Raw genomic sequence first — 115,303 nt, 5'->3', positions numbered from 1 at the left:
AACCACAAAATATGTGACATGTCAGAATTGAATAGTCGGCATGCACTGGTATATAAAAAAACACTTAATGATAAATTTTCCACAAGTATCTTTAAGAAACCAACGGATAAAAACACTTTGTTGCTGGCATCCAGCTTCCACCCGCAGCCTTTAAAGAAGGGATTGCCATTCTCACAATTGTTGAGAGTGGCACGTATTACATCAGATGTCACCAAGTTACCTGAGGCTTTGGCTGAGATGGGACAGACCTTCATTGACCGGGGCTATGATAAACGAGAGGTACAGAATGCAGTCACCAGATGCCTTGAACGGAAACGAGATGATCTACAGACACCTTGCAATAAGGCAAAGGAGTTGGACCGCATGGTCTTCATTAGCACATATGCCATTACCTCTGGGTTGGTGAAAAAGTCCATACTTAAACACTGGCACATCTTGCGTACAGATCCAGCATTGGGCGGAGTATGTGAGAAGACTCCTCTATTCAGCTACAAGAGGAGTAAGAATCTCAAAGAACGTGTAGCATACTCAGATATCAGCCCGAGAGTGGCAAACAATACGGGCTGGCTCAATCCGCAAGTGGGATCGTATAAGTGTGGTTCCTGTGCTAATTGCAGCTATATGCTGACAGGGAACAAATTTGTTCACCCGACCAGGGGTGATGTGTATACTTTGAAACACAGAATGACATGCGAGACTAAGTTTGTCACATACGCGATCATATGTCCGTGTAAAAAAGTATACATAGGCAAGACTATTCGTATGCTCAAGGAGCGAACTTCCATGCACCGATCATCAATTAAGAAGGCAATTACGAAAGTAGAACCAAGCACTCCACCCGTAGCCAAGCACTTTGCGCAGTGTGGACATAACATAAAGGACTTCAAATGCATGCCTCTTGATCACATTCCACCATTGAGGAGAGGAGGTGACAGAGGCAGGATGCTGCTTAAGCAAGAAAGTAGATGGATTTACCAACTAAAGTCGCTTGCACCCGAAGGTCTTAATGAGGAATTTTTATTAACACCATATCTACAATAGTATACTTGATGGGTACTTGTAATGATCCAGGTCCGACGTAATACTTAGACCAGTTATTAGGATTGATTTAGGAACAGGTGTTGGTTCTGATAGGGGTGTTGGCAGTTAATAACTCCATGTTGATATGCACGGTTTTTATGGTGGGTTGGGTATCAATAAGTTGTTACCTGTCATGAATTGATAGATGTGCTGCACTTGGCACGATTATAGTATTATGAAAGATTTATCATTAAGTGTTTTTATATACCAGTGCATGCCGACTATTCAATTCTGACATGTCACATATTTTGTGGTTGGCGCTGGTGGCTGATTGTTAGATATATACATCAGCTCTATCCCAGTACCATTTTGTTTGTATATGTGAACTTGGGCAGAAAATGCCATGTACCCACTTTGAGCTCTCTCCCACATCGGCTGAGGTGTAGCTGTCCCTGTTGCTAGGCAACGGAGAAGTATGCACCGGCAACGTCACTGGATTATCCAAGTGACGTTCCTTCCTGCGTTGAGTGATCCCGTTGCCCGGCAACGCGGTTGCCGTCGCGGCCGCGTCACAACGTGACGACGTTGACGGCAGATCCAGCGTTGCCTGGAGGCTGGTGACTCACCGTGTGTGGCCTGATGAACCGCTGCGTCCACCTGGATTGGCGCATGTGGTTGACGTCATCTGGAGGGACTCCGGTGATGCGGGCTGCACGTGGAGCAGGAACGATAAGCTGAGTGGTGGGAGTGTTCGCAAGGGCCATTTGACAGGTGAACACACTGTGTAATAATTGTTAAGGGTAGATAAGTGCATGTTTTGTGTTTGAATGTTAGGATTCTCCCCTGATGACGGTTTTGTCCGAAACGGCTGTTGGGAGCCGCTCCTGGTTTGGATTTGGTCCCCAGGATATGCTGAATCATGCTGCATTATAAAGAATGATAAGTACATTTCATATCTACGCATAATTGAACTTGTCTCAACATTGAAAGGATCATTAAAATAACTTTTTTGAATGGTGGAGTGCTGGTTTTACCTGATCATAGCCCCGGTTGGAGTCTGTTGGTGAGGATTTACGCATATTGAATTACATTCACCGAGCACCCATGGATTGATTTGAGGAAATTTGGTGTCTGTGCGGTCTATTGATTGATATATATATATATATATATATATATTTATTGTCCCTTATTCCTTTATTTTATTTATTTATTGTTCTGTATATACACCTTATATTGATTGTCCCACTCGTTTTGATTTTCAGAAGGTAGCAGGGAGTTAGCACTAATTAAAAAAATGGGTGTGGCCGAGATTGGTAATCTCACGCAATGCATGTCGTGCATGATGTATGCGCACCTGGCACAACAGTCTGAGTGTGGGTACATCTGTGTGAGATGTGAGCGTACGGCCGCCCTGGAAGCCTAGGTAACTGATCTAGAGCGGACTGTTATGCTACTAAGGAGCATTCACAATCTCAAGCAAAGTTTAGCTAGAACAGTGGAGGAGTTGCTGTTATGATTCCAGCACTCTGGTCTGAGGAGATCTTATTGCGAGGACCGGAGTACTGGAACGAGATGCTGGGAAAGGGAGCGGGAATGGAAAATAGCCCCTTGCGCCCTAACTCCGTTGTCTCGCCCGTGCTGTCAGAAATCCCCTGCGAGACTATGGTTGCTTGAGCCCATGGCAGCCGCGTTTGAAGGGCGGATTATGTCTGCCCAACTCCGATGCCCCCCAGTCTTAGTGAGAGACAAAGGGAAATCCGAGACAGGGTGATAACAAGGGGCCCTCTGACTAAACAACCAGGCCAGGGGCTACAAGCTAACTCAAAACTAGAATATGTGCGGAAAAACCGCCAGAGAAAAGGACAACCAAAATATCCACTTGTCCACCTCTCCTACCCGGCACCGCCGAGTTCCAGAGAGGACTTGTGGAAGCGGAACCCTCCGCAAATGCTCCAACAATAGAAGATATAAAGATAAAGTGGCTGAGCCGCAACACACGGCAGAGCCGCAACTCACGAAACACCACTCGATGTTAAACGGTGATCAGTCAGGACTCCAGGGAACAAAACGACTTCCTGGGATGAGATGACAACTCCCGAATACAGGACTTCTGAGGACAGGAATGACCGGATACAGCAGGACTGGAAACAGACTCTCAGCAAACCAAAGCAGCATGCAGGAAGCTATTACCGGCGTCTGTGAGAAGCCCTGGGAAGGTACTTAACAGGGAGTCCTCCAATCAGCTGCTTAGAGCCTGATTGGAATAAATGCCATGCAGCTGCCTTGCTGCACGGCCGGGAGGACAGGTGTATGTGCTTGTTCATTAAGCCCAGCAACGGGGAACGCGGTCCGCCAGTGGCATCCCCATTGCTAGGGTCCGTGCGGCTCAGCGCGCCCGGCGTCTAGCGTTGCTAGGGAGCCGGCGGCTGAACGCGCACGGCGTCCCTAGTTTCTAGGCGCCGGGCCGCGCGGACAAGCGGACCCCGGCGCCTAACAGTACCGCCCCCTTGAGGAGGGGTCAAGGAACCCCTAAAGCCAGGTTTCTGAGGAAATTCCCGAAAAAATGCCCTCTTGAGCCTAGGGGCATGAAGATCCTTATCCAGGACCCAAGACCTTTCCTCCGGACCATAGCCTTTCCAGTGAACCAAAAAATAAAGCCGACCCCAGGATAATTTGGAATCGAGAACCTTCTCTACCAAGAACTCCTGCTGTCCCTGTACATCCACTGGAGATCTACCCTGAAAGATCCTCCGAGGAAACCTACTGGAAGAAACGTATTGTTTCAACAGGGAACAATGAAACGCATTTCCAATCCTGAGAGATCTTGGTAAACGTAGCCGAAAGGCAACTGGGTTGACTCTTTTAATAATAAGAAATGGCCCAATAAATTTGGGTCCCAGTCTAGCCGAGGATTGTCGAAGCCTGATGTTGCGAGTCGACAACCACACCCTATCTCCCACCTTAAAGGTGCAAGGACGTCGGAGCCTGTCAGAAAATTTCTTCTCTCGAAAGGCCGCTTGTCTGAGAGCAAGGTGCACTTTTTTCCAAATTGCTCTGAGCTGGGAGGTCAATGCCAGCGAGGAGACTGGAAAATGATGAAAAAAAGAATTAGCTCTGGGGTGAAAACCAAAAACTGAAAAGAATGGAGACTCTTTAGTGGAGGAATGACAGGAATTATTGTAAGCAAATTCAGCCAAAGGAAGAAACTCGGACCAATCATTCTGGAGTTTGGCTGAATACAAGCGCAGATATTGTTTCAATGACTGGTTAACTCGTTCGGTTTGCCCGTTGGATTGTGGGTGATAACCGGATGTTAATGACAGTTTCATCTTTAATGAAGCACAAAAACATCTCCAGAATTGTGCGATAAATTGTGGACCCCGATCAGAAACAATATCAGTGGGTAACCCATGAAGCCTAAAACACATGGTGGAGGAACAAAACTGCCAACCCTTGAGCAGAAGGCAATCGGGGAAGAGCAATAAAATGAGCCATTTTACTAAAACGGTCCACTACCACCCATATGACTCGGAATCCGGCTGAAAGGGGAAGGTCAACCTCAAAATCCATGGAAATATGAGACCATGGCCTGAGAGGGACACTTAAGGGCATAAGTTGCCCGATAGGCAAGGAACGGGGAACCTTATGCTGTGCACAAACCGGACATGAAAAAAAAATTCCCTAACGTCTTTGGACATACTAGGCCACCATACTGAGCGAGAGACTAACTCCAATGTCTTAGTGATTCCCGGATGCCCTGAAACCTTGTTGTCATGGAATTCAGTTAAAACAGTAGCTCTCAAAAATTCAGGAACGAAAAGACGACCAGCAGGAGTAAATCTAGGAGCTTGGTGTTGAAGCTGGTTTAACTGGGTAAATAAATCCTGTGTGAGGCCTGCCCGGATGACCGAAGATGGAAGTATTGGGGTAACAACAGGATTGTTATTGTGAACCGTAAGAAAACTACGTGACAGGGCATCAGCTTTAGTATTCTTGGAACCAGCCCTGAAAGTGATAATAAATTTGAAACAAGTAAAAAATAATGCCCAACGTGCCTGCCGGGCATTAAACCGTTTAGCTGATTCAATGTGTTGCAGGTTCTTATGGTCAGTCAATACCTAAATAGTATGCTTTGCTCCTTCCAGCCAATACCTCCACTCCTCAAAAGCCCACTTTACCGCCAGTAACTCCCGATTACCAACGTCATAATTGGATTCAGCGGAGGAGAACTTCCTGGACATAAAGGCACAAGGATGTAACTCCAAAGACTCCGGATCCTTTTGAGAAAGGACAGCCCCCCACTCCAACCTCTGAGGCATCAACCTCCACAACAAAAGGGCAATTCCGGATTAGGATGTCTGAGGACTGGAGCTGAGACAAAGGCTTATTTGAGGGCCCGGAAGGACAACTCAGCTTCATGCTACCAGTTGGTAGGATCCGCTCCTTTCTTAGTCAGAGCCACAATGGGAGCTACCAGGTCAGAAAAAGAATGAATGAACCTCCTATAATAATTCGCAAACCCTAAAAAGCGCTGAATTGCTTTTAAATTGGTGGGTTGCGCCCAATTAAGGATGGCCTGAAGCTTCTTGGGTTCCATGCAAAATCCCTGAGAGGAAATTATGTACCCTAAAAAAGATACTTCCGTGACGTGAAATTCACACTTCTCCAGCTTGGCATATAAATAATTCTCACGTAACTTTTGAAGAACCAGACGCACCTGGGTGATATGTTGTTCCATCAATTCAGAAAAAATCAAGATGTTGTCTAAATAAACGACCACGAATTTCCCTAGGAAGTCACGGAGCACATCATTTATGAGGTCTTGAAAAACTGCTGGAGCATTAGACAGGCCGAACCGCATCACCAGGTATTCGTAGTGACCTGACTGAGTACTGAAAGCCGCCTTCCACTCATCTCCAGATTTAATTCGGATGAGGTTGTAAGCTCCTCTCAGGTCAATTTTAGAAAAAATCACAGCAGAACGTAACTGATCAAATAGTACAAAAATCAACGGCAAAGGATAGGTGTTTTTGACTGAGATCTTATTCAGGGCTCTAAAATCAATGCATGGTCTAAGCGAGCCATCCTTCTTCCCCACAAAGAAAAAAACAGCACTTAAAGGGGATTTTGATGGTCTAATAAAACCTTTCTGTAAGCTCTCCTGAATATAGTCATTCATAGCCAAAGTTTCTGGCCCGGACAATGCATATAATCTTCCCTTTGGCAATGCGGCACCAGGAATTAGCTCAATAGCACAATCATAAGGCCGATGGGGAGGCAGAATGTCCGCATTACCTATGGAGAAAACATCGGCAAACTCCTGGTATTCCACAGGAATGAGTTCTGGAATGATAGCTGCTACTCTGACTGGAAACTAAATACATTCCTTACCACAAAAAGTACCCCATTGTGAAATCTCCCCGGACCGCCAATCAATGGTGGGATTATGAAAGGCCAGCCAAGGGTGACCCAGAACAACTGGAACTGCTGGGCAATGTGTAAGATAGAACTCAATTTTTTCGGAATGTAAAGCTCCTACTGTAAGTAGCACGGGAGGTGTACGGTGAGAAATAACCCCATTGGAAAGCGGACTCCCATCTAAGCCATGCATGGTGACACACCTACCCAATGGTAACTGAGGAATGTCTAAGGCCTTAGACCAAGTTAAATCCATAAAGTTTCCTGCAGCTCCACTGTCGACAAAAGCCGACACCAAAGAACTTGGGCTGCCAAAGGAAACTTTAACTGGGACTAAAAGAGTTATTCGAGGAGATAAGCTGCAGACCTAGGTGAACCCCCTCACAATTCACCTGGTCAAAGCGTTTCCCGACTTGTTCGGACAGTTACGAGCAAAATGTCCCTTACCACCACAGTACAAACAAAGACCGGAATTTTGCCTTCTGGCTCTTTCCTCTGGAGACAGCCGGGAGAGACCCATCTGCATGGGCTCCTCTACGTCTTCTGGAATGGAATAAACACACGGACTTGACCTTACAGGTGTTCCTCTTTCAGCCCTCCGCTCTCTGAGACGACGATCAATCTTAATAGAAAGCTCCATGAGTTTATCGAGAGTCTCAGGAGCGGGTTACTGGAGGAGACTGTCTTTTATAGACTCTGATAAGCCAAGGCGAAACTGACTGCGTAGGGCTGGGTCATTCCAGCCACAGTCGTTCGACCAACGGCAAAACTCAGTACAATAAACCTCTGCAGGATTTCTACCCTGTTTGAGAGCGCGCAACTGACTTTCAGCAGACGCCTCTCTATCCGGGTCATCATACAAAAGCCCTAGAGACTTAAAAAAAAGCGTCTACTGACAACAATGCAGGATCCTCTGCCCTTAAACCGAATGCCCAGGTCTGAGGATCCCCCTGGAGTAAAGAAATAATAATCCCAACCCGCTGAGATTAAGTACCTGAGGAAGTGGGTCTTAAACGGAAATAAAGTTTACAGGATTCCTTAAAATTAAAAAATAATTTTCTATCGCCAGAAAAACGGTCAGGCAAATGCATCTTTGGTTCAGGGACTACCTTTAGGAAGGCTCGCAAAAGATCTTCCTGCGACCTCACCCGAAGCGAAAGATCCTGAACCATCTGAGTAAGTTCTTGAATCTGATTGACTAAGAACTGGCCAGGATTTGGCCCTACACCTGTCGGATTCATGAGGCCAAAAATTTTTAACAAAAACTGAATGAGAGGCAAAAAATTAAAGCCCTGTTTAATTTTAATTTTTTGGTATGGCCGGTAATAATGTTATGATTCCAGCACTCTGGTCTGAGGAGATCTTATTGCGAGGACCGGAGCACTGGAACGAGATGCTGGGAAAGGGAGCGGGAATGGAAAATAGCCCCTGGCGCCCTAACTCCGTTGTCTCGCCCATGCTGTCAGAAATCCCCTGCGAGACTATGGTTGCTTGAGCCCATGGCAGCCGCGTTTGAAGGGCGGATTATGTCTGCCCAACTCCGATGCCCCCCAGTCTTAGTGAGAGACAAAGGGAAATCCGAGACAGGGTGATAACAAGGGGCCCTCTGACTAAACAACCAGGCCAGGGGCTACAAGCTAACTCAAAACTAGAATATGTGCGGAAAAACCGCCAGAGAAAAGGACAACCAAAATATCCACTTGTCCACTTTCCTACCCGGCACCGCCGAGTTCAAGAGAGGACTTGTGGAAGCGGAACCCTCCGCAAATGCTCCAACAACAGAAGATATAAAGATAAAGCGGCTGAGCCGCAACACAGGGCAGAGCCGCAACTCACGAAACACCACTCGATGTTAAACGGTGATCAGTCAGGACTCCAGGGAACAAAACGACTTCCTGGGATGAGATGACAACTCCCGAATACAGGACTTTTGAGGACAGGAATGACCGGATACAGCAGGACTGGAAACAGACTCTCAGCAAACCAAAGCAGTATGCAGGAAGCTGTTACCGGCGTCTGTGAGAAGCCCTGGGAAGGTACTTAACAGGGAGTCCTCCAATCAGCTGCTTAGAGCCTGATTGGAATAAATGCCGTGCAGCTGCCTTGCTGCACGGCCGGAGGACAGATGTATGTGCTTGTTCATTAAGCCCAGCAACGGGGAACGCGGTCCGCCAGTGGCGTCCCTGTTGCTAGGGTCCGTGCGGCTCAGCGCGCCCGGCGTCTAGCGTTGCTAGGGAGCCGGCGGCTGAACACGCACGGCTTCCCTAGTTGCTAGGCGCCGGGCCGCGCGGACAAGCGGACCCCGGCGCCTAACAGTTGCAGGGGGATCACTGGTAGATGAGGAAGATCAGGAAGACAGCTGGGTCACAGTTAGAAGGAAAAAAGGGGGAGGGGAAGACATGATATCTCCGATCTACCAAACCCCAATAAATTTGCCCAATTGGACAAAGATTCTGAGGATGGCAGTGAGGAAATGACAGAACCAGAGGAGACAGTTCCCTCTAGCATCCAGAGGAGCGGTCCCTCCAGTGCAGATGGGAAAAAAGATAATGAGGTACGTAGTCAGATTGTGGTGGTAGGGGATTCTATTATCAGGAAGACAGGGCAATCTGCTACCGGGACCGTGATCTCCATACAGTCTGTTGTCTTCCGGGTGCTCGGTATGGCACATCGCGGACAGGGTAGATAGATTGTTGGGAGGGGCTGGTAAAGACCCAGCGGTTTTGGTGCATGTTGGCACCAATTACAAAGTTAGTGGTAGGTGGGATGTCCTTAAGAAAGACTATAGGGACTTAGGCAAAAAACTTAAGGCAAGGACATCTGTCACGATCCGGGTATCTGGACGCCATTACTTACCCTTCAGATGCCTCCTAAGGCGGGCTCAACGTTCCAGGACCGGATTCCGCTGTTCCTGAGTTTCCACATGCAGAGTGGTCTTTTCATCAGCCGCGGCCTCCGCTGTGCCCGCGTGGTTAAATGTGCATCTATCAGCCTGGCGTCTCCTGTCTCCGGGGGCCGGCGCCGCCATTACTGTTTCCCAGACCACATGGATTACAAACCAAACTTCCTTCCAAGTGTCTGCATGGGCGCAGCCATCTTGGATTCTGTCATCTGATCATTTCCACCAATCTGCTGTCTGTGTTGTTGATTTGCATAATTGCCTAGCCAACCCCTTCCTTGCTGCAGGTATAAGTAAGCTGTACCTGAGCAAGGAAGACGTCAGTGCTTTGGTTGTCAAACCTAGTTCCTGTTTGTCTCTCTTCTATGATTGTCTTCCAGGTTCCAGCTCCTGTCTCAAGACTTCCACCATAGAGACCCGCACCAGCATTCCACCTGCGGTGTAGCCTGACTCTCCAATCCATTGTGGATTCATCTGTTTCCAGCTACAACACTACCTGCTTCCAGCCTCAGCTTCCAGCAGAGTACAGCTTCCCTTAAAGGGCCGGTGTCCTTTCTACACTTTACCACTCTCCACCGGAATTATTATTTCTCCGCTCTCAAGTTCTACATTTCAGTTCACATTTCATCGCTCCCAAAGTTCATTTATTATTTAACTGGTTCCAGCCAGTATCCACTCCGTGCTAACAACAGTCTGGTTCCAGCCAGTATCCACAGCAGCTGTTTTACCTTCAGCAACCCAGCTCTTCCTGGAACACCAGCTGGTACAATCCTGGGTTATCTCCATTGCTACAGCCGGGCCTGGTAAGGACTTTCCATCTAGAAGATCATAAGAACTATCTCACACTACCAGTGCCCTGTGGCTCCTGCCATGCTGTAGTACTCAGGAACTGTATTTATTCTTTGCTGACTTTTACGTTTTCTTTTATTGCTGCTGTGATGCGGAGTTGTCATAATAAACATCATTGACTTTTATCTAAGTTGTCGGGGTCACGCCTTCGGGCAGTTATTATTCATGTTACTTACATGTCCAGGGGTCTGATACAACCTCCCAGGTTCCGGTACATCTCAGCCCCTACAACTGAGGCTGCCTCCCGTCAGCTCAGGCCCTCAGTTGTGACAGTAAGCACTGACCTAATGAATCCAGCCGGAGACCAGGATCAAGCGGCCAGGCCGATGCAAGAACTGGCAGCCCGACTAGAACATCAGGAGGCTGCACAGGGCCACATCATCCGCTGTCTCCAGGATCTCTCTACTCGGCTGGATGGGATTCAGACAACTCTCCGTGGATCAGGCGCGTCTGGTGCGTCAACCACAGTGACTCCAGCTATAACCCCACCCACCTTACCCATTTCTGCTCCACGTCTTCATCTTCCAACGCCAGCAAAATTTGACGGATCTCCAAGATTCTGCAGGGGATTTCTCAACCAGTGTGAGATTCAGTTTGAGCTACAACCTGGCAATTTTCCCAGTGACCGTACAAAAATTGCCTACATTATTTCTCTTCTCAGTGGCTCAGCCCTTGACTGGGCATCACCGTTATGGGAGAGGTCCGACACCCTGCTATCTTCTTACACTGCATTTGTGTCAACATTCAGGCGCATCTTCGACGAGCCAGGCCGGGTAACTTCAGCTTCGTCTGAGATTCTCCGTTTACGCCAGGAATCACGTACTGTAGGACAATATCTTATACAGTTCCAGATCCTGGCATCCGAACTGGCATGGAACGACGAGGCCCTGTATGCTGCATTCTGGCATGGTTTATCCGAGCGTATTAAAGATGAGTTAGCTACCAGAGACTTACCCTCCAAGTTAGATGAGCTAATCTCACTTTGTACGAAAGTTGACTTACGTTTCAGAGAGAGAGCAACTGAGCGTGGAAGATCATCTGCTCCAAAATCTTCTACTCCTCCTCCTCGCCAACTGTCACCAACTACAGATGAACCCATGCAAATTGTCCGTTCCCGTTTAACTCCTGCTGAGCGCCGAAGACGTCTCTCCGAGTTTCTCTGTCTGTATTGTGCAGCTCCGTCTCACACCATTAATGCCTGTCCCAAACGTCCGGGAAACTCCAAATCCTAGCTCGCCAAGGAGAGGGCCGGCTAGGAGTAATGATCTCCTCTCCATCTCCTCAAGATTGTAACCTCCCAGTCTCGCTTCAAGTTGCTCAACGTTATCAGAACGTCATTGCCCTCCTGGATTCCGGAGCAGCTGGGAACTTTATTACTGAAGCCTATGTTAAACGGTGGTCCCTACCCACCGAGAGACTTCCTTCGTCCTTTTCCTTAACTGCTGTGGATGGCAGTAAAATTTTTGATACAGTTATTTCTCTAAGGACTCTACCAGTTCGTCTGAGAGTGGGAGTTCTTCATTCCGAACTTATTTCATTTTTAGTGATTCCAAGAGCCACACATCCTGTGGTCCTGGGCCTTCCATGGCTCCGTCTTCACAATCCTACAATTGATTGGACGACTACGCAAATCCTGGCATGGGGTTCCTCCTGTACTAAGACATGTTTGTTTAAAGTGTTGCCTGTCTGTTCTTCCTCCCCCAGGTCGTCTGATGTTCCACCTCCTCCATATCAAGATTTCACGGATGTGTTCAGTAAAGCTTCTGCTGATATCCTTCCTCCTCATAGAGAATGGGACTGCCCGATTGATCTCGTTCCAGGGAAGGTTCCACCTCGAGGCCGAACTCATCCGTTGTCTCTCCCCGAGACACATTCTATGGAGGAATACATTAAAGAGAACCTAGCAAAGGGGTTCATTCGACCTTCTTCTTCTCCAGCCGGCGCAGGCTTCTTTTTTGTAAAGAAGAAAGATGGTGGTCTGCGGCCGTGCATCGACTACAGAGGTTTGAACGACATTACCATCAAGAACCGCTATCCTTTACCCCTGATTACTGAGCTCTTTGACAGAGTTAGCGGAGCTACCATCTTTACAAAGCTGGACCTGAGAGGTGCATACAATCTCATCCGGATCCGTGAGGGTGACGAGTGGAAGACCGCATTTAACACCCGTGACGGACATTATGAGTACCTCGTCATGCCCTTCGGATTGAGCAATGCTCCAGCTGTCTTCCAGCATTTCGTCAATGAGATCTTCAGAGACATTCTATACCGTCATGTCGTGGTCTATCTAGATGATATCCTCATTTTTGCCAACGATTTAGAGGAACATCGTTTCTGGGTAAAGGAGGTTCTGTCCCGTCTCCGTGTCAATCATCTCTACTGCAAATTAGAGAAATGCGTCTTTGAAGTCAAGTCCATTCCGTTTCTAGGGTACATTGTGTCCGGTTCCGGACTAGAGATGGATCCTGAGAAACTACAAGCAATCCAGAATTGGCCGGTACCCTTAACCCTCAAAGGGGTCCAGAGGTTCTTAGGGTTCGCCAATTATTACCGAAAGTTTATACGAGACTTTTCCACCATTGTGGCGCCTATTACTGCTTTCACCAAGAAGGGTGCTAACCCGTCCAAGTGGTCTGAAGAAGCCATGCAAGCTTTTCATCTTTTAAAACAGAGGTTCATCTCTGCACCTGTCCTGAAACAGCCTGACATCGACTCTCCTTTCATCTTAGAGGTGGATGCCTCCTCCGTTGGAGTAGGAGCGGTGTTATCTCAGAGGGCTAAAGATGGTCATTTACATCCTTGCAGTTTCTTCTCACGGAAGTTCTCCCCAGCGGAGCGCAACTATGCCATTGGCGACCAGGAGTTGCTAGCCATCAAGCTCGCTCTAGAGGAGTGGAGATATCTGTTGGAGGGAGCTTCTCATTCAATCACCATCCTTACAGACCACAAGAACCTTCTATATCTAAAAGGCGCACAATGTCTCAACCCTCGTCAGGCCAGATGGGCACTTTTCTTTTCCAGGTTCGACTTTAAACTCCAGTTCTGTCCGGGCTCTCAGAATCGCAAGGCCGATGCCCTTTCCCGCTCATGGGAGCAAGAAAATGAGTCAGAGTCTTCAGACAAGCATCCTATTCTAAATCCGTTGGCATTCTCCACGGTAGGGATGGACTCTACGCCCCCATCAGGGAAAAGTTTTGTGAAGCCGACACTAAGGAAGAAGCTCATGCATTGGGCCCATGCTTCCCGTTTTGCCGGACATACAGGTATCCAAAAAACCCTGGAGTTTATCTCTAGGTCCTATTGGTGGCCAACTCTGAAAAAGGACGTTTTGGAGTTTATTGCATCTTGCCCAAAGTGTGCTCAACATAAAGTATCCCGCCAGTCGCCTGCGGGGCAACTGGTTCCACTATCTGTTCCCCGTCGACCATGGACCCATTTGTCGATGGATTTTATTACAGATTTGCCCATGTGCAACAAGTTCAATACCATCTGGGTGGTAGTTGACCGGTTCACCAAGATGGCACACTTCATTCCTCTCACCGGTCTTCCGTCAGCTTCCAAGTTGGCTCAAGTATTCATACAAGAGATCTTCCGACTCCACGGTCTTCCAGAAGAAATTATCTCAGATCGAGGAGTTCAATTCACAGCCAAATTCTGGCAAAGTTTATGTCAAGTCCTCCAAGTCAAGTTAAAGTTTTCCACGGCTTACCATCCTCAGACCAATGGTCAAACTGAGAGGGTGAATCAGGACTTGGAGGCCTTCCTCCGCATCTATGTGTCCTCCTCTCAAGATGACTGGGTTCAATTACTTCCCTGGGCCGAGTTCTGTCATAACAACCAGTATCATTCTTCATCTTCCTCAACACCATTCTTCACCAACTTTGGATTCCACCCTAAAGTCCCTGAGTTCCAACCGCTTCCAGCAACTTCTGTTCCCGCAGTGGATATCACCTTGCATCAGTTTGCCAATATCTGGAAGAGCGTACGATCTGCTCTGCTCAAGGCATCGTTCAGGTACAAGAAGTTTGCGGATAAGAAGCGTCGCGCAGTTCCTGCTCTCAAGGTGGGTGATCGGGTATGGTTATCCACGAAGAATTTGAGGTTGAGTTCCCAGTATGAGGTTTGCACCTCGCTACATCGGTCCTTTTAAAATTGATCAAGTCATCAATCCTGTTGCTTACAGACTCCAGTTACCTCCCTTCTTAAAAATACCCAGGACATTCCATGTTTCCCTGTTGAAACCGCTAATCTTGAATCGGTTTCATTCCTCACTTCCACCAACTCCGAAAGTCCAAACTCAACGAGGCATTGAGTATGAAGTGGCCAAGATCCTGGACTCACGTCACCGTTACGGTCAACTTCAGTATCTCATTGACTGGAAGGGCTATGGTCCTGAAGAACGCTCTTGGACCAATGCCTCTGACGTCCATGCTCCTGCCTTGGTCCGAAATTTCCACGCAAAGTTTCCTTTAAAGCCTAAGAAGTGTCCTGGGGCCACTCCTAAAGGGGGGGGTGCTGTCACGATCCGGGTATCTGGACGCCATTACTTACCCTTCAGATGCCTCCTAAGGCGGGCTCAGCGTTCCAGGACCGGATTCCGCTGTTCCTGAGTTTCCACATGCAGAGTGGTCTTTTCATCAGCCGCGGCCTCCGCTGTGCCCGCGTGGTTAAATGTGCATCTATCAGCCTGGCGTCTCCTGTCTCCGGTGGCCGGCGCCGCCATTACTGTTTCCCAGACCACATGGATTACAAACCAAACTTCCTTCCAAGTGTCTGCATGGGCGCAGCCGTCTTGGATTCTGTCATCTGATCATTTCCACCAATCTGCTGTCTGTGTTGTTGATTTGCATAATTGCCTAGCCAACCCCTTCCTTGCTGCAGGTATAAGTAAGCTGTACCTGAGCAAGGAAGACGTCAGTGCTTTGGTTGTCAAACCTAGTTCCTGTTTGTCTCTCTTCTATGATTGTCTTCCAGGTTCCAGCTCCTGTCTCAAGACTTCCACCATAGAGACCCGCACCAGCATTCCACCTGCGGTGTAGCCTGACTCTCCAATCCATTGTGGATTCATCTGTTTCCAGCTACAACACTACCTGCTTCCAGCCTCAGCTTCCAGCAGAGTACAGCTTCCCTTAAAGGGCCGGTGTCCTTTCTACACTTTACCACTCTCCACTGGAATTATTATTTCTCCGCTCTCAAGTTCTACATTTCAGTTCACATTTCATCGCTCCCAAAGTTCATTTATTATTTAACTGGTTCCAGCCAGTATCCACTCCGTGCTAACAACAGTCTGGTTCCAGCCAGTATCCACAGCAGCTGTTTTACCTTCAGCAACCCAGCTCTTCCTGGAACACCAGCTGGTACAATCCTGGGTTATCTCCATTGCTACAGCCGGGCCTGGTAAGGACTTTCCATCTAGAGGATCATAAGAACTATCTCACACTACCAGTGCCCTGTGGCTCCTGCCATGCTGTAGTACTCAGGAACTGTATTTATTCTTTGCTGACTTTTACGTTTTCTTTTATTGCTGCTGTGATGCGGAGTTGTCATAATAAACATCATTGACTTTTATCTAAGTTGTCGTGGTCACGCCTTCGGGCAGTTATTATTCATGTTACTTACATGTCCAGGGGTCTGATACAACCTCCCAGGTTCCGGTACATCTCAGCCCCTACAACTGAGGCTGCCTCCCGTCAGCTCAGGCCCTCAGTTGTGACAACATCTAGGGTAATATTATCTGAAATATTAACAGTGACATGCGCTAGCCCAGGGAGGCAGAGGGAGATTAGGGAGGTAAATGTGTGGCTTAGAGACTGATGTAGGAAGGTTTGTGTTCCTGGAATACTGGGCGGACTTCTCAGTCAGGCGCCATCTTTGTCGCAATTGATTGCAACTGAATGAGGAGGAGGCTGCAGTGCTGGGGGGCAGGATGGTTAGAAGGTTGGAGGAGCTTTTAAACTAAGAGCCTGGGGGGAGGGTTTAGCTAGAAGCTGCGGGTTAATTAGGGAGAGCAGTAAGGATGGGGGTAGTGAACAATTTGGGGGTGGAGAAGTAGGGAGCATAAGGTCAGATGGCAAGGGTATTTGCATGGGTATTGACACCGGAAATACTGACACAGGTATTGCCCAAGATATTCCCAATTTATCACCTAATGACGTATATGGCTCAGCAATACGGTATATAGAATGTAATGTGCATAGCATAAGGGAGGATACTAACATCAGGGGGGGGGGTTAGAAAGTCTTAATAGGTCAGATAGAGATAGTAGTGAGGAAGTCTGTATTAAGCATGATGGGGTGGAAAGGGAGGGAGTAGAATAACAGTCAGTAAAGGTAAGTCTAGAAAGGCTCTTGTAAATATAGATAAGATACCACTAAAACACGGGTAATGGAGAGGCTAAGCTAAGATGTATGCTTGTGAATGCAAGAAGCCTATCGGGTAAAATGGGGGAATTGGAATGGCTTGTATCAAAGTCTCAGTATGATATTATAGGTATTACGGAAACATGGTGGGACGACTCTCACGACTGGGTTGCGAATTTGGAGGGATATTCTCTTTTCAGGAGGGACAGGGCTACCAAAAGGGGAGGAGGGGTATGTCTCTTTCCTAAACCATCTCTAAAACCAAACTTAATAGAGGGTATTTTCAGGGAGGCTGGAGATAACGTGGAGTCGCTATGGGGTGAGATCACAAGTGGGGGCACAGAGGTAAAGAAACTAGTCATTGGCACGTGCTACAAGTAACCAGATATTAGTGTACATGACGAGGAACAACTCTTACATCAAACTGAAAAAGCTGCGGGAATGGGGGACATCCTAGTGTTAGGGGATTTTAACTATCCTGATATAAATTGGAGTAACGATTCTTGTGTAAAAACTAGGAGCAGCAGGTTCTTAAATACATTAAAGGATCTATACTTGACTCAATTAGTCGAGGACCCAACTAGAGGTAAAACTAGAAAAGATTATACCTGATGGCGCAAGCGATATAAATGATAAATGTTGTATAAAATTCTGCCACCTTGTGATCATAAGAAAAATGGTTCTATTTCGTCAGACCCCAGAAGCCTGTCTCTAATGGCTTCAATAAAGCAATTATGATTTAAATGGAAAAGAGGTCGCGCTATAGAACCAATTAATTGTTCCACACCATTCTTAATTGTAAATATTTATTTAAACATATAACCATGTAAAAACATCGATGTATATTTTATTTCTAAAATAATTAAGATCTGGTGTGGTCACAACACCCTCAACTGCATACCAATTATAATTTAATAATGCTCATTCGTAAAATTAAGTGTGCTGATTAGAATAATGTCCAGACCGGCAATATATTATGCCACAGATTCAGTCCGTAATAGGATCCTTTATATTAATTTACACCCAATGATAGAAGGACACCGGTGCGGTACCGCCTATGGAAGAAGTAACTGGATGTTACGAAACGCGTCTAGGACTCCTTGTTTAAGTGACTGCTGACTGCTGAATTGTCCAGACCGTCCCCCGGCATCTCCAGAGCACTTGGCACCTGCTACGAGCAAATCGTGGAAATTATATTCACACAGTGTCGGAGAGAACAGTGATCTTTGGAAGCCGGAGTAGCGAGGCGGCTGACTGCTGAAGTGGGTTGAGCAACAGTATTAGCCCCCTCGTGAGAACTGTCGGGCTGCCCGTACGGAAACCTTTCTTCACCCTGCTGCACGGACACAGAAGCTGTTTCACATATGCACCACACCGCTACAACGCACAGGTAACAGTTGTCCATTACACCGTGTAATTCCGGGGACGCTCGGGTCACACTTAAAGCTCCTCAAACTTGCAAACAGGTCCCGTATTACAAGCACAAGGGACAGAGTGAGCAAAGGTACCTGTGACTGTACTTATTTGTGGTGCACAGTTTCTGGATGAAAACACCGGTGTCCTTCTATCATTGGGTGTAAATTAATATAAAGGATCCTATTACGGACTGAATCTGTGGCATAATATATTGCCGGTCTGGACATTATTCTAATCAGCACACTTAATTTTACGAATGAGAATTATTAAATTATAATTGGTATGCAGTTGAGGGTGTTGTGACCACACCAGATCTTAATTATTTTAGAAATAAAATATACATCGATGTTTTTATATGGTTAGAGGTAAAACTATTCTGGACCTAGTTATTACCAATAATGTGGACATTATATAAAACACTAAAGTTGGGGAGACTTTGGGAAACAGTGACCACTATATGATCACATTCGACATCAGTATCAAGAAACAGCTATAAGGGAACAACTAAAACATTTAACCTTAGAAAAGCTAATTTCAATATGCTGAGACAGGCACTAAACGAGATTGATTGGGAAGTTTTGTTTCATGGTAAAGACACAACAGTAATGTGGGATGCTTTGAAAGGGTTGCTTGATAGCAATATTCACAAATTCATTCCTATGCTCATATTCACAAATTCATTCCCATGAGCATGGAGTACTAAAAACAAACCAATGTGGCTTAATAAGGAGGTCAAAGAAGCAATGGCTAAAAAGAGGCGTGCTTTCAAAACATTTAAATCTAATGGAGGGGAGGAGTCATTCCAGCATTACAAGGAATGCAATAAAAAATGCAAAAAAGTAATAATCGCAGCAAAAATTGTAAACAAAAAGCAAATCGCTAGAGAGAGTAAAAGCAATCCTAAACCGTTTTATAAATACATAAACAGTAAAAGGTTAAAGAAGGAGAACGTAGGCCCATTAAAAGATGAATTGGGAGCTTTAATAAACAATGATAAAATAAAAGCGGAAATACTGAACAATTTTTTTCCTCAGTATTCACCAGGGAGGATCAGTCGGAGAAAGTAGTGCATAAAGATAGTGAAGGTAATGACTCTTGGCTGGATACTTGTTGACCTCGACATCTTCGGACTATCAAACCGAATAAATTTGCACGGCAGGACGAAGATTCGGAGGATGATACTGAGGAAATGACGGTGGAGGAGGGGACTGCTCCCTCTAGCATCCAGAGGAGCAGCCCCTCTGGCACAGTTGGGACAAAAGATAGTGAGGTACCTAGTCAGATGGTGGTGGTAGGGGGACTCTATCATCAGGAAGGCAGATAGAGCAATCTGCTACCCGGACCATGATCGCCGTACAGTCTGTTGTCTCCCGGGTGCTCTAGTGCGGCACATCGCGGACCGGGTAGATAGATTGTTGGGAGGGGCTGGGAAAGACCCGGTGGTCTTTGTGCATGTTGGCACCAATGACAAAGTCAGCAGAAGGTGGGATGTCCTTAAAAAAAGACTATAGGGAATTAGGCAAGAAACTTAAGGCAACTTAAGGGTGGAGGGGTGTGCCTTTACGTAAAACCATTTTTAAAAACTGATATATGGGAGGATTTGCAGGAGGAGACTGTAGATACGGTCGAGATGCTATGGGGTAGAAATTGCATGTGGCTAAAAGGGAATAAAAAAGGTAGTATTAGGAGTATGCTACAGGCCGCCTGGTATTAATGTATCTAACGAGGAATTGTTACTGAAGCAAATTGAAAGAGCAGCAGGAGTAGGAGACATGGTAGTGATGGGAGATTTTAAATATCCAGAGAAAAACTGGAAAAACGATTCATGTGATACTGCTAGGGGTAATAGGTTCTTAAACACACTTAATGATAACTACTTAGTTCAACTAATTGAGGAACCCACCAGGTACAATGCAATCTTATACCTGGTATTAACAAATGTAAAAGTCGAAAAATATTGTAATGCATATGCCCTGTACTAACCCCATGCACATGCCTGCTGCGCGTGCACTCAATCCGCCGTGCGTGCACATATCCGCAATTTGCGTAGGATCGCTCCTGCGATCATGCGCGTGATATGGGTATTTACGACGGAGTTTGTGAGCGCGTAGAGGTTTATTAGAACATTACATATTTAACCCAAATAGTGTACATTTTAGATATAACTCCCTTGCACCACATCAGCGAGTATCAATAGTTTAAACAGTTCCAGGACTAAGGGATTCGCCGTTGCATGATAGGAAGGGTCAGATAAAGGTTGGAAGGCGATGTCTAGTATCCTATAACAAGGGGTGTGGTCTTTTATAAGAGAAAAAAGACAAAGGCAGCTATATATCTTTTCCAGGGCACACTTATGAAAAAATTAATTAATAAGATGATGAAATATGAGAAAATGAATACTTAACTTTTATGAGATATACTTAAAAAGAGAGGGAGAAGGCAAATATAGATGAATAATTTTTCAAAGCATAATTGCTACAATTTCGAGCGATAGGATTTAGATGAGCGAATTTATCTTTATTCCCTTAGTGGTCTAGAGATTTCCTTAATTGATAATTTTTTTAATTGGGAATAGGGTAACTCCGTTGGGTTCAGCTGTAGCCTGTCAGACTAGCACAATTGAAAAGGAAAGTAGAAATTAAATACCTGGATCTGCACAGAAAATCGGAAGGACACAAATGACTGGAGAATAAAATACCTACGGTACCTAGTATTCCCTCGTGGTCTCGCAACCGGGTACTGACCAGGCCCTGCAGTGTATGGCTTCCAAGATCAGACGAGATTGGGCATACTCAGTGCGGTTTGACCGTAGGTGGCTAAATCTCCAATCTGTGCAGTCAATTCCAGTGTGCGGATACTCATACACATTATTTTGAGCATATCATAAATGTCTGAATTATTGTTGGTACAAGAACAGAGCATTAAGCAACATTTGTGCTGATTGTTATACTAATGAGAGCAAAAGAAATCAGGCAGTGATGTAAGTACAATAGCTGAGTATGATAATATAACAGGGATTGATCCCCAATAATGCATAAAATTCAGTTCAATGAGAAACACACAGATTATATATAATTGTCTAACAGGGATTAATCCCCAATTCTGGGTGTATATGATTTAGCACACAAAATTCCAATAAACATTAGTTCCCAAAAGCAGATATCCTGTGGTTTTATCATATTTTAGCAAAATCACAAATTGAAGATACTTCAACAATCCTAAAGATATATATATATATATATATATATATATATATATATATAGTAAACAACAAAGCAGGCGGCACTCCAAGTCTGTTTGAGATTCAAGTGTATTTCACACACAAGTGATCCGACGTTTCGGGGTCCAAGCGCCCCTTGACAAACATGAAGGTGGTCCTGGGCTCTGTAGAGGAGGAGGTGGAACAAGCAAAGGAAAGTTGTGTCCCTTCTTAAGGGGCAATGGTGGACATTGTGAATGGTGAAAGGAAGGTTTTTGTGGGCAAAGAGTGAGTTATGCCATATATACCAGAAGCATGGGTCTTCAGCCTATGGCCCTCATTCCGAGTTGTTCGCTCGCTAGCTGCTTTTAGCAGCTTTGCACACGCTAAGCCGCCACCCTCTGGGAGTGTATTTTAGCTTAGCAGAATTGCGAACGCAAGATTAGCAGATTTGCGTATAGAAATTTCTTTGCAGTTTCTGAGTAGCTCGAGACTTACTCCTACACTGCGATCAGTTCAGTCAGTTTCGTTCCTGGTTTGACATCACAAACACACCCAGCGTTCACCCAGACACTCCCCCGTTTCTTCAGACACTCCCGCGTTTTTCCCAGAAAAGCAAGCGTTTTTTCGCACACACCCATAAAACGTCCAGTTTCCGCCCAGAAACACCCACTTCCTGTCAATCACACTCCGATCACCAGAACGAAGAAATTTCTTCATAAAGCCGTGAGTAAAATACCAAACTTATTAGCAAATTTACTTGGCGCAGATGCACTGCGAACATTGCGCATGCGCATTAGCGACTAATCGCTCCGTTGCAAAAAAAAAATTACGAGCGAACAACTCGGAATGAGGGCCCATATGATGTGCCACCATTAATGTGGACACTGTCTTGTCCTACGAAGCTTGATTTATGTGCTTTGTAATTTTTTTAAGCAGGATAAAGGCTGAGTTTTTTATTTCTGCAGTAGACTAGAATAAGCCCAGACATTCCCACTTCCATTATACCACCTGAATGTGACGGTCAGTGACCACCGTGCCATCACTAACCTGTATGCTTACACGAAACAGAATGATGGTAAACTTACACGGTTTCTTTACATCTTCTGGGGTCCACTCCGAGATTAGACATTATGGCGTAATTACTCAGACGGGAATATAAAACAGAATAAAAAATAAAAGCTTTAATGCAATAATTAGATGCAGACAAAAGCTTTTATTATGAAATCATACAGGGGAGTATCCGCACCATATAGATGTAACATACAACAAACCACCGCAGATGGAACCTGGGTGACTCTAATGCACATGATAATGTACAGGGTATATATGGACAGGATCTTGTATCAGAAAACACTCGACACTCCTGATCAAGATGAGTGTCTGCAACAAGTTAGGCAAACTAGAAGTGAAAACACGTTCCAATGGCCGCCATATTGTCGTGCAGCAATACAGATTGTGGAAACTGGTATTAGACATTCACACAAAGCACAAGATACAAAATAAACAGCAGAAAAAAGACCTAAGCATTTGGGATGTATTATTTAGGAACTAAATATACAGACGGGTCCTCCGTTATCTTGGCTGGCTGAGGCGTTAGTCGCGATCAGGCATACGCAGCGTACCTGGGCGCAAGGAGGCGCGCCTAGTCGTAGGAAGGCACACAGAGCGTTTGGCGTTACCTTTGAGTGTAATACCTAAGATCATCCACCAGATGTCGCTTTTTTAAATCACCAATGCGCAAGCGTGTGGTCTCCATTAACATACAATACTGAACTACAGCGTAAGAACTACTTTACTGGTGCGTCTCATTACGCTACAGTATGTCATACAGTCTATAACAGTATATACAGTACAGGTGCAAATAGTACAGCATATACAGATGCAAACGAACGTGTTACAGGTACAGTATGGTCTATTGATGTTTGGGATATGTGAGCGTCCAAATCCCGTAGTATTAAGTATAATGGAGAGAAATAAAAGCTCATCCCTAAGTTCCTGGATGCCAAATCACTGTCCTTAGTATCTCTGTACAGTTTTTTCTATTAGAGTACTAATTAGAACGAACAGCTTATAATGTACAACACAGATTCTCTAACGCCGACGATCTACAGTACTGTTGCTCGAACAGTTAGTTGCATCAGAATACACTAATTTATATTTACTGGTATGTCTATAGGTGCTCATTACCGCTGTGTATGTTAGATAGCGAATGAGTCACTCCTGCAGATTTACCCCGATTTGTGTGAAACCTGTGTGCACCCTTCCTTTGAATGTTTTACAATGGATTACACAGAAAAAAAATAATGATAAAGTTGATGTCACGGGAATACAAAAATAACCTGACATTTTGGGAATCGAACCCGGGACTCTCAGCGTGGCAGATGAGAGCCTTCATCGCTAGCCCACAACACTGCATGGAAGATTCTCAAGTTCATGTGTAAAAGTACTGCAAAGAGCGATTCCTTCCCATTGGTGTTTGTTTATGCCATTAGGGGACTCGGATGCTCATTTTGTGCACTTTACATACTGTAAAGTCAATTTGCTACATTATTCCTTTCACACATTAGGTGCGTCTGCATACACAAGTGTTCACACATTAGTTGCGTCTGCTTACACAAGTGTTTTAACATGTTAGTTTGCATCTGAATAAACTATTTTTTCTTTTTTACTCTGTCCGTCTGACCATTGGTCACCATCTGTGTGTACACTATGCAGTACAGGACTGTATATTAACATTACAGTCGTCACTGACCATTTGCCAGAGCTTGTACAGAAGATCAATCTGCTGCTATTCAAACTAAAGTACTGGATTAGTGAAGCATTAGCCACCCAGTGGTGGAGATGTGTATTGCATGCTGAATATCCAGTCATGCCTCATCGCGCCTGTCCATGATTAAACTCAGGAACCTAAGCTATTGCCTAGGTGTGACTAAACCTCCGTCTAGGTGCAGAAACAGTCAAGATAACGGAGGACCCATCTGTAAATACATTAATGAAAAACGTAACAGTCATCAGTCTGCTTGTGAAGGTCTCTAGTGTGGAGGCCTCTTGGACTATGCAAGGCAGTGAGTTCCATGGTCAGGGCTGCAAAACTAAAAGTTTGACCCTTAAATAAATTACAGGAGATTATTGGTACTGCTGGTAACAGTCCTTCATCTGTAGAAGCAAGCAAGCAGGGCAGTAAGGAGGCAGAAGCTGCTTCTAGTACCTTGGACCATGTAATGTGGGCTGGGAAGGTCAGTTAGCCAATTATAAAATAGATTTGTCATCTTACAGGCAGCCAGTGAAGGGAGTAGAGAATGGGTGTTATGTGGCAGGAACGGGCTGGTTAGGTAACAGCTTGGCTGCTGCATTCTGTACTAGCTGCAAGCTCTGTAATTCTTTTGCTGGGTGACCCAGGTAGATGGCATTGCAGTAGTCTACGAACATCTGAGGGAATCAAGTGCTTGATTCTGGCTATGGTCCACAGATGGAAGAATGAGTATTTGTATGTGGCAGATACCTGATGTCTGTGTCAGCCACATACCAGGACAACACAAAGATTCAGCACATGTTCAAACCAAACACCAAAGCATAAATCCAGATGGTTGGTAAAGCTGTAGTCTTGTCCTTTGCTGGTGAGCTTCTATTATGTTTCACAAAGACTGAATCACAGCCAACTGGCATCATCCACCCCTGGAGCTCAGCTAGACAACCATTTAGGATTGGTATTAGGTTCTCAGTACATGGAGCAAAAAGCAGGTCATCTGCATAGCAGTGGTAGACCAGGCCATGAGGTCTGATTATATCACCCAGTGGTAGCATGTACAGTCAGGTCCATAAATATTGGGACATTAACACAATGCTCATATTTTGGGCTCTATACACCACCACAATGGATTTGAAATGAAACAAACAAGATGTGCTTTAACTGCAGACTTTCCGCTTTAATTTGAGGGTATTTACATCCAAATCAGGTGAACGGTGTAGGAATTACAACGGTTTCTATATGTGCCTCCCACTTTTTAAGGGACCAAAAGTAATGGGACAATCGACTCAAAAGCTATTTCAAGGACAGGAGTGGGCTATTCCCTCATTATTTCATCATCAATTAAGCAGGTAAAAGGTCAGGAGTAGATTCCAGCTGTGACATTTGCATTTCTAATCTAATCCAAAGAGCTGCCACTATCAGTGAAGCAAGCCATCATTAGGCTAAACAATCAAAACAAACCCATTTTAGAGATAGCAAAAACATTAGGTGTGGCCAAATTAACTGTTTGGAACATTTTTAAGAAAGAACACACCGGAGAGCTCAGCAACACCAAAGGGATCCGGAAGACCACGGAAAACTGTGGTGGATGACAGAAGAATTATTTCCCTGGTGAAGAAAAACACCATCACAACAGTTGCCCAGATCAAGAGCACTCTCCAGAAGATAGGTCTATATGTGTCAAAGTCAACAATCAAGAGAAGACTTCACAAGAGTGAATATAGAAGGTTCACCACAAGATGTAAACCATTGGTGAGCCACAAAAACAGGAAGACCAGATTAGAGTTTGCAAACAACATCTAAAAAAGCCTTTACAGTTCTGGAACAACATCCTATGGACAGATGAGACAAAGATCAACTTGTACCAGAGTGATGGGAAGAGAAGAGTTTGGAGAAGGAAAGGAACTGCTCATGATCCAAAACATACCACCTCATCAGTGAAGCATGGTGGCGGTAGTGTCATTGCGTGGGCATGTATGGATGCCAATGGAACTGGTTCCCTTGAATTTATTGATAATGTGACTGCTGACAAAAGCAGCAGGATGAATTCTGAAGTGTTTCGGGCAATATTATCTGCTCATATTCAGTCAAATGCTTCAGAACTCATTGGAAGGCGCTTCACAGTGCAGATGGACAATGACCCGAAGCATACTGCAAAAGCAACCAAAGTATTTTTTAAGGAAAATAAGTGGAATGTTATGCAATGGCCAATTCAATCACCTGACCTGAATCCGATTGAGCATGCATTTCACTTGATGAAGACAAAACTGAAGGGAAAATGCCCCAAGAACAAGTAGGAACTGAAGACATTTGCAGTAGAGGCCTGGCAGAGCATCACCAGGGATGAAACCCAGCATCTGGTGATGTCTATGCGTTCCAGACTTCAGGCTGTAACTGACAAAAGGATTTGCAACAAAGTTTGATTTAGGATTGTTTAGTCTGTACCATTACTTTTGGTCCCTTAAAAAGTGGGAGGCACATATAAAAACCGTTTTTAATTCCTACACCGTTCACTTGATTTAGATGTAAATACTCTCAAATTAAAGCGGAAAGTCTGCATTTAAAGCACATCTTGTTTGTTTCATTTCAAATCCATTGTGGTGGTGTATAGAGCCCAAAATATGAGAATTGTGTCGATGTCCCAATATATATGGACCAGACTGTATATTGCATAAAGCATAGGAGATAGGATTGACCCTTGAGGAACATTGCATGGCAGTGATAATTATACTCCAGAAGATTTAAATGGTTCCGTGCTTGGGTAATGTCTAATATGTTCAACAAGAGCGGATTTATTTCTCTCACAGCATGAAAATGGCTTCTCATCTGTGTGACTCCTCTGATGTGTAACAAGATGTGATTTCTGTGTGAAACATTTCCCACACTCAGAACAGGAATACGGCCTCTCACCTGTGTGACTTCTCTGATGTGTAACAAGAGCTGATTTATATGCGAAACATTTCTCACACTCAGAACAGGAAAATGGCCTCTCACCTGTGTGAGCATGCTGATGAGTAACAAAATGTGATCTCTGTGCAAAACATTTCCCACACTCAGAGCAGGAAAATGGCTTCTCACCTGTGTGACTTCTCTGATGTGTAACAAGAGCTGATGTCTGTGAGAAACATTTCCCACACTCAGAACAGGAATATGGCTTCTCACCTGTGTGACTTCTCTGATGTATAACAAGATTTGATTTAGATAAAAAACATTTCCCACACTCAGAACAGGAATACGGCTTCTCACCTGTGTGACTTCTCTGATGTGTAACAAGATCTGATTTCCGTGCAAAACATTTCCTACACTCAGAACAGGAATACGGTTTCTCACCTGTGTGACTTCTCTGATGTTTAACAAGATTTGATTTAGATAAAAAACATTTCCTACACTCAGAACAGGAATACGGTTTCTCACCTGTGTGACTTCTCTGATGTTTAATAAGATTTGATTTCGATGCAAAACATTTCCCACACTCAGAGCAGGAATACGGCTTCTCACCTGTGTGACTTCTCTGATGTATAACAAAATTTGATTTAGATAAAAAACATTTCCCACACTCAGAGCAGGAATACGGCTTCTCACCTGTGTGACTTCTCTTATGTGTAACAAGATCTGATTTCTGTGTAAAACATTTCCTACACTCAGAACAGGAATACGGTTTCTCACCTGTGTGACTTCTCTGATGTTTAACAAGATTTGATTTAGATAAAAAACATTTCCTACACTCAGAACAGGAATACGGTTTCTCACCTGTGTGACTTCTCTGATGTTTAATAAGATTTGATTTCGATGCAAAACATTTCCCACACTCAGAGCAGGAATACGGCTTCTCACCTGTGTGACTTCTCTTATGTGTAACAAGATCTGATTTCTGTGTAAAACATTTCCCACACTCAGAACAGGAATATGGCCTCTCACCTGTGTGACTTCTCTGATGTGTAACAAGGGCTGATTTCTTTGTGAAACATTTCCCACACTCAGAACAGGAATATGGCTTCTCATCTGTGTGACTACTCTGATGTGTAACAAGATATGATTTCGATGCAAAACATTTTCCACACTCAGAACAGGAATACGGCTTCTCACCTGTGTGACTTTTCTGATGTGTAACAAGAGTTGATTTCCGTGCAAAACATTTCCTACACTCAGAACAGGAATACGGTTTCTCACCTGTGTGACTTCTCTGATGTTTAATAAGATTTGATTTCAATGCAAAACATTTCCCACACTCAGAGCAGGAATACGGCTTCTCACCTGTGTGACTTCTCTTATGTGTAACAAGATTTGATTTATATGTAAAACATTTCCCACACTCAGAACATGGAAATGGCCTCTCACCTGCCTTAGCTGGCTGATGAGTAATAAGGTTTGTGTTCTGTGTAAAACATTTGGTATCTATAGACCAGGGAAACACTGTATCTACTCTCAAAGCTGTAACAGATGCACCAATATCAGAGTGATCAGGAGAACATTTCCCAGGATCAGGGGGATCAGTTGATAGAGCTGGATATATAATTGGGGTAATGGGGTTAAATGCTGGAGAATCCTGTCTACTGTCATCTTTTATGTCACAATCCGGGGATAACAATAGATGTCCTTCTGAGATATTCCTGCTTGTGTGTCCATCTGCTGGAAATAAAATACATTAATATATAAAATGAGCAGACAAGACACAGGGTGTTACAGGATACAATATATAATTCTATAACTGACATTTTTTTTTTACCTGCAATCATTGCTTTTATGTTTATTAAAAAAACAAAAAAGCTAGGATGTTTAGACTTGAGCTTGATCAACACTGAACGCTCATGTGGGATAACTAGAGGTAACACGGACATTCATGTGGGATTACTAGAGGTGACATGGGCGCTCATGTGGAATTACTAGAGGTGACAAGGGTGCTCATATGGGATTACTAGAGGTGACATTGGCGCTCATGGGGGATTATTAGAGGTGACACGGACGATCATGTGGGATTACTAGAGGTGACACGGACGCTCATGTGGGATTACTAGAGGTGACATAGCGCTCATGTGGGATTACAAGAGGTGACTCGGACGCTCATGTGGGATTACTAGAGGTGACACGGATGCTCATGTGGGATTACTAGAGGTGACACGGACGCTCATGTGGGATTACTAGAGGTGACATGGACGCTCATGTGGGATTACTAGAGGTGACACAGACACTCATGTGGGATTATTAGAGGTGACATGGACGCTCATGTGGGATTACTAGAGGTGACACTGATGCTCATGTGGGATTACTAGAGGTGACACGGACGCTCATGTGGAATTACTAGAGGTGACACGGACGCTCACGTGGGATTACTAGAGGTTACATGGACGCTCATGTGGGATTACTAGAGGTGACAGGGACGTTCATGTGGGATTACTAGAGGTGACATGGACGCTCATGTGGGATTACTAGAGGTGACATGGACGCTCATGTGGGATTACTAGAGGTGACGTGGACGCTCATGTGAGATTACTAGAGGTGACATCAGACACTCATGTGGGATTACTAGAGGTGACATGGACGCTCATGTGGGATTACTAGAGGTGACACGGATGCTCATGGGGGATTACTAGAGGTGACATGGACGCTCATGTGGGATTACTAGAGGTGACATGGACGCTCATGTGGGATTACTAGAGGTGACATGGGCTTTGCAATAATGAATCATTAAAACACCAAAGAAGAGAAAGTGCTGTCCTGTTCGGCGCACTAATAAATAATATATAACCTTTATTAAGTACAGTAAAGTATGTAAACTAAATTGTTGAAATATTAAACACAAAGTTAAGTGTATAGAGAGCTGAATAAAGTAATAAAAAACCATTGGATTTTAATTGGGTGTTAATAGATACAATGCAGGTAATCTGGGGGGGGGGGCTGCAGGTTTAAATGCATTGGTCAATACGTGAACTAAATCTCCACTGTTTATTATTGTTAGTTAATATAGTGAGTGCAGAGCCCCAGGGATTTTATTTAAACAATGTGGTCACATACTGTGTTGCACCCCAAATCTAGGAACGGTGAGTGCTGTGGATTAGTATATTATATCTATGTCACTGGGCCTCTGCACTCACTATAACCACTAACAATAATAAACAGTGGAGATTTAGTCCACGTATTGACCAATGCATTTAAGCCTGCAGCCCCCAACAAGAGACCCCACTATACTGCAAGTCCTACTCTACTGCTCAAAATAATTACCATAAAAACAGCTATCACATTAGTGTTGCACTTTAGGTATGCTGCTACCTGGTCTAAAGCTCACAGCAATTTAGCTTATATACAGTTGTGCTCATAAGTTTACATACCCTAGCAGAATTAGTGATTTTCTGGCCATTTGTCAGAGAATATGAATGATAACTCACAAACTTTTCTTTCACCCATGGTTAGTGGTTGGGTGAAGCCATTTATTGTCAAACAACTGTGTTTACTCTTTTTAAATCGTAATGACAACAGAAACTACCCAAATGACCCTGATCAAAAGTTTACAAAAAATTTTGGCCTGATAACATGCAACCAAGTTGACACAAACGGGTTTGAATGGCTACTAAAGGTAACCATCCTCACCTGTGATCTGTTTGCTTGTTATCAGTGTGTTCATATAAAAGGTCAGTGTGCTTCTGGACTCCTGAAAAACCCTTGCATCTTTCATCCAGTGCTGCACTGACGTGTCTGGATTCTGAGTCATGGGGAAAGCAAAAGAATTGTCAAAGGATATGCAGTAAAAAGGTATTTGAACTGTATAAAACAGGAAAGAGATATAAAAAGATATTGTGGCCGGAGGGACCCCAGCCACGAGGGAAATGGCCGCCTGCAGCACTGAAGGGGTTAACCCCTAGTGCCCGACGCCATTTTTACAGACAATGGGCGCTTGGCGCCAGATTTGAAAATGTATGGGGCGCTAGGCGCCGTGTTGTATTAAATGTTTAAATTGTATTTTAAGATGTGCCGTGGTCCCAGACCTCTCCGGAGACCACGGCAGGGAGGACAGCCCCCCTGCGCGCTCAGCAGAGTGTGCGCGCCGGGGGAGAGAAGGCAGCCGCTGACCGGCGGAGTCCGGGAGCTCCGCTCCCGGCAGCGGTCGGTGAAGCCCTGGGCGCACTGGGGTGTGCGCGCCGGGGAGAAGGGTGAGCGCTGCGGCTGGGAGCTCGGCTCCCGCTTCAGTGCTCTCTGTGAGAGCCGCAGCTGGGGGCCGGGAGCTCTGCTCCCGGCGCCTCAGCCCAGCACGGGTGGCCAGCCGCAGCCGCCGGGACGGACGTCCCGGGCTGCTGGGCGGCGAGGGGGGTGTGCCACAGCCCGCCTCCCCGCCGGACACTGCGGCGAGGCACCATGGATCCAGCGCCGCATACAGGGGACCGGGCTAGCTGGCTCCCTGCGCAGCGAGGCTACCAGACAGGCGCCGCTCATGGGGGACCGGGCTAGCCGGCTCCCTAGCGGCGTGGGTGCAATTAGGCTGCTGAGCAGGCTGATGAGCGCTGGGGTCCGGGAGCTACGCTCCCGGCGCCTCAGCGCTACAACAGAGCCAGAGTCACGGCGGCCGGGACAAGTGTCCCGGGCCGCCGGGCTTCAGTACAGGGGGGTGCACCGCTGCGTGCGGCGGGGCCACAAAAGTAGTGCCACACTGGGGGGACAGGGAGAGCCAGCTCCCTGGACCCCAGTGGCAGGCAGACAGGCTGGAGGGTGGGGGAAGCCAGCCCCATACCTCCAGCACGCAGAGAGCCCTAGCAGCCAGGCTGCAGGGCTAGTACACAGTATTCCACAAACCAGACAGTGTGTTGTAAGGCACTGCAGTGCCTAGGTACGTGGAGCCTGTGCAGGCTCAGAGTGTATTTAAATGTATAACATGTACAGGGTGATTTAAATGTGATGTATTTAAAGGTAAATTGCACTTACTTGGTTGTGTGTCCCAGGAGGGGGGAATCCATAGCTGTGCAGGCTGATGGATTCTCCCAGACCTTTTCCCCAAAAACAGAATGCTTTCCCATCCAGCCTCACATTTCCAAGGGGCACAGGGAGAAAGAGAAGCAGCTCAGCTAGGAAACAGGCTGAGTGGTTTCTTGGAGCTCCATGGAGATCACCCGTAGTGCCAAGAAACCTGGACCGGGGAGCCAGGCTGCCCAGCTCTGGAGCCCAAATCCAGGCTGCAGGCAGTGAGAGGGGTCCCGGGCAGGTTTCCGGAAGTCAGATTTAGGAGGGAAAACTTCCCCCCAGCCAGACTGGACGGCACCGGGGAGTATCCTGATTCTCCAAGGTGGGAGAGTCAAAGGAGACCGACCATTCCCCACTGTCCATAGGGAACAATGTAAAGCTGTGCATGAGACCAAAGCATGCACAGCTCATGGGTAAGTTGTGCACCACAGGGCGGGCTTACCCCCTGTGGTAAGGGGTCTTGGAGAGGGATAAAAGAAGGGCAGTTGGCCCATAGGAGTGTATTGTAACATCTTCTTCTGCTGAAAACATCTGATTGTATGCTGTTGCCCCTAGCAATAGGGAGGAGCCTTTTTAAAGGTTATTTGAGCAATAAACATCTTTGCCTCAAGAAGACTGCTTCATCTTGTGACCTACAGGGTTAGGCCAAACCTAGCCCCGTTCTCTGGCTGTCCAGGGAAGCACCTGACGTCTCCAAGCTCCGCCTTCCGCCAGCTACCGGTAGAGGCCTAGCAAGTGGCTAGTGGGGATTCGTCAACACCACACAGGTGTGGTAAGGCAGTGCGTCGGCACATACAGAGCAGAACCGTGGTTCCAAACGCCACGACAGTTTAGGAGTTTGGTGGTGGCAGCGAGAACCCACCCACAGCGCAGTGGGTGGAGTCAGTAGCAGGCGGTTACTGACGGTAAGCGGAATCCCCTATATGGTCAGGCCTCGTGCGGCTTGACCTTCCATTCTGTGCGCAGTCGACGGGACGCGGCAAGCGGCGAGTGCTTCCGTACGGTACCGTCCTGTCACATAAATTGGTGGCATAGTGGTGGGATAATCCCAGGCGGCTTTTCATCACCCGATTGGAGAAGCCGAGTTACTCAGGAGAGGAGTAACTGCAGCGCAGGAGAACGCACAAGATGGCGGAATTCAGCGGAATGTCCAAGGAGGATCTGGAGATCGTATGCCAGGGGAAGGGTGTGGATATCCCTTCCAACGCGTCCAGGAGCGTCATGCAGGCGGCGCTCAGGAGCTGGGAGGAGTTTCATCGGGCGGAGGTGGAAAGCACTGACGGCATCAGCATCGCAGAGGACGGCCCACCAGTGGACCTTCGTACAGAACCGGTGAGAACCACAAGCCCCGCCCTCTCTCACAGCAGCAATGTTTCCCAGCAATCCCTAGCAGGGCCAGGATCCCAACGTCCCAAGGGGGGCGGCCCGGATACCCTAGCAGATCGGCTAGCGGAATTGGGGGAAAGGGCAACGGAGCAAGAGCGCTTGATCATCATCCAGATGTGGCGTGATGAGCGGGCACCACAGGCCGTGGTACCCCGGGATCCGTTGTCAGCTGTTGTGCACAGTTCAGGACGAGTTCAGTTTGCCAAGTTTGCAGACAGTGATGGGGACATTGATGGACATTTACAAGTTTTTGAAAGGACTTGCAAACTACACGATCTACCCAAGTCGGAGTGGGTGAGACACCTTGTGCCCACTCTGCATGGAGAGGCCTTGGAGGCCTATCGAGGAGTGGCGACGGAGGACTGTGGGAACTACGACGAAGTCGCGAAGGCCCTCCTCCAGCGATTCTTCATCACTCCAGAGTCTTACAGGAAGAAGTTCAGAGACTTGCCCAAGAATCCTAGCAGCACCCATGAGCATTTCGCCACCCAGCTGCGGCAGTACGTGGTGAAGTGGGTGAAGGATTCGGAAGCCACTACATGGGACGCACTGATCGACCTGATCTGCAGGGAGCAGTTCTACCGCAGGTGCGCCCAAGAAGTGAAGGAGTGGGTGCTAGATCGGGAGCCACCCAGCTTAAAGATGGCTGCCCAGTTAGCAGACAAGTATGTGGCAATTCGGCCACGGGGGCAGAAGCGCCCCGCCAGCAGCCAGCTCCAACAGACTGTACCACCAAGGGGACCCCCCTCTTCAGCTCATCACCCCCAAAGACAAGCATCTTCCAACCCGGGTGCTCTTAGCCAGCAACCGCACCGCAGCGTCCCTGCAACTGATCAGAGATCATCGGTGCCACGACTGGAGAAGAAGTGCTACGGCTGTGGGAAAATCGGACATCTGAGGATGAACTGTCCTGCATCCCAAGCACCCCAGACTCGTGCCCCAAATCCGAGTGCTGGAGCCCGGATCGCTTGTTTGTCGAGAGGAGATGGGCCTACAGAGACTGTTCCCCATCCAGTCAGTCCGATGGAGTGTGGCGAGAGACAGGTGCACTCTGCGGAGTCACCTGCATGGCCAAACAGCCCCTACACAACATGTGGAGGCACCTGCAGCCAGTCCACGTTGGACCCATGCAGGGAGAAGGCCTCAATAACTGTGGTGAGCCCCCACCTTATAGATCCTGCTGCAGTATTGCAGGGTCGCACTGCCACGGTCACCCTGGCAGAAGGAACAGAAAAAGCGGTTCCCATGGCAAGAGTCTACCTGGACTGGGGAGCTGGACCAGAGTTGCGAGAAGTTGCCGTCATGGATGGTCTCCCAACTGATGTGGTCCTAGGAAATGATCTGGGTGGTGGGATCGTCACTACGTTTGTTGGTGCCATTCCCCGGAGTCAAGTTCCAAACCCACCGTTGACATCAGCTACTCCAGCACAGCCCAGCCCAGAGGAAAATACTACAGCTGCTAGACAACTGCCAGCACAGCCAACCACAGCATCAACCAGCCCAGAGGAAAAGATTACAGCGGCTAGATCAGCACATCGACCCCGCATGCCTTTTGCCTCTGGTATGCCCACGTCCCCTAGCAACGCAGAGGATGTCGGTTCCAGCTCGTTTGATCCTGTGGGGGTGCCCAATGATGCTCCTGACCCAAATGGTTTGCCAACTCCGGCGGTGAGTATGAGAAACCACACTGACTTTTCCATGACTGACCCCTACCAGACTGACCCTAGTAGTCCCCACCTAGATCCCCCTGTAGAGTGTCCCAATTTAGGAGAGATTGAGGGCCACAGGCAGGAGTGTAGGGAGGCTCAACTCTCTGACCCATCCCCGAAAGGCATGAGGCGCCACTCTGGCAGCGGCCTTGACAGGGTTGGGGCGGGGAGGTTGACCTGGCGGCAAGGGTTAAGGTACAGGGTAGCCCGGAAAGTGGGAGGGGATAGACCAGATAGGGAATGTGTCCAACTGGTCCCCTCAGGGAACTTTCCTGCGCAACCGGTGTCGGTTGCCAGTGAAACCCCTTTGGACAGTAACCCGGAGACAGACCGTACCCTGAAGTGCCAGACACAGAGCTTACCCTGGTCTGGAATGTCGGATGACGCCCAGACCAACTGTAAGGCTAGTGCCATGCGTTGGCAGCCGGGGCACTCCAGCGGTTGTGTTGTCTCTGGGCCTCTGCCCATAGGAGAACCCTTGCAGCAAGTTGCTGTGGACATAGTAGGACCCCTGCCTGTGCACAGTAGATCGGGGAAGACACGCAGCCTCCCTGTATTGGATGCCACACAGGATCCAGAGGCTGGTGGTCTGGCCGCCATCACTGTGGCACAGGTAGCGGATGAGGAGGGAAGAGTAGGCCTAGGTGACAGGGTAGATTTCCCGAGTCATAGGTCGACAGAAGAGGATTGGAGGGCAGGTCTGACAGTTAGGGCAGACAGTTGCTAGATAGGTATGACGAAGGTGCAGTGCCTGGGGCACCATGTGGAAGGAGACAGGGGTAGGCCCAACCCAGAGGGGGTGGAGGCAACCAGAGGCTGTCCCCGACCCACATCACCCAGACCGGTACTGACCTTAGAACCTGTAAGGCCCTACGGACATGTTGTCATTGACTTTAGTCCTGTAGTGAACCCCTTGACAGAGATGGCTAGGAAGGGCATTCCCAAGTCAGTGGACTTTGCACCTGCTTGCGAGTTGGCATTCCAGTCATTGAAGGAGGCTCGGGTACCCGCTCCAGTGCTGACGGCGCACATTCTTGACCAGGACTGTGTGTTACGAACTATTGCGCCACTGCACGGACTGGGAGCAGTACCGAGCCAGAAAGAGCCATATGGTCAGGAGCACCCTGTGGCCTGTTTGCGCAGAAAACTGCTATGGTGGGAAGTGGGGTATGCCACAATTGGGACACCTTGGGTGGCACTTGTTTGTAACCGGCCCCCCACCGTGGTGACTTACCACCTACCTGTTAGATGGCTGCAACCTACCTTGGGGAAATTTGACAGACTTTTGTGGTGGAGCCTTGAACTTGGACTTCAGGTGGACTATTTGAACATTGTGCACCCACAAAGAGAGGCCCACTACACTATGGATGAACTGTCTAGGCCAGAGCCTACACCCCCCAGGTAGCGTCCCCTTCACCCCAACGGACTGCGGGACCAGGACCCAAATCGTTAGGACATGGGTCCCTGGTTGACCCGCTTGAATGGGGGGGGAGGAGTGTGGCCAGAGGGACCCCAGCCACAAGGGAAATGGCCGCCTGCAGCACTGAAGGGGTTAACCCCTAGTGCCCGGCGCCACTTTTACAGACAATGGGCGCTTGGCGCCAGATTTGAAAATGTATGGGGCGCTAGGCGCCGTGTTGTATTAAATGTTTAAATTGTATTTTAAGATGTGCCGTGGTCCCGGACCTCTCCGGAGACCACGGCAGGGAGGACAGCCCCCCGGCGCGCTCAGCAGTGTGTGCGCGCCGGGGGAGAGAAGGCAGCCGCTGACCGCCGGAGTCCGGGAGCTCCGCTCCCGGCAGCGGTCGGTGAAGCCCCGGGCGCACCGGGGAGAAGGGTGAGCGCTGCGGCTGGGAGCTCGGCTCCCGCTGCAGTGCTCTCTGTGAGAGCCGCCGCTGGGGGTCAGGAGCTCTGCTCCCGGCGCCTCAGCCCAGCACGGGTGGCCAGCCGCAGCCGCCGGGACGGACGTCCCGGGCTGCTGGGCGGCGAGGGGGTGTGCCGCAGCCCGGCTCCCCGCCGGACACTGCGGCGAGGCACCATGGATCCAGCGCCGCATACAGGGGACCGGGCTAGCCGGCCTCCTGCGCAGCGCGGCTACCAGACAGGCGCCGCTCATGGGGGACCGGGCTAGCCGGCTCCCTAGCGGCGGGGGTGCAATTAGGCTGCTGAGCAGGCTGATGAGCGCTGGGGTCCGGGAGCTACGCTCCCGGTGCCTCAGCGCTCAAACAGAGCCTTAGTCACGTTGGCCGGGACAAGTGTCCCGGGCCGCCGGGCTTCAGTACAGGGGGGTGCACCGCTGCGTGCGGCGGGGCCACAAAAGTAGTGCCACACTGGGGGGACAGGAAAGAGATATAAAAAGATATTGTGGCCGGAGGGACCCCAGCCACGAGGGAAATGGCCGCCTGCAGCACTGAAGGGGTTAACCCCTAGTGCCCGACGCCATTTTTACAGACAATGGGCGCTTGGCGCCAGATTTGAAAATGTATGGGGCGCTAGGCGCCGTGTTGTATTAAATGTTTAAATTGTATTTTAAGATGTGCCGTGGTCCCAGACCTCTCCGGAGACCACGGCAGGGAGGACAGCCCCCCTGCGCGCTCAGCAGAGTGTGCGCGCCGGGGGAGAGAAGGCAGCCGCTGACCGGCGGAGTCCGGGAGCTCCGCTCCCGGCAGCGGTCGGTGAAGCCCTGGGCGCACTGGGGTGTGCGCGCCGGGGAGAAGGGTGAGCGCTGCGGCTGGGAGCTCGGCTCCCGCTTCAGTGCTCTCTGTGAGAGCCGCAGCTGGGGGCCGGGAGCTCTGCTCCCGGCGCCTCAGCCCAGCACGGGTGGCCAGCCGCAGCCGCCGGGACGGACGTCCCGGGCTGCTGGGCGGCGAGGGGGGTGTGCCACAGCCCGCCTCCCCGCCGGACACTGCGGCGAGGCACCATGGATCCAGCGCCGCATACAGGGGACCGGGCTAGCTGGCTCCCTGCGCAGCGAGGCTACCAGACAGGCGCCGCTCATGGGGGACCGGGCTAGCCGGCTCCCTAGCGGCGTGGGTGCAATTAGGCTGCTGAGCAGGCTGATGAGCGCTGGGGTCCGGGAGCTACGCTCCCGGCGCCTCAGCGCTACAACAGAGCCAGAGTCACGGCGGCCGGGACAAGTGTCCCGGGCCGCCGGGCTTCAGTACAGGGGGGTGCACCGCTGCGTGCGGCGGGGCCACAAAAGTAGTGCCACACTGGGGGGACAGGGAGAGCCAGCTCCCTGGACCCCAGTGGCAGGCAGACAGGCTGGAGGGTGGGGGAAGCCAGCCCCATACCTCCAGCACGCAGAGAGCCCTAGCAGCCAGGCTGCAGGGCTAGTACACAGTATTCCACAAACCAGACAGTGTGTTGTAAGGCACTGCAGTGCCTAGGTACGTGGAGCCTGTGCAGGCTCAGAGTGTATTTAAATGTATAACATGTACAGGGTGATTTAAATGTGATGTATTTAAAGGTAAATTGCACTTACTTGGTTGTGTGTCCCAGGAGGGGGGAATCCATAGCTGTGCAGGCTGATGGATTCTCCCAGACCTTTTCCCCAAAAACAGAATGCTTTCCCATCCAGCCTCACATTTCCAAGGGGCACAGGGAGAAAGAGAAGCAGCTCAGCTAGGAAACAGGCTGAGTGGTTTCTTGGAGCTCCATGGAGATCACCCGTAGTGCCAAGAAACCTGGACCGGGGAGCCAGGCTGCCCAGCTCTGGAGCCCAAATCCAGGCTGCAGGCAGTGAGAGGGGTCCCGGGCAGGTTTCCGGAAGTCAGATTTAGGAGGGAAAACTTCCCCCCAGCCAGACTGGACGGCACCGGGGAGTATCCTGATTCTCCAAGGTGGGAGAGTCAAAGGAGACCGACCACTCCCCACTGTCCATAGGGAACAATGTAAAGCTGTGCATGAGACCAAAGCATGCACAGCTCATGGGTAAACATTGATTGGTTGTGCACCACAGGGCGGGCTTGGTAAGGGGTCTTGGAGAGGGATAAAAGAAGGGCAGTTGGCCCATAGGAGTGTATTGTAACATCTTCTTCTGCTGAAAACATCTGATTGTATGCTGTTGCCCCTAGCAATAGGGAGGAGCCTTTTTAAAGGTTATTTGAGCAATAAACATCTTTGCCTCAAGAAGACTGCTTCATCTTGTGACCTACAGGGTTAGGCCAAACCTAGCCCCGTTCTCCGGCTGTCCATGGAAGCACCTGACGTCTCCAAGCCCCGCCTTCCGCCAGCTACCGGTAGAGACCTAGCAAGTGGCTAGTGGGGATTCGTCAACACCACACAGGTGTGTTAAGGCAGTGCGTCGGCACATACAGAGCAGAACCGTGGTTCCAAACGTCACGGCAGGTTAGGAGTTTGGTGGTGGCAGCGAGAACCCGCCCACAGCGCAGTGGGTGGAGTCAGTAGCAGGCGGTTACTGACGGTAAGCCGGAATCCCCTATGTGGTCAGGCCTCGTGCGGCTTGACCTTCCATTCTGTGCGCAGTCGACGGGACGCGGCAAGCGGCGAGTGCTTCCGTACGGTACCGTCCTGTCACAGATATCCAAGCAATTGAGAATGCCAATCAGCAGTGTTCAAACTGTAATTAAGAAGCGGAAAATGATGGATTCTGTGGAAACCAAATCACGGTCAGGTAGACCAACAAATATTTCAGCCACAACTGCTCGGAAAATTGTTCGGGATGCAAAGATAAATCCACAAATAACTTAAGCTGAAATACAGGACTCTCTGAAAAAAGTGGTGTGGTTGTTTCAAGATGCACAAGGAAGCATTTGAAGAAAAATGGGCTGCATGGTCGAGTCGCCAGAAGAAAGCCATTACTACGCAAATGCCACAAAGCATCCCGCTTACAATACTCCAAACAGCACAGAGACAAGCCTCAAAACTTCTGGAACAAAGTCATTTGGAGTGATGAGACCAAACATAGGATTTTAATACCTACCGTTACATCCTTTTCTCTTAGTCCGTAGAGAATGCTGGGGACTCCAAAAGGACCATGGGGTATAGACGGGATCTGCAGGAGACATGGGCACACTATAAGACTTTGAATGGGTGTGAACTGGCTCCTCCCTCTATGCCCCTCCTCCAGACCTCAGTTATAGGAACTGTGCCCAGAGGAGACGGACATTTCGAGGAAAAGAATTTTGTTAAACTAAGGGTGAGATACATACCAGCTCACATCACACCACACCGTACAACATGGCATTCAACTAAACCCAGTTAACAGTGTGAACCAAAACAGATCAGCAATAGCCTGACTGTTACGCACACCAGTGCTAACAGGAGTATACCGGTGTATGAACAGAGAGGGATGCGGAGCAAATGAACTCACAGACAGTATAACATAACATACACAGAAGGTGATGGAATAACTAATAAACACAAAGTGAACGCAGAAGCCGGAAGGCTCAGGAACTGGGTGTCTCCCTAGTGTCAGGAATGCTCAGATGGAATAGAGCGGACAATGAAGCGAGATGTAGTGATTTAACATGTGGAGCACCCGAAATTATGTTGCTAAGAGCAACAGAAAAAACCCCAAAGGGTTACCAACGGGTGTGGGAATAAACTCCTTGGTCAGAGATAGAAATATAGACACAAGGAGAGTATCCACAATCCTAACTACCACTTCCAGGGCACAGGTTCAGCTTACTGCCACTAAACTGACACCTGGACGCCCTGCACAGTGAGAGAGGATTAAGCAGGCAGGTCTGAGAGTACAGCCGCAAACCTGCAGGGTTCACAGAATAGCAAAAGAACCCCAGCAGGTTAAACAACTGACTCCAGTCTTACTGCTAGGTCCGGATTGGCAGAATGAAGTACCAAATCCCAAGGCCTATATGCAGTAAGCAACAAGTAAATACAAAGTCACACAGTACTAGCTAATTCTCTGGAACTGACTAACAAACAAAGATTCAGCAGCATTTGCCTAGCCTGAGAGGATGGTTTATATAGCAGGTGCTGTCCACGCCCCACTCAGACCTCACAGACTGTGAGCACAAAACCAGCGCCGGATTCCCTGCCGTGCACAGAGCCTGTAACCACTGCACAGTAAAAACCCGGACCGGAGTATCAGCTGCACTCAGGTTACTTCGCTAACACTTAGAATACAAGTGTTACGATTCCTGTACTCCAGACTGGAGAAGATCTTATGGCAGAGATCTGAGTACAGGAATGAAATACAGGTTGTGGGAGCTGGAAAGCCTAGTAACCCCTGGCACCCTAACTCCGTTGTCTCGCCCGTGTTATCAGAAATCCCTTGCGAGACTATGGTTTCTTGAGCCCCTGGCAGCCACGTTTGAAAGGCGGATTATGTCTGCCCAACTCCGGTGCCCCCCGGTCTTAATGAGAGACAAAGGGAAATCCGAGACAGGATGATAACAAGAGGCCCTCTGACTAAGCAACCAAGCCAGGGGCTACAAGCTAACTTAACTAAATCAAAAGGTATGTGCGGACTAGCCGCCAGGGAAAAGGACAACCAAAGATCCACTGATCCGACACTCCTATCCGGCACCGCTGGACACCAGAGTGGATCTTGTGGAAGCAGAATCCTCCGCAAAGCTCCAGAACACAATATAAACAAAGTAATAAATAATAGCGGACAAGCCGCAACACACGGCTGCGCCGCGACTCACGAACACCACCAGATGTTAAAGGTGCTCGATCAGACTCCAGGAACAGATGGTAACTTCCGAGTACAGGATCACTGAGAACAGGAACAAACGAACAGACCGGGACTGGGAACTCTCTCTGCAGCAGAATCAGGCAAACAGGAAGCTATCACCGGCGTCTGTGATGAGTCCTGGGAGTGCTTTTAACAGAGAGTCCTAATTAAACAATCCAGAGCAGCTGGCCCACTGCATGATTCCAACTGACAAAATGCAATCAGCAGCCAGGTGAGGCAGAACACATGGAACAAGCTGCAATTACACAGACTCACCAGCGGCAGCAGACAAGAGTAATCCAAAACAGAGCAATGGGAAATCCTGGCATGCAAGACAACTAAATAAACATAAAATAGGAATGAACCACTACCTGTGGTTCATAACAGTATCCCCTCCTTAAGGGTGAGCTCCGAGCACCCCATGACACCCACGGGGAACATAAACAGAAGTATAACATGAAATACAGAACAAAACTGCAAAACAGGAATGAGCCACAGCCGTGGCTCATAACAACAAGTTTGTAAAAAAACACAGCGCCCCAACTCAAAAGTGCAGCAGTAGTGGTCCAGGTGATCCCACTCACCAGAAACGTTCAAGACAATAACAACAAGTGTGGACCACCTTGCGCACCCTCTTGGTGACCGGGTAAAAACGGGGTTAACAGATATAAAAATATCCTCAATGTTCCACTCTCCCCTTTATTTACTGGGATATTTTAGTGATATAGTCCAAAGATCATGGACGCTGTAAAATATGATAATGAGATTAAGAAACAACTAAATGATAAAGATACCTATATTACCCTAAGAAGTAACCCAAATGAACGGATCCAGAAAGAATTAAAGAATTTTTCTTTGAAGTATAAGATAGAAGAAATATTAACAGAGAAAGAAGAAAGTTATATCAACATAAAAGATCCTACACTCCCAGTCTTCTTATGTCTTACCGAAGATCCACAAAAGTCTGGAAGATCCCCCGGGTAGACCTATTGTGGCGGGAACTAATTCGGTAACATCAAATTTGTCCCACTATGTGGATTATCACCTCCAACCGGAAGTTTTAAAATTAAGATCCTATATTAAAGACACAGGAGATATACTTAAAAAATTAGAACTGGTAGAATGGCAGCCTAATTTCATATTAGGGACTGCAGATGTGAGTAGCTTATATACTATTATTGATCACACTAAAGGAGTGCAAGCAACTGAACATCATCTCCTGAGGAGCAACTTGGAGGAAAAGAAAATCCAGTTCATTTTAGATAGTATAAAATTTATTTTAAATAATAATTTTTTCTGGTATAGCGGTAAGTTTTACCAACAGAAGAAAGGAACCGCTATGGGCACAAAATTTGCCCCCGCGTATGCCAACCTGTTTATGGGACTATGGGAGGATGAATATATTTGGTCTGAAAACAATCCCTTTTTGAAGAACATCAGGCTTTGGCATCGCTTTATCGATGATATTGTTTTTATATGGGAAGGGGATGATTCCTCGTTGAATTCTTTCTGTACTTCTTTAAATATTAATGATTTTAATATATTTTTAACATTCAATACCAGCCCTCTTGAGATACAATTTTTAGATCTTTGGATATATATAGAGAATGGTATACTGAAAACTAAATCGTATTTTAAACCCACAGATAGCAATTCATATATTTCTACAAAAAGTAATCATCACCACAATTGGATAAGAAATGTACCCAAAGGCCAGTTTAGAAGGATGAGGCGCAACTGCACAGATCAGAGCACTTTCCAGGACCAGTCAAGAAGTTTACAGCAAAAATTTGTGGCAAAAGGATACGACAAAGACACCTTGAATAAATACATTACAGAAATTGGAGCAATAGAAAGGAAAGACCTCTTAAAAACAAATATCAAAGACAAAAAAGATGATATAGTTTTACCTTTTATCACTTCTTTTAATAGCCAGCACAAAGAAGTAGAAAAAATATTCTACAAACACTGGCATTTGTTGAATAGAGATCCAATTTTAAAAAGCATTTTACCGTCTAAACCGAAATTTATTTATAGGAAGGCACCAAATCTAAAACAGAAATTAGTAAAAAGTGCCGTAGGTCCAAAAAAATCCGGAAGAATAAAAACCAAGGGTTTCCACAGGTGTGGACTCTGCAATATGTGCAGACACCACACCACACAAGCCAGTAAAGTGGAAGAGGTACAATCAAAATCTACAGGAAAAGTGTACCGTATTCTCGATTTTATAACATGCAACACAAAAAATTGCATTCATTTGGTAGAGTGCAGTTGTGGGCTGCAATACATAGGACGTACATCCAGATCTTTAAAAAGAGCGGTGGGCAGAACACCTGCGAAATATCAAAAAAGGTTATCCTAATCATTCAGTATCGAACCATTTTAAAGAGATACATTCCTGTGACCACAAATGTCTAAAAAAAGTAATAGGGATAAAAACAGTGAGTAATCATTGGAGGAAACAAAATACAGAGGAAGCATTAGCACAAGCGGAAATGAAATGTATTTTTGATATGGGGACTTTAGCTCCTAAAGGTTTAAATTTAGAATTTGAGCTCAAATGGTTTTTATAATATCCTATTTGAATTTGATGACTTTGCTCAAAGTGTTTTAAACTATTTTATTTTAATTTTTTTTTTTTATTTATATTCAAATCTGGTCAAAAAATATGTTTTAAATTAGGGATATATCTTTTAATTGATTCTAAAAATGTTCAGAATTTATTATGCATGAATTTTGTACATGTATTGTTGTTACATGCACTGATATTTAAGATGTACTAATGTTCTTTACGTTTTCGTTTTTTGTATTTGGATGTATAGTTGCCCTATTTATCATTATGGGGTAGGTGCACTGTATAGAGAGTACATTATACCTTTGAGGATGGAACACGGTAATGAAGGTTTTTTGAACCAAACCTCCTCTCTCACAGTGAGCCGCTACGAGAAGAGACGGCTACAGAAAGCGGTGTGCGTTCCACGGGTTTGGAACGCACGCCGGAAGGAGTGTACATAGAATAGGAAGTGGCGTGCGTCTCTAGGTATGGAGCGCACGCCGGAAAAAAATTTCGAGAGCGGAAGTGGAAGTGGCGTGCGTTCCAGGGTTTGGAACGCACGCCGCAAATCGGGTTTAAAAACTCGATTTATTGTTCATCTTAGTTTCCAAATTTGGTTTGAGACCTTTTACAAATCCCCTGCACACTCTAAAGCAAAAAGGGAAGGAGTTAGATAGAAAATTAGACAGCAAAGACACCAATTAGGCTGTGTGCAGTAACAACCAATCAGATCACTCTGGGGGGCATAAAAACCCAGAGCAGTAAAGTCCACCTCACACCTTGAAAAAGGCTCCCTTGAGGGCAGAAACGCGTTGGTGATCTGATTGGGGAGACTGCACTGAGCCGGTATTTGATCTCCTGGATACTGCAGATCCTGAGACTGATACAGCACCTGGAAAGATCGAGGGGAATCCTTGGTATATTAACATGCTGTTTAGGGTGGACATTTCATGACACCCCATGAAATCCGGTACGCATACTAGCCCAATCCTTGGTGGATTGCTGTATATGTATTTAAGTTTATTATCCTAAATCCTTTGTGGGAAATACCGATTTTATATATAAATTTTAAATTTCTTGAATAAAAACAATATTACTCTATATATTCTCCTTTCTTTTCTGTTTTTGGGGTCCACATGAAATTGGTTTCCCATTTGGAGAAAGGAGAGACTAAGAGAACAAGAAATTGGACATCTGAGGTTGGAGTCCGCTCGTTGAAATTATATTTGGACTATATCACTAAAATATCCCAGTAAATAAAGGGGAGAGTGGAACATTGAGGATATTTTTATATCTGTTAACCCCGTTTTTACCCGGTCACCAAGAGGGTGCGCAAGGTGGTCCACACTTGTTGTTATTGACTTCGCTAACACTTGCCTCCCGGTTGCCATGGCGACGTGGCAGCACAGAGCAGGAGATCCTAACAGTACCCCCCCTCTGACGAGGGGTCAAAGAACCCCTACCACCGAGTTTATCGGGTAACTGCGAGAAGAAAGAGCGTATCAGTCTGGGGGCATGAAGATCACAACTGCGCACCCACGACCGCTCCTCCGGGCCATACCCCTTCCAGTGCACCAAAAATGACAGCCGACCCCGAACCATCTTGGAGTCAAGAACCCTTTCAACCACAAACTCCCTCTGACCCCGTATCAGAAGAGGAGAAGGTCTTCTACTGGAAGAAGGATTACTAACCGCCAGTTTTAAAAGGGAACAATGAAATGTTTTATTAATACCCAAAGAACGGGGCAGTTCTAACTGAAATGCCACCGGATTGATAACCCTGGTGATCTTATAAGGGCCGATGAACCGGGGGCCTAACTTATGAGATGGCTGTCTCAACTTCAAATTCTTGGTGGACAACCAGACGAAGTCTCCTAATTTGAAGCTGCAGGGTCTTCTCCACTTATCAAAAACCCTTTTGGTCACTAATGACACAGACACAAGGGCTTTCTTCACTTTCCTCCAAATACCCCTAAGGGCCGAAACCACAGAGGAACCACCAGGCGTGGAATCCAGGGGGTCAAAAGAATTGGCCTTAGGATGATGCCCATACACACAAATGAAGGGAGAGATCCCTGTAGCAGAGTGAGCCGCGTTGTTATAGGCAAACTCCGCCATGGACAGATGAGCAACCCAGTCAGTATGACACTTGGAGACATAACACCTGAGGAACTGCTCCAAGGACTGGTTCACCCTCTCAGTCTGCCCATTAGACTGTGGATGGTAGCCTGACGACAAACTCACAGAAATCTGGAGATCAGAACAAAATGCCCTCCAGAATTTGGCCACAAACTGGGATCCACGGTCAGAGACCACATCAAGTGGCAACCCGTGGAGGAGCACAACATGCTGCATAAATAACTCAGACAGGCGTCTGGCCGATGGCAACCCAACCAATGGAACAAAATGCGCCATCTTCGAAAACCTGTCAACGACAACCCAAATGGCTGTCATCCCCGCGGATTTAGGCAAGTCCACCACAAAATCCATGGAAATGTGGGTCCATGGCTTAGATGGAATAGAGAATGGATGTAATGGGCCGACAGGAACCCCTCTAAGAGTTTTATTTCGGGCACAAACGTCACATGCCCGAACCCACTGATCCACATCCCTAGCCACCGAGGGCCACCACACCGCCCTAGATAGCAACTCCCGAGTTCTGGCAATACCCGGATGCCCTGCCGACCTCTTGGCATGGAATTCCAGGAACACTCGCTGTCTTAATCTAGGAGGCACAAAGAAGAGACCTACCGGAAGGTCTGGAGGAGCCTGCTCCTGTGCTCTAAGGACTAATGACAAGAGGTCCTGGGTAATGCCCACTTTAATACATGATGGGGACACAATGGGTAATGGCTCCTCGGTGGTCTCTTGGACTGGAGCAAAACTCTGCGAGAGCGCATCAGCCTTGATGTTTTTTGACCCAGGGCGATATGTTATCAAAAAATTAAAGCGAGCAAAAAACAAAGCCCATCGTGCCTGCCTGGCATTGAGACGCTTCGCTGACTCTAAATATGCCAGATTCTTATGGTCGGTGAGAATTGAGACCACAAACTTAGCCCCCTCAAGCCAGTGTCTCCACTCCCCGAGTGCATCCTTTATAGCCAACAATTCCCGGTTAACCACATCATAATTCATCTCGGCAGACGAAAATTTACGGGAAAAGTAAGCACAGGGATGAAGGCGATTATAAGACACCCCCATCTGAGAGAGCACTGCCCCAATACCTATCTCAGAGGCATCCACTTCCACCACAAAAGGACGCTCTGGATCTGGGTGTCGCAGCACCTTGGCCGAGACAAATGCCCTTTTGAGACGGGCAAAGGCCGCTTTGGCCTCACAAGACCAGTGAGCAACATCCGCCCCTTTCTTAGTGAGTGCCACCAAGGGGGCCACTATAGACGAAAATCCAGCGATAAATCGTCTATAAAAATTCGCAAAGTCCAGAAAACGCTGAAGCGCCTTCAAACTAGTGGGCTGCACCCAATCCAGGACTGCCTGTACCTTAGAACCCTCCATTTGGAAACCTTCTGAGGAGATAATGTACCCTAGAAATGCGATTTGCTGGACTTCAAATTCGCACTTCTCCAGCTTCGCCCCAAGCTGGTGGTCTCTGAGTTTCTGGAGGACTAAGCGTACATGCTTCCGATGTTCCTCCAGGGAATGGGAGAAGATTAATATGTCATCTAGATAAACAACTAAGAATCTATCCAAATATTCCCTGAGCACATCGTTCATGAATTCCTGGAAGACTGCCGGGGCATTACAGAGCCCAAAAGACATCACCAAATATTCATAATGCCCTGAGTGGGTATTAAAGGCAGTCTTCCATTCATCCCCCTCTCTTATTCGGATTAGATTGTAAGCACCGCGTAGGTCAATCTTAGAAAAATTGGTGGCAGTACGAAGCTGGTCAAACAAAACCGAAATGAGAGGCAGTGGGTACGAATTTTTAATCGTGATACGGTTCAATTCCCTGAAGTCATTGCAGGGTCACAACGAACCGTCCTTTTTACCCACGAAGAATAACCCCGACCCAACTGGGGACTGTGAGGGTCTGATAAATCCTTTAGCCAAGTTCTCCTGAATGTACTCTGCCATAGCCTGTGCCTCAGGACGTGACAGGTAAGTACAACCTGCTCTTGGGAAGCTTAGCATCCGGCAACAAATCAATGGCACAGTCATAGGGGCGATGGGGATGTAGTACCGCCGCAACTTTTTTGGAGAACACATCCGCAAAATCTGCATAACATCCTGGCAAACTTAGCTGCGAGAGCCTGACTGGAAGGCTCAAGCAACTCCTGAAACAATCACTACCCCAACTAAGAATCTCCCCAGAGACCCAGTCAAATTGAGGGTTATGGGCCCTTAACCAGGGTAATCCCAAAACCAATGGGGCAAAAGAACAGACAGTCTCATAGAAAGACAATTTTTCAGAGTGTGTGGCTCCAATAAACAAAGGAATTTGGCTGGTGCAGGAGGTAATTTTACCCTGGGACAATGGTTCCCCGTTTAACCCACAGATCTCAATTTCCGATGCCAAAGGTACTAAGGGAACAGAGTGCTCCAGGGCGAATTGACGGTCCATGAAAACCCCATCGGCCCCACTGTCAACAAAGGCCTCAGTCTTGACAGTTTGGCCGAGGATCTCCAAAGTCACCGGAATGAGAAAAGTATTTTTGGGAAATTCTGACTTCTGGCCTGACAGGATATTTCCCATCACCCTCAGGCCCTGAAGTTTTCCAGCTTTTCTGGGCATGATACTACAACATGACCTTTATTCCCACAGTACAAACACAAACCCTGCTGTCTCCTCCGCGTCTTCTCACACGAGGAGAGGCGGGTAGCCCCAATCTGCATAGGCTCCTCTGAATATTCCTCAGAGTCTGAGGTTCCCTTGGGAAAAAAGGAAACTGCGGTCTCCCTTTCAAGCCTACGCTCTCTCAGCCGTCTATCCACCTGGATGGATAACTGCATGAGCTGATCTAAGCTATCAGGCGAGGGATATTGTACCAGTTGGTCCTTTATCTGGTCAGAAAGACCCCTTCGGTACTGGTTTCTCAGGGCTGGGTCATTACACTGGGTATCATGAGCCAACCTCCAAAACTCAGTACTATAAACCTCAGTTGGCCGTCGCCCTTGCTTAAGGACCGTAATCTGAGCCTCGGCTGAAGCCATCTTGTCAGGGTCATCATACAAAATGCCCAGTGCCGTTAAAAAAGCATCAACACTTTTAAGCGACGGACAGTCAGGCTGCAACCCATATGCCCAGAGCTGTGGGTCTCCTTGTAGCAAGGAAACCACCATGCCCACCCGCTGAATCTCCGACCCAGAAGACTGGGGCCTAAGCCTGAAATATAGCTTACAACTCTCCTTGAAACAAAAGAACTGCGAGCGATCTCCAGAAAAACGATCCGGGAGATTTACTTTCGTCTCCTTAACCCCTGAACTTGCCGCTGCTGCTGCGGGAGCTCTGCTAGCGGCCTGCGGGGTGTTCATTTTAATAGACATCTCATTAAATTGTCGAGTCAGGACCTGCACCTGATCGACCACCTGTTGCAAAGTATTTTGAGGGGTATGCTCCATATTCCCACAAAATTTCAACAGGCGTAAGGCTGCTGAATATGTTACGCACACCAGTGCTAACAGCAGTATACCGGTGTATGAACAGAGAGGGATGCGGAGCAAACAAACTCACAGACAGTATAACATAACATACACAGAAGGTGATGGAATAAAATGGTGACTGGAAAAGAGCGAACATAGTCCCACTGCACAAAAGTGGAAGCAAGGAAGAGGCAAACAACTACAGACCAGTGAGTCTTACATCAGTAGTAGGGAAATTGATGGAAACACTCCTAAAAGAAAGAGTTGTAGATCATCTCAAATCCAGCAATATACTGGATCCCAAACAGCATGGATTCACTGGGGGGAGATCATGTCAAACAAATCTTATTGACTTTTTTGTTTGTGTGACTAAAGTGATGGATAAAGGTGGAGCCATGGATATAGTTTATCTAGACTTTAGTAAGGCTTTTGATACAGTTCCACATCGCAGACTGCTAAATAAACTTGAAAGTTTGGGATTGGATATTAGGATTATTGAATGGATAAGATCTTGGTTGAAGGATAGAAAACAGAGAGTTGTGGTAAATGGAGTGCATTCACAGGAGGGAAATGTTACCAGTGGAGTACCCCAGGGATCTGTACTTGGACCAGTGCTTTTTAATATCTTTATTGGTGACATTGCAAATGGCATTAAAGGGAAAGTATGCCTTTTTGCAGATGACACAAAGGTATGCAACAGGGTAGACACACCAGGTGGGGTAAAACAAATGATTGATGATCTAAGTAGACTAGAGGAATGGTCAAGAGTCTGGCAATTACAGTTTAATGCCCAAAAATGCAAAATCATGCACTTGGGTCTCAAAAATCCAAAGGCTAAATATAGTATTAATGGCACTATACTGAAAACTACTGAGGAGGAAAGGGATCTAGGAGTCACTATTTCAGATGACTTAAAAGCAGGTAAGCAATGTAACAAGGCAATGAGGAAGGCTAGTCAGATGCTTGGCTGCATTGGGAGAGGAATCAGCAGCAGAAAGAAAGAAGTAATAATGCCACTGTATAGGTCATTGGTACGGCCTCATCTAGAATACTGTATTCAGTTCTGGAGGCCATATCTTCAAAAGGATATTAATACATTAGAAACTGTACAAAGGAGGGCAACTAAAATGGTGCATGGCTTACATCACAAAACATACCCATAAAGACTAAGAAATCTCAATATGTATAGTTTGGAGCTGAGAAGGGAAAGGGGGGACATGATAGAAACTTTCAAATATATGAAGGGTTTTAACAAAGTCCAGGAGGGAAACATTCTCCAAATGAAGAGAAGCAATAGGACACGAGGACATGTACTGAGACTGGAGGGGGGGAGGTTCAGGGGAAATTTGCGGAAAAATTATTTCACAGAAAGGGTAGTGGACAAGTGGAATAGCCTTCCATCAGAGGTGGTAGAGGCTAAGACAGTAGAGCAATTTAAACATGCATGGGATAGACATAAGGATATCCTTACAAAGAAATAAGGATCAAATAAGGTTAGTGATATAAAAATAATATAAAAAAAATAAGGGGCAGACTAGATGGGCCAAGTGGTTCTTATCTGCCGACAAATTCTATGTTTCTATGTAATAACTAATAAACACAAAGTGAACGGAGAAGCCGGAAAGGCTCAGGAACTGGGTGTCTCCCTAGTGTCAGGAATGCTCAGATGGAATAGAGCGGACAATGAAGCGAGATGTAGTGATTTAACATGTGGAGCACCCGAAATGATGTTGCTAAGAGCAACAGAAAAGACCCCAAAGGGTTACCAACGGGTGTGGAAATAAACTACTTGGTCAGAGATAGAAATATAGACACAAGGAGAGTATCCACAATCCTAACCCCCACTTGCAGGGGACAGGTTCAGCTTACTGCCACTAAACTGACACCTGGACGCCCTGCACAGTGAGAGAGGATTAAGCAGGCAGGTCTGAGAGTACAGCCGCAAACCTGCAGGGTTCACAGAATAGCAAAAGAACCCCAGCAGGTTAAACAACTGACTCCAGTCTTACTGCTAGGTCCAGATTGGCAGAATGAAGTACCGAATCCCAAGGCCTATATGCAGTAAGCAACAAGTAAATACAAAGTCACACAGTACTAGCTAATTCTCTGGAACTGACTAACAAACAAAGATTCAGAAGCATTTGCCTAGCCTGAGAGGATGGTTTATATAGCAGGTGCTGTCCACGCCCCACTCAGACCTCACAGACTGTGAGCACAAAACCAGCGCCGGATTCCCTGCCGTGCACAGAGCCTGTAACCACTGCACAGTAAAAACTCGGACCGGAGTATCAGCTGCGCTCAGGTTACTTCACTAACACTTGCCTCCCGGTTGCCATGGTGACGTGGCAGCACAGAGCAGGAGATCCTAACACTGACTTTTACCAAACACAACCTTTGTGTAACTTAAACAATAACTATGGGGGTGATTCCGAGTTGTTCGCTCGCTAACTGCTTTTTGCAGCATTGCACACGCTAGGCCGCCTCCCACTGGGAGGGTATCTTAGCTTAGCAGAATAGCGAATGAAAGATTAGCATAATTGCGAATAGAAATTTCTTAGCAGTTTCTGAGTAGCTCCTGGCCACATACAGGACAAACAGAGCCTCTGTTTTCCTCACCCGAGCCGTTCTGGCTACATAAATTTTCAAAGCTCTGACCACATCAAGGGACTTTGAATTAGCCAACGCTTCAGTAGCCACAGGCACCACAATAGGTTGGTTCATGTGAAATGAAGAAACCACCTTTGCTAGAAATTGTTAACGAGTTCTCAACTCCACTCTATCCTCATGAAAAATCAGATAGGGGCTTTTGTGAGACAAAACCGCCAATTCGGACACCCGCCTTGCGGATGCCAAGGCCAATAGCATGACCACTTTCCAAGTGAGAAATTTCAACTCAACCCTTTGTAAAGGTTCAAACCAATGTGACGTAAGGAACTGTAACACCACGTTAAGGTCCCACGGTGCCACTGGGGGCACAAATGGAGGTTGGATGTGCAGCACGCCTTTCACAAAGGTCTGTACTTCTGGAAGCAAAGCCAATTCCCTTTGAAAGAAAATTGATAATCCTGAAACCTGCACTTTAATGGAGCCTAACTTCAGGCCCGTATCCACACCCGCTTGCAATAAATGGAGGAACCGACCCAGCTGAAATTCTTCCGTAGGAGCCTTCTTGGATTCACACCAAGACACATATTTTCTCCAAATAAGGTGATAATGCTTCGCCGTTACCTTCTTTCTAGCCTTAAGTAGAGTGGGGATGACTTCCCCGGGAATACCCTTTCTGGCTAGGATTTGGCGTTCAACTGCCATGCCGTCAAATGCAACCGCGGTAAGTCCTGGAACATGCATGGTCCCTGCTGTAACAGATCCTGTCTTAGAGGAAGAGGCCAGGGATCTCCTGTGAGTAATTCCTGAAGATCCGGATACCAGGCCCTCCGTGGGCAATCTGGAACAACGAGTATTGCCTGGACCCTTGTACTTCTTATGATCCTTATCACCTTTGGGATGAGTGGAAGTGGAGGGAACACAAAGACTGACTGAAACACCCACGGTGTCACCAGAGCGTCTACCGCTACTGCTTGAGGGTCCCTCGAACTGGAACAATATGTCGGCAGCTTCTTGATGAGGCGCGACGCCATCATGTCTATTTGAGGAAGTCCCCAACAACTTGTCACTTCTGCAAAGACCTCTTGATGAAGACCACACTCTCCTGGATGGAGATCGTGTCTGCTGAGGAAGTCTGCTTCCCAGCTGTCCACGCCTGGAATGAAGACCGCTGACAGAGCGCTTGCATGCTTTTCCGCCCAGCGAAGGATCCTGGTGGCCTCCGTCATCGCCGCTCTGCTCCTCATCCCACCCTGGCGTTTTATGTGCGCCACGGCTGTTATGTTGTCCGACTGAATCAGGACGTGCAGGTCGCGAAGAAGATGTTCCGCTTGTAGCAGGCTGTTGTAAATTGCCCTTAATTCCAGAATGTTTATGTGCAGACAAGCCTCCTGGCTTGACCATTTTCCCTGGAAATTTTTTCCCTGTGTGACTGCTCCCCAACCTCGGAGACTCGCGTCCGTGGTCACCAGAATCCAATCTTGGATGCCGAACCTGCGACCTTCTAGAAGGTGAGAACTTTGGAGCCACCACAGGAAAGAAACCCTGGTCCTGGGCGACAGAGTTATTTTCCGGTGCATCTGTAGATGGGACCCTGACCACTTGTCCAGTAGGTCCCACTGAAACGTTCTTGCATGGAACCTGCCAAACAGAATGGCCTCGTAGGCCGCCACCATTTTCCCCAGCACTCGAGTGCATTGATGAATCAACACTCTTGGCGGTTTCAGAAGTTCCTTGACCATGTTCTGGATTTCCTGAGCTTTTTCTAACGGGAGAAAATCCTCTGCCGTTCCGTGTCCAGGATCATGCCCAAAAACGACAGCTGAGCTGTCGGAATAAACTGTGACTTTGGCAAATTTAGGAGCCAGCCATGCTGTTGCAGCACCTGCAGGGAGAGCGCAAGGCTTTTTAGCAACTGCTCCTGTGATCTCACCTTTATCAGGAGATCGTCCAAGTACGGGATAATTGTGACCCCTTGCTTGCGCAGGAGTACCATCATTTCCACCATTACCTTGGTGAAAATCCTCGGGGCCATGGAAAGACCAAACGGCAACGTCTGAAATTGGTCGTGACAATCCTGAACAGTGAACCTCAGGTACGCCTGATGAGGAGGATAAATGGGGACATGCACATAAGCATCCATTATGTCGACTGACACCATAAAATCCCCCCCCCCCTTCAGACTAGAGATCACCGCTCGGAGAGACTCCATCTTGAATTTGAAACTTTTCAAATACACATTGAGGGATTTTAAATTCAGAATTGGTCTGACCGAGCCGTCCGGCTTCGGGACCACAAACAGGCTTGAATAAAACCCTTCTCCTCGCTGTGACGGGGGAACCTCAACAATGATCCGCTGCTGACACAGCTTTTGTATTGCCGCACACACTACCTCTCTTTCCGGAAAAGAAGCTGGCAAGGCCGATTTGAAAAATTAGCATGGGGGAACGAATTGAAACTCCAGCTTGTAACCTTGGGTCACAATTTCCAGTACCCAAGAATCCAGGCCCGAGAGAAGCAAGACCTGACTGAAGAGTTGAAGACGCGCTCCCACCGATGCGGACTCCCGCAGGGGAGCCCCAGCGTCATGCGGTGGATTTGGCAGAAGCCGGGGAGGACTTCTGCTCCTGGGAGCTTGCCACAGCCGGCGATATTTTTCCTCTTATCTCTTTCCGCAAGGAAGGATGACCCACGTCCTTTCCGGAATTTCTGCGACCGAAAGGACTGCAATTGATATGCAGGCGTTTTCTTTTGCTGTGGAGGAACAAAAGGCAGAAAAGAGGACTTACCCGCGGTAGTTGTAGAAACCAGGTCCGCAAGGCCTTCACCAAACAAAACCCCACCCTTATAGGGCAGAGCCTCCATAGCCTTCTTAGAATCAGCATCACCATTCCATTGATGAGTCCACAACGCCCTTGTAGCCGAGACTGCCATGGCATTGGCCCTTGATCCCAAGAGGCCAATATCTCTCGCCGTCTCTTTTAAATAGACTGCAGCATCCCTGATGTGACCCAGAGTCAACAGCACGCTATCTCGATCCAGGGTGTCTATGTCCGATGACAAGTTATCCGCCCACTTTTCAATCGCATTACTCACCCACGCCGAAGCGACAGCCGGTCTGAGGAGTGTACCTGTCGTGACATAAATAGATTTCAAGGTAGCTTCCTGCCTCCGATCAGCAGGATCTTTAAGGGTCGCCATTTCAGGAGATGGTAGCGCCACTTTCTTGGATAAGCGCGCTAGAGCTTTGTTTACCGTGGGTGTGGCCTCCCACTCAACCCTATCCTGAGAAGGAAACGGGTATCCCATAGCAATTCCCCTGGGAATGTGCCACCTCTTGTCTAGCGTTTCCCAGGCTTTTTCAAAAAGAGCATTCAGTTCATGAGAGGGAGGGAATGTAACCTCCGGTTTCTTCCCCTTATACACACAGACCATTGTCTCAGGGACAGCGGGATCTTCCGTAATATGTAACACGTCTTTTATAGCCACAATCATGTACTGAATACTCTTAGCCACCTTAGGATGTTACTTCACATCATTATATTCGACACTGGAATCAGAATCCGTGTCGGTATCAGTGTCTGCTATCTGGGTAAATGAACGTTTTTGGCACCCCGAGGGGGCCTGAGAGTGTGGTACCACGTCTCCCATGGATTGCCTCCATGCTTGGTTCTGAGACTCAGATTTGTCCAACCTCTTATGCAACAAAGCCAGACTGGTATTCAACACATTCCACATATCAACCCAATCAGCAGTCGGCGGTGCCGACAGAGTCGCTCCTTCATTTTGTTCAGCTCTCACACTAACCTCCTCCTGGGAAGAGCATTCAGTTTCTGCCATGTCGACACACGTACCGACACCCCCACACACACTGGGCTAAAGGGGACACACCCACAATAAGGCCTTTCAGAGAGACAGAGAAGGAGTTTGCCAGCTCACGCCCAGCGCCACACCTGTCTGAAAAGCACAATGCCCCAGACCTATAAGCGCTTGTAATATAATACAACCAATCACCAAATTATGTGCCCCCCCCCCCCTTCATTTTTAGCACCCTGTTACTTGTGACAGCAGTGAAGGGCCAGGAGCAGCGTCTCTGCAGCAAGCTGTAGAGAGAAGATGGCGCTGGTCAGAGCTGAGGAGGAAGCCCTGCCCCCTACAAGGCGCGCTTCGGTCCCGCTATAATAATACTGGCGGGGGTCTCAAAACAGTGCCTATGCACTTTATTTTAGCCAGATATTGCCCAAAAGAGGTTTATATTGCAGCCCAGGGCGCACACCCATGCAGTGCCTGTGTGTGCGGGAGCAATGGCGTGCAGCGTGACCGCTGCGCGGTACCTCAGGAAGACTGAAGTCCTTGTCGCCTTCAGATGTCTTCTTTGCTTTGGTTACTCACCTGTCTTCGATCTTCTGGCTCTGTGAGGGGGACGGCAGCGCGGCTCCGGGAACGAGCAGCTAGGCGACCCAAGTGATCGGACCCTCTGGAGCTAATGGTGTCCAGTAGCCTAAGAAGCAGAGCCTATCAGTCTCACAGAGGTAGGTCTGCTTCTCTCCCCTCAGTCCCACGATGCAGCCAGCAGTGCTCCCTGAAAAAAATAAATCTAACCAAAGTCTTTTAGAGAAACCCAGGAGAGCTCCCCTATAGTGTGACCAGTCTCCTCTGGGCACAGAATCTAACTGGGGTCTGGGGGAGGGGCATAGAGGGAGGAGCCAGTTCACACCCATTCAAGGTCTTATAGTGTGCCCATGTCTCCTGCGGATCCGTCTATACCCCATGGTCCTTTTGGAGTCCCCAGCATCCTCTAGGACGAAGGAGAAATTGAACTTTTTGGCCACAACCATAAACGTTACGTTTGGAGAGGAGTCCACAAGACCTATGATGAAAGGTACACCATTCCTACTGTGAAACACGGAGGTGGATCGCTGATATTTTGGGGATGTGTGAGCTACAAAGGCACTGGAAACTTGGTCAAAATTGATGGCAAGATGAATGCAGCATGTTATCAGAAAATACTGGAGTAACATTTTGCACTCATCAGCCCGGAAGCTGCGCATGGGACATACTTGAACGTTCCAACATGACAATGATCCAAAACACAAGGCCAAGTCGACCTGTCATTGGCTACAGCAGAATAAAGTTAAGCTTCTGGAGTGGCCATCTCAGTCTCCTGACCTCAATATCATTGAGCCACTCTGGGGAGATCTCAAACGTGCAGTTCATGCAAGACAGCCCAAGAATTTACAGGAACCGCAAGCTTAAGTGGGGCCAACCACAAGAGTGACCCCACTTAACCTCGCGGTCTACCGCAGACCGCAAAGTTCCCACCATTGGATACAACGGAGCGCCTATGCGCTACATTGTATCTACAGTGCGCAGCCTGACTGACAGCTCAGGAGAGTGCCATGACGTGGCGCTCCCTGATTGGCTGAAGGGACCCTCTTTGACAGCAGTCACGGGGGTCCCGCCAGTGCGTGGTTCGGTAATCCGTTTTTTTTATTTTGCCAAGTCCCTGGATTACAAACTTAAAGAGGACCGATCTACACAGGATTTTTTGTGAGTATAATTTTATTTACAGGTACCCCGGGATTCTACTGGAGATGAGGACCGACTGCTTCATGTCAACATAAGTAAGTATGTATGAATGTAATGTGTAATGTATGTTTAATCAAATTTTACTATCAAGGTGTGTGTGGGTTTTTTTTTATTTGGGTATTTTTTTGTAGTAGAACTACAGGTACCAGTGTGCCCCCCCCCCCCCCCCGCATGCTGGTACTTGTGGTTCTCCAAATACCAGCTTGCGGTGGAGGCTTGCTGGGACTTATAGTTCTGCTACAAAAAACAATATTCTTTTTTTTAGACAAAAGGCTATCAGCCTCCCATCCGCCGCCCTTGGATGGGGGGGGGGCCTCAGGCTTCACCCCTGGCCCTTGGGTGGCTGGAGGGGGGGTCCCCTTGATTTAAGGGGCCCCCACTCCTCCAAGGTACCCCGGCCAGGGGTGACTAGTTGGGGATTTAATGCCAGGACCGCAGGGACCAATATAAAAGTGTCCCCCGGCTGTGGCATTATCTCTCTGACTAGTGGAGCCCGGTGCTCGTGTTAAAAATACAGGGGACCCCTACGCTTTTTGTCCCCGGTATTTTTTGCACCAGGACCAGGCGCAGAGCCCTGTGCTGGTTGTTAAAATATGGGGGGAAACCCCTGTCAATTTCCCCCCCGTATTTTTACAACCAGGACCAGCTCAAAGAGCACGAGGCTGGTTATGCTTAGGAGGGGGGACTCCACGCAAATTTTTTTTGAGATTTTTAACACTTTAATTTAGCAAGATGATTTCCACAACTTTCTCTTGTGGAAATCATCTTGCTGAATCCTTCTTTGGGACGACGTACCAGATAAAAGATATCTTTATGGGCACACGGGAAAGGAAGCTAATGTAAGTTGTCCTGCATACCTATATATCATGTGAAGTCTTTTGGGGGCCTTTCCGCTACTGAATATCTTCATGCAGTAAAAGATACCTTTATGGACACGCAAGACAGAAATATCCTGTAAGTGTGTACCGTTTTTATTTGTGTGGGGACAGCACATTGTTTCAGATATAAAGATACCTTTATGGACACGCGTGATAGAAATTAGCTGTAAGTGTAATTCCACAGAGAGATAAAGTAGTGGATCCCACAGAAACTACAAAGGATCACCTTCAGATTTATGTGTACTATGCAGCGCTAGTTCCTGCTTCTTCTTTTTGTATATTCCAGTAGTGAGATTCAAACCAGCACACACAACCAAGAGGAAAGCCAAGCTAACCAAACTTGAAAAGGAACAGCAATGGCTGAACCAACAATAATACTTTACCAAGTAACAGTGCAGAAAAACGAAGCACCGGGCGGGTGCCCAGCATCCTCTACGCACTACGAGAAAAGGATTTACCGGTAGGTAATTACAATCCTATTTTCTCTTACATCCTAGAGGATACTGGGGTCCATTTAGTACCATGGGGATGCACCAAAGCTCCCAAAACGGGTGGGAGAGTGCGGAGGTTCCTGCAGAACTGATTGATCAAACTGAAGGTCATCAGCGGCCAAAGCATCGCACTTGTAGAACTTAGCAAACGTGTTCGACCCTGACCAAGTAGCCGCTCATCAAAGCTGTAAAGCCGAGACACCCCGGGCAGCTGCCTAGGAAGAAACCACCAACCGAGTAGAGTGGGCCTGAACCGATTTCGGCACCGGCAAGCCTGCCGTAGAATAAGCATGCTGGATAGTAAGCCTGATCCTGCGATCAATAGACTGCTTTGAAGCAGGGCACCCAATTTTATCGGGATCATAGAAAACAAACAGCGAGTCAGATTTTCTGTGACAAGCCGTCCACTTCACATAAACTTTCAAAGCCCTCACAACATCTAAGGACTTTGAAGAAGCAGAGGTGTTGGTAATCACCGTAACCACAACAGGCTGGTTGATGTGAAATGCAGACACCACCTTAGGAAGGAACTGCTAACGAGTTCTGAGCTCAGCGCGATCCTCATGAAAAATCAAGTAGGGGCTCTTGTGAGACAATGTCGCCAGTTCCGACACGCGCCTTGCTGAAGCCAGGGCCAACAGTGTAACTGTCTGCCACGTAAGAAACTTAACGTCCGCTGCCTGTAAAGGCTCAAACCAATCCGATTGGAGGAACTGCAACACCATGTTGAGATCCAAAGGTGCCATAGGAGGCACAAAGGGCGGTTGGATGTGCAGAACACCCTTCAAAAAAGTCTAAACCTCAGGAAGAGATGCCAATTGCTTCTGAAAGAAAATGGACAAGGCCGAAATCTGGACTTTCAAGGAGCCCAAACGGAGGCCCACATCCACTCCTGCCTGCAGAAAAAGGAGAAATCGTCCCAGCTTAAATTCCATCACAGGAATTTTCCTGTTCTCACACCAAGAGACTTATTTCTTCCAAATACGGTGGTAATGTTTAGCCGTTACCCCCTTTCTGGCTTGGATCAAGGTTGGAATAACCTTATCCGGAATCCCTTTCTGGGCTAGAATTTGACGCTCAACCTCCATGCCGTCAAACTTAGCCGCGGTAAGTCTTGATAGACGAATGTAGAAGATCCTCTCGAAGAGGAAGAGGCCACAGGTCCTCCAGGAGCAACTCCAGTAGATCCGCGTATCAGGCCCTTCTTGGCCAGTCCAGAGCAATAAGAATTGCTTGAACCTTTTCCCTTTTTATTCTTTTGAGAATCCTTGGGATTAACGGAAGTGGTGGAAACAAGTAGACCATCTGGTAGACCCACTGAGTCACCAGAGAGTCCGCTAGCCACTGCTTGCGGGTCTCTCAACCTGGAACAATATCGCTTAAGCTTCTTGTTGAGATGAGAGGCCCTCTTGTCGATTTGGGGAATTCCCCACCGAAGTGCCAGGGACTCGAACACCTGCGGGTGAAGGCCCCACTCTCCTGGATGGAGGTCATGTCTGCCGTGGGAGTTCGCTTCCCAGTTGTCCACTCCCGGAATGAAGATTGCCAACAACGCCACCGCATGTCTTCATGCCCAGAGGAGAATCCTTTTTACCTTTAACATTGCAGTTCTGCTTTTCGTTCCGCCTTGTCGGTTTATGTATGCTACTGCCGTAACATTGTCCGACTGAACTTGTATGGCCTGATCTTGAAGAAGATGGGATGCCTGTAGAAGGGCGTTGTATACGGCCCCAAGTTCCAGAATGTTCACCGGAAGAATAGATTCTTGACTTGACCATTTTGCTTGGAACTGTTCCCCTTGGGTGACTGCTCCCCAACAACAGAGGCTTGCGTCTGTGGGTAGCAGAATCCAATTTTGAATCCTGAACCTTCGGTCTTCGGTTAGGTGAGAAGTCTGAAGCCACCACAGAATAGAAATCCTGGCTCTTGGCGACAGACGTATCATCTGGTGCATGTGGAGATGCGATCCGGACCATTTGTCCAACAGATCCAGCTGGAAGGGCCTTACGTGAAACATTCCATATTGCAGAGATCAGTAAGGGGCCACCATCTTCCCCAAGAGGCGAATGCACAGGTGCACCGAAATCCGGGTCGGCCTTAGAACGTCCCGTACAATCGACTGGATCACCAATGCCTTTTCCATTGGGAGGAATACCCTCCGCGCCTCCGTATCCAGTATCATTCCCAGGAACTAAATCCTCCGTGTTGGTTCCAGGTGAGATTTTGGCAGGTTCAGAATCCACCCGTGATCCTGGAGTAACGTCGTTGAGAGGGCAATGCTGTGTAACAACTTCTCCCTGGACGGTGCTTTGATTAGCAGGTCATCAAGGTACGGTATTATGTTCACTCCCCGCAAGTGGAGGAGCAACATCAACTCTGCCATCACCTTGGTGAACACCTGTGATGCCATAGAGAGTCCAAATGGCAGTGCCTGGAACTGGTAGTGGCATTCCTGTAACGCAAACCTGAGATAAGCCTGATGAGGCGGCCAAATCGGGACATGAAGGTACGCATCCTTGATGTCCAGAGACATCAGGAATTCCCCATCCTCTAGACCTGAGATCACCGCTCTCAGAGACTCCATCTTGAATTTGAACACCTTTAAATATGGGTTCAGAGACTTGAGGTTTAAAATGGGTCATACCGGACCGTTCAGTTTCGGCACTACAAACAGTTTGGAATCATAACCCTTGTTTTTTAGGTGAGGTGGAACTGGAACAATCACCTGAGTCTGTACCAGTTTTTGAATTGCTGCCTGTAAGGTCAAACTTGCTTCTGGAGAAGCTGGTAAGCCGGATTTGAAGAATCTGGGAGGTGGTAGTTCTTGAAATTCCAGTCTGTATCCCTGTGCGATAAGATTATTCACCTAGGGATCTAGGCATGACGTTGCCCAGATGTGACTGAAATAATGTATCCGGGCTCCCACCTGCCTGTCTTCCAGGCAGTGTGGTCCACTGTCATGCTGAAGGCTTTGAGGAAGCAGTACCAGAGGTTTGTTCCTGAGAACCTGCAGCTACGGCTATTCTGGGTTTACCTTTACCGCCTCTGAAGGCTGTAGAAGAACCCTTGGACTTGTTTTTAAATTTAGCTGTCCAAAAGGACTGCAAAGTCGGAGCAGAGTAGGTTTTCCTAGCTGGGGAGCTGCAGAAGGAAGGTATGTAGACTTACCCGCAGTGGCCTTAGATATCCAAGTATCTAGTTCATCTCCAAACAGAGCCTCACCCGTGAATGGTAGGCTCTCCACGCCTTTTCTAGAATCTGCATCCGCAGTCCAAGAGCGAAGCCACAATTCCCTGCGTGCTGACACTGCCATGGCAGTGGTGCATGCGTTGAGTAAACCAATTTCTTTTATGGCCTCCACCATGAAGTTAGCAGCATCTTGGATGTGCTGTAGGAGTAAAATAATGTCATCCCTGGTTAGTGAATCTAAATCTTCAATTAGATTATCAGACCATCTTGCAATTGCCGTAGTGATTCATGCACAAGCAATATTGGGTCTCTGGGCTACCCCAGCCAACGAGTATATAGATTTGAGAGTGGTCTCAACCTTACGGTCAGCCGCATCCTTTAAGGACGCCACCCCGGGAACCGGTAAGATTATCTTTCGCAACAACCTGGACACAGATGCGTCCACTATCGATGGGTTTTTCCTTTTTTTTCTATCCTCCAAAGTAAAGGGGAAGGAAGAAATTAACCTTTTTGGGATCTGACATTTTTGGTCAGGGTTCACCCAAGCTTCTTCAAAGAGGACATTTAACGCCTTTGAAGCCGGAAAAGTAGCTGAGGATTTCTTTTTTTGTATTAAAGTAATATTCCTCAATTACTTCCTCTGCCCTGACAGGAATATGTAAGACAGTTCTAACCGCATCTATGAGGGCCTGGATACCCTGTGACAGGACAGCATCCCCCCCCACTGGCATCCATATTATCCGGATCCAGATCAGTGTCACCCTGCATGACTTGGGCCAGAGTACACTTTTGTAGGCAAATGGCGAGGGATTGAGACACAGGTATGAGAGCTGAATCTTTGTTGATCAGGTCATCCATAGACTGCCTTAAGAATTGTGTCTCCCTTTCACTATGAGATAGCTTAGTGCAAATATTAGAAATCATCCTTTTAATAGAAGCCAACCACGGGGGTTCAGCCCCACTAGCTTGAGAGGGAGCACTATCTTGGGTGCAGGGTAGTGAGTCCTCAGGGGATGAGAGACATACTGCAGTACAAGAGATACAGTCCCTGGACATGATTGTGAAAGGGACACACACACACACACACACACAGTATCCTCTAGGACGTAAGAGAAAAGTATTTCCCCAAGACAGGTGTGTCAGGGTGGGCGCACTGTGGATCCTATGGACCTCGAAGAAAAAGAGTTCACCATGGTAAGTCTAACAAAACTCTTGTTTTCTTCATCAGGATCCATAGTGATCCACAGTCCTTACATTGGGGATGTCCTAAAGCAGTTTCCCCTAAGAGTGGGGACGCTCCTGAGTAGACAGGAGAATCCGACGCCCTAAGGAAGCTTCCTGAGAGGCAAAGGTATCAAAAGGCATAAAAACCTCAGGAACGTGTTAATAGAAGACAACGTAGCTGTCTTGCAGAGTTGTTCAGCAGTAGCACCTCAGCGAGCCACCCATGAGGGACCTGCTGAACGTATTGAATGAGCAGAGACCGGAACAGGAAGATCAGCTTGAATGTAAGCCTCTGCAATAGTCATGCAAAGCCACCTGGACAGCGTTTGTTTACTAGCTGGCCAACCTTGCTGATAGAATCCATACAGGACAAATAGAGAATCCGTTTTCCTGATCACTCTGGTACTTTTCACATAAATCCTTATTAACCACCTCCAAGGCCTCACCAGCCAATAGGACTGTTAGGGTCTCCTGCCCTGTGCTGCCACGTCGTCATGGCAACCGGGAGGCAAGTGCTAGCGGAGTAACCTGAGCGCAGCTGATACTCCGGTTCGGGTCTTTTGCTGTGCAGTGGTTACAGGTTCTGCACGGCAGGGGATCCGGTGCTGGTTTTTGTGCTCACAGTCAGTGAGGTCTGAGTGGGGCGTGGACAGCACCTGCTATATAAACCCTCTTCTCAGGTTAGGCAGATGCAGCTGAATCTTTGTTGGTTAGTCAGTTCCTGAAAGTTAGCTAGTACTGTGTAACTTTGTATTTGCTTGTTGCTTACTGCAAATAGGCCTTGGGATTTGGTACTACACTCTGCCAATCCAGACCTAGCAGTAAGACTGGAGTCAGTCGTTTAACCTGCTGGGGTTCTTTTGCTATTCTGTGAACCTAGCAAGTTTGCGGCTGTATTCTCAGACTTGCCTGCCAAAATCGTTTCTCACTGTGCAAGGTGTCCAGGTGTCAGTTTAGTGGCAGTAAGCTGAACCGGTGCACTGCAAGTGAGGACTAGGATTGTGGAGACTCTCCTTGTGTCTATTATTCCATCTCTGACCAAGGAGTTTACTGCCACACCCGTTGGTAACCCTTTAGGGTTTTGCTGTTACCCTTAGCAACAGCATTTCGGGTTCTCTACGTATTAAATCACAACATCTCGCTTCTTTCCATCTGAGCATTCCTAATACTAGGGAGACACCAAGTTTCTTAGCCTTTGGGCTTCTCTGTTCACTTTGTGTTTATTTTGTTACTCTATCACCTTCTGTGTATGTAATGTCATATTCCCCAGTCTGTCTGTGAGTTCATTTGTTTTGCATCCCTCTCCGTTCAGACATCAGTACATTCCTGCTGGCACTGGTGTGCATAACAAGGACTAAAAGGCTGGAACCACTATCTCTGTATTTAGATGAAACTTGGACACCAACTTAGGAAGGTGCCTCACCTTGGTCTGGAGAACTGCCCTATCTTGATGGAAGATCAGAAATGAAGGACAGGAAAGCACTCCTAAATCAGACACCATTCTCATAGAGGCAATAGCCAGGAGATATAACACCTTTACAGACAGCCACTTAAGGTCCACTGACTCTGAAGGCTCAAATGGGGAAGTCTTAAGAGCTTGCCAGACAAGGGATAAATCCCAGGGGCCACTGGATGTACAAAGGGAGGCTGGATATGGAGTATTCCTTGAAAAAAGGTACGCCCATCTTGTAGTGGCGCAATCTGTCATTGAAACCACACTGATAGTGCAGAAACTTGTACTTTCAGGAATGCTAGGCAAAGACCAAGGTCTAACCCTGCTTGTAGAAAGGTCAGTACCTTGGAGACCCTAAAAAGGTAGGAGGGTCATAGCGCCTAGGCGCACACCACTGAAAATAAGCATGTCAAATCAGGTAATAGATGCGGGTTGAAGACGCAAATGGTCTATATCACTGCATCCGAGAACCCCATAGCTCTGAAGACTGATGACTCATGAGCAAAGCCATCAAAGACAGTCGAGCCAGGTTCCGATGCAGACAGGGACCCCGAGACAACAAGTCTGCTCGCTGTGGCAGTAGGAATGGCATGTCTATGGATAGATTTTGCAGATCAGCGGACCAATGGTGCCTAGGCCATATGGGAGTAATCAGTATAATGGGGCCTCCTTCACGTTTAAACTTGCAATGAAATCTGGGTAACAGCGATACTGGAGAAAACAGGTATCCCTGAAGGAAGGTCCACCGTACTGATAAAATGTCCACGAATGCTGCCTGCGGATCTTTGGTCCTGGATCTATAGATTGGGACCTTGTGATTGTGATGCAAGTTCATGAGGTCTACATCCGGCAGACCCCATCTGTTTACCAGGTTCTGGAACACTTCAGGGTGCAGAGCCCATTCGCTGCTGTGGACATTCTGCCGACTGAGGAAGTCTGCTCCCCAGTTGAGGATTCCTGGTAGAAACACAGCTGAGATGGCCGGAAGGTGAGTCTCAGGCCACTGGAGCGTGCGCTCCACCTTTGCCATAGCCAGATGGCTGAGAGTGCCCCCTTGGTGGTCTAGATAGACAACTGCAGTGACATTGTCGAACTGAATCTGAACAGGCCTGCCTTGGAGGAGATCCTGAGCCTGAAAGAAAGCGCTGTAGAGTGCCCGAAGTTCCAGGACGTTGATTGGCAAGCAACTTTTGTCTGGAGTACACCGACCTTGAAGATGTGAGGACCACCCAATCCAGAATCCAAAAAAGGATGTCCTTTCTCTAAGTATGACATCTGTAGCCACCAGGGGGCTTATTTACTAATATTCGTGTTTTAGCCGTTTTTAAGGGTGTTTGATCTCGAATGGTATCGGGTGCATTTTGCTGCAACTTTTTGAATTCTGATACGGTCATTTACTAAGCTACCGAGTTTTCCTCATTCGTTTTTTCCGATGTCGATGTGATTCGTAATGTCAGGCAGTGTTTTACGGGAGTGATGAGTAAAACACTGCCTGACAAAACACAAGAAATCCCGGCCGGATCTGTGAGATCCGTGCAGGGCTTCATTGTGTACATTAAAACAGTTTTTAAAGTGGTAAAAAAATCAGAAAAAAATTGCGTGGGGTCCCCCCTCCTAAGCACAACCAGCCTCGGGCTCTTTGAGCCGGTCCTGGTTGTAAAAATACAGGGGAAAAATTGTCAGGGGATCCCCCTTATTTTAACAACCAGCACAGGGCTCTGCACCTGGGCCTGGTGCCAAAAATACGGGGGACAAAAAGCATAGGGGTCCCCCATATTTTTAACACCAGCACCGGGCTCCACTAGTCAGAGAGATAATACCACAGCCGGGGGACACTTTTATATAGGTCCCTGCGGCCCTGGCATTAAATCCCCAACTAGTCACCCCTGGCCAGGGTACCCTGGAGGAGTGGGGACCCCTTAAATCAAGAGGTCCCGGCCCTCCAGCCACCCAAGGGCCAGGGGTGAAGCCCGAGGCTGTCCCCCCCCATCCAAGGGCGGCGGATGGGAGGCTGATAGCCTTTTGTCTAAAAAAAAGAATATTGTTTTTTGTAGCAGAACTATAAGTCCCAGCAAGCCTCCCCCGCAAGCTGGTACTTGGAGAACCACAAGTACCAGCATGCGGGGGGGAAACGGGCCCGCTGGTACCTGTAGTTCTACTACAAAAAAATACCCAAATAAAAACAGGACACACACACCGTGACAGTACAACTCTATTACATACATGCACACCGACATACACACATACTTACCTATGTTGACACAAAGAGTCGGTCCCCTTCTCCACGTAGAATCCACGTGGTACCTGTAAATAAAATTATACTCACAACAATCCTGTGTAGATCGGTCCTCTTCTGTTTGTAATCCACGTACTTGGCAAAATAGTAAAAAGCATTACCCGGACCACGCACTGAAAGGGGTCCCATGTTTACACATGGGACCCCTTTCCCCGCCAAGCGGGACCCCCCGTGACTCCTGTCACAGAAGGTCCCTTCAGCCAATCAGGGAGCGCCACGTCACGGCACTCTCCTGATTGGCTGTGCGCGCCTGAACTGTCAGTCAGGCTGCGCACTGAAGATACAATGTAGCGCATAGGCGCTCCATTGTATCCAATGGTGGGGCCAGCCACAAGAGTTGTTTTATAAACACCCAACTGAAAACAGGGCTGATGGTCCTAGACTACACCACTGCACCACTGGGCAGATACATTTCCATCATTAGTCTGTACTGACAGAGGAGGGTGTAGGATAAGAGATTGTTGTAGTGACTGAACAATGAGAATATGTGACTTCTGTAATAAGTGTTTATTACTCACCTGTGCTGATATCTGTAGGGATCTCCTCCTCCTTACACTGCTGATCACCCCTCACATACGTCTCTTCTTCTCCCTCTGTATCTTCTGCCTTCATATCAGTCACATACGTCTCTTCTTCTCCCTCTATATCTTCTGCCTTTATATCAGTCACATACGTCTCTTCTTCTCCCTCTATATCTTCTGCCTTCATATCAGTCACATACGTCTCTTCTTCTCCCTCTATATCTTCTGCCTCTATATCAGTCACATACGTCTCTTCTTCTCCCTCTATATCTTCTGCCTTTATATCAGTCACATACGTCTCTTCTTCTCCCTCTATATCTTCTGCCTTTATATCAGTCACATACGTCTCTTCTTCTCCCTCTATATCTGGTATTTTAGTATTAGACAGACGTTCTACCTAAAAAGAAAAAAAAAAACACTATAATGACATTGGCATACAGTCAGATTAAACTGAGGTGAAACGGTATAATATCAGTGTATAAGACAAACAGCTCCTCTACAGATCATATAGTGACAGTCACTTTGGTATATTGGTAAGACCCAAAATCCCACCTACCTGATCCTCCTGTGGAATCCTGTGATTCTCCTCTGTGCAATCCTGGGAATACAGAGGACGGGGACATCTCTCAGGGGTATCTCTGTTACTGGGCCCATCTGTAGGAGACACACAGTGACTGAGTACAGTGTATATATGTGATTATCAGGTGATGTGTGTATATAGGGGGCCCCCATACCTGCTCTCCCCAGTACAATACATGACAGTCTCCTCTTACCAAGTGATGTGAGGGGCCGGTGATTATCCATCATCACGTCCTCGTACAGACCCCCGTGTTCCTCTATATACTCCCCCTCCTGCATGGAGACATAGACAGTGACATCCTGACACCTTATAGGAACATGACACACACAGTGATACAGTCATCACCCAGACACATCCCCTGGTGTTACTGTATAATGCCCCATTCCCAGCAGTCTCCTCTCCAGTCATCACCCAGACACATCCCCTGGTGTTACTGTATAATGTCCCATTCCCAGTAGTCACTTCTCCAGTCATCACCCAGACACATCCCCTGGTGTTACTGTATAATGTCCCATTCCCAGCAGTCACCTCTCCAGTCATCACCCAGACACGTCCCCTGGTGTTACTGTATAATGCCCCATTCCCAGCAGTCTACTCTCCAGTCATCACCCAGACACATCCCCTGGTGTTACTGTATAATGTCCCATTCCCAGCAGTCACCTCTCCAGTCATCACCCAGACACGTCCCCTGGTGTTACTGTATAATGTCCCATTCCCAGCAGTCACCTCTCCAGTCATCACCCAGACACGTCCTCTGGTGTTACTGTATAATGTCCCATTCCCAGCAGTCACCTCTCCAGTAATCACCCAGACACATCCCCCGGTGTTACTGTATAATGCCCCATTCACAGCAGTCACCTCTCCAGTCATCACCCAGACACATCCCCGGTGTTACTGTATAATGCCCAATTCCCGGCACTCACCTCTCCAGTCATCACCTAGACACATCCCCTGGTATTACTGTATAATGCACCATTCCCAGCAGTCACCTCTCCAGTCATCACCCAGACACATCCCCTGGTGTTACTGTATAATGTCCCATTCCCAGCAGTCACCTCTCCATTCATCACCAAGACACATCCCCAGGTGTTACTGTATAATATGTACAATACCCCATTCCAGCAGTCACCACTCCAGTCATCACCAAGACACATACCCTGGTGTAACTGTATAATGCCCCATTCCCAGCAGTCTCCTCTCCAGTCATCACCCAGACACAACCCCTGGTGTTACTGTATAATGTACCATTCCCAGCAGTCACCACCCAGACACGTCCCCTGGTGTTACTATATATATAATGTCACATTCCCAGCAGTCACGTCTCCAGTCATCACCCAGACACATCCCCTGGTGTTACTATATAATGTCCCATTCCCAGCAGTCAGCTCTCCAGTGATCACCCAGACACATCCACTGGTGTTACTGTATAATATCCCATTCCCAGCAGTCACCTCTCCAGTCTTCACCCAGACGAGTTCCCCGGTGTCACTGTATAATGTCCTATTCCCAGTACTCACCTCTCCAGTCATCATCCAGACACATCCGCCGGTGTTACTGTATAATGTCCCATTCCCAGCAGTCACCTGTCCAGTCATCACCTAGACACATTCCCTGGTGTTACTGTATAATGTCCCATTCCCAGCAGTTACCTATCCAGTCATCACCCAGACGAGTTCCCCGGTGTTACTGTATAATGTCCTATTCCCAGTACTCACCTCTCCAGTCATCACCCAGACACATCCCCTGGTGTTACTGTATAATGTCCCATTCCCAGCAGTCACCTCTCCAGTCATCACCCAGACACATCCCCTGGTGTTACTGTATAATGCCCCATTCCCAGCAGTCACCTCTCCAGTTATCATGCAGACACGTCCCCCGGTATTACTGTATAATGTACCATTCCCAGCAGTCACCTCTCCAGTCTTCAGCCAGACACGTCCCCCGCTGTAACTGTATTATGTCCCATTCCCAGCAGTCACCTCTCCAGTTATCACCCAGACACATTCCATGGTGTTACTGTATAATCTACCATTCCCGACAGTCACCTCTCTAGTCATCACCCAGTCACGTCCCCTGGTGTTACTGTATAATGTTCCATTCCCGGCAGTCACCTCTCCAGTCATCACCCAGACACGTCCCCCGGGGTTACTGTATAATGCCCCATTCCCAGCAGTCACATCTCCAGTCAGCAACTGAATGATCTTGTTGGTGAGTTCCAGGATCTTCTGATCATTGTGTCTCTCATGTGTCAGTGAGTGAGGTGGAGGCACCGTGATGGGGCTCTGGGTTCTACTCAGTCTTCCTGATACACGGAGATGGCTGCTGGGTGTCTCATACTCATTGGATGTCTTCTTCACTATTGTGTAATCCTGTGTAATGGTGGAGACATCAAATATCGATATATACACTCCCAGATCCCCTCACCTCCCCAGTCATGTCCCTGTATTATTACTATAGAAATAAGTGAAGTCACTGTGACACTCCCAGATTCCTTCACCTCCACAATTATGTCCCTTTATTATTACTATAGATATGTGATGTCACTGTGACACTCCCAGGTCCCCTCACCTCACCAGTCATGTCCCTATAGTATTACTATAGATGTAAGTGATGTCACTGTGACATTCCCAGATCCTCTCACCTCCCCAGTCAGGTCCCTGTATTATTAATATAGATATGTGACATCACTGTGTCACTTCCAGATCCCCTTACCTCCTCAGTCATGTCCCTGTATTATTACTATAGATATAAGTGATTTTACTGTGATGCTCCCAGATCCCCCAAACTCCCCAGTCATGTCCATGTATTATTACTATAGATATAAGTGACATCACAGTGACGCTCCCAGATCTCCTCACCTCCCCAGTCATGTCCCTGTATTATTACTATAGATATAAGTGATGTCACTGTGACACTCCCAGATTCACTCACCTCCCCAGTCATGTCCCTGTATTATTACTATAGATATTAGTGAGGTCACTGTGACACTCCCAGAACCACTCACCTCCCCTGTCATGTCCCTGTATTATTACTATAGATATAAGGTCACTGTGACGCTCCCAGATCCACTCACCTCCCCAGTCAGCAGGTAGATGATCTCCAGGGTGATATTTATTATACTCTCAGTCCTGTGACTCCTGTCCTTGTCCATCCTTGTGAATCAGAGAGAATACAGAACGTGTGATGTGTAGTAAAAACTCTGTTCCCGACAGCTGGAGTTCCTTAGAATAAATATAACACATAAAACATACTGCACATGTAACATAGTAAATGTGGAATAGAGTGGCCATTAAGTCTCCTATTTCCCCACAGCCATAGAGTCCTGGTCAGTGTCTCCGAGGTTCCTGTGACCCAGCCCCATAAGGCTGTATTGTATAGTGGGCCTGATCTAGATTGTAGCGCTATTGTGGGTGGAGTCACAATGAACTGATGTTCGGTATACCGCTCATGTGCAGGACCCGTACGGAGCATGTGCTCTATGTGTCCTGAGTTGTCAGACGAGTATGGCTGCAGCCATTGAGTGGTGTAAGGGTGAGAATTGGTTGTGAAGGGACAGGGTCTCCTGAGGGAAATTTTATGGCCTCATTCATGGAGCTGCGGCGTACAGTCTCCGTGACCTCAGGTTTCACACATCCAGCCGATGGTGTAGCAAAGGCGGCAGGAGTCAGGCAAGGGAAAGGTGGCAGGAGACAGGCAGGGAAAGGCAGCAGGAGACAGGCAGTGGAAAGGCGGCAGGAGATAGGCAGGAGACAGGCAAGGGAAAGGTGGCAGGAAACAAGCAGTGGAAAGGTTGCAGGAGACAGGCAGGGGAAAGGTTGCAGGAGACAGGCAGGGGAAAGGTTGCAGGTGACAGGCAGGGAAAATGTTGCAGGGGAAAGGCGGCAGGAGACAGGCAGGGAAAGGTGGCAGAAGACAGGCAGGGGAAAGGTGGCAGGAGACAGGCAGGGGAAAGGCGGCAGGAGACAGGCAGGGGAAAGGCGGCAGGAGACAGGCAGGTGGGCAGCAGGGTGGGGGTGGTAGGAGACAGGCAGGGGAAAGGTGACAGGAAACAGGCAGGGGAAAGGCGGCAGGAGAAAGGCAGGGGAAAGGCGGCAGGAGACAGCCAGGGGAAAGGTGGCAGGAGACAGGCAGGGGAAAGGCGGACGGAGACAGGCAGTGGAAAGGTGGCAGGAGACAGGCAGGGGAAAGGCGGCAGGAGACAGGCAAGGGAAAGGCGTGAAGAGACATTATTTGTTCTCAGGAGATTGAATAAATTGTTAATAATTTGTAATAAAAGTTATGTTTTATTCTTTGAGAATATCTCATTATTTCTTCACAAGAGTGCGCCCACAAAGAAGTCTACGTTCTTTCTCTTGTCACTGTGACACTCCCAGGTCCCCCTCACCTCCCCAGTCATGTCCCTGTATTACTATAGATATGTGATGTCACTGTGACGCTCCCAGATCCCCTCACCTCCCGAGTCATGTCCCTGTATTATTACTATAGATATAAGTGACGTCACAGTGACGCACCCAGGTGTGTGATATACATTTGCTTCATACTGCTCCAATTATCATCTGTTATACATGCCAGGGATATTATGGTCTCTGCTTTAATATAGCCTAGAATTTGAGCAATATTTTCAATCCCCACAATTACATATAATAAAAATAATAATAATAATAATAATAATAATAATAATAACAAAGACACGAAAGGCTGCACCCCAGTATAAAAATAATAACATATGTCTTTATTAACAGGACACCACAGGCTACTCCCCCTTTATAATAATAACAGGACACCAAAGGCTGCTCCCCCTGTATAATAATAACAACAACAACAACAACACAGGCTGCTCCCTCTCAATAATAATAACAGGACACCACAGTCCGCTCCCCCTGTATTATTATTATAATAATAATAATAACAGGACACCACAGGCTGCTCCTCCTGTATTATAATAATAACAGGACACCACAGGCTGCTCCTCCTGTATAATAATAATAACAGGACACCACAGGCTGCTCCCCCTGTATAATAATAATATCAGGACACCACAGGCTGCTCCCCCTGTATAATAATAATATCAGGACACCACAGGCTGCTCCCCCTGTATAATAATAATATCAGGACACCACAGGCTGCTCCCCCTGTATAATAATAATAATATCAGGACACCACAGGCTGCTCCCCCTGTATAATAATAATAACAGGACACCACAGGCTGCTCCCCCTGTATAATAATAATATCAGGACACCACAGGCTGCTCCCCCTGTATAATAATAATATGAGGACACCACAGGCTGCTCCCCCTGTATAATAATAATATCAGGACACCACAGGCTGCTCCCCCTGTATAATAATAATAATATCAGGACACCACAGGCTGCTCCCCCTGTATAATAATAATATCAGGACACCACAGGCTGCTCCCCCTGTATAATAATAATATCAGGACACCACAGGCTGCTCCCCCTGTATAATAATAATAATATCAGGACACCACAGGCTGCTCCTCCTGTATAATAATAATAATAACAGGACACCACATTACCTGATCTCCACGGACACTGTATGTGGAACGCTAAGTTTGGAAGTATTGTCACAGGCCACAGCCCCGTCCTCTGTAAAGCTATAATATGAATATTACCACATATGTCCTCAGTGCCGGAGTCCGGCGGCCATTTTCTTGTAGACCAGTCCGGCAGCAGCAATAGGATCCCTGGCCGTGTAGTGACGTCAGGAGCGGCGGCCATTTTCCCCTGGTCTGAGCTCCGCCTTCCTTCTATCATTCCCACAAGGCAGCAGGAGCAGAGAGCAGCCATTGCTGTGTCTGGCAGCAGGTAATGATATTATTATTATTATTCTATAGGCTGAGCAGCTCTGGTGTCAGGTTCTGTACTACAGGGGGAGCAGCCTCTGGTGCCTTGTTATAGTGCAGCTGGAGCAGCCTCTGGTGCTGCATTATCCCTGTACAGGTGGCTGACACTCTAGTGTCCTATTACTGTAATACAGGTGGTGCAGACCCCGCCGTTACCGTAATACAGGTGGTGCAGACCCCGCCGTTACCGTAATACAGGTGGTGCAGACCCCACCGTTACCGTAATACATGTGGCACAAGACCACACTGTTACCGTAATACTGGTGGAGGAGACCCCGCCGTTACCGTAATACAGGTGGTGCAGACCCCGCCGTTACCGTAATACAGGTGGCGCAGACCCCGCCGTTACCGTGATACAGGTGGCGCAGACCCCGCCGTTACCATAATACAGGTGGCGCAGACCCCACCGTTACCGTAATACATGTGGCACAAGACCACACTGTTACCGTAATACTGGTGGAGGAGACCCCGCCGTTACCGTAATACAGGTGGCGCAGACCCCGCCGTTACCGTAATTTTATACACGGGACATTGCAGGTGTTGTGTCCTGTGGCATTGTGCTGTACACGGGGAGCGGTCTGTGTTGTCAAAATATACAGGGTAAGCGGCCTGTGTTGTCAAACTATACAGGAGGAGCAGCCTGTGTTGTCATAATATACAGGGGTACCATCCTGTGCTGTCAATAGTATACAGGGGGAGTGGCCTGTGTTGTCATAATATACAGGGGGAGCATCCTGTGTTGTCATAATATACAGGGGTACCATCCTGTGCTGTCAATAGTATACAGGGGGAGTGGCCTGTGTTGTCATAATATACAGGGGGAGCATCCTGTGTTGTCATAATAGACAGGAGGAGCAGCCTGTGGCATCCTACTCTACAGGGGGAGCAGCCTGTGGTGTCCTGTTGTTGTTGTTGTTGTTGTAATTATTATTATTATTATAATACAGAAGGATCAGCCTGTGGCGTCTTGTTATTATTATTATTATACAGGAGGAGCAGCCTGTGGTGTACAGTTATTATTATTATTATTATTATTATTATTATTAATATTATTATTATTATTATTATTATACAGGGGGAGCAGCCTGTGGTGTCCTGTTATTATTATTGTACAGTAGGAACAGCCTGTGGTATCCTGTTATTATTATACAGGGGAAGCATTATTATTATTATTATTATTATTATTATTATTATTATACAGGGGTAGTAGACTCTGGTGTGCAGTTGTTGATGATAATACTACTACTACTACTACTACTACTACTACTACTACTACTACTAATAATAATATTATTATTATTATTATTATTATTATTATTATTATTATTATTATTATTATTATTATTATTATTATTATTATTATTATTATTATTATTATTATTATTATTATTATTATACAGGAGGAGAAGCCTGTGGTATCCACTTATTATTATAATTATAATAATAATAATAATGTCCTGTCATTATTATTATACAGGTGTCGAAGTCAGAAAAATGTCTCTATGCACGTTGCCATATTTGCACCGCACACTGGTCCGTGCTGCGCATGCGTGCGCTCTCCCGTGGAGGCGCATACCCGCAATAGCGTGCACTCGCAGGCGCGGTATGCGTATTTACGGTAGAGTTTACGTAGTCGTAGCGTGCGACTCATTCGTTACATATTTTCACAATTAATGTAGTTTATAGATCATGGTCCCTTTGATAGATTCTGAAAGTTTGGTTAATATAGAAGGTCCCTGAGCTGAGGAATCCCTCTTTGCATCGTACGAAGGGTCTAACAGGAATCATACAGCAGTGTTTGGTACCCATCGGAAGAGTATTTAATTAGCAATATTCCGGTGTTGGTTTGGAGCGTATTAATCGCTCGTGCGAATAGTTATGGACATAAGAAGTTATGTCCATTTATTTATTATTATTTGTTGCACTTAGTCATGCACCTGAACAGTTGGAGACAGGTATCAGTGGGTCTCAAATGGCTCTTTGACCTCAGAGATCCCCCAAACAATAGTTTGCATGTTGGGAGGGCCTCATATCTTTACATGCATAAGGTAAGCACCGGAATAGTAATTGAAGATCAATTGTACTCCAAATCAGTATCTTTCCCGCAGACGGAGTACAATAGCCTTTGATTACACTGAGCTTTGAGACTCAATGAGGAGGGCCAACACCTGTGTTTACAAATGGGGCTGGATTTGTATACAGGAGAATGAGGGCTGAGATGTCATTGTCTCAACTGAAAGTGGACATCATGAATATAGAACAAAACCCAGACAGGATTCTGTTTTGTATTCGCCAAACAATCGCTCTCCAGAAGACAGGAATGTGTTAGTCATCACCCATTGTTTTGCATAACCAGGGCCACTGATATGAATCAACTTATGACCTTTTGTTATGATGCAGGGCCGAATTCCTTCGGCCAATGAACAATGGGATTGTAGGGACTATGAGATTGCATTGTGTGTGGGGCATAAATAGGCAGGCCGACCATATCCAATTTCACTCTCTCTCACCAACGGTTATCTGCTGATAGCCGGGAGCTGGATATCGAGGTGCATGCGATCATACCCTTTGTGCGTAAGTTTTCTCTCCGTAATCATTGTCTTACTGTGAGCCAATTTCTCTCATCTCTCTCCGTCTCTCTCTCTCTCTCTCTCTCCTCTTTTCTCTTATATCTCTCATAGTATTATAGTATAGTATTGTATTGCATTTAGGTCAGTGTAGTATTGTCTTCTTGTATTTATAGTTTAGTTCTGTGGTTAGGAAGTCCTTGTTATATTGTAGTGTATCATTTGTACTGTTATCCCCTTTTACAAGTATATTAGATATAATACAGTTAATAGGCTTTGGAACCTAAACCAGTATCTGTGTATTTTCTATAGTGTTAAGTGTTCACTTGAGCGTCGGTGACGCTCAAGCAGCTTTGTAGTTAGTCAGGTTACACAAGGTTGCACATACACCCTGTATTCACATTAAGGTATTCTGTGTATTTCATTGGTATAAGGTTTAGACATAAAGGTATAGCATTGTGAGCGTCTGCGCCGCTGGTGACCTCCTTGTGGTCTCGAGCGTATGCTACGCCATAGCGAATCATTACGTTAGTCATAACCAATAACGTGTCCTGTGATCACTGGGCCGCGAGCGAACGTGACGCTTGAGCGTCTCGCCTACGGCTGAGCGATCGTTACGCAGATAACGTACCCATACGGTACTTCTTAAGCAAACAGCGTACAGTGTTCTTAGCTTCATAAAGGGTTGTTTATACGACAAAGGAATTTAGCATTGTCAATTGGGAACTCGTCCTATACTTCTCACATCTGCACTAGGTAGATCAGCAGACATTAGCCCCCAGCAAAGGGTGGGAGATTGTCTCATAGTGCTGGCGGGATAAGCGTCTGCTTCGCTTAGATAAAGAGTGCTGAAGGAACCCGGTAACCGGAAGTAAGAACAAAACGCTTGTGTCTTTTTAAAACTGTTTATTTTTCTTTTGTCTTGCGTACGCACGCATATACCTGCATTTCTTTTCACTTGTGTATTTCATTTTTCGTATATCACCATTCCTGTTTGCCAATTTTTATAGTTGATAGAAAGGGCTAAAAGGAGATTTGCTGTTATTTAATAGTAGAGGTAATAGTTAAAATATAGAACAACACACGGGTTGTCTGGAAAACAAGGCAGTCAGTGTGGATTGCGGTAGATGATCAGGGATCATTTACATTGATAAAAGTATATTGTGTTACGGTGGATCCTTTGCATTGCGTACACGTGTCGCTAACAAAGACTAGCGTACGCAATCCAAAAGGCAGACGCACGCAGCGTACACTACGCAACGTAGCGTCTGGTTACGCCCACGTAGCTCAAGTCACGAAAAGTTGAATTAGCGCAAAGCGATAATTAGCGCAGAGGCAATAAGTAACGCACAGCGGTAGATAACGCGACGCGGTAAATAACGCAAATCTATTTTTGGAAAATCTGAAATTTAGTTTAACAGATCCTGCTCCTAATTGGTAACACTTTTGGCCTGAAGACAATTTCTGCGCAGAAATAGACATAGAAACAAAGTGTACATGTGTTGAGTGAGTGTGTTTATACAATTTAAAAGGTGGAACCAAAAGGAAAGCCGAGTACTCGTCAAGGGACATACGTGTAAGTGACATATACGGTGGCTAGGGAGGCATCCCTGGTTAAAATAATATTTGAGCATTAGAGTATAGCGGACCATAAGGTAACAAGACCAGGAAGTCATAAGGTGTAACAAGACCAGGAGGTCATAAGGTGTAACAAGACCAGGAGGTCATAAGGTGTAACAAGACCAGGAGGTCATAAGGTAACAGGTAAAAGGTACAAAGAGGTCCGCTATAAAAGTCCAGTGGCACAACGCCTGGGGTGTTGGTGCAGAACCCATATAGGCCATAAGCTCTGGCTGAAGGAATCACAGCCGGAAACATAGATTCCATTGATCTTTCAGTACATGACAAATAGTGCTCGTGTACTGAACGATTGGACCGCACGTAATTGTGTGCAGTAGTTAGTAATCTGACCTCATACCATTAGAGTAAAGGGGTCACAAACGCTATTTGTACACTCTGACGTGATTTGTGTAATTTTTTATTTTTGGAAGGGAAGTTCGCTGGTCACTCAGGAACTATCTAACAACCCCAACGTTTACTGGAAAGAGTAAGTGTCCTGCGGGTAACCCTCATATGTTCCAGTAAACTGAAGGTTCCATAGGGGCCCTGTATCGAGTACGCCAGCACCATATCGGTGTGATCAGGTCGTATTGGTCGAGGTGGGCGAGTGAGTGGGGTACTCGGTAAACCGCCACCGCCGGCCTACTGTGGAGTAATTTGGTTGTCTGTAAAGGCTTGCTGAAAACCTTGATACAGAAAATCCAAGGAGGACTAAGCAACACCTACAGACTATGGGGGCCAGTTGCTCAGGTAGGGGGCGATCAACCCAGGTTCAGGTTGATTCTGTGAACCGACCAGTTGGGTCGGCACGATATGTAATGTGTGAAAAATACGGTAGTCACACAGAGGTTTTATGTGATGAATGGGAGAGAATGACTGCACAAGACAGGGACAAGTTCCCAAGAATAGGTAGCTTCAGTCCAGAGGTGTTACAAAATTTAAGGAGGAGGATATGTCTCGTAAAATCATCAAAGAGACGAATTCAGCATCATGATTACTTACAGTTATGGCACCAGGAAGGTGAGATACAGAGAGGTTTGGCTCTGGCGGCAGGATCTGGGGCAGTCAGGAAGTTGATTGCCACAGCTCCTCCTCCACCATACATTGCAGGAGAGAAGTTGATTGCGGAGAGAAACGCACTGGGTAGTAAAACACAAACTCTTAGTAACAATGTAAATGTTAATGATGTCAACCAAATAACTCATGCAAGTATTAACCCGTGCAAGTTGTACCCTGTTTTGAACCTTCCTCAGGAGTGTGAACAAGAAGACGATTCGGCAACAATTTCAGCGCTCTCTCTAGCGGCCACCATATCAGAAACCACAATAGGAACTGCACCACCCACGAGATTAGTGAAGGCCCCTAGCGGAGGGATAGGTGAGGTCGTGTCAACGGGTAAGTACGGCACCATGCATTACACGGAAACAATTGTACCACAAGCTGTAGAATCTACACAGAATGAAGTTGTAAGAGTTAATCCAGTTAAGGTGATAGTAGTTCCCAATGGGAAAACAGATGCATCAGGAGCCACACCCGTCAGGAACATTGCCATGTATTGCCCGTTAACTAGAATGGAATTAAGGACCATAGTGTCTGAATTCCCAGACCCCAGAAAGGATTTAGTGGCAAGCCAAAAATACATCAGGGATCTAGGAAACACTTTAGAGCCCAATAATAAGGATTGGCAGATAGTGCTAAGAGCTTGCTTACCTCCCAGTGTCGACTCAGTTAATTCTTGGCTGATTGTGGACTAGATAAAGAGGTACCGCTTACAGATGTGTACGACCAGGATAATGTAAAAAGGATAAATTTGCAACTAAAAGAATATTTCCCAGCCGTTGCTAAATGGAATAAACTATTCTTCATTAAACAAAAGGAGTCCGAAACGGCAGCAGAATATTTCCACCGGGCACTATCAGAAATGGCAAAATACACTGGTATAGAAGACATAAAGACCAACCCAAACCATCGAGAAGTAGCAGTATCTGTACTGATGGATGGTTTGAAAGAAACATTGAAGGCTAGGGTACAGACCACACAACCATGTTGGCGAGGTCTGTCAGTGTCCACTTTGAGAGAGGCTGCTGTTGATCACGACAAAAACATCACTAGACACAGGGAGTCGCAAAGTGATAAGTTGATGTCCGTAAGTATACAGGCGCTGACCACAAGGCAGCCTGCGTATGTACCACCGAATCCTGTGGGTAAGGCAAGTGGAATAACATGTTTTTCTTGTAACAGACAGGGACACTTTGCACGAGAATGTAGATCAAAGAATGTACAAAGATCTTTTCAACCCCCTAGACAACAACACAACACACGACATTGGGAGCAGGGTCCACAGAGGCGGAGTTTTGAGCCACATACAGGGGAAACAAAAAGATACCCCCCGAACAGAGATTGGCATGCCTCTGGTAGTTCCCAACTAAACCCCGCACAAGTAGTTGCTGCCAATGGGATTCAGGGAGGTCAGCATACCCAATAGGGGTGTGGCCATACCTGTAATCTGCAACCAGTTAAATTGATTGCCAGTCTTGGAAGCGAACCAGAGATTGCAATCAATGTAGCCGGTAAAACTTTAAACTTTCTTGTAGACACAGGGGCGGCCAAGTCAGTGATAAATTCGACAGTGGGCATGAGAACCACTGGTAGGACAATTCCAGCCATGGGAGTAACAGGAGTAGTCCAGCACTACCCTGTTAGCAAACCAGCCGAGATTACAATAGGGCCTTTGCATACCAAGCATTCCTTTTTGCTGGCTGCATCGGCACCAACCAATCTCCTGGGAAGAGACTTACTATGTAAAATGGGTTGCGTCATTTATTGTACTCCTGAAGGTGTATTCTTGGACATACCTGAGAATCACGCTCAGGAGGTGCGAGACATGTTAGACTCCCCATCAAAATTAATGTCACACACCGTTATAACAAATAGGAACCCATCCCAAGTAGAAGAGATGACATCTCATATACCAGAGTCGCTTTGGACAAAAGATGGACAGGACACTGGATTAATGGCAAACGTAGCTCCAGTAGTAGTACAAGTAAAAGATGGTAGGATAGCTCCAAAAATCCCACAGTATCCTCTGAAGCCAGAGGTGGAGTTAGGAGTTTTTCCCGTAATAGAGCGCTTGCTACAACAGGGCATTCTAGTAAGAACGTCCAGCACAGTAAATAGTCCCATCTTCCCTGTTAAAAAGAGTGGGGGGAGGGGTTACAGGCTAGTGCAGGATCTAAGGGGGATTAACAAAATAGTCGAGAGTCAGTTCCCCGTAGTGCCTAATCCAGCTGTCATCCTAATGCAAATTCCTCCCACTGCCAAATTCTTCACTGTTATTGACCTCTGCTCCGCTTTCTTTTCGGTACCTCTGCACCCTGACAGCCAATATTTGTTTGCATTCACATACAGAGGAGTCCAATACACGTGGACTCGGTTACCCCAAGGTTTCATAGACAGTCCAAGTATATTTTCTCAGGCTTTGCATGATTGTTTACAGTCTTTTCAACCAGAGAGTGGATCAGTATTGATACAGTATGTGGATGATTTACTGCTGTGTTCAGATTCACTGGAAGCTTCCCTGAAGGATACGAAACAGCTCCTGTTTCATCTTTCAGACACAGGTCACAAGGTTTCCAAAGACAAGTTGCAATTATGCCAGACTAAGGTAAAATATTTGGGACACTGTCTAACACAAGGACTGAGACACCTGACCGCTGATAGAATCCAAGCCATTAGAGACATGACACTGCCACAAACCCAGCAACAGATCAGGACGTTTTTAGGAATGTGTGGGTATTGCCGTAATTGGATCCCAGGGTTTTCCATATTGGCGCTACCTTTGCAGGAAATGGTCTCCTCAAACAAACCTGATCGGATTTCGCATACAGACGAATCTGAAACAGCATTTGAGAGACTCAAGCAATGCCTAACGCAGGCACCAGCACTAGGTATGCCAGACTATGGGAAACCCTTTGAACTATACGGAACAGAAAGTGCTGGGTGCGCAGCAGGGGTACTAACACAAAAACACGGTGATGCCAGCAGACCAGTTGCATACTACAGCGCTCAGCTAGATACGGTAGCGCGATCCCTCCCCACATGCTTGCGTAGCGTTGCGGCGATAGCATTGCTAGTGACAAAAAGCGAAGATGTCGTGCTAGGCCACAACCTCACAATCCATACACCACATGCAGTATCGGCCTTATTGAATTCTGCCCAAACCAGACACGTCTCATCAGCAAGGTTTACGAGATGGGAATTAGCACTAATGGCCCCCGTAAACATCACCATAAGGAGATGCAGTGCATTAAACCCTGCAACATTTCTCCCTGGTGTGCCTGGTCAGACACAAAGGGTGGAAGGTGAGAGTGATGGGGAAGGAGGATTTAATGCAAAGGAAGATGCACATGATTGTATGGAATATTTGACCCAAAATTTTACCGCAAGGCCTGACATCAGTGACAATCCACTAGAAGATGCAGAACTCACGTTCTACACGGACGGTAGTTGTCACAGACAGTCAGACTCGGGAGACTTGTGTACTGGATACGCAGTCGTAGATGACCAAGGCACCATAGAAGCGGAACCGCTAGGCCCACCTCACTCAGCCCAGGTTGCTGAACTGGTCGCCCTAACCAGAGCATGTGAATTGGCTAAGGGTAAGTCTGCCAATATCTACACCGATTCCAGATACGCGTTCGGGGTAGTACATGATTTCGGAGTCCTATGGCGGCTCAGAAATTTCATGACGGCAGCTGGTACACCGATAGCGCATGCAGCTCACATAAAAAGGCTTCTAACAGCGATACAGGAACCCGACAGAGTGGCTGTTATCAAATGTAAAGCACATACATATAGCCAAGACCCAGTATCCCTTGGTAACAGCCGAGCAGACGAAGCCGCAAAGCTTGCAGCTGCTACCCCCATACAGACAGACGCCACACAGTTGATGGTATTTAATACCATCAACACACAGAAGTTGTGTGAGATGCAGAATTTGTGTTCCACCCAGGAGAGAGCAGTCTGGAAGGCAAAGGGATATGGCCAGGAGTCCTCAGGGCTCTGGACGGATGGACATGGTAAACCAGTGGCCCCCAGGGCATACCTTCCATGTCTGGCTGAAGCAGCTCACGGGCTGACTCATCTAGGCAAGGAGGGGATGTGCAAATTGGTAAGAGCATACTGGTGCGCCCCAGGATTCTCCTCTCATGCTAGTAAAAGAGCAATGTCATGCCTTACCTGTCTGAGAAAGAATATTGGAAAGGCAATACCTACAGAACCCTCCCATATCCCACCTGCCGGCGGCCCTTTCCAAGTAATACAAATTGACTTCATTCAATTGCCCCCATGTAGAAATTTAAAGTATGTACTTGTTTGTATAGATGTTTTCTCGAATTGGGTCGAAGCTTTTCCAGCAGCTACAAATACCGCTATGTTTACAGCTAAGAAAATTGTGCAGGAATTTGTATGTAGATATGGTATCCCTAGAATCATTGAAAGTGATAGGGGTACCCATTTTACAGGAGATGTCTTTCAAGGAATGTGTAAGTTGATGGGAATTGATAGCAAGCTGCACACTCCGTACCGTCCACAGGCGAGTGCGAAGGTCGAAAGAGTGAACAGCACTATTAAAAATAAATTGAGTAAAGTAATGGCAGAGACAGGATTGACGTGGCCAGAAGCTTTACCCATTGTTTTGTATAGCATCAGAACCACTCCCAGGTCCCCTCTTAATCTGTCTCCTTTTGAAATTCTGTTTGGTCGACAACCGCATGTCATGATTAACCCTCAGGATGATTTGAAATGTAACAATGAAGTAACTGTAAAATACTTGATTAACATGAGTAAGCAGTTAAGGAATCAAAATGATAATCTGAAGTTGGTGATTCCTGATTTACCAGATAGTAATTGTCATGACATTGAACCTGGGGATTATGTAATGATACGAAATTTTCTACGCTCAGGTTGTCTTATTGATAGATGGGAAGGACCATACCAGGTCTTATTGACTAGCACCACAGCATTGAAGGTTGCTGAGAGAGAGACTTGGGTCCATTCATCCCACTGCAAAAAGGTTGCTGATCCCGAGAAGTCCCGTGATAAGGAACAGACGGTAGAGGTTGTATCACTGGAGTGTCTGTTCCAGGAGGACTGAGGCGGCACCTGAGCCTTGAAGATCGAAAGCAGCTGTCGACTCCCCTCTCCCTTTTATTGTTTTTCTCCACTTCCCATCCCCTCACCCTTAAAATTTCTTTTTCCCCCTTCTCATTCTTCTCCATTTCCTCCTCAAAGATGGACTTGCCCCAAGAGACTGTAATCCGGATTTTGATGTTAACCATGATGTTGACCAGAGCAGTCTGTTCCGGCGAGAGTACCATAGAGGTCGAGAGAGGTTCTGGAATGGGTTCCGATTATGATGATGGAGGCGTAGTTTTCCAAGATCAACCAAACCAACAAGCAAAGGCGAGTATCAGAAAACGATCCGATAGAAGAAATTGTGATGGATTGTTAGCTGAAGAAAATTGTATCTGTAGGCTCTGTGATAATCTGGTTGAAGATGGATGCATAAAGAAATGCCAATCTAGTTTTAATATCCATATGGACCGGCATCCATTGAGTGACTATCACTCTCTAGTGGGTAACGTATTAAACAAGACCGATTGTTGGGTATGCTCTCAAGTACCTCAGGGTCACAGCAAATCAGGGCTAGTACCATTTCCTTTAACGTTAGGGGAGGTACTTGAGCTAAGTGGTGGGAGACCGGTGGACCGGAGATTTAACATCTCCAGCCCTCCTAGTTTGAAGCTCCACCAATACCATGTGGATAGGTCCCTCTTATGTTTTAACATCTCCAATCCTAGAAAACCGGGAAATTGGGAAGTGTCATGGAGCAACCTTACCATGACCTTTTCACACAGAGCAGATAGAATGCCTACAGATACCGAGCTCGTACGCCACATAGCCAGTAGAGGAAAATCTTTTCGGTATCGATATACCTTAGGAAATAGGATTACTAGAGTCGGAGAGGTATCACCAGGATACTGTGCACATGTCATACAAACCGATACGTGCATTAGGCAGATGGAAGAATTAGGGTCAGGAGATTTCACCTGGAAGGTTTGTAATATGGTCATGTCCTTCTCCGTCCCTTATGTTCTCCCCGATGATGCATATTTCATATGCGGGAGAAAGGCGTACAAGTGGCTTGCCCCAAACTCTGAAGGATTGTGTTATATTGGAAAAGTATTGCCTGAAGTGATGACTTTTACACATGACAAAATGAAGGACATACACCGTGGTGCCCAAGCTCCTTATACTCACACTCATTACGAGCACCTTGTTAAAAGACAACTGTCAGAAAGGTTAGAGCATCCGGCCTCTGATCTTATCCATGAATCCACCGGGATTCAGGTTCTGGTAGCGTTAGATTTCACTCGTACCGCTCGAGGAGTGATGAATTATAAATACATTTCCGCACTCGCCAATTTGTTAGATAATATCACTGAAATGTATGATGACACGTTTAGATACACTGGAAGAGAACTCCAAGCTTACAAAACAGAACTAGTTCAGCATAGGATGGTTCTTAATTACCTTACAGCAGTAACAGGCGGATATTGTGTTACATTGGCAACACAGTACGGCATAAAGTGTTGCACGTATATCACAAATAGCACCGAGGATCCGGTAGAGGTCATAGACCAAAAGATGGATGATATTCTGCAATTAAAGTGGGAATTTCGTCGAAAACACAATCTCACCCTTGCTGCTGTAGGTAATGAGCTGACTGGTTGGGTGTCATGGTTGAACCCGCGAAATTGGTTCTCCGGTTTGGGAGACTGGGCTCAAGGAGTCATCATGGATGTTGGAAAGTTTCTCCTGTGTATCTTAGGTGTCGTTATATCAATTGGATTGATATTTAGATGCGGGCAGGCTTTGATGAGGTGCAAACAAAGTACAAGAGTGATGAGCTTGAGGAGTGAGGAAACTGTAATTAACCTGGATTTGATTTATGACCCAATGATAGAAACCAGAATGTGATGAAAATGTGATTATACGGTCCGTTTCTTTCACCTGTTTTTCTGCTTTTCTCCAAGATACAAAGACCCCTTGGACGAGGAAGTTGACGAGACGGTATACAGACAAGACAACAGACCAGACCAAAGATGAAGCTTTTGACCACTTGACAAATGGACACTTGATGAACTTTGCCATGGATCCCCAGTTTCCCTAGTACTTTTAAACTCACGCTAGCCCAACATTTTTTGTAAATCTGATGGCTTAGACAAAGCTATTTGCTCATGCCTAAGGAGCAATACAGCGCAAAGAAGACGACTCTCAACAGATACCGAAAACGACTTCGACGACAGATGTACATTTCCCTGACATAGAATATCATTGCATTTTCCATAAGTGTTCTTTATCTTCATCTCTACAACCCTCAGGTAATAACACACATAGACGATAGGGAATACAGGCACAGATATCAGCAACCACATACCTCCCCCATTCATGTATCATCAAATAAAATGTGCATCCCCATTTTGTTGCAACCACAGCCGAAATGAGCTCGGTAGAGTTTGACAGCCCATCCACAGACCCTTAGTACGGGATAAGAAGGAATTCAAATGTATACTTCGCAATACCTCGAAGCTTGATTTACCACACGTACGGCACGATGATACATGACCCTCCAAACATGGTCTCATACACACATGCTTCTACTTTCTCACTAGGTCATACCCTTTTCACACCTACTCCTCTCTTCTCCCTTACCCCACCATGGAAATCAATTAACCCCTGACTTACATTTTTCTCCTTAAATATTTTGTGGCAGTTATTATTGACTGCCAAAGGGTGGACTGTCAAAGTCAGAAAAATGTCTCAATGCACACTGCCATATTTGCACCGCACACTGGTCCGTGCTGCGCGTGCGTACGCTCTCCCGTGGAAGCGCATACCCGCAATAGCGTGCACTCGCACGCGCGGTATGCGTATTTACGGTAGAGTTTATGTGATCGTAGCATGCGACTCATTTGTTACAAATGTTCACAATTAATGTAGTTTATAGATCATGGTCCCTTTGGTAGTTTCTGAAAGTTTAGTTAATATAGAAGGTCCCTGAGCTGAGGAATCCCTCTTTGCATCGTACGAAGAGTCTAACAGGAATCATACAGCAGTGTTTGGTACCCATCGGAAGAGTATTTAATTAGCAATATTCCGGTGTTGGTTTGGAGCGTATTAATCGCTCGTGCGGATAGTTATGGACATAAGAAGTTTAGGTCCATTTCTATTATTTACTCATACTCAGGTATGCGGCGGGAAACCCAGTTTCCCACCCACCTGAGCTGTTGGAAATCGTCACAGCCCACCTGTATGAATCACCCTATGACCTTTTGCTATGATGCAGGGCCGAATTCCTTCGGCCAATGAACAATGGGATTGTAGGGACTATGAGATTGCATTGTGTGTGGGGCATAAATAGGCAGGCCGACCATATCCAAACTCACTCTCTCATCAACGGTTATCTGCTGATAATCGGGAGCTGGATATCGAGGCGCTGGCGATCATACCCTTTGTGCGTAAGTTTCTCTCCATAATCATTGTCTTTCTGTGAGCCAATCTCTCTCTCTCTCTCTCTCTCTCTATCTCTCATAGTATTGTATTGTATTGCATTTAGGTCAGTGTAGTATTGTCTTTTTGTATTTATAGTTTAGTTCTGTGGTTAGGAAGTCTCTGTTATATTGGAGTGTATCATATGTACTGTTATCCCCTTTTACAAGTATATTAGATATAATACAGTTAATAGGCCTTGGAACCTAAACCAGTATCTGTGTATTTTCTATAGTGTTAAGTGTTCACTTGAGCGTCGGTAACGCTCAAGCAACTTTGTAGGTAGTCAGGTTACACAAGGTTGCACTTACACCCTGTACTCACATTAAGGTATTCAGTGTATTGTATTGGTATAAGGTTTTAACATAAAGGTATAGTGTTGTAAGCGTCTGCATCGCTGGTGACCTCCTCGTGGTCTCGAGCGTACGCTACGCTACAGCGAATCATTCCCCTAGACATAACCAATAACGTGTCCTGTGATCACTGGGCCGTGAGCGAACGTGACGCTTGAGCGTCTCGCCTACGGCTGAGCGATCGCTACGCAAATAGCGTATCATTACGGTACTTCATAAGTAAACAGCGTACAGTGTTCTTAGCTTCATAAGGGTTGTTTATACGACAAAGGAATTTAGCATTGTCAACACTGACAAACATATATAAAGTCAGCAATCACACTAGCAGTCAGTCACGTTATACATTAGTCATATATTTGTCATATGAGCATATTATCAACTCCGAACACATTTCAAGTATGTAGGCATACATTTACGGTTTACTGTCCTATGCTGTCCTTAATGTATTCAGACGCAATTGCAGATCAAACCACAGTATTGTACAAAACTCATATGCAATAGACCCTAAACTTAACTAGTCATACTAACAACAGTAGATAGAAATTTAGTGCTGTATAACCCTTACTCCGTAGAGTGGGACACAGGGAGACTCACCCCACTCCAGGATCGATCAATACGTTTAGCAACCGCTGAGTGGATCCACACGCTACTAGTGTACACTGCCGCTCCGGTATTTTAAGTGGACACAGATGCTCAGTGAACGTTAGTGCATGCAGACGCTCATGTCTGCGACCCAGTCTCTTAGCGGTAAACCTCAGTGTATACAGATGCAGCGGCCTATGTTACGACTGAGTCCCCTCCTGGTAGCGTCTGAAACGGAAGTGAAGCAATTGGCGGGTGACACAAGGAAACTGGTCATGAACTTGGGGGAGGGGTGACCAGGAGAGCGTCTTACTCCCCACTGCTGACATCAAACCTAGGGATCGCAGCCTCAAACTAATCCTGGCGCCTTATGATCCCTAAAGACTTTCACTAGAGCACCCGTGGTGGTGGTGCGCCAGCTGTTTGGTAGTCTCCTCTCAAACAGTGCGGTCCTTCTAAGCGTAACTGATGCCTTACCTTCTCCCCGTGCTCCGGCCACAGCCTAGTAACGTCTGCTGGACCTGCTAGTAACATCCGACACAGACGCCCGTCGAGACAGCACTTGTACCGTGGGTAAGTGTTGTTGCGACCCGGCGGAGAGTTGTTAGAGCGACTCTTTTCAATATGTGTGTAAGACACTGTTAGGTAAAAAAAATAAGAATTTACTCACCGGTAATTCTATTTCTCGTAGTCCGTAATGGATGCTGGGAACTCCGTAAGGACCATGGGGAATAGCGGGCTCCGAAGGAGACTGGGCACTCTAAGAAAGAATTAGGACTACTGGTGTGCACTGACTCCTCCCTCTATGCCCCTCCTCCAGACCTCAGTTAGGGAAACTGTGCTCGGAAGAGCTGACACAATAAGGAAAGGATTTGGAATCCCGGGTAAGACTCATACCAGCCACACCAATCACACCGTACAACTCGTGACACTATACCCAGTTAACAGTATGAATAACAATTGAACCTCACGAACAGATGGCTCATAACAATAACCCTTTAGTTAGGCAATAACTATATACAAGTATTGCAGACAATCCGCACTTGGGATGGGCGCCCAGCATCCACTACGGACTACGAGAAATAGAATTACCGGTGAGTAAATTCTTATTTTCTCTGACGTCCTAGTGGATGCTGGGAACTCCGTAAGGACCATGGGGATTATACCAAAGCTCCCAAACGGGCGGGAGAGTGCGGATGACTCTGCAGCACTGAATGAGCAAACTCAAGGTCCTCCTCAGCCAGGGTATCAAACTTGTAGAATTTTGCAAATGTGTTTGAACCCGACCAAGTAGCAGCTCGGCAAAGTTGTAAAGCCGAGACCCCTCGGGCAGCCGCCCAAGAAGAGCCCACTTTCCTCGTGGAATGGGCTTTTACAGATTTAGGATGCGGCAGTCCAGCCGCAGAATGTGCAAGTTGAATCGTGCTACAGATCCAGCGAGCAATAGTCTGCTTTGAAGCAGGAGCACCCAGCTTGTTGGGTGCATACAGGATAAACAGCGAGTCAGTTTTCCTGACTCTAGCCTTCCTGGAAACATATATTTTCAGGGCCCTGACTACGTCCAGCAACTTGGAATCCTCCAAGTCCCGAATAGCCGCAGGGACCATAATAGGTTGGTTCAAATGAAACGCTGATACCACCTTAGGAAGAAATTGGGAACGAGTCCTCAATTCCGCCCTATCCATATGGAAAATCAGATAAGGGCTTTTACATGACAAAGCCGCCAATTCTGATACACGCCTGGCCGAAGCCAAGGCCAACAGCATGACCACTTTCCACGTGAGATATTTTATCTCCACGGTTTTAAGTGGCTCAAACCAATGCGACTTTGGGAAATCCAACACCACGGTGAGATCCCAAGGTGCCACTGGAGGCTCAAAAGGGGGCTGAATATGCAGCACTCCTTTAACAAAAGTCTGAACTTCAGGCAGTGAAGCCAGTTCTTTTAGGAAGAAAATTGACAGAGCCAAAATCTGGACCTTAATGGAACCCAACTTTAGGCCCATAGTCACCCCTGACTGTAGGAAGTGCAGAAATCGACCCAGCTAAAATTCCTCCGTTAGGGCCATCCAGGCCTCACACTAAGCAACATATTTCTGCCATATGCGGTTATAATGTTTTGCGGTCACATCTTTCCTAGCTTTAATCAGCGTAGGAATGACTTCCTCCGAAATGCCCTTTTCCTTTAGGATCCGGTGTTCAACCGCCATGCCGTCAAACACAGCCGTGGTAATTCTTGGAACAGACAGGGCCCCTGCTGCAGCAGGTCCTGTCTGAGCGGCAGAGGCCATGGGTCCTCTGAGATCATTTCTTGAAGTTCTGGGTACCAAGCTCTTCTTGGCCAATCCGGAACAATGAGTATAGTTCTTACTCCTCTCCTTCTTATTATCCTCAGTACCTTGGGTATGAGAGGAAGAGGAGGGAACACATAAACCGACTGGTACACCCACGGTGTCACTAGAGCGTCCACAGCTATCGCCTGAGGGTCCCATGACCTGGCGCAATATCTTTTTAGCTTTTTGTTGAGGCGGGATGCCATCATGTCCACCTGTGGTCTTTCCCAACGGTTTACAATCATCTGGAAGACTTCTGGATGAAGTCCCCACTCTCCCGGGTGGATGTCGTGTCTGCTGAGGAAGTCTGCTTCCCAGTTGTCCACTCCCGGAATGAACACTGCTGACAGTGCTAACACGTGATTTTCCACCCATCGGAGAATCCTTATAGCTTCTGCCATCGCCATCCTGCTTCTTGTGCCGCCCTGTCGGTTTACATGGGCGACCACCGTGATGTTGTCTGACTGAATCAGCACCGGCTGGTGTAGAAGCAGGGGTCTTGCCTGACTTAGGGCATTGTAAATGGCCCTTAGTTATAGAATATTTATGTGTAGGGAAGTCTCCTGACTCGACCATAGTCCTTGGAAGTTTCTTCCCTGTGTGACTGCACCCCAACCTCGAAGGCTTGCATCCGTGGTGACCAGGACCCAGTCCTGTATGCCGAATCTGCGGCCCTCTAGAAGATGAGCACTCTGCAGCCACCACAGCAGGGACACCCTGGGCTTTGGAGACAGGGTTATCAGCCGATGCATCTGAAGATGCGATCCGGACCACTTGTCCAACAGATCCCACTGAAAGATCCTTGCATGGAACCTGCCGAATGGAATTGCTTCGTAAGAAGCTACCATCCTTCCCAGGACTCGCGTGCAGTGATGCACCGACACCTGTTTTGGTTTTAGGAGGTCTCCGACCAGAGATGACAACCCCTTGGCCTTCTCCGGGAGAAACACCTTTTTCTGTTCTGTGTCCATAACCATACCCAGGAACAGTAGACGCGTCGTAGGAACCAGCTGCGACTTTGGAATATTCAGAATCCAGCCGTGCTGTTGTAGCACTTCCCGAGATAGTGCTACTCCGACTAACAACTGCTCCCTGGACCTCGCCTTTATAAGGAGATCGTCCAAGTACGGGATAATTATAACTCCCTTTTTTCGAAGAAGTATCATCATTTCGGCCATTACCTTGGTAAATACCCTCGGTGCCGTGGACAGACCAAACGGCAACGTCTGGAATTGGTAATGACAGTCCTGTACCACAAATCTGAGGTACTCCTGGTGAGGAGGGTAAATGGGGACATGCAGGTAAGCATCCTTGATGTCCAGTGAAACCATGTAATCCCCTTCGTCCAGGCTTGCAATAACCGCCCTGAGCGATTCCATTTTGAACTTGAACCTTCTTATATAAGTGTTCAAGGATTTCAAATTTAAAATGGGTCTCACCGAACCGTCCGGTTTCGGTACCACAAACATTGTGGAATAGTAACCCCGACCTTGTTGAAGGAGGGGTACCTTGATTATCACCTGCTGGAAGTACAGCTTGTGAATCGCCGCCAGCACTACCTCCCTGTCTGCGAGAGTCGTTGGCAAGGCTGATTTGAGGAAACGGCGAGGGGGAGACGTCTCGAATTCCAGCTTGTACCCCTGAGATACCACTTGTAGAATCCAGGGATCCACTCGTGAGCGAACCCACTGGTCGCTGAAGTTCCGGAGACGGGCTCCCACCGCACCTGGCTCCGCTTGTGGAGCACCAGCATCATGCGGCGGACTTAGAGGAAGTGGGAGAGGACTTTTGTTCCTGGGAACTGGCTGTATGGTGCAGCTTTTTCCCTCTACCTCCGCCTCTGGGCAGAAAGGACGCGCCTTTAACCCGCTTGCCTTTCTGGGGCCGAAAGGACTGTACCTGATAATACGGTGCTTTCTTTGGCTGTGAGGGAACATAGGGTAAAAATGTCGACTTCCCAGCTGTCGCTGTGGAAACGAGGTCCGAGAGACCATCCCCAAACAATTCCTCACCCTTGTAAGGCAAAACCTCCATGTGCCTTTTAGAATCCGCATCACCTGTCCACTGTCGAGTCCATAATACTCTCCTGGCAGAAATGGACATTGCATTTATTCTAGATGCCAGCCGGCAAATATCCCTCTGTGCAACTCTCATATATAATACTACGTCTTTAATATGCTCTATGGTTAGCAATATAGTGTCCCTGTCAAGGGTATCAATGTTATCAGACAGGGAATCTGACCACGCAGCTGCAGCACTGCACATCCATGCTGAAGGAATAGCCGGTCTCAGGATAGTACCTGAGTGTGTATATACAGACTTCAGGATAGCCTCCTGCTTTCTATCCGCAGGCTCCTTTAGGGCGGCCGTATCCTGAGACGGTAGTGCCACCTTTTTTGACAGACATGTGAGCGCTTTATCCACCCTATGGGATGTCTCCCAACGTATCCTGTCCTCTGGCGGGAAAGGGTGCGCCATTAGTAACTTTTTAGAAATTACCAGTTTCTTATCAGGGGAACACCACGCTTCTTCACACACTTCATTCAACTCATCAGAAGGGGGAAAAACCACTGGTTGCTTTTTCTCCCCAAACATAATACCCTTTTTTGTGGTACCTGGGTTAATGTCAGAAATGTGCAACACATTTTTCATTGCCGTAATCATGCAACGGATGGCCCTATTGGAATGTACACTAGTCTCTTCGTCGTCGACACTGGAGTCAGTATCCGTGTCGACATCTGTGTCTGCCATCTGAGGTAGTGGGCGTTTTTGAGCCCCTGATGGCTTTTGAGACGCCTGGGCAGGCACGAGCTGATAAGCCGGGCTGTCCCACATCTGCTATGTCATCAAACCTTTTATGTAAGGAGTTGACACTGTTGCGTAATTCCTTACACATATCCATCCACTCAGGTGTCGACCCCGCAGGGGGTGACATCACATTTATCGGCACCTGCTCCGCCTCCACATAAGCCTCCTTATCAAACATGTCGACACAGCCGTACCGACACACCGCACAGACACAGGGAATGCTCTGACTGAGGACAGGACCCCACAAAGTCCTTTGGGGAGACAGAGAGAGAGTATGCCAGCACACACCACAGCGCTATATAATGCAGGGAGTTACACTGACACAAAGTGCTTTACCCTATAGCAGCTATAATATACAGTTTTTGCGCCTAAATTTAGTGCCCCCCTCTCTTTTTTACCCTATTGAGCCTGGAAACTGCAGGGGAGAGCCTGGGGAGCGTCCTTCCAGCGGAGCTGTGAGAGGAAATGGCGCCAGTGTGCTGGGGGAGATAGCCCCTTTTTCGGCTGACTTCTCCCGCTCTTTATTAATAATATGGCAGGGGATTTTTTACACATATATAGCTTACTATGCTATATTATGTGTGATTTTGCTATTTAAGGTACTCTAATTGCTGCCCAGGGCTCCCCCCCCCAGCGCCCTGCACCCATCAGTGACCGGAGTATGTGGTGTGCATAGGGAGCAATGGCGCACAGCTGCAGTGTTGTGCGCTACCTTAATGAAGACCGGAGTCTTCAGCCGCCGATTTCCAGGACGTTCTTCTTGCTTCTGGCTCTGCAAGGGGGACGGCGGCGCGGCTCCGGGACCGGATGACCGAGGCTGGGCCTGTGTTCGATCCCTCTGGAGCTAATGGTGTCCAGTAGCCTAGAAGCCCAAGCTAGCTGCAAGCAGGTAGGTTTGCTTCTCTCCCCTAAGTCCCTCGTAGCAGTGAGTCTGTTGCCAGCAGATCTCACTGAAAATAAAAAACCTAAAATATACTTTCTTTACTAGAAGCTCAGGAGAGCCCCTAGTGTGCAACCAGCTCGAGCCAGGCACAGATTCTAACTGAGGTCTGGAGGAGGGGCATAGAGGGAGGAGCCAGTGCACACCAGTAGTCCTAATTCTTTCTTAGAGTTCCCAGTCTCCTTCGGAGCCCGCTATTCCCCATGGTCCTTACGGAGTTCCCAGCATCCACTAGGACGTCAGAGAAATCTCTCAAAAAACATAGTAAGACTATAAAAATAAATCAAATAAAGCTTAGGGCTGTCAAACACAGCAGCCCCGTGACCATGGTCCGGCTCCTGCCGTACCAAACAAAAATCTGATTGGAGTGAGTCAGTGGGTGGGATTATATGGACGAGCCTGGTGCATCCTGGGAGGCCAGAAAGCTCGTGATCATTTGGTGCCAATCCACTGTCGCTCCAGCATATCCCAATGTTATCCCGTGGATAACCTGTGGACCCTGCTGGAGAAAATCCTATTTTCTCTTACGTCCTAGAGGAAACTGGGGTTCCATTTAGTACCATGGGGATGTACCAAAGCTTCCAAACCGGATGAGAGAGTGCTGAGGTTCCTGTAGAACAGAGTGACCAAACTGAAGGTCCTTAGAGGCCAAAGTATCAAACTTGTAGAACTTAGCAAACGTGTTCGAACCTGACCAGGTACTGCTCGGCAAAGTTGTAACACCCCTGACAGCCACCCAGGAAGAACCCACTGAACGAGTAGAGTGGGCCTGTACAGATCTTGGAACCGGCAATCCTGCCATGGAATAAGCATGCTGGATAGTTAGCCTGATGCAGCGAGCAATTGTCTGCTTATGATCCCAATAAGATTGGGTGTCTAAAGCACAAACAGCGCATCTGATTTCTTGTGATGGGCTGTCCGCTTTACATACACCTTCAAGGCCCTCACAACATCCAAGGCCCTTGAAGTAGCCGAGGTGTCAGTAGCCACTGGCACCACAATAGGTTGGTTGATATGAAAAGCTGACACAACCTTAGGAAGAAATTCTGACGCGTTCTGAGTTCAGCTCTATCCTCATGGAATATTAAGTAGGGGCTCTTGTGAGACAACGCCCCCAACTCTGACACACGTCTTGCTGACGTGAAGGCCAACAGTGTGACAGTCTTTCACATAAGAAACTTTACCTCCACCTCCTGTAGAGGCTCAAACCAATCTGAATGCAGGAACTGCAACACCACGTTGAGATCCCAAGGTGCCGTAGGAGGCACAAAGGGCGGTTGGAAGTTCAGAACCCCTTTTAAGAACGTCTGGGAGGGCAGACAATTGTTTCTGGAAGAAAATGGACAAGGCTGAAATATGGACATTTATAGGGCCCAGGCAAATGCCCACATCCACACCTGCATGCAGAAAGAGAAGTAAACGTCCCAGTTGAAACTCCACCGCAGGAAACTGCTTGGATTCAAACCAAGATACATTTTTTCCAAATATGATGGTAATGCTTAGACATTACTCCCTTCCTGGGTTGGAATAATGCTGCCCAGGATCCCTTTCTGGGCTAGAATCTGATGCTCAACTTCCATGCCGTCAAACGTTGCCGAGGTATGTCTTGATAGATGAACTGCCCCTGTTGCAGAAGGTCTTCGCAAAGAGGTAGAGGCCACGGATCCTCTAGGAGCAACTCCAGTAGATCCGCGTACCAAGCCCTTCTTGGCCAGTCTGGAGCAATGAGAATTGCCTGAATCCTTGTCTTTTTGATTCTTTTGAGAATTCTTGGGATGAGCAGAAGTGGAGGGAACACATACACTGTCTGGTAAACCCATGGAGTTACTAGCTCGTCAAACCACCACTGTTTGTGGGTCTCTCGACATGGAACAATACCGCCTGAGCTTCCTGTTGAGACGAGAGGCCATCATGTCGATCTGAGGAATTCCCCGCCGACTTGTCACGTCCCTGAACACCTCCGGGTGGAGGTCCAACTCTCCTGGGTGGAGGTCATGTCTGCTGAGGAAGTCTGCTTTCCAGTTGTCTACTCGCGGAATGAAGATTGCCAACAACGCCACAGCGCGTTTTTTTGCCCAGAGGATAATTCTTGTTACCTCTAACATTGCAGCTCTGCTCTTCGTTCTGCCCTGTCTGTTTATGTACGACACTCCGTCACATTGTCTGTACCTGAATGGCTTGATCTTGAAGAAGATGTGCCACTTGTTGAAGGGCAGTGTATATGGCCCTAAGTTCCAGAATGTTTTTTGGAAGAATGGCTTCTTGATTTGGCCATTTTCCCTGGAAGTTTTCCCCCAGGGTGATTGCTCCCCAACCTCTGAGGCTTGCACATGTGGTTAGTAGAACCCAATTCTGAATCCCGAACCTGCGGCCTTCGATCAGGTGAGAAGTCTGTAGCCACCAGAGAAGCAAAATTCTGGCTTTCGGCGACAGGCGTATCCTCTGGTGCATGTGAAGATGCGATCCGGACCACCTGTCCAAGAGATCCAACTGGAAGGGCCTTGCGTGAAACCTTCCGTACTGCAGTGCCTCGTAGGAGGCTACCATCTTCCCCAGTAGGTGAATGCACTGATGTACCAATATCCGAGTTGGCTTCAGGACATCCCGGACCATTGACTGGATCACCAATGCCTTTTCCAATGGAAGCAACACCCCCTGTACTTCCGTATCGAGTATCATTCCCAAGAAGGGAAGCCCATTTGTCGGTTCCAAGTGTGAATTTGTAAAGGTTCAGAATCTACACGTGATCCTGGAGTAGTTGAGTTGAGAGAGCAATTCTTTGTAACAACCTCTCCATGGAGGATGCCTTTATCAGTAGATTATCCAGGTATGGAATTATGTTCATTTCCTGTTTGCGGAGGAGGAGCATCATCTCTGCCATGACTTTGGTGAACACCCTCGGTGCTGTGGAGAGACCAAATGGCAGTGCCTGGAACTGGTAGTGACAGTCCTGTATTGCAAACCTTAGATAAGCCTAATGAGGCGGCCAGATCGGAATATGAAGGTACGCATCCTTGATATCCAGAGACACCACGAATTCCCCTTCCTCCAGACCTGATATGACTGCTCTCAGATACTCCAACTTGAAATTAAATACCCATAAATATGGGTTCAGAGATTTTAGGTTTAAGTTGGGACTTCTGACCCATCCGGCTTTGGTACTACGAACAGGTTGGAATAATAACCCTTGTTCTGTAACTAAGGTGGAACTGGGACTATGACCTGTGTCTGTACCAACTTTTGAATTGCCTGTTGCAGGATTGTACTTGCTTCCTGAGAAGCTGGTAAGCCTGATTTGAAGAATCTGTGAGGTGGGAGTTCTTGAAAATCCAGTCTGTATCCCTGGGCAATAAGATCTTTGACCCAGGGATCTTAGGCATGATGTTGCCCAGATATGACTGTAATCCTTTAAACGTTCTCCCACCTATCTGTTCTTCAGGCAGTGTGGTCCACCGTCATGCTGAAGGCTTTGAGGAAGCAGAACCTGAGCTCTGTTCCTGAGAACCTGTAGTTGCAGGTTTTCTGGATTTTCCTCAACCACCTCTGAAGGCAGTGGGGGAACCTTTGGATCTGTTTTTACATTTTGCTGCCCGAAAGGACTGCAACGTAGGGGCAGAATACGAGTTCTAGCCGGGGTTGCTGCAGAAGGAAGATATTTCGACTTACCCGCAGTTGCCTTGGATATCCACGTATCCAGTTCATCTCCGAACAAGGCCTAACCTGAGAAGGGCTCTCCACAATTCTCCTGGAATCTGCATCCACAGTACATTGGCATAGCCATAAGCCTCTGTGTGCTGACACTGACATGTGCGTTGAGCATGCCAATTTCCTTCATGGCCTCCACCATAAAGTTTGCAGAGTCTTGATTGTGATGCAAGAGTAATTCATTTTCACTCCTATGCAGACAATCTAAATCATCAATTAGGTTACCTGACCATTTTGCAATGGCCCTAGATATCCACGTACAAGCAACAGTGGGTCATTGAGCCACCCCAGTAGCTGTGTACAGAGATTTGAGTGTGGTCTCAATTCCGCGGTCAGCCATATCCTTTAAGGCAGCTGCGCCTGGGACAGGTAAAATCATTTTACGTGACAATCTAGATAAAGAGGCGTCCACTATCGGTGGATTTTCCCATTTCTTCCCATCATCTTGAGGGAAAGGAAATGAGGTGAGCAATCTTTCTGGAAGAAAATGGATAGGACCGAAATCTGGACCTTCACAGATCCTAACCTCAGGCCCATATCCACACCTGCTTGCAGGAAGAGGAGAAAACGTCCGAGTTGAAACTCCACCATAGGAAACTTCTTGGATTCACACCAAGAGACATATTTCTTCCAAATACGATGGTAATGTTTAGACGTTGCCCCTTTCCTAGCCTGGATGAGGGTAGGAATGACCTTCTGAGCAAGTATCAGGTGCTCAACTTTCATGCCATCAAACGTAGCAGAGGAAGAGGCCTCGGTTCCTCTTGCAGTAAATTCAGAAGGCCTGCGTACCAAGCCCTTCTTGACCAGTCTGGGACAATGAGGATCGCTTGAACCCTTGTTCTCCTTATGAGCTTTAGGATTCTTGGGATGAGTGGGAACGGTGTAAACACGTACACTGACTGGAATACCCACGGAGACACCAGGGCGTTCACTACCACTGCCAGTGGGTCCCTGGTCCTGGAACAATAACACCGAAGCTAATTGTTGAGACGAGATGCCATCATCTCTATTTGGGGTAATCCCCAAAGGTCTGTTATGTCTTTGAACACCTCCGGATGGAGACCACACTCCCCTGGATGTCACCTCTGACATAGCCGCTCTGCTCTTCGTTCCGCCCTGTCGGTTTATGTAAGCCACTGTTGTTACATTGTCCGACTGCACTTGAATGGCCTGATTTCTTAGAAGAGGGTCTTTCTGAAGACCGTTGAAGACGGCCCTTAGTTCCAGGATGTTGATGGGCAGGCTCGCTTCCAGGATTGACCACTGTCCTTGGAAGGTTACTCCTTGAGTGGCTGCTCCCCAGCCCCGAAGGCTCGCATTCGTGGTTAGAAGGACCCAATTCTGAATTCTGAACCTGCGGCCTTTCAGAAGGTGAGGTAATTGTAACCACCATAGGAGCGAAATCCTGGCCCCGGCGACAGACAAATTCTCTGGTGCATGTGGAGATGAGATCACGACCACTTCTCCAGGATATCCAGTTGGAAGGTCCGTGCGTGGAACCTCCCGTACTGTAGAGCCTCATAAGAGGCCGACATCTTTCCCAACAAGCGAATGCATTGATGAACCAACACCTGGGCTGGCTTCAGGACATCCCGGACCATAGTTTATATCACAAACGCCTTTTCCTGTGGAAGAAACACCTTCTGCACTTCGTGTCCAGGATCATTCCCAGAAAGGACAACCTCCGGGTTGGTTCCAAATGTGACATTGGAAGGTTCAGAATCCAACCATGACTTTTGAAGAGGCGTGTTGTGAGAACAATGGACAGCAGCAGCTTCTCCTTGGACGATGCCTTTATCAGATATGGAATGATGTTCACCCCTTGTTTGCGGCGGAGAACCATCATTTCGGCCATCACCTTGGTAAACACCCTCGGTGCTGTGGAGAGGCCGAATGGCAGGGCCTGGAACTGGAAATGACAGTCCAGCAATGCGAAACTGAGATAAGCCAAATCTATGAGCAGGTAAATTGCCTTGCATCCACAAAACAGTCCTTTGCATGACTCGGATTAAAGTGTGATGGTTTCTTAAAATTAGTTTCACTAACACTCTGAGTCCGCTGATTATCCTTGGCTGCAAAAAACTTTTTTAGAGACAATTTGCGCACAAACTTTTGAATATCAATAAAAAGGTTGAAAAAGTTTATCTCATTGGACGGGCAAAATGTAAGACCCTTTTTAAGTACAGAGGTCTCCTCCTCATCCAACACGTGATCACTCAAATGAAATATCTTTGTAATTCGGGTATCATCATCAGATGTTGGTAAATTTACCCAATTAACCTTTCTAGTCCTAGATTTACGTTCTCTTTTCCACTTACCTCCTCTATTTCCACGTCTCGTCTTAATGTACGGTTTATTGGAAGGCATTCCACAAAATAGTGAAAGGGGAGATTAATGCCTTACAAGGCAATTTACCAGCTCATAGACATAATTTAACTAAAAATGAATGGGCGGCCCTGAGTCGATTATCATTAAACCCGCCGACAAGGGCGGTGGGGTTGTTATAATGAGTAGGACTCTCCATGTTAAAGAAGCTATGCGCCAACTAAAAGATGGTACTACGTATAGAAGAGTAAGAGCAGACCCCTCTGTGAGGATTTTAAATGGCCTTAAGGAATTGGTTAAAGAATACTCTGAGAATGGCACCATTGAGAAAACCACATCAGAGTTTCTAATTAATGAAGAGTATATGGTCCCGGTGTTATACCTTTTGCCAAAGGTACATAAGGATGAACATCTTCCCCCCAGACGTCCCATAGTGGCAGGGACCAACTCTATCACGGCTAATTTGTCACATTTCATCGATTTCCAGTTGCAACGCTCTGTGTTCAAGGGTCGCTCACTTCTGAAGGATACGAGGGACATTTTAAACAAACTTAAAGAGGTTGAATGGGAAAGTGGCATGTGGCTGGTAACTGGAGACGTTACATCCCTCTATACCATTATTAAATACACTGATGGTATAGAGGCAGTTAAACAGACCTTAGCCACTACTAATATACAGGATAATCTTTGTGAATTTATTAAGGGAATCACCTTTATTTTACTGAAAAATTATTTTAACTTTGATATTATAATCAGGAGGTTGGTACCGCCATGGGAACCAGGTTCGCCCCCAGCTATGCTCATTTTTTTCATGTCCAGATGGGAGGATGCCTCTGTCTGGGGTGGACATGGCTGGGGGTCGAACCTGGTGTCCTGGTGGCGGTACATAGACGATGTCCCTTTTATTTGGAAAGGCGAATATAGTGCCCTACAAGATTTTTGTTTTTATCTAAATGATAATGCCTTAGGAATGAACTTGACCTTCAATCAAAGTTGTGTCGAAGTTAACTTTTTGGATCTTAAGATATACATTATGGGGAATATTATCCAATCCACAGTGTATATTAAACCGACAGACCCGAATACTTATATCAGTACAGAGTAATCACTTACCACAGTGGTTGAAAAACATACCAGAGGGGCAATTTACCCGTCTGAGACGTAATGGTTCTGAGAATCATAATTATAACGAAGAAGCACAGGTGATGAAAAAGAAATTTTTTCAAAAAGGTTATAAACCTCACCACTTACAAAAATCGTTAGAGAAAATTGCTGAAGTTGATAGAGAGACTTTGCTTAGTACTAAAGGTGTAAGATCTCCGTCGGAGTCACATCATAATTTAGCTTTTATTACCCAATTTAATGGTTACCATAAACAGATTGAGAAGGTGTTTCAAAAAAACTAGCATCTTCTCAAAAGGGATCCCATCCTGACATAAATTTGATCTGATAAACCTAAAGTTTATATATAAGAGGGCACCTAACCTTATAGATAAACTTACTACTAGTGCGTATATGGAGAAACCCATAGGAGGTGTTGCAAGGAATCAAGGTTTCCATAGGTGCGGTGATTGCAGTATGTGCAAGAGCTGCCCCTCAAAAATTAAAAAAGTGAATACCTTTGATTGGAATGGAAAAGAGTATAAAATCCCTCAATGTATCACCTGCAACAGCAAATATGCTATTTATGGGATCCAGTGTTCTTGCAAAAAATTATATATAGGGAAAACCAGTAGAATATAAAAAATTTGCGGGCAGAACACATCCGTAATATACGCAAGGGGTTGGTCACCCGTCCTTTTTCACTTCATTTCAAAGATGTGCATAACTGTTCCACTGATCATATTTTGTCTTTTTGGGGTATTGAGTTAACAGAAGACCAATGGCTGAATAATAATAAGGATAATAGATTAGCTAGGAACGAAATGAAGTGGATTTTTAATTTAAAAACTTTGATACCAGACGGTCTGAATCATGAATTTGAATTGAGGTGGTTTTTATGATGTTTTATTATGTTTTTGTTCTTGTTGCTACACAATTGCAGCCTCAAGTGCAGTTTAATTTTATTTAGACGGGTAGCTATGGTAACCGTTTATTCACTATCTTAATAATTTTCCAGCATTATGATATGGATAATAGAGGAGATAGTTGATGTAACCCCATTGGTAGCCTGTGGGGTGTGGCCGGGTAGGGTGTAGGCCCATTTCAGAGGTTGCCGTGGCGACACGGCTGGATAATGAGGAGACACATTGTTGTGACCTCATGTGGTACCAGTGGGACGCGTCTAGTATGGAGACCCGCCCCCGATGCTTTGATGGTTACCGCGGAGATGCGGATTATAGGTGGGCGGATCGTCCAGATGAGCCGAATGGTCACTATGCAAACGTGGCCGGGCAAAGAGGAAGCCCGCCTACGTCATCGCATAGACATGGCCAGGAAGTGAGCTAACTGTGGGCGGAAGTGTCTCCCAGTATGGGAGACTGAGCGCCCATACACCACATAGGAAGTGCAATTAGATCCCTTGGAATTATGGGTACACGTGGATACATGTTACCATGGCAATCCGGCTGCGCTAATTAAAATGTAATTTACTGTTATTTCCGGTGTTTTTATTTAAATAGCATCTATTTCAGAGCACTCTTCCTTGAAAAAGCCCTACCATTAGGGAGAAAAGCGTTGGAAGGGTGCAGGCAGTTTTTTTTTCACATACCCCTCTTGAGGCTGGATTTGTGTTTAGATCTTGCTGGTTAGTGCTGTTTTCGGCCGATGGCCGTACCAGTCATTACAATTCCACTCATGAGGTTTGTGGATGTGGATTTACACTGCCCATGTATATATTTTAGTAAATAAAAGTTTTATATTTCCACCACCTTGTTTTTCATTTGGGAAAGAAAGGTGACAGCATTGGAGCAACTTACAAAAAAAACGTTATGTGAGGAACCATGCTTATCTCTGTGTGAGTATGGTACGCATTTATTTTTGCCAACACTGTTTCAGATAAAGATACCTTTATATGTGGAGATCCTATTTTTCCATTGTGGAGTGGGGTATGCTATCTACTCCGAGTGGACTTGTTTCAGTCTGAGAAAAATATTGTGGGACATATTACACTATGATGTCTTTTATTATGTTTTATTACATATCTTCATGAGACCGTCTGTAGAATAGAAGAGTCATCTGCATCATCACGAGAGGAGACGTACTGAATTGGGATCCTCTCCTTTTAATACATAAGGACATTTAAGTATCATTTGTTTATGAAACGGCACTGCGCGCCTTGTTCTTGAGTATTTTTGTGTATTGAATTCCCTGAGGCCGGCTGTTACAGGAGCATGTGGATACATGACAGGGGCTGCGCCAGATATTTCCTAAGCATTACGAGGCATGAGGAACCCCGAGCCTGCGCCCCAGCAAGCAGCCGCACCCACACCATGCCAAATAACACACATCCATAGCGTACATAATATAGCATGTAAAATAGTTATGGTAGACTTACCGTCGATAACTATTTTTCCTAAGTCCACAGTATCCACAGGATATACATTGGGATAGGAGGTAGCGTCAGCGGATTGGCACCAATGATCAAAAGCTTTCAGCCTCCCAGAATGCAACGGGCCAGTCTCCTATATTCCCGCCTCCTGGCTCAGGCAATTCAGTCCTTTTCCAAAGCTCAAGGCAAGAGCATCATAAAGAGCCCTAATCAGGTGAGAAGAACACACATGCACACCCTTCCGTACAAGAGGAGGTTAGTAGGTGTAAGGATCCTCAAATCAGGTGCGTCAGGGTGGGATTCCTGTGGACTTAGGAGAAATAGAGTTAAAATTATCAATGGTAAGTCTACAATAACTACCTATGTCTTCTGCAGGGTCCACAGTAGTATCCATTGGATAATAGGATTTTAATTACTTACTGTGACAGGACGGTTCCGTACGAAAGCACTCGCCGCTTTCGCGTCCCGTTGGCTGCGCACAGAATGGAAGTTCAAGTCACACGAGGCCTGACCACATAGGGGATTCCCGCTTACCGTCAGTAACCGCCTGTTACTGACTCCACCCACTGCGTTGTGGGCGGGTTTATGCTGCCACCACCAAACTCCTAACCTGCCGTGGCGTTTGGAACCACGGTTCTGCTCTGTATGTGCCGACGCACTGCCTTACCACAGCTGTGTGGTGCTGACGAATCCCCACTAGCCACTTGCTAGGCCTCTACCGGTAGCTGGCGGAAGGCGGAACTTGGAGATGTTAGGTGCTTCCCTGGACAGCCGGAGGACGGGGCTAGGTTTGGCATAACCCTGTAGGTCACAAGATGACGCGGTCTTCTTGAGGCAAATGATATTTATTTGCTCAAATATAGTTCTAAAGAGAACTCTTCCCTATTGCTAGGGGCAACAGCATACAGCAAGATGTTCCAGCAGAATAAGATGGTACAATTACAATACAACCTGGAAGCTCACAGGCATCCTCTTTTTATCTCAGTTCTACACACAGTACCACAGGGGGGTAAGCCCTCCCTGTCTTCTCCAACCAATCAGGTTATTGCACAAAATATCAATAAATTACATTTTACAAGGATATAAGTGCAATAAAACAATATCCTCCTTCCTGTGACACAGACATTTGGTAGCAGATTAACATTCACTATTGATAAATTTATCACATAGCTTCAAAATACAAATGTTTCTGTCTCATTCACATCTCCAGGCAAGCCCAGATCCCCTGTGATTAGCACCTCTCTCTTAGGAACTTACACATCAAAAGGTATTGTCATTCACACCTCTCTGCTAGGACAGGGCCATTAGCATGCCACTTCATACTGACAGGAGATGATTATTCAGACATTTATAGTAAGTGCATTTTCCCCCTTAAGATACAGATGACCATATCTTGAATATAAAATAGATACAGTTAAACATGCATTCCGGTAATTGTGCATAGAGCACTACATATGACATGTTAAAACACATCATTAAACAAACTTTTAAACAGTCCGCGCCCAGCGCCGTAAGTACGTTTAACAGTGATGCCAAGCGCCCATTGTCCTGATAATGGCGCCGGGCACTAGGGGTTAACCCCTTCAGTGCGGCGGCAGCCATTTTCCCTGTGGGCTGGAGCCTCTCCGGCCACACAAACCGGTTAATCCTTTTCTCGTAGTCCGTAGAGGATACTGGGGTCCATTTAGTACCATGGGGTATAGACGGGTCCACTATGAGGCATGGGCAATTTAAGAAGTTTGATTGGGTGTGCTGGCTCCTCCTGCTATACCCCTCCTTCCAGACTCAGTCTAGGAGATGGACATACTTTGAGAGAAGGATATAAAAGAACAGTGGTGAGATTCTAACCAGGACACACGCAACAAGAGGAAAGCCATGCTAACCAAACTTGAAACAGGAACAGCAACAGCTGAACCAAAGAACAATACTTAACCAAGTAACATTGCAGGAAGTACGAAGCACTGGGCGGGCGCCCAGTATCCTTTATGGACTACGAGAAAAGGATTTACCGGTAGCTAATTAAAATCCTACTTTCTTTTACATCCTAGAAGATGCTGGGGACTGAGTCAGTGGGCGGGATTATATGGTGAAGCCTCTATGCATCCTGGGAGGGCAGAAAGCTTGTGACCGTTTGGTGCCATTTCCGCTGTCGCTCCGGCATATCCCAATGTTATCCTGTGGACCCAGCCAGAGAAAAAGCTTTGTCTACCGTGGGGATTGACTCCCACCTTTCCCTGTCCCCAGAGGGGAACGGATATGTCACTGGAATTCTTTTGGGAACCTGTATCTTTTTGTCAGGATTTTCCCAAGCCTTTTCACAAAGCGCGTTCAGTTCATGAGAGGGAGGAAACGTTACCTCAGGTTTCTTTCCTTTATACATACAGACCCTTTTATCAGGAACAGCAGGGTCCTCAGTGATATGTAACACCTCTTTTATCAATCATGTACTCGATGCCCTTAGCCAGTTTTGGATGTAATCTGGTATCACTATAGTCGACACTGGAATCAGAGTCCGTGTCGGTATCTGCTATCTGGGTAAATGCACGTTTCTGTGACCCCGAAGGGGTCTGAGCTTGTGACAAAGCATCTTCCATGGATTTCCTCCATGTCTTCTTCTTAGACTCAGATTTATCAAATCTCTTAGTCAACTTAGTCACGATTGCATTTAAAACACTTAACATATTGACCCAATCATCCGTCGGCGGTGCCGACACTGTCACTCTCACAGAACTGTCTGTCCCCACGCCAGCCTCCTCCTGGTAAGAGCATTCAGCCTCAGACATGACGACACACACGTACCGACAGCCACAACTACACTGGGGCTATAGGAGACAGACCCACAATAAAGCCTGTAAGAGAGACACAGAGAGCGTTCTGCCAGCTCACACCCAGCGCCTATCCCGGTACTGAGGCCAGTGACATGACTGCCCAGACCTGCTAGCGCTTTTTACATATATAATAAATCACCAATCACTAGTGCCCCCCCATCCCGGCCTGTTTTGCACCCTGTTACTTGCACAGCAGGTTGGAGGTCAGGGCCAGCGTCTCTGCAGCTTCTGTGAAGGGAAAAATGGCGCTGGTCAGAGCTGCGCGGGCTAAGCCCCGCCCACTAGATGGCACGCTTCAGTCCCGCTAAAAGAATCTTTATACTGGCGGGGGTCCCTTAACAAGTGCCTGAGCACTGTTATATCCTATGCCAGTGCTGTTTGAGGTCCCCCATGCTGCCCAAGGCGCCCCCCCCCTGCGCTCTGCACCCTGCAGTGCCATGATCAGTGTGGAAGCATGGCGCGTAACGCGGTACCTCAAACGCCGTCTTCTGCCGTCACTGAAGTCTTCTGATCTTCTCATACTCACCCGGCTTCAATCTTCTGGCTCTGTGAGGGGGGGGGGGTGACGGCGCGGCTCCGGGAACAAGCATCTAGGCGTACCTAGCGTTCAGACCCTCAGGAGCTAATGGTGTCTAGTAGCCTAAGAAGCAGAGCCCTTGAACTCACAGAAGTAGGTCTGCTTCTCCCCCCTCACTCCCACGATGCAGGGAGCCTGTAGCCAGCAGGTCTCCCTGAAAATAATAAACCTAATAAAGTCTTTTCCCTGAGAAACTAGAGAGCTCCTCAGTGTGCATTCAGTCACTCCTGGGCACAGAATCTAACTAGAGTCTGGAGGAGGGGCATAGAGGGAGGAGCCAGTTCACACCCATTCAAAGTCTTATAGTGTGCCCATGTCTCCTGCTGATCCCGTCTATACCCCATTGTTCTTGGAGCATCCCCAGCATCCTCTAAGACGTATGAGAAATTAGGTTTAGACTTGTAAGTAGAAGGAAACTTCACTTTCTTCAGAGTCTGCCTCTGACTCCAAAATTCTTTACCAAAAAGAATATCTCAAGTAAAGGGCAAAGACTCTAGAACCTTCTTGGACTCTGTATCAGCTTTCCATGTACGTAGCCAAACCGCCATGTGAGTAGCTACTGCTGAGGCTGATGCTTGAGAGACAATAGTAGCCATAAACATAGCCGCCTGTTTAATATGTGCAATATGGGATTTTTGCTCTCTAGATCCCAATGAAAGATCATCCTCCAATGCATCAGCCCAGGACACCACTGCTTTTGCCATTCAGGCTGAAGCCATGGCTGGTCTTATGATTGCCCCAGACAAGGAGAAAATGTTTTTTTTTTTAAAAACATCTATTTTTCAGTAACATAAATTAATGATGTTGAAGGCAGAGGTAATGTAGATTTTCCCACCAATCGAATGACGTGCGTATCTACTTTGGGAGCCACTCCCTTTTTAAACAGTCCCCAGCTGGAAGAGGATAATGGGAATTCCATTTCTTTGGAATTCTAAACTTCTTACTGGATGTGACCCAAGCCTCTTGCATAATCTCCGTCAGCTGTTCTGACCCCAGAAATTCAGTTCTGACTGTTTTGGGATGTTTAAACACAGGAGCCTTGGATTTAACAAAGGCTCTGTTGCCTCCACTAAGGGTAGAATGGCTTTCACAGCACTAATTAGCTCAGGTATATCCACAGAGCTGGGACCTTCATCCTCGTCTCTGTATGCAGACCCAGAATGCGAGGAATCCTGATCCTCCGAAGTGTCCCCATCTGAAACATGTGTAGACTGTGAGGATGTAGTTTCATATCTGTGACTTACTTTCCACAGGCCTTTCAGCATGTTTTTCTTGAAAGGCTGCAGATTCCTGGACTGGATGTGATAAAACCCAGGGGGAAGTTGCATGTAAGGGTTAATAGGGTAACCTATCCTTGGTATACGAGCTGGCATTATCCGCTCAGAAGCCAATGGGGGTTCAACTTGAACCTGTGCCTGCCTTATGATCCCTGGGGCCTAGCGCTGGTGCAGCCGAGGTGGCAGCCGCATCAGTAGTCTACATCCCAAAAACAGTGCGGCTGTATCTCCCGTCTTCCCCGTTAAGCGGAATGGATGCCGTACCTTCTTCCTGTGCTCCGGCCACAGCCTGGTAACGTCAGCTGGACTTGCTAGTACATCCTACACAGACGGCCGCCAAAACAGCACTGTACCCGTCGGTAAGCGTTGTTGTGACCCAGTAAGAAGTTGTAGAAGTGACTCTTACTAAGGTGGTGTGTAAGACGCTTTTTAGAAAAATCGCTCAAAAAACCTAAGACTACAAAAATAAGATTTTACTCACCGGTAAATCTATTTCTCGTAGTCCGTAGTGGATGCTGGGACTCCGTAAGGACCATGGGGAATAGCGGCTCCGCAGGAGACTGGGCACAACTAAAGAAAGCTTTAGGACTACCTAGTGTGCACTGGCTCCTCCCACTATGACCCTCCTCCAGACCTCAGTTAGGATACTGTGCCCGGAAGAGCTGACACAATAAGGAAAGGATTTGGAATCCCGGGTAAGACTCATACCAGCCACACCAATCACACCATATAACAAGTGATACTATACCCAGTTAACAGTATGAAATATAACTGAGCCTCTTAACAGATGGCTCATAACAATAACCCTTTAGTTAGGCAATAACTATGTACAAGTATTGCAGACAATCCGCACTTGGGATGGGCGCCCAGCATCCACTACGGACTACGAGAAATAGAATTACCGGTGAGTAAAATCTTATTTTCTCTGACGTCCTAAGTGGATGCTGGGACTCTGTAAGGACCATGGGGATTATACCAAAGCTCCCAAACGGGCGGGAGAGTGCGGATGACTCTGCAGCACCGAATGAGCAAACTCAAGGTCCTCCTCAGCCAGGGTATCAAATTTGTAGAATTTTGCAAAAGTGTTAGACCCTGACCAAGTAGCAGCTCGGCAAAGTTGTAAAACCGAGACCCCTCGGGCAGCCGCCCAAGAAGAGCCCACCTTCCTCATGGAATGGGCTTTTACAGATTTAGGATGCGGCAGACCAGCCGCAGAATGCGCAAGCTGAATTGTGCTACAGATCCAGTGAGCAATAGTCTGCTTAGAAGCAGGAGCACCCAGCTTGTTGGGTGCATACAGGATAAATAGCGAGTCAGTTTTCATGACTCCAGCCGTCCTGGAAACATAAATTTTCAAGGCCCTGACTACGTCCAGTAACTTGGAATCCTCCAAGTCCCTAGTAGCCGCAGGCACCACAATAGGTTGGTTCAAATGAAAAGCTGATACCACCTTAGGGAGAAACTGGGGACGAGTCCTCAATTCTGCCCTATCCATATGGAAAATCAGATAAGGACTTTTATGTGACAAAGCCGCCAATTCTGACACACGCCTGGCCGAAGCAAAGGCCAATAGCATGACCACTTTCCACGTGAGATATTTTAAATCCACAGTTTTAAGTGGTCCAAACCAGTGCGACTTTAGGAAATCCAACACCGCGTTGAGATCCCAAGGTGCCACTGGAGGGGGTTGAATATGCAGCACTCCCTTAACAAATGTCTGAACTTCAGGCAATTAAGCCAGTTCTTTCTGGAAGAAAATCGACAGAGCCGAAATCTGGACCTTAATGGAACCCAATTTTAGGCCCATAGTCACCCCTGACTGTAGGAAGTGCAGAAACCGACCCAGCTGAAATTCCTCCATTGGGGCCTTCTTGGCCTCACACCACGCAACATATTTTAGCCATATGCGATGATAATGTTTTGCGGTTACATCTTTCCTGGCTTTAACCAGCGTAGGAATGACTTCCTCCGGAATGCCCTTTTCCTTCAGGATCCGGTGTTCAACCGCCATGCCGTCAAACGCAGCCACGGTAAGTCTTGGAACAGACAGGGCCCCTGCTGGAGCAGGTCCTGTCTGAGCGGCAGAGGCCATGGGTCCTCTGAGATCATCTCTTGAAGTTCTGGGTACCAAACTCTTCTTGGCCAATCCGGAACCACGAGTATAGTTCTTACTCCTCTCCTTCTTATTATTCTCAGTACCTTGGGTATGAGAGGCAGAGGAGGGAACACATAAACTGACTGGTACACCCACGGTGTCACTAGAGCGTCCACGGCTTTCGCCTGAGGGACCCTTGACCTGGCGCAATATCTTTTTAGCTTTTTGTTGAGGCGGGACGCCATCATGTCCACCTGTGGCCTTTCCCAACGGTTTACAATCATTTGGAAGACTTCTGGATGAAGTCCCCACTCTCCCGGGTGGAGGTCGTGCCTGCTGAGGAAGTCTGCTTCCCAGTTGTCCACTCCCGGAATGAACACTGCTGACAGTGCTAACACGTGATTTTCCGCCCATCGGAGAATCTTTGTGGCTTCTGCAATCGCCATCCTGCTTCTTGTGCCGCCCTGTCGATTTACATGGGCGACTGCCGTGATGTTGTCTGACTGAATCAGTACCGGCTGGTTTTGAAGCAGGGGTCTTGCTTGACTTAGGGCATTGTAAATGGCCCTCAGTTCTAGAATATTTATGTGTAGGGAAATCTCCTGGTTTGACCAAAGTCCCTGGAAGTTTTTTCCCTGTGTGACTGCCCCCCAGCCTCGAAGGCTGGCATCCATGGTCACCAGGATCCAGTCCTGTATGCCGAATCTGCGGCCCTCTTGAAGATGAGCACTCTGCAGCCACCACAGCAGAGACACCCTGGTCCTTGGAGACAGGGTTATCAGCCGATGCATCTGAAGATGCGATCCGGACCACTTGTCCAACAAGTCCCACTGAAAAGTTCTTGCATGGAACCTGCCGAATGGAATTGCCTCGTAGGAAGCTACCATTTTTCCCAGGACTCACGTGCAGTGATGCACCGACACCTGTTTTGGTTTCAGGAGGCCTCTGACTAGAGATGACAGCTCCTTGGCTTTCTCCTCCGGGAGAAACACTTTTTTCTGGTCTGTGTCCAGAACCATCCCCAGGAACGGTAGACGTGTCGTAGGGACCAGCTGTGACTTTGGAATATTTAGAATCCAACCGTGCTGTTGTAGCACCTCCTGAGATAGTGCTACCCCGACCAACAACTGCTCCCTGGACCTCGCCTTTATCAGGAGATCGTCCAAGTACGGGATAATTAAAACTCTCTTTTTTCGAAGGAGTATCATCATTTCGGCCATTACCTTGGTAAATACCCTCGGTGCCGTGGACAGGCCGAACGGCAACGTCTGGAATTGGTAATGACAATCCTGTACCACAAATCTGAGGTACTCCTGGTGAGGATGGTAAATGGGGACATGCAGGTAAGCATCCTTGATGTCCAGTGATACCATGTAATCCCCCTCGTCCAGGCTTGCAATAACCGCCCTGAGCGATTCCATCTTGAACTTGAATTTTTTTATGTATGTGTTCAAGGATTTCAAATTTAAAATGGGTCTCACCGAACCGTACGGTTTCGGTACCACAAACATTGTGGAATAGTAACCCCATCCTTGTTGAAGGAGGGGCACCTTGACTATCACCTGCTGGGAATACAGCTTGTGAATTGCCTCTAGCACAGCCTCCCTGCCGGAGGGAGTTGTTGGCAAGGCAGATTTGAGGAAACGACGGGGGGTGAGACGTCTCGAATTCCAGCTTGTATCCCTGAGATACTACTTGAAGGATCCAGGGATCCACCCATGAGCGAGCCCACTGATTGCTGAAGTTTTTGAGCCGACCCCCCACCGTACCTGGCTCCGCCTGTGGAGCCCCACCGTCATGCGGCGGGCTTGGAGGAAACGGGGGAGGACTTTTGCTCCTGGGAACTGGCTGTATGCTGCAGCTTCTTCCCCCTACCTCTGCCTCTGGGCAGAAAGGACGCGCCTTTTACCCGCTTGCTCTTCTGGGGTCGAAAGGACTGTACCTGATAATACGGTGCTTTCTTTTGCTGTGAGGGAACATGGGGTAAAAATGCTGACTTCCCAGCTGTTGCTGTGGAAACTAGGTCTGAGAGACCATCCCCGAATAACTCCTCACTCTTATAAGGCAAAACTTCCATGTGCCTTTTAGAATCTGCATCCCCTGTCCACTGCCGAGTCCATAACCCTCTCCTGGCAGAAATGGACATTGCACTTATTTTAGATGCCAGCCAGCAAATATCCCTCTATGCATCTCTCATGTATAAGACAGCGTCTTTTATATGCTCTATGGTTAGCAGTATAGTGTCCCTGTCTAGGGTATCAATATTTTCCGACAGGGAATCTGACCACGCAGCTGCAGCACTGCACATCCATGCTGAAGCAATAGCTGGTCTCAATATAATGCCTGAGTGTGTATAAACAGACTTCAGGATCGCCTCCTGCTTTCTATCAGCAGGTTCCTTTAGGGCGGCCGTATCCGGAGACGGTAGTGCCACCTTCTTTGATAAGCGTGTGAGCGCTTTATCCACCCTAGGGGGTGTTTCCCAACGTGACCTATCCTCTGGCGGGAAAGGGTACGTCATTAGTAACTTTTTAGAAATTACCAGTTTCTTATCAGGGGAACACCACGCTTCTTCACACACTTCATTGAGCTCATCAGATGGGGGAAAAAACAGTGGTTGCTTTTTCTCCCCAAACATAATACCCTTTTTTGTGGTACCTGGGTTAATGTCAGAAATGTGCAACACATTTTTCATTGCCGTAATCATGCAACGGATGGCCCTATTGGAATGTACACTAGTCTCTTCGTCGTCGACACTGGAGTCAGTATCCGTGTCAACATCTGTGTCTGCCATCTGAGGTAGTGGCCGTTTTTGAGCCCCTGATGGCTTTTGAGACGCCTGGGCAGGCACGTGCTGATAAGCTGGGCTGTCCCACATCTGCTATGTCATCAAACCTTTTATGTAAGGAGTTGACACTGTCGCGTAATTCCTTACACATATCCATCCACTCAGGTGTCGGCCCCGCAGGGGGTGACATCACATTTATTGGCATCTGCTCCGCCTCCACATAAGCCTCCTTATCAAACATGTCGACATAGCCGTACCGACACACCGCACACACACAGGAAATGCTCTGACTGAGGACAGGACCCCACAAAGCCTTTTGGGGAGACAGAGAGAGAATATGCCAGCACACACCAGAGCGCTATATAATACAGGGATTAATACTATACTGAGTTATTTCCCCTTATAGCTGATAGATATGTTATACTGCGCCTAAATTTAGTGCCCCCCCTCTCTTTTTTACCCTTTGTTGTTGTAAACTGCAGGGGAGAGCCAGGGAGCGATCCTTCCAGCGGAGCTGTGAGGGAAAAGTGGCGCCAGTGTGCTGAGGGAGATAGCCCCGCCCCTTTTTCGGCAGACTTCTCCAGCTTTTTCTGGAATTCTGGCAGGCGTATTTTTCACATATATAGCCTCTGGGACTATATATTGTGAATATTTGCCAGTCAAGGTGTCAGTATTGCTGCTCAGGGCGCCCCCCCCCCAGCGCCCTGCACCCATCAGTGACCGGAGTGTGAGGTGTGCATGAGGAGCAATGGCGCACAGCTGCAGTGCTGTGCGCTACCTTGAAGAAGACTGAAGTCTTCTGCCGCCGATTTTCTGGACCACTTCTTGCTTCTGGCTCTGTAAGGGGGACGGCGGCGCGGCTCCGGGACCAAACGATCGAGGTCGGGTGCTGTGTTCGATCCCTCTGGAACTAATGGTGTCCAGTAGCCTAAGAA

At 47.2% G+C, this 115,303-nt stretch overlaps 1 protein-coding gene and 1 pseudogene across 4 annotated transcripts; both read right to left on the bottom strand.

Annotated features, from left to right (window-relative positions):
• Positions 1–20,656: 20,656 nt before the first annotated feature.
• LOC134984852 (5S ribosomal RNA) lies at positions 20,657–20,775 on the bottom strand (annotated as a pseudogene).
• A 5,331-nt stretch (positions 20,776–26,106) lies between these two features.
• On the bottom strand, positions 26,107–74,216 carry LOC134984844 (zinc finger protein 271-like). 4 transcript variants are annotated; one of them, XM_063950318.1, is made up of 7 exons: positions 74,139–74,216; positions 71,675–71,813; positions 70,713–70,970; positions 68,795–68,873; positions 68,578–68,675; positions 68,019–68,418; positions 26,107–28,541 (listed from the first exon to the last, which is right to left on the bottom strand). In XM_063950318.1, exons 2-7 carry the CDS (start codon positions 71,750–71,752, stop codon positions 26,638–26,640), a joined length of 2,817 nt encoding a protein of 938 aa, XP_063806388.1. In that variant the 5' UTR covers positions 71,753–71,813; positions 74,139–74,216; the 3' UTR covers positions 26,107–26,637. The 4 variants fall into 4 exon arrangements, with proteins under 4 accessions (XP_063806388.1, XP_063806387.1, XP_063806389.1 ...); XM_063950317.1 differs by having other exon boundaries at positions 71,675–71,822; positions 74,139–74,209; XM_063950319.1 differs by having other exon boundaries at positions 26,107–28,538; positions 71,675–71,822; positions 74,139–74,209.
• Between the last annotated feature and the right edge of the window lie 41,087 nt (positions 74,217–115,303).

This window comes from Pseudophryne corroboree (assembly GCF_028390025.1).
Source record: "Pseudophryne corroboree isolate aPseCor3 chromosome 3 unlocalized genomic scaffold, aPseCor3.hap2 SUPER_3_unloc_87, whole genome shotgun sequence".
Taxonomy (NCBI): domain Eukaryota; kingdom Metazoa; phylum Chordata; class Amphibia; order Anura; family Myobatrachidae; genus Pseudophryne; species Pseudophryne corroboree.
Note: the sequence above shows the minus strand (reverse complement) of the source record. Positions and strands in the feature narration are given on the sequence as shown.

What these genes read in the sequence shown, in the direction of transcription:
- LOC134984844 (XM_063950318.1), bottom strand. Translation starts at nt 71,752, where the DNA reads ATGGACAAGGACAGGAGTCACAGGACTGAGAGTATAATAAATATCACC. An exon ending in GGATTCCACAGGAGGATCAG is followed by an intron (nt 68,419 to 68,577) that starts GTAGGTGGGATT and finishes TTTTCTTTTTAG; the next exon opens with GTAGAACGTCTGTCTAATAC. An exon ending in CCCTACAGATATCAGCACAG is followed by an intron (nt 28,542 to 68,018) that starts GTGAGTAATAAA and finishes TTTTATTTCCAG; the next exon opens with CAGATGGACACACAAGCAGG.